General features: G+C 41.3%; 1 protein-coding gene across 1 annotated transcript; it reads left to right on the forward strand.

Moving 5' to 3' along the window:
* The first annotated feature begins 13,722 nt into the window (after window positions 1-13,722).
* Window positions 13,723-60,374, forward strand: RFX6 (regulatory factor X6). Its single transcript, XM_030554240.1, has 20 exons — window positions 13,723-13,958; window positions 14,505-14,661; window positions 16,553-16,676; window positions 19,727-19,788; window positions 26,231-26,308; window positions 28,931-28,958; window positions 33,587-33,694; window positions 38,721-38,798; window positions 38,890-39,003; window positions 41,391-41,440; window positions 42,735-42,894; window positions 43,782-43,926; window positions 45,438-45,547; window positions 48,851-48,968; window positions 50,187-50,309; window positions 52,191-52,400; window positions 54,654-55,166; window positions 56,650-56,868; window positions 59,372-59,374; window positions 59,533-60,374. Exons 1-20 carry the CDS (start codon window positions 13,730-13,732, stop codon window positions 59,706-59,708), a joined length of 2,805 nt encoding a protein of 934 aa, XP_030410100.1. The 5' UTR covers window positions 13,723-13,729; the 3' UTR covers window positions 59,709-60,374.
* The last annotated feature ends 83,805 nt before the right edge of the window (window positions 60,375-144,179 follow it).

The following is a 144,179-nucleotide window of genomic DNA, read 5'->3' on the forward strand; positions in this document are numbered from 1 at the left end:
TTACATTACTGTACTACATTACAGGCAGCTGTGAACCTAGACATTGCTGTGTATTTCTGAGGACTATAGTAGTTAATCTCCCACCCCCCTTATTTTTGCTCTGCCCATCTCAAATCCCACAATCCTTTTCAGAGTGTGGGATTAGAGTCGTAGCAAGGAATTAACCATCTCTATTTCACTTATCCTCATCTCACCACTGGGCCTGCATACCCCTGTGCTCAGAAACTTTGAAAGCTAAGCAACTTTTCTTTACTTTTAAAGAATAAAAGAAGGTATTTCTAACCAGGATTTGTTTTTATAGCTCTGGTCCCATTGTCATATGGATATCAGACCCAATGATCTTGAGGGAAAACAAATGTGTTTTCATCCAGAGCACTGTACTTCCATGACAGTTTGTACAGAGTAAAGTGAACATACATTTAAGTGAGAGACAAGGTGAGTGCTCTAACCATTACAAGGTTCAGGGGCATCTGAGCAGGGATTTTCGTGAATCCCACTGGGTCCTGATTCTGAGATTTAAGTGCCTAAAAGAGTCAGGTGCCTCAGTCCTTTTGTGAATTTAGCCCTTCATGTCATCTAATGGCAAATGCTGACCTGTTAATGACAAGCCCCATAGGTGGATAACATGAACAAAAGCAAAACTTTGATCAAATTATATTAAACTTTGATCAAACTCTGAGACTGGCTGGCATATGAATGTCTTTATTTCTCTCCAGGATGATAAATATCAAAGGATGTGCACCTCAGCCAGAATGCAGAAGGGTAAGTCAACGACAATGAGTGTGAGAGAGAGGTTACGCAAGAAAAATGGCACTTTTGTCCTGCTAACTAAGGGCCTAATCCAGAGCTGAGTGAAATCAATGAAAAGTCTGCCATTGATTTCAGCTGGTTCTGGATCAGGTCCTAAGACCCAGGTACTTAAAGGGAGCTAACATGCACTGATTTCAATGGGATTTAGGCATCTGATTCCCTTTGAGAATCAGGCCCTAGCTAAGCAGATATATAAATGAAATGTAAAAAGGATTTTTCAGATGAAGTAATTGACAGGACACACAAAATAACCAAGTATTGGCCAGTCTGATGTCATTCTTCTTACTTAGCAAATTGCCACCCTTGAATGTTTCCATTTGTGCAGTTTATGTTTACAAGCGCTTAGGAGCACGTACTTGGGAGCAAGTGCTTAGGGGCATGCATTTGTGTTAAGCCCAAAAAGATTTTCACAAAATTTGGCAAAGACAGGTATGTCTTCACTGAAAAAAAAAAGTACATTCCGAGTGAAGCACAGATCGTTTTTATCTTACCTCATGACCACACTTACACGATACAGCTTATCTAACTCATGGCTGGGAGGAAGGGTGGAGGTGCTAAGAGGCTAAAATGAACTAATTTTTGTTAATTAACGTTCAGATTCTCAAATGGAAGGTACCATAGATGACAAAATACAACACATCTCTCAAAGCATCACCCACATGTTTTTATATATATATATTTAGATTGTTAGCCACCTCAGCTAGAGACCATGTCTTCCTTTTTGTTTGTCCAAGGCCCAGCGTAAAGGCCCTGTTGCTGACTCGGATCTCTGGGTGGAGGAGAGGCTATGGAAATAAAAATAAAAAATAATAATTCACATTGTGTAGAATCTCACTTGAAAAGGGGAAAAGAGATGTTGTGCACATTCCTGGATAAACAAGGCTATTTCTCCACTTAAAAGAAAATCAGAGCAGAAAATGAGAGAATGGATCAAGAGCAAGAAGGAAATAAATGATCAGACATCACCATCTACTGGTGATCAGTGTTTATTCCGAAGGAAGCACTCATAGTTCTATGGTGAATTAATTTGCCCTCTAAGTCTTTGATTTTGTACTAATGATAGGTGGGATTAAATTCTCAGAGATTATTTCCCCAGAATCCCACGCGACTCCCAGTTGGGACTCCAGGCTTCAGCTGTGAGGTGGGGGATCTTGGGGAGTTAGTCCTGTGGGGGGGTGAGAGTGGCACAGGGGCCAGGGTATTTAGCCCCTTGGGGAAGTTCACGGGGGTTCAGGGCTTCAGCCTTGCAAGAGGTGCTGGGTTTGGGGCTTCAACCCTGTGGGGTGCACTCAGGACCTATAGGAGGAGCTGGGGAAAATATTTACTGGAGCTCCACTCCAGACAGCTCCAGCTGAATTTAAGCCCTGGATGATAGTCTTCATGAAATGGTTATCAACTCAAGCACTATATTTTTGGATCTTCTTCTGAAAACACTATTTTTAATATTGAGGGGGGAAGATTGCCCAATCAGGTATTACCATGACAAACATGAGAATGTAGCAAGTTCTTTGTGACACCATGGAGAGCATTAGCCAGCCATCAACATGGCCCACTTTTTCAGCTTTTTAAAAAGAGGGGCTCAAGAGCATTTTTTTCTAACAAATTTACTTTAACCCACAGTGTATATAGAGAGCTTGGAATTATAACATTAATCCTGCAGGGGGCATGTGTTAACTGTTATTCCAAAGCTTGCCAAGGAATAAGAAAGACCCATTTGTTTTAATTATGTGTTATAATCTACAGTGGTAAATTGAAATGTCTAAAGTTTTCCTTTCTGCACCCGCATGTGTGTATCCACATGTGCATGTGTGCACACACACACACGGTCTCCTTTAAAGTGAACTTGGATGACACTTGGATTCAAGACTATTATCTTCTTAGCCTCTTGCCTGCACAGAATCCATTTATCTATTTCTCTTTTATTCAAATTCACTTACATGCTTTCTGTACCTGTGTAATCATGGACATGAAACCACCAAAATTCAACAGATTTTAGATGTAGTTTTGGGAAAACTCCTCAGTGCGTTTGACCAGGTATAACAGGATGTGGACAAATTGGAAGGGGTTCAGAAAAGAGCTACAACAATGATTTGAGGTCTGGAAAACTTCCTTACAGTGATAGACTAAAATAAAAGATCATTCCATTTAGTTTATCTAAGAGAAGATTGAGAGAGGATTTGATCACAGCCTGTAAGTACCTACATGGGGAAAAGCTTTCTGATAGTAGATGGCTCTTTAACTTAGCAGACAAAGACATCACACGATCCACTGGCTGGAAGTAGAAGCCAGGCAAATTCAGACTAGTAATAAGGTTCAAATGTTAAACACTGAGGATAAATAACTCTTGGAATGACTTACCTGGAGGTGTGATGGATTTTCTGTCACCTGAAGTCTTCAAATCAAGGATGGCTGCCATTCTAAAACATATGCCATAGCTCCACCCTAAGTTAACGGACCTGAGGTAGAAAGTGCTTTATAAGGTTCTATTGCCTGTGTTGTTGTTGTGGATGATCATAACGGTCCCTTATGACCTTCAAATCTAGAAATCAATATATTCTGTGACACAGTGAAACTAAATGCTGCAGCCAGGCCCCCATTACTCCAGGTCTGAATTTGGCCTTTTTTGTATAAAATACTGTGGAAACATGGACACATATGCTGGCAGTGGAGAAAACCTCCCCTTAATTCAGCAAGAGATTTGGAATTCATTTTTACAATACACTAAATACTGTGGAAATACTGCCAGTTTATATGCCCAAGAAATGTCCTTTGTGATCTGATCGCACCCAAACCCTCACCGTATCACAGAAATAGGATTCAAAGCACAACGTTGAAGACCTCTCTACCACTCACTTCGATGAGTGGTGTAACTTGCTGATTTTCAAGCCTAAAAAGCAACTAAAATTATATGTAAATGTGTAGAAATCACAACCTTTACTCCAGGCACTGATGGTCATTGATCATCTTCAATAAGTCAGTGGGCCAGAACTAGTGTAAACTGACATAGCTCCTCTGAAATCAATGAGCAACACTGATTTATATCAGCTGGGGACCTGGCCTTTCACTTTAAACATTATAATAGTGTGAAGTTGAACGTTCTGTACATTTAAAGAGCTATAAATATATTTGGAAAGGAAAAAGTGTTTGATCATGCCAAAAAGTAGATGTTAATAATCCAGAAGTCAACACCATATAAAAATGTCTATTGTAGTGTATTTGTCAAGGAAGGATATAAAACAGTTTCCATATACTTCTGTCAACATAAAAAAGTTACACAGGAACAAATCAATGACAAATTTTATTTCTATTACACATTTATCTTCCGCATAGTTTTCAGTTCAACACGCAGGTTTTGTCATCTAGCTAAGTCATACTAATGTAAATAAAGATCAAAACATTAAATACCACATGCTGTGCTGGCAACATTAGGAAGAAAAGTTGCACCTATTTGGTAGGTTCCAACTTCTGAAAGGTGGCATAAAAAGTATATCACATACAAATTGTGCACCATAGTTCTAGTGTGCCCACTGAACACATGGGCACTATTACACCCTGCCCAAACATAGGCAACTGAGGAATTTTTCAGGACTGTATCCAAAATCTGTTGAATTTTGGTGGTTTCATGTCCATGAGTTTCACCAGAAACCACCACCAGAAGTGTAGTCACAGAAATCATGACAGTGACTTTGAATGGAAAAAGAATAAATAAAGGGGTTGTGGGCATACAGGCTGCTAAGAAGATAGCTTTTGACTCACAGCGTCATCTAGACTTCATCCAGTACAGTGTTGACTGAAACTGGCATCCTGCTTGATCTAGTGAACCCAATTTTCAGATGCGATGAACACTCAAGCCTCAAGCTGGAGCTGTGCAAGTCCACCTACTCTAAAAATGTACTCCTCTCTCCCTGGAGAAAAGATGTTTGCAATGTAGTGAAGGCAATCTGAGTCAGCGTTTGGGGAAAGAAGTGAAATCAACCTTATTGCATTACTGGCTTCAAAACCTTATTATGTAAAACATGAAATATTGTGTTCTAGAAATACTGCTAGGTTAGTCTCATGAACTTCTAAAACACCATTCCAACATCTGGCACAAGGGAATGCACCATAATGTAACATGATAGTCTGTCCATGCCTAATGCATTAGTTAACTGAATACTAGTGTGCTCAAATCTGTGTAGTATGCAGAGGAAGACACAATCCTTGTTCCAAGGGTCTTAGACGAGCATAGAGTTTGAAATTTTAGCCAAATAAAGACCACAGACTAATGATGACGCAGGTCTTTAGTATCATTTGTAGATTTGTTTCTAGCATAAATCCATCTTGAAAGGCTCCATGGAAAGACTGAGATTTTCTAAGAAACAGATCTATTTAGTGCAAAAGAAACAGAAGGCTTTTCCAGACTTGAAGGAAACTTTGGAAGAAGGCCCAAAGATAAGAGTGGTAACAGATGGTGATGATAATATGTCTTCCATACACAAACACACAAATAACCAAAGACAAAAACATGCCCTTTCTGTCTTTGTTGCTTTTGAGATTGTATCAAACAACAAAGAACAAATATAAATTTCCAAGAGACAGAGAGAGTGAGACAGCACACAGTGCATTACTCACTTTGTAAGACACTTTTTCAATTGCCTCACAGTGCTGTTCCTCAACAAACAGGCAAGAAGGCTCATTACATTTAAGGTGCAGCATGTGGAAAATGGAATCATAACATCTTGCCTATGTTGACATATACACTACAAAGAGGAGTGTTTAGGTTGGAGGCTTAAGTGGAATGAGTAGGTGGAAGCGAGTACAAATATAGGTGGAGGCAGCATTGTCTAGAGCCTTGAAGTAAAGGGATACTAGCTCAGATATGCTGGGGAAGGCCATGGGCCTCCTGTACCTAACTTGGTAAATTTTCAAACAAGCACCTTTTCCCATACTGCCCCTCACACTTAGGTGGTGTTCCCTGGGAATAGCCACAAAGATACTCAATTATCCACCTTCAAATCCCCCCTCAGAATTCTCCTTTGCTGTGATGCCCATAAAGATCTTGCCAGTGGTTTGGCTGTTGGTGTGATGAGACCACTGTCTATCATGCTGAAAAATATCGTCTCACTGTTTCCTTGTACACCCCCACCTGTTTGTCCCCATATGTTGCGTCTTGTCTTATATGTAGATTGTAAATGCAAAGTAATGCACATTGAAAAACATAATCCCTACTATACATATAAAGGATGGGGTCTAAATTAACTGTTACCACTCAAGAAAGTCACTGTCAGGGCCAGCTCCAGGCACCAGCTGAACAAGCAGGTGCTTGGGGCGGCCAAGGGGAAGGGGTGTCACGTCGGACTCTTTGACGGCAATTTGGGGGTGGATCCCTTGGTCCCACTCAGAGGGAAGGACCTGCCGCCAAAGAAGAAAGTGGAGTGGTGGAGCTAGCATTGAATTGCCGCCGATCACGGCTTTTTTTTTTTTCTGCCACTTGGGGCGGCTAAAACTCTGGAGCCAGCCCTGGTCACTATGGATAGTTCTCTGAAAACATCCACTCAATGTACAGCAGCCATCAAAAAAGCAAACAGAATGTTGGAAATCATTAAGAAAGAGATAGATAATAAGACAAAAAAATCATATTGCCTCTCTCTAAATACATGGTACGCCCACGTCTTGAATTCTGCGTGCAGCTGTGGTCACCCCATCTCAAAAAAAATATATTGGGAGTTGGAAAGGTTCAGAGGAGGGCAACAAAAATGATTAGGGGTATGGAATGACTTCTGTATGAGGAGAGATTAATAAGACAGAGACTCTTCATCTTGGAAAAGAGATGACTAAGGGGGGATATGATAGAGGTCTATAAAATCATGACTGGTGTGGAGAAAGTAAATAAGAAAGTGTAATTTACTCCTTCTCATAACACAAGAACTAGGGGTCACCAAATGAAATTAATAGGCATCAGGTTTAAAACAAACAAAAGGATATATTTCTTCACACAATGCACAAGTCAACCTGTGGAACTCCTTGCCAGAGGATATTGTGAAGGCCAAGACTATAACAAGATTCAAAAAAGAATTAGATAAATTCATGGAGGATAGGTCCCCTCAATGGCTATTAGCCAGGATGGTCAGGGATGGTGTCCCTAGCCTCTGTTTGCCAGAAGCTGGGAATGGATGACAGGGGATGGATCACTTGATGATTACTTGTTCTGTTCATTCCCTCTGGGGCACCTGACATTGTCCACTGCCAGAAAACAGGATACTGGGCTAGACAGGATACTTTGGTCTGACCCAGGATAGCAGTTCTTATGTTCTTATTTATGGAACAAGGACCATCATTTGGTTCTGTGTTTGTACAACACTAGCACAATGTGGTCCTGGTCCATGACTAGAACCACTAGGCACTACAATAATACTAGCAATAATAATAATAATGCCTTGGAATTAGGGAAATGTTGGAATTACAACATAAGGAAGTCAAAGGAGAAGTGAGAAAAGATTATTGCAGATAAATAAGAATTGCTGTAAGAACAAAACTCAGCCAGAAGAATTTGACTGGAGCCATTCATATGTGAGTGATACCAGTCGTAGCATATGCTGCTGGGGTGACCAAGTGAAATCAAGAGAAGAAGAAAAGATATGGACAGGATGTACATCTGATGTTGCGATGGAAGAAAAGGTCTGCTATCTGTGGAGGAAGCAATTGACAATGAAGAGTGCAACATCAAAATATATAGGGAGTCAGCCAGAGCAGAGATCATCTGATTGCAATAACAAGCAATGGCTGTCTGTGTATCCCAGCCCAAGAAAGCATTAAAAAAAAGTAGAAAACTAATTGTCAAAGACAGACTTGAAAGAATTATGCAGAAATCAATGCGCAGAAAGTGGCGGAGAGAGATTGAACAGTTCAGCGATTAAGCAAGATTAACAAACTCATGGGTTGTAGAAGGCTACCTCAAAAGAGACACAAGGTGGGTGAGGTAATATCTTTTATTGGACCAACTTCTGTTGGTGAAAGAGACAAACTTTCTAGCCAACACAGATCTCTTCTTCAGGTGCAGCCAAATACAAGATATTACCTCACCTGTCTTTTCTCTCTAAAATCCTGGAACCAACAGAGCTACAGAATACACTGCAAACCTCAAAAGAGAGACAGAGCCTTATTATGAGTGCACATGAGCAGTCTTTAAGACTTAATTATATTCAAAACAAAATTGAGCAACAGAACTGCTCCCCAAACTGCAGAATGTGTTCCGAAAAGGAAGGGATGGTGGAGCACATACTGAGTGCTTGCAGGAGCCTGGCTGGGACAGAGTAGGACAGGTCCAACAAAGTTAAACAAGTGTCTTCACTGGAGCTTCTGTGGCAAGTACAGATTCAAATGAGCCATGCAGAACTACAAGCACCAAATTGAAAACGCTCTAGAAAATGAAGAAGCCAAGATTTTGTAGGATCTGGTAATTGTCACAGACCAAAGAGTGCAGGCATCACAGGCCAGACATAGTGGTTGTAGAAAAGAAGACAAACAAGCCCATGTTAACTGATAGTGATGTGCCAGCAGACAGAAACATAAAAAAGAAACAATAGGAGACAATGAGGTATGAAGAATGCTGCCACAAAGTGGAACCATTACAGAAAACTAGAACACAGACGATCCCTGTGATTGCTGGCGCTCTTAGAGTGATCCCAAAAGGTATGAGGAGCAGCTCAAGGACATGTTAAGAATACAAGACATCACTATCAGTGTCCTCCAGAAGACAGCCCTGTTAGACATTGTGAGAACTTTAAGGAAAGTCAAAGGAGAATGAGTGCATTTGAGCACCTAAAATGCAGGAATTCTGCATAGGGTTTAATAACACTCCTGACTCCCCAAATCTAAGAGGTTGATTCAAGTTCAGGTGCTATTGGTGACTCATGGGGACAAATTTTAGACAGTAGCTTTCCCCTTTTTATGCATAAAGATCTTGGAAGTTGTGAAGGCTATTTTTTAAAAAGAAATCCTCATGATGTAATACTGAAGAAAAATAACAATAATATGGGATCAACATAGTTTAAGCCAGAGGTTCTCAAACTGTGCTCTGTGGACAACCAATAGTCCCCGAGCTCCATTCAGGTGGTCCGCAGATAGTTCCCTCTAAGGTGCATGCCTGGGCGGAAGCACACGACAGAATAAAGGGCCGCGCAGGCATGGCTCCACTAATTAGGGGCCTGGACCCTGGAGAAGATGCACATGTAAGGTGAGGTGGTGGCCTTGGGGGAAATAAGGGGCGGGTGGGAGGGGGCAATGGGCTGAGAAGATGGGATGGGGGGAATTTCGGATGTGCAAGGCTGTAGTGGTCAGAGAAAGAAGCAACTTTCCCCAGCTCCAGGGCTGTGGTTGCCAGGGAGAGACAGCCCTCTTTCCCAACCACAGTTCAGGGGCTGCCGTAGTAGGGGGAGAGAGGGCACATCCTTCACATTAGAAAGGTAAGACTAGTGATATTAAAATATGAGTTGTGTGCTTTTATTTGTAGAACAAAAAAGTTTATTATTATTAAGGATTTTTTATATAGAGCTTTTATCCAAAGCACTTTACAATAGTCAGCTAACAGTACAAACAACATTGGAAAGATCATTAAATGGTCTGCCGAGACCCTCACCAATTTTCAAGTGGTACGCGAAAAAAAAAGTTTGAGAACCACTGGTTTAAGCAAAGAGAAAGTAACAATTTTTGCTTCGGCACACTGGCTAGACTGGAAGGAAGCTGGCTGGCCTGAGACAAGGCAGTTCAGGCTGGAGTAGCCAAAGAACAAGATGGAGACAAAGGCAAGAATGAGGGTTTTAGCCCCAGGAATAACATTAAGGGATTGGATTTTGATGAAGTTATAAATGCCAAATGCTTTCAAGCAAGCTATTTCTACACACTGTAATATAATACTCCAAGATAATTTTTCCTTCCATACATTAGTATATCAACATATATTTTTCAAAAACCCTGTTGGAACTAATTTAGGCTTATTAAAGTGCACTGTCTACCTAGCATCAGCAAAGAATAACTGACAGTTAACTATTACCTGTATTTATAAAAACTCTCCCTTATTTTGTTTCTATTAATAATAGATTAGACATGTTTGCTCACATAATGTGGCACTGGATGAGATACTAGTTCTTATACACTCGGTGTGTGTTTACTTAGGTGCTGTAGTCTATCCTATTTTCTTTCTTTAGTATTGCAAACATATGCTTAGTTTTATATTAAGCTGGCAAAAACCACAGGACAATCTTTTACTGGCTTTGAAAAGACAAGTAGATGGCTGTTTATATGAGCTAGACCAAGGTTACTAAATCCATTGAGCATTTAGATTTGCTTAAATAGCTCTTAAAAGTCATTGCAGACTTTAGGTAAAGCTAATCAAAGCAGTGGCTTTTTTCAGTGTGCTCGCTCTCTCTCTCTCAATAGGCCAAATCATGACTGAACTGGAGCAGGTGTATTAAAAGAAGACACTCTGCAAAGGAGGTAGTCATAATTGTCTAACTGCACCAAGGATGGGAGCCAGCTGGCCCCTAGGCCTGACTGATCACTGATCCACTTTACACTGCCGTAATCTTGTTGATTTCAGTGGAGTTACTCTCAAGGGAGAATCAGGTTCCTGCACAAGGAGTTCAATTTTGGGTACCTCATTACCAGAAAGACACAACACACTAGAGTGTGCTCAGAGAAGATGGATACAAATAATTAGGTACTGGAAGGATTTACTTTAGAGGAAATGTTGAAAGAGCTAATTACTGTGGACCAAATCCCAAAGTATTGTCTCAGTGATGTGAATTCTCAGTGACGTCAAAGAGCCCCATTCATTTCTCAGTTACACCAGGCAATGCAGTTGCACCAGTGAAACTAGGAGTTGAATTTGGCCTGATGAACACTTTGACTGAGGGTACGTCTACACTACCCGCCGGATTGGTGGGTAGTGATTGATCTATCGGGATTGATTTATCGTGTCTAGTGTAGACGCGATAAATCAATCCCCAATCACTCTGCCATCGACTCCTGTACTTCACCCTGGTAAGAGGCGGAAGTGGAGTTCACAGGAGACCGGCGGCAGTCTACCCTGCACCCTGAGGACGCAAGGTAAGTTGACCTAAGATACGTCGACTTCAGCTACACTATTCTCATAGCTGAAGTTGCATATCTTAGGTCAATTCTCCCCCCCCCAACCCCCCCATGTAGACCACACTTGAGTAAGAATAGAAGTATAAACTGAGGCCTGGTCTACATTGTGGGGGGGAGGTCGACCTAAGATACGCAACTTCAGCTATGAGAATAGCGTAGCTGAAATTGACGTATCTTAGGTCGACTTACCTTGCGTCCTCACAGCGCAGGGTCAACTGCCACCACTCTCCCGTCGACTCCACTTCTGCCTCTTGTCAGGGTGGAATACAGGAGTCGACGGCAGAGCAATCGGGGATTGATTTATCGCGTCTACACTAGATGCGATAAATCTATTCCAGATAGATGAAGCACTACCCGCCTATCCGGCAGGTAGTGTAGACATACCCTGAGTCAGGATGTCAGGATTTGGTCCTGTGTGTGTAGTTTGAATGATGAGTGATAACTGCTGAGTAAAGACTGAGGGGAAGGGGACATGGTAACAGTTTACAGATGTATGAACCATGTAACTATTAGGATCAGAGAAATTTTAGAGGGTCACAGAAAGAGTTAACAAGATGAAAGTAAATAAGGGAAGATTTTGGCTGAATATTATTTCCTGATGGTGAGATCTATTAGGCCATGGAATAATATCCAAAGGGAAACAGAGAAAACACTCTCACTTGGGACACTTAGAAGTAGAATGAACTAATCACTAAGAAATGTACTAGTGGGAACAATCCTGCCCTGGCAGAGGAATAACTGGGATGACCCCATAGGCCTTTTCCATTTCTAAATTCTGTCATTCATATTTCACGCTGTAGCTCCGATCCTTTTGGCATATATGAGTGCAGATAGGGCTTGTTTGGCAATACCACCTGTGTTGGGCTGATACTGTGGTCATGAGGAAAGGCTGAACATCAACTTCACTGGACACCTTGTGTCATCTGACACCTGTGCAGAGCGGGTAGAAACCACTGAAGTTAGAATGGTAGTGTTCTGCCACTTGGCACAGATGTGAATGATGCCATGAATTGCAAAGTAATGGAGATGAGACAATACACACTGCAGCAGCTGATCCATGAATAACATACCCAGTGATGGTCCAACACTGCAAGCTGGTGCCAGTGAAGAGGTGGGGCCCTGACTCTGCCCTCACACTTCCCCTCCTTTGTCCTTACCACAGTCAATGCTAAAGTCCCTTAGCCCTGGTACACCAGAAGTATGATGAACAAAGTTTTACCTTGTGCAGGAACAAGGCGTAGGCAAAGCAAAATTCTTTGTCCCTCTTCCCTTTCTGGCACACCAGCCCAGAGCTAGGAAACTATCTAGTGCTCAGCTCATGTTAAGTTTGCATTCGTGTAAGAGCGCTGCTCTCCAGAGGTGGGCAGGAACTGGATTTCCCATTGCACAGGAAATTCCATGATTTCAATATTTGTCCGATTTGGAATGGAACCTGAACGTAAAAAAATCAGAAATTTCCTGTGAAACAAAATTCTCATCAATAAATTAATAAAATAATTTTGGATGGATGGAAATGTCTCACTTCAATAAAATCAAAATATTTCATTCTGATTTTGACAGTTTGATTTTTTTTAATTATAATTTAAAATAAAAGAAACTTCAAATCAAAAAGTCATTTTGAAATGAAAAATCAAAACATTGAGTTCCAGAACCAGCCAAATGGAACGTTTGATTGTGTCAGAATGCTTCCTGCCCCTGCCCCCTCCCCATGTAATGTTGTTGAAATCAACACATTTCTCCAGAATGTTTCCCTTGCTTGCATCCAGTTGGAATTTTCCAATGGAAAACCCTCCCGACTCAAAATTCCCACCCAGCTCTATGCTCTGCCTTAAAAGGCAATGCAAATGCAAGTCATTTTAAAGACCCACAATGAACTCCCAGTAACAGTAGGGTGGGGTCAGAGCCCGACCTTTAGGGAATGGCGTGTGTGTGTGCTCTTTCCCTGATCCCTGGCCCTGTTCAGTTAGTTGGCCCTCTGGGAGGAAGGATCTGACCCTGGACAGCTCGGCAGCCTGCCCTGACTTGGCTGAGCCCCAGTGCCACTTGTTTGCCAGCCTGGTTCTAAATTTCTTTGCCTCCACCTGCATGACCGTGGGCACTGGTGCTTCTTCTCAAGCCCTTGGGTGCTGCGGGGACCACAGTTCCCGCCCCCGCGTTGGAGATATGAAAAGCGGACTAGAACCACAATCAGAAATAATTGTTCTGCGGGGTTAACCATTAACCCTGCTCCAGCTATGCTCTCCGCCGGGCCCCCCCACTCACTCCCCCGGGGCCAGAACCAAACCGCATTCAGTCCCGTCAGTGACGTCGGACCCCATGTAGTTCACACGGCGGCTCCCGCGGAAGGGGGCTCCTGGCTGGGACCTGCCCCTCTGCAGGGAGGGATGGGAGAAGAGCAGCGCTCCCGGGGCTGCCGGCCAGCATAAAGGCCGTGCAGGCAGCTGGGCGTGTGGCGAGCGAGGCTCTGTGAACGGGGCCGATTTCACTGGGACAGAGAAGCCATGCAGCCTCCTGGGACTATAGGTTAAAGCAAACTGCCCCCGACGTCTCTCTCCTGCGGCAGTCACTGCTCCGTGGCTGGGGGCTGGGGTGGCTGATCTGCAAGAGTGGCAATCAGAGACAGACTCCTCCAGGGCACCAGGCTGCTTGGAGGAGGAGGAGAAGGGCTGGCCCGGGGCTGATGTACTTGTCCCTGCCCCCTGCGCCCCCAGCCCTGCTGAAGGCGTGAGACGCCTGCCTGTCCCCGGGAGGGGGCTGCTACTCGCATGGACGCGGCTGGGGAGATGTGCCAATGAAGAGCATGGCTAAGGCGCCGGAGGGAGAAGAGGAATCCTTCCTGCAGCCCTCTCAGAAGGGATCTCCCGGGCTCCAGGAGGATTGCTATGCGGGCCTGCTGGGGAAGGTCTTGCTCTCCTATCCCGACCAGGGACTATGCGCCCCGGTGCTGCAGCGAGCCAGTTCGCTGGACAGCCGAGAGCAGGGCGACCTGGAGCCTGGGCTGCCCACTGGGATCAAGTCAGGTAAGAGCGCTGCCCCCGCAGGGGAGCTGCTGTGTACCCGTCCTCTGAAGAGCATCGGATCGTGCCTCTGTCTATCCGCTCTCCGCTCTTACCTGCAGGCAGAGGGTCTATTCAGTGTCTCCATAGGGCGGGTGCGAACGGCGGGTTCTCTGCGCCCCAGGAGTCTTAGCTAGAAAGGTGTAGTCCTGGATCTGAGATTGTCTGTGTCATCTCAAGGCCGGGAGTGTAGTGCCTGTGCTATACCATCCTGGCACACACAACCGGTCACATTACGCAGATATCGTTCGTACTTGGTGATTGTATAGATAAATTAGGTGAACTCGATAGATCTATCTACCTAACCTAATTCATCTCAGAGTAAAGATTATATCTGTGTAATACACCCGTGAGCGGGTATCTAGATCAACGTACACAGAGAGATATAAAATCAAAGGAAGGGAATTCAGGATTGAATCAGGGAAATCGAAAATACTCTATAAAATGGAAATGTGATAAACAAATGTAATGATGCAATTGGGTTTATTTTCTTTTCCCCCTGACACTCAGAAATACATTTTAACAGTGAAGCCCTTTCCTCGGAAGAGGAGGGTACAGATATTCATGACAGGAAAATAAAATCCTTCGACAAAAACCTGTCTCCGAAGAAAACCATCACGCAGATTATGAAGGATAAAAAGAAACAGACCCAGCTCACCCTTCAATGGTAAGGCTCTTACCCATCTACACACAGAACACTCCTGGACTATAGGGAGTTTCTTTCTTTCTTGAGGGGAAAGCTAATAATTATTTACAAAGTCTGAGTGCATTAGGTTGGTAAAATCGGTGCAAGAAAAGCTTTCCCAAAGGAAGTTACTTTACTACTTGCAGAAAATGCTTCTATTGCTGTATATTGGTAAAATGAATCAACAATTAAGATTTCGAGCCACAAAGGGAATTTATGTATTTGTTAATCCAATAATTAAATTGGTCTCTGTAGCCTATTTTCACAATGTTTGCCATTTAGGCTGGTGCTGTTTTGAGGGGGAAAAAACGATCTAAAAACATGGCTCACAAGATATCTGAAGTAGATTTGCTAGGAAGAATATAGGTGGCTTTTATCAGCTTTAATGCAGACTGCAGTACAACGTGGTGGGACTCATTTTAGGACCGACCCTGTCTCTGGAAGTGTAAACCTGTTCACGAATACTTTCAATGCTACTAATTTATCGCAGCTGAGCATACAGTCTGATCCAAAACTCCGAAATAGAAATCAGTTGGAAGCATAAAGATTCCAACAGAAATATTCTCTTCTGGTTACCCAATAATTCAATATTAAGCAGTGTCTGCTTTACAGCTGCCGAGCACCAGTTTATTTCAATACAGTACTGTTATCCCTACCTCTAAAAATAAATAGCCGATAACCTTGAAAAACACGAAGACGAGTGATTAATTAAGACATACATTTGTGAAAGGAGGGGTTGATTGTCATGCCTTTGGTAGTTTAACTGAATTGTAATGCAGCTGGTCATTGTTCCCAGATGGGAAATCTTGATGTTACAGTGTTTTATTTAGCTAAAGAGAACACCCACGTAACAGCCCTTATTTAGGAAATATTCCCTTCGGAGCATTGTTGAAGTCAGGGAAATCTCCCACTGAAGCCAGCGAGATCTTTGTTACAAACTGCAGATCTAGCCCTAGATTACTTTCTCTAACAGTGAAAATCATATAAAGTAACAGGACTGCATTGCTACCGCAGATTTCTCAGGCTAGTTTAACCTAGGGAGTGAGATATAAACCGATTCAATAGAGGTTTCTACAGAAAGTCATTTTATGCATGTATGTAATTTGAGCGAAGAGGAAGCTGTTATGCGGGAAAGGTACTGATAGTATGAAGGGTGGAAATTGGCCAGGGGTGAAATACCTCCCAGATTGCGAGCTCACAGGTATCCGCACACGTCATATTCACCTAGTACAAGATAAAAGGACCAGGCTTCGTTTCATTCCTTGGAGTACCACCTTGGTGTCATCACTGCTAGCTTCTGTGTCACTTTTAAATGAAGTGGCAAGCTATTAAGAGATGCAGGCTCACACCCGTTCAAATACGAGTCTGGGAAACAAAAATAACTTCTAGATGAGGTTGTGCCTGAAATCCAGTTCAGCCCCATTTCCAGTTTCTCCTAACGCTTGATCTTTAGACAGAAGTAGCATATTGAACTAGTCCAGGCAGAGAATCAGGATCTAGATTTAGGCTCTGGATCAGTCAAGAGTGATTAGGTTAAAATGATCCTTGGGGGTAAATCATCTATTGCATTTCGGTGAGTAACACCAAGGAGGGATTCTTCCCATTATTTTGCAGTGGTGATTTAATTTTCTTTCTTGCTGGAGATGAAAGCTGCAGGGCTCGTTGTCATACGTAAAGCACAGCAGTTCAGAATAAGCCTTTCCACTCCTCCATCTTGCCGAAGGTGCTGTACAGTAAGTTACTGACTAGTCAGGTATCGTGAGAGCTCTCAGTAAATTTTGCAGAAAGGGCAGTGGAGAAGAATGGAGGGAAAAAGAAATGGGGAAACATAAGGGTGTGGCTTTTCATTCCAGTTATTTTTTTTACTCTGTAGGCTGGAAGAAAACTACATCGTGTGTGAAGGAGTTTGTTTACCGAGGTGCATCCTTTATGCACATTATTTAGACTTCTGCAGGAAAGAGAAGCTAGAACCTGCCTGTGCTGCAACATTTGGGAAGGTAAAGAGCAACTGTCCATTGTTTGTTAGACTAATTCTTCTACAAAATCGTGTTTAACTCCTCCCATGTTATCTTGACCCTCAGAAATGAACAAATCCTTATGCTTTCTACAGCCCCTGCACCTTTGAATTAAATTGGGTCCAACTAAACCTACATTGCTCCCTCTGAACAGGGACTTAGACAACAACTTCAAAGGGATGAAATGAAGATTCTTCTTGATTTGCACTGTGAAATTGGGAAGAGACGTTCTCTCTCTGGGCCTTTGCTTTGCAATGAGATTGATGTGGTTCTTCATATAAAAGGTGCAGACTGTGGGATCTGGTATAGAACACAGGGCTTTATACTTGGCAGCCTTCAGTGCAATTAAAGAGAGAAATGCTGTGAGGTTCACTAGGAGAACAGTTAAGAGCAGAATGAGTTTCTAAAAGGGAAACTATTCAAACCTCCCATTCAACCTTCCCCACCCAATTAGTCCTAAAATCATTTAATCAGAGTCAGAGATATGGACTTTCCAAATTAAATCCCAGACAGTTAGTGAAATAGAAAACCAAGAAGGCATCACAGATCAGTTTTGTAAAACACCACTGATCCATTCAGTTTGCTTACAGAAATGCATTAGTCTAATGAAACAATGGTAATGGAAATCAACTCCAGATCACAAAATGTTCACTCCTCACATTTTGTTACCTGCATTGGATGTATTTGAGGAGTTCCCATCTGACACTGATTAAATGACTTCAGTATTATTGGGGGAAACAACTTTCCACTTAAATAGAACTTTTATTGTGAATTTTACTTCCTCATCTTATGAGATCAAAGGACTTTTCATTTTGTACATCTACTGCCTTAAGCCTCATAGAAACAATTATTGGTGAGGAAAGATGATTAGGGCACTAGCCTAGGATTTGGGAGACAGGGTTTAAGTTCCTGCTCTGCCACAGACTTCCCGTGTGACCTTGGGCAAGCCACTTAGTCCCTCTGTGCCTCAATTCCTGAGCTATAAAATGGGGATAATAGTACTTCTCTCCTTCACAGGAGAGTTGTAAGGATAAATACATTAAAATTGTGAGGCAATCTGATACTGTGGCAATGGGGGAGGGTCATTTAAGTATGAGAGAGATTTGTGTGCCTTAGCCTTCAGATTGCACATTTAAGATGAAAAATCAATCCATTACAAAACAAAATATCTAAGGGCCAAATCCTGTCATCCTTACTTAGGATTAATGGCAGTTTTATTTGGGGCATTTTTTTTTATTTTATTTTTTTTTATCACTGTCTTGTCAGGTTTCCAGTAGTATTGTATAGTATGCATCAAGATGAATCCTGAGCAATTGTGTTTGAGTCGTCAGTGAAAGGGAATTGGAGCCAGGCCACCTGCATCTTATTTCTAGCTTTGTCTCTAACTCTCTGTGCAAGCTTAGAAAAATTACTTGCCCTTCTGTTCCTCAGATTTGTAATAACACAACTTCCCACTGAGTGAAAAACTAAACCAATCAGTGTTCACAACGTGCTTTGAGATCCTAGGTTCTATTTAAATTCAAATATTCACCTGCAGAGAGTGGCATAGCACACCCTGTGGATCTATGATACCCTGTCAGAAGGATGGAAAGCATTCAGTCATTTTATCCTACTGTCAGTGGAAATCCCTCTGTCACTGTATTTTATTCAGGCGGAGATTACAACCAATAAGGAGCACCTCACTCCCATTCCTGGCCACAATCCCATTGGAAAGCATAGGCCCTGCTCCCTGTTAGCACCCCCATTTGGCACTATCTGTCTGCAAGGGAGTAGGTGGGGGTGAGGACATATCTCTTCTCCCCCATATATATCAGCCAGCAAAGTGGGCCTGCCAGGGAAAGGAGCACCCACTGCATCCTCTTCTCAGGTAACAGAGCTGTCCTGCTGCTGGCTTGAGTCAGTCTCTAGATCTGACATTGAGGCCCCAGCAGATGCAGTGGGTCTAGGAGTGGGTGTTAAAAGCGACCCCCACCTGCTGAAACATTTTAGGAGAGTGTAATGTAATTTCTCATGTGGGTGTTATTAGATCTCCCCAGCAGTTTCCTCCCACCCTGAACTGCTCAGGTGGGACAGACATGATTTTAGAATCCTGGCCTGCTGCTGGACTGAGGTGGGATAGTTCTCTCTGAGCTGGCTTTCTCCAGCTTTGGAAGTATTGCAGCTTGGGGCTGGGGGAGTGAGAGGAGCCATCACAAGGGGCCATTTGCCCCTTCCCTATTTCCCATGGTCCCCAATTCTGTCATCCCCTCTACACAGCCTTGACTCACTCCCCTGCTGCTTCCTTCTCTCCTCCCCAGTCCAGAAGCCCTCTCAAGTACTTTCAGTCCCCTGGTGCATTCCCTGGCCTGGCCTCTCCTCTTTCCATTTCCAGTGCAGACACCTGGTACCTACCTACCTTCTCCAGAGCCTAAATACCTTCCAGCCCATATAGGCCTGGTGCCTTCCTTTCTCTCCTAGAGCCCAGACACACCACACAGTACCTGCCGGAGTAGAGTCCCTGCTACCGGTCCTTTCGTTCCACCTGACAGCCTCCCTAAAGGCTTGGGGAAAAGGATCCACTGCAGCTTAAGTGCAACCCATTGAATGGGTTTCTCCCAAAGATAACTAGTTTTTGTGGTGACACGTAAGAGCGAGACTGGGAAGGAGATCGTGTGTGAGTGTGTGTGCATGTGTGCGCACGTACATGCTTATGGGGAGTTCTAGAATACAAAGTGGGATGACCTAGGGTATTAAACCCCCTAACCTCTCAAGTCACCTCTATGGTGGGCTCTAGAAAGCATAAGCAGTTTGTCTGATTGTTTGAGGATCTTGATAGCATTGAAATAACACTTCTTATCCATGAATCACAAATGTAAGTTTTTGGTCTCTGCAGTCTCCTCTTATACTACAAGTCTACCCTTTATTTTTAATATGTTCAGGAGTAAATATTTATCCACTGTTCAACATTTGCTTTTTCAAGACAAACTTTTCAGAGCTGCTGACAAAAGAAACATGCCCTTGCGAGAAACTAATATGCTTGACTTTCTTATTAGACCATTCGCCAGAAATTCCCCCTGCTTACCACACGGCGGCTTGGGACAAGAGGCCATTCAAAGTAAGGCACAATTATCCAAGTATCCACATAGCGTATGGGCTGTACAACATGCAATACTTCTGTGTCTATATTTTATGCATTAAGCCACAAAATCTGCATTCAAATTGCTACGGCTACTGATGACATTTTGCGTGTGTATGTGTGTGAGAGAGAGATGGAACTAAAAACACTCTGAATTTTAGAAAAATTATTGCATGCATGATTTTTAAACGTAATTGCTTTTTCCCAGATTTTTCATTATCTTTATAATGTCGTGGATTTTTTGTGGTGTTTCCAAACTTTTGTCAATATTTGTTATACTTGCTCATTTTTGCTGGGAAAATTGCATCACTGAATTATACTTGTTATTATTCCAGTCTGCAAACCTGGCAGCTTTTCACTCCCATTTCCAAATGACAGTAAAGCTTCAGGTGAAACTACTAGAGACAGGCTTTTAATGCTAAACCTAGAAGAAAATATACAAATGACCTTTGTTAAGGACAGTTTTAGAAGGAGTCCGAGAAGTTCACAATTGTAGCTGCAGCCTTCTTCAGTCTAATCAACCAGTTGATTTGTATAGCTGGTATGTGGACTGTTGTGCTTCAGGATCACAGCATGTTGGATTTTTACCTGTGTGTTTGTGATAAGTAAGTATGATGCCTAGTGGGTAAATGATGTCAGTGTTCGTCCTGTACTTACATGTTTAGCCCTAGGCAGAGCAGGTGTAATATTATGGTGAATCTCATGGTATGACAACACCTTTTCCTTTTGAATATCCCAAGACCTTTGAGGAAGTGTGATTGAATTTCCCCAATGTGGTTTTGGTTTAAGAATGTAAAAAGTATGTATTTCCATGGATTGTGTATGTTCTTAAGGATGTAATGAGCTATGTAGTGAATGGATACACTAATACATGATGAAAAAGCAAATTGGATAGATGCAGGGTGGTCTAAATGATTCCATGATGCACAATCAATGAATAACCAGGAATCAGGTATTTCAATAAACTCTCTTCCATTCAAAGTAAGGCACAATTATCCAGGCATCCATGTAGAGTATAGGCTGTACAACAGTGGGAAGTTAATGATGCAACATTCTGTGTTGCTTGAAGCTGACTGTCTATGAGGCTGTGCTACCGGGGAAGACTTGAGATTGTTAATGTGACCATAAAAACTAACTTCCATACTTACCAATATTTGGGTTTTGTAAAGTCTGCACTTAAATTAGAATTTTGTGAATGTCAAAAGTGAGGGGGACACTTTTTTGGGGAGAGGGGGTTTGGTTAAACTTCATTGTTCTTTGAAGGCATTGTTCAAAAAAGTTAGCAATCCTCAACCTTGTGTCCAGTTTAGTCAAGTTCTTATCTGTGAATTTCTATTGGCTTCAGAAGAAGTTTTTCCTAAGAATGCCCATGTTGCTATGAGGAACATTATGGGATATAAATGGTATCCATGTTTCTGTGAATATATCTATCTGCACTAGTCCATAGTTATTCAGGCCCTTATTCAAGCAAGTGCTTAAGAATGCATGTGCCTTCAAATACAGGTGTTGTCCCAGGATTACTCTCATGCTTACAGTTAGGCATGTGTTTAAGGGCCTTCCTGGATCAGGGTATAGGAAAATAGAATTGACTCAAAGAAGAGATCACAATAAATTGATGGTTTATTGAGGTAAGACTGAAAAACAGAGACAAGTAACAAGGAAAAAATTAACAAAGATGGAAAACCGTAACAATAATACTGATAAGAAAACTCTTGGGAAAAGACTCCGTGTGAAAAATTCTTACCTTCCTGTTTAGTAACCTGTGAAACAAAGCATGGGAAATAAAGGTGATTTTCAAAAGAAAAACATAAGGTTGTGTTCTTCTTGAATTATTTATACTATATGGCCTGAAGGATGTTTGGTTGGTTGTTTTTTTAAGGATTTTTTTCCCCTGCTGCTCATTTTTTTAATTTAGACTTTATCTTAGAAATATCAGGAATGGCAAGTTGGTTTCCTGGCTTTTTGGAGAGCTCACTGGAGATGTCATATATGGAATTTAGCTTTAGGGTTTAATCAAAGGTGGGAATGAATTTCAATTTCAAATAGTTAATAACATATTTTTTCTCTCTTGAGTGTTTCTCAGGCATTGAAGTTAAATAAGCATTAACAAAACCAAAATGAACCAAAGTGTTTTAAATAGTCTGAATAAAAATCACTTCCCATCTCTACCAACTCTACTACACTGGCCTCATTTCTCTCATGTTATAATCCTACCAGTTTTCCAATGATCTGTAGAGTTTTCCAGGAAAAATAGGGTAGACAAGACCTAAATTTCTATTGTAAAATGACAAGAATGACAACACTGTCTCAGATTAGTATATAACAGTCTGTAAGCGCTTTGGGGCAGGGACTGTGTCCTTTTGTGTGTTTGGGCAATGCCAAGCATAATGTGGCTGCTCCCAGAATAGAAATAATAAACAATAATCACCATGATCCATGAATTACCTGTTACAGCTACTCAGGAAAATGTACATACTGTGTAGAGTAGACACACAGGAGATGGTGTTTGAGCTCAAGTTACATTTTAATTTCTTTGTAGACTTTGATCGATGTTAAATCTTAGCTTTTATCCATCATGTCTGAAAACTATTATCTTATTTATTAGGAGTGATTTAGTGGGTTAATAAAACTGATATGGCAGCTGGCCTCGTGATAACAAGTTATTGCAAGTCCCTGAACAGCTTAATCCTATCATTTCCTTATCAGCCATCATTTGTGTCAGTGTACGCTAAAATCAGGGCGACTAGTTGCACGGGAACATATGTTCCAGCAGACCTATGAAATAAAAAAGGAAAGCAGTTTAGTCTGTTTCTTTTTATAGTTCTGTTGAGAAAATCAAGAAATAAATCCTTCACCATCATGGATCTTATTTTATTCCTAATACATCATATACGATATTGTAAATATATAGCTATGCAGTTGTATATTTTCTATAATGAATGAGAATTCCACATTTATTGGGAAAGAAGGACTATTTTTGTAGGAGGTTAGTTTGAAAATAAAAAATGGCGAGTGTTTGAAGTTACTGAGAGATTTTGGATATTAGACTAAGATCTGAAAAGTTGCTTTAGTGGCAGAGTGCAAATGAGCAAGTCAATGGTGCATATATTATAATGCACTTAACATTTTTTAAATACAGGTGATATCTCTGTATAACATTTTCTCTAATCCAATGTACAACTCTTGTTATTTAATTGCTAAATGCTAAAAGTTCGATTTTTTAGAACATTTCATATCAAACACTCCCGACTCTTAAATCTCATCTAAAATAGTTTCAATTCAATGGGAGAAAAATGTCCATGAGCCCAGAGTGAAGAGTTTGCATCAAACTTTGCCCAATGTCAGGAATGTTCAGATCTAGAAATCTGGTTCGGGCCCATCTCTTTAATATAGAATATATGGAATTCAATGGCTGAAAGAAATTTCATGACTTCTAGCCATAAGAGAGATCAGATACAGAAGTTTATGCTATGGAGGTAAAATCCTTAGCATTATGACATTGACTGGTGTTATTAGGGCCTCAACCACCCGTTGATATGATTTTACATAGCAACTATTGGTCAAAAACAATGGAATGATTCAAGCAGGTGAACATAGTTCTGAGCTATGTTAATGCATCTTTAAAATTGGCCTGCTTTCATGTACTTAGTCACGTCACCAATCCTCAAACTAATATACTCATGGCAAAGAACCAAGGGACATAGTGATAAGGTAGGTGACAAAATCTTGCCCTTCTCAAGGGTCAATGGGTACCATGGTGTTTTGGTGGAGTTACCTTTACTCATAAATTTCAGGTAAACAATGAAGGCAGTAATGACCACTTAGCAATGACCACTTAGCATCACATTTCCTTAGCTATAAAACTTTGACTGCTGACAACAAAGCCGGCCATCAGCAGAAGTAGTACTTCAGTTGGGATTTGCAAAGCCAACTAGATAATTTAGACACATAACTCTAATGAAAATTGCCTTTCATGGGAGTTGTATCTAAATCCCTATGTCAGCTTTGAAAATATAAAACCTTCATCTTTTATTGCTCCTAGCCTTCCTCGTCCCTCAGGAGAGCAAACAGTGAGAATACAATTTTGTGCTAAAAGGAGCAACGGTGCTGAGTTGGGAATGCTTATCAACTTATTCAGAGACATCATCAAAGAAGTACCACTTTGTGGAGGTAGCTCCTCTACAAAACACTTAAGCGCGTGCTTAGTCTCACTGAAGTCAGCAAGACTACTCATGTGTTTAAAATAAGTATGTGCTTAAGTATCATACTAGATCAGGGCTCAAAGTACGTTGCAGAGCACAGCAGTTTGGTATAGATATACTGTCCATTGGTAGATTAGGATCTTCTGTAGCATCACAGGGATCAAGTGTTTCATTAGTAATTGCATCTATTCCAACACATTGAGGCTTATATTGGTAGTAACAGGTTCAACAATGGTTTTCAACATGATATTGGGTACATTCAGTTCTTTTGTTACACTGGGAAATGATGGTCTAGCTCTGATGCACAGACTGAAAGGTCAACCCTTTTCTTGAAAAGGTTTCATTTAAAACCTCTGTGATGCCATAAAATTAGGGTCTCTTTCACCTTCCAGGACTAATAATGCAATGCTGGATCACTTCCAAAGCACATGGTCCTCTTCCTCTTCTCCTCCATAGGATAGTTTATGGTGCTTTTACTTCTTACTTTAAAAGTGACTTTAGTACTTTGAAAAGTGTATGTATAGGGATCCTGTTACTAAGGTGGGAGTATCGGGTAAATGAAATTCTGTAACGCTGGTATGGAAACACTATGCTATTACCTCTCTTAAGCTTCTGAGTACATGTACAGTAAAAGTTTCCAGGAGCCTACATGGTCTCAGACTGAGCTAAACCCTTCAGATTGAGCTAAGCTACAGGAAGACTGGCAAGATAATATATAGAGAAAAGTAGAGTATGGCCTACAGCTCCAACACTTTCTCACCACCGCTTATCCAGTGACTCTCCAGATTGTACCAGAGCATAAGGACATTGGAAAATCAGAAGACACAACCCCTTTTTGTACCCTCACCTAGAATCAGGGCCATTGAACCTAGACATCTGTGAGTCCATATAGCCTTCCCGCCAGTGCAGGATTGTTTCGTCTCATACATTTACTAGAGTTTTGTCCAGTCTAGTTATCAATGTGCCACATGATGGGACTAATCACCCTGAGGTGGTTATTCTTCCTCCCTCCACTCCACCTCTTCTGCCTATCAGGGATCTTGCAATTGCCCACCAACTCTAGTCCTTAAGAATTTCTCCATCTAATTGTCCCTCCCTCCGGGTATCTCCTTCCTTACTGAACATTTTTTAAAACATCAGGAATGCAGGGGTTAATATAGAGAGTTTGTAAACCAGGTTATAACTTTGGGATCCTTCTGGATGAACGGTGCTATATAAATTTAAGCTATTAGCTTTTATAGATGAGGAAATGATGTTGATGTAAGTGATACCAATGTGACACTAATGAGCCATTTTTAAACATATTACTACTTTTATTGTTTATAATTGACATATATAAAAGGAAGTCAATCTAAATTTTCCCCTCAGTTAAGCTGATGCAACTCCACTGAGTTTGGAGGGTTACGCCAATGCAATTTAGGCCTGGTCTACACACAAAGTTGACTAGTTTAACTAAAAGTTGTGATTCTAAACCAATTTACTTAAACCAGTGCAACTGTGTGTTATGTCAAGAGTGTCCACTTGACGGGAGTTGCACTGATTTAACTAGTGAATCAGTGCATGCACTGTGGGTGGGCAAGGCCTAAGAGGAGAATCCAGCCAATGTGAGGATTCTGGGATAGTATTTCTAGATATGGGCAGAAGGCTGAAAACTGACTCACAGGGTAGACAAGAAGCATGATTGTTGTTTCAAGCACCTCATCTAATTGAAGATGCTGCAGCATCACACCGGGAAAGAAGTAGTCTGAAAGGTAAACTGATTATAAACCATTTCGAACTTTCCAGGGACTTAGATACTACAGTGATGAGCATGATATAAAAATCTAGATAGATGGATCAAACCTAACACTTTAACCTTCACCGGGAAGCAAACTGAAAGCCACTGCTGACTATGGAGCAGAGATGAGATATAACCTGGCAGGACATAACATTTAATAAGTGGGGAGTTGCATTCTGCACCAGTTGAAATTCTAAGTGGGTTTTCAGTGTATCCTGGGAAGTGAAGGAAGTAGATTAGCTGTGGTCTTTGGGCCAAATCTTGAATACAATGGGAATATTCTCATTGCCTTCAGTGGGACCAGGATCTGTCCCAGTGACATGACAAATAATTTTAATTAAAATAGATTCTAAGGAAAAGTTGTATTAAGCACTAGTTTAGTTCCCTGTAGACCTTTATGTGTGTCCTCCACAAATGTAAGTAGCCCTTTTCTTTTTCACAGGTATCATTACTATGGAATTGGCATTAAAGAAAGCAGTGCATATTACCACTCTGTGTATTCTGGAAAAGGGTTGACAAGGTACAGTAACGTGATTTCTGACACTAAATCTCTGCCACTGTATTTTGAAATGATGTTCAGCAATGATCTAATTTTAATCTTATCTATCTATGTAAGGTAGTCATAGGACACCTATCACTGTAGTATAGAGGCACCAGTAATATTGTTTTCTCATGTTTTTAATATCCATGGTTTGGGGAAGTAATTTACTCCCAAAAATCCAGGGTTAAATTTTTGGACACAGTGGGCCAGATTCCAGCTGATGTAATTCAGCATACTTCCACTGAAGTCAAGGGAGCTATGCCATTTACACCATTTACACTAGCCCACTAAATTTAGAGTAATGAAGCTCAATGTTCAGAGCATTTTGCTTACACGTATTTGTGTGGCAGTCTTCTGCATTTGCCACCCATTGCAGCTCACCATTGTGACACTGCCAGGGAATGGTGTGAAGTTGGCACCTGTGGGCAGGAAGGCGTGTTTCAGTGTAGATTAATATTTACTGGTTCTTTTTCTGGCAAATATCAAGCTGAAACCTAAACCAGAAGCTCTAATTATATTTATTTAAGGGACAGCTAGCAAGATCAATAAATTATGACAGCTGCATGTTGGTTTACCAAACAAAGATTAATAGTTCCTAAAACAAATGTCTCAGTTCACATATGGCTTGAATGAAGGCTTTCATTGTCGATGCAAATACAGACATGATTGGGATTGTGTTAAAAGGAAAAGGAAAAATGAGTTCATGGGCATATATAGAAAATTCAGCCATGGCAGCTTCAGGTTATCGCCCAAAGTCCCTGGCATAAGAAATAGGGCTCAAAAGAAAACATAAGGCTAATGTTGGCATTGGTCATCTAAAGAAAGGGGGATCCTGCAGTTGCTGGGTATAATAAATCTGAACCTGCCATTTCCTTATCCAGCATTTATCAAGGGTTGTGGGGGTGTTTTTGGCACATTTGTAGATGAGGTTATTTTGTAATGCAGAATTATCTTGAACAAATTGCTCATTTAATTGAGTGAGAGGCACAAAAGGGACCATATCACTAATGGCCCTGGGCACTATCTCAGCCAGAGCCATGCACCATTAGGTTCAAGCCTGTAGTCTTTCAAGCTCCATTGCTGCTGAGTGAAAGAAAGTGGAGTTAATGCAAAAGTACCCAGGTTTTCAAAGGAGTTTAGGTGCCTAACGGTGCAGATAGGTGCCTAGTGGGATTTTCCAGCACTAGCAGGCGTCTAACAACTATTGATTTCAGTATGAGACTGAAGTGCCTCGGCACTTTTGAAAACCTCACTAAGCACCTTTCTGCATCTTTAGATGCTTAAATACCTCTAAATATCTGCCCCACACACCTCTGTCCTTCGAAGGAGCAAGCGTAGCACACTCCTACCAATAGCACTATGGAAATAGCAGCTTTAGCTTGTGACTGGGGCTTTGGAGGAACACATCCAGCAAAAGCTGCCCAAGTTATGTGCTGAATTGGTGGTGTCCCCTTGTTGCTCTGTCCACAATACACATCTAGCTGTGAGGCCGCTTAGCTCTATCTCTGTAGGCAATGGAGTTCTTCTGCCCACCCACCCTTTCTACTTGCCTTCTGGTATCTGGCATCAGACATGAGATTTGGAAGGAACACACATTTCTCCTTCCCAAGACACTCATTGCCACTCCCCTGAGCCATTTCCCCTGTGTCTGGCCTGTGCAGGCAGAATGCCTTGGGTCACCTCTGGCCATGTCAGCTCCACTCCCTGTCCTCGGCACATCTCAATGGCTTGAAACCACAATACCTTCCCATGTCACTATAAAACTTCATGTTGTCATTGTAATCTTACCACCTTGCAGCTAAAATAAGGGGGAATTCTATTAGTTATACAAACCACAACTGACTTGTTTTCATCATTGTGCAGATCCTTGTAAAACCTTGCAACCCGGGATTCCCTAACATAATAGATATAATTCAACTGAGTTTTCTAGTGACTGCACCTAGGGCTTTCTTCAACACCCAATGAAGCCAATGAGAGTCTTTCCACTGACTTCTGTGGCCATTGGACCAGGCCCATAGTACACAGAAAGGTGTCTATACTGTTACATATTCCTGATAGTTATTAATGAGGTTTTTTTCCATCAGAGATACATCCCTCTTGGACTGAAACCATTCTGTGTTCTAGGAAAGTAGCTAGTTTCTGGCAAACACTATTTTATGCTATTATCGTTCTTCTCAAAGGGGAAAGTCTAAACTCTTTTTTCTTTCATTTATTGTTTATTACTCTTATTCTCTGCTAGGGCAGTTCTAAAATATTCTAGATTTGGGGCAAAATGCTTCCCTGACTTACAAACTTTTGTGAGGTTCTGACACAGGTTTGAAGTCTGAATGGAACCTGGGCCTTAGACTTTTCTGATTGGTCACTGCCCTAAATTCTTCACTTTTAAAAGACTGTCTCCCATGGCTTTAATGATGTTCTCAGGAGCTTGGAGACCAGTAGAAGTTAAGGAATGGAGCTAATTGTCCAGATACATTTATTTTTCAGGCTTACCATGATCATTTTTCCATCCAGTGCAGTGTGTGGGGGAGTTGTTGTTGTTTAATTAAAATAACCACAATGCTCAATTTTGATGTATTAATACAATCTATTTGTTTTTAAAAGGTTTTCTGGAAGCAAGTTGAAGAATGAGGTAAGCACTGTGCCCTCTTTTCTCTTACCTGTAGTCCCATTATTCATAGTAGAACTATTGAATAGGGAGTGGTTCCCCCCAGCCCCAGTTTGCTTGAAAATTTCAACAGTGCATTATACGGTAGATTGTGTGACCTTTAGTCATGCTGCTAAGTAGGAGCGGTGCCAGGGTTTTTGGCCCCCTAGGCGGGGGTCCTTCTGCGCTCCTGGTTGTTGGCGGCAATTCTGCGGTGGGGGGGTCCTTCTGTGGCTCCCGGTTTTTGGGGCACTTTGGCGGCAGGTCCTGGAGCCAGTGAAGGACCCGCCGCAGAATTATCACCGAAGACCCGGAGCGCGGAAGGACCCCCCTCTGCCGAATTGCTGCCAAGAGTGGCAAAATGCTGCCCCCCCCAAATCCTAGCGCCCTAGGCGACCGCCTAGGTCACCTAAATGGAAGCGCCGGCCCTGCTGCTAAGCATGTGGTCCCAAGAATAATCCAAATGAAGTTAATGGGATTACAACTGTGAATAAGGGTTCTCAGTGTCAGGGTTCTATAGTCTAGCCTTGGGTGTCTGAGACCAGGCAGTCAAGTTTCAGGACAAAACTAAAATGAATGTGACTAGACAGGATTTAGTGAACATTTTACAACCCTGCTTCCATTAAACTATATACCTGCTCACTGTCTTGAAAATATCATAGAATCATAGAAATGTAGGACTGGTAGGGACCTTGGGAGCTCATCTAGTCCAGTCCCCTGTACTGAGGCAGGCCTAAGTAATAACTAGACCATCCCTGGCAGGTATTTGACTAACCTATTCTTAAAAATCCAACAATGGAGATTCTACAACCTTCCTAGGCAATTTGTCCAATTAGTTTTTGCAGAAAGGATTTACAAAGATTACATGAGGTGTCACTCTCACCTGCAACATGGAAACATTGAAAAGATTTTAAAATCTTATAGGTACAGACTAAATGAAACTTGGATGAACATTGAGTGCCAGGCACATTGTTTACCTCTGGTATGTTTTATCACATTTTTTAGTATTTTTTCTTTATGAGCAGATATCAGAAAACTCTTTTATCTAACCCAGTTAGTGTGCCATTAGAGTCTGCATGGTTAATTAGGCTGATAATATTGCTGTCATTATCTTGATGTTAAATAGCCATTAGAAACAGATGGTATTAGAATGAAAGGGCAGGTGGCAATGGGTTAAAATATCAAACCTAGAAGTGGGATACAGTCATATAAATCCATTAACACAATGAAATGGTGCAAATATTTTTTCTTTTAAAAAAAGTTTATGTACTAATTTCTTTTAATCAAAGCTTTTAATACATTTAATGGGTAATTGCATAATAAAGGCGCCCAGATTGCTCCTGTTATCAATTTAAAAAAAAAACTTGATGCTGATAGGCAATTGAAAAACTGCAGAAATATTGACTCAAAACAGTGTTTTAACTGTCTAATGTTTAAGTCAATACATAATTTAAACTTCTATCATTTCTTTCATTTAGCTCTTTATCTGTGTTTGAATAGGTTGATGGGACAGGCAAGGTGCTGTTCAAATAACATATGTCTGTCATTCCTTGTTTTCTGTTTTGGTTTTTTTAATGATAAAGTAAAGACTGTTTGGAAGTCTGAAGTGTTCATTGAAATCTAAATTTAAGGAATCAGAAATGCAAATGCACAGCCTCAAATGAAACAGATCAGTGTAAGAATGTAAGTCAGGGCCACCCAGAGGATTCCGGGGGCCGTCGGCGGCAGGCGGCTCCGGTGGACCTCCCGCAGGGGTGCCTGGGGAGGGTCAGTTGGTCCCGCAGCTCCGGTGGAGCATCCGCAGGCAGGTGCACCGGAGCCGCAGGACCGGCAAGCGGCAGGGGCCCCCCCGCGCGGCGAAATGTCTAGAGCTGGCCCTGTTCGGCGGCGGGGGCCCTTCCCTTCTGGGACCCGCCCCTGAAGTGCCCCGAAGACCCGCGGTGGGGGCCCCTCGCCGGCGAATTACCGCCGAAGTGCAGCCCGCTCTTCGGCGGTAATTCGGTGGCGGGGGGCCCCCGCCGCGGGTCTTCGGGGCACTTCAGGGGCGGGTCCCAGAACGGAAGGGCCCCCTCGCCGGCAAAGACCGGGAGCGGAAGAAGCTCTGGGGTCCGGCCCCGCGAGAGTTTTCCGGGCCCCCTGGAGCAAGTGAAGGACCCCGCTGCAGGGGCCCCGACAAACTCTCGTGGGGGCCCCTGTGGAGCCCGGGGCCTGGGGCAAATTGCCCCTTTTGCCCCCCCCCCCGGGAGGCCCTGATCTAAGTCAAAAGGTTAAAAAACAGGGCAAATAAGTGGTGGACAACACTTAGCTTCAGTTCTTGGTATTCTGAATTCATTTAATTTGAGACTGACTCAGATTGTTGAAATCTTTACATCTGCTTCAGTGGACACAGAATTACACACTTTTCTGTATTTCTTTGCACTATATTTATGTACACCCATTAAACTTGCTAATTCATGCTAGGGTGAAACTCACCCATATGCAGAGGGCTAGAACAAGGCCAATTTAAGTACCACTTACATTCTCAAATCAGGATTTAAATGTGCTGGCCCAGTACCCAGGCTGAATCCCACCCAGTAGTAACTGAGGGAACCCATTCAGAATGAGTGGCTTCCTAAAGGTGAAATTCCTCTCATTGCAGAAGACTGTGCAAGGCTCTGTGCACTGAGGACTAAGTGAGGCAGAGAGGGAACATGGGGAATTGTGCAGGCAGCCTGACCATGGGTAAATGTAATCCTATATGAGCAAACGCTATTCAATAAGCCAGGAGAGCATCACAGAATGTACTCTGTCCATTTATCTTGACCATTATCATTTCATTTTCCTCATGGTATTTCATAATGCAGCACCAAGTGTACTGTGGTATATATTGTAAAGCTTAGGAAGTCTTAGTAATGTCATACTTTACAGAATACAGGGTGCTACTGTTCAGTCTTTGCTGAAAAGTGGGCTGAGGCAGCTAGGTTTTTGTCGGAATTAGAAAGTCAGCAAACTAGTGAAGTGTGGATTTATCGTACAGTCAGTATCTGAACGTGCAGGCTTGTCATTGTTTCATCATCTGCACCTGCTGTCGCTCTGAAAGGGAAAGGCTAGCATCAGAATTTGGGGCCACAGTTCTAGCCCTGAAAGCTTTCCTCTCGAGGTATAGCCAGCACCTGTGCTACCTTTAGCTGTGATCCGGCTGGGGCTTACAAGATTCAGTTAGGTCACTGATTGAATGGGAGTCCTGTAGGGAACATCCAGGAACTGAAGGAAGTGGTACTGATAGCCCAGAAGGGAGGCATTTTCCCCTCTAAGTTAGTACTGAACCAGTGCCCCTGCAGGGTAATTGGCAGCATAGTGTTCTGAGAATACTATCCTCCAAGGAGATGTAAGCCTGATGTCATGACCCCTTGTGCTAGTTAACAGTCCCACAACATTTCTTTTTTTGGGAAGAGAGAATTGACCTTAGTGTCCTGACCAAACTGCAGCTTAGTTAAGTGTGTTTTGCCTCTCTGTACTATCTCCAGCATGAATTTATTCTTCACTTCCTGCCCTTACACGCAGTCCAGGAGACCTCAGTCAAGCAAAACAAGGGACTTCAGTGCTGAGCTCTTGAATTGTTGCGTAGTACTGCAGTACATTTTTAATGAACTATGGTCACACATCCCTCCAGACACCACTATCTTCAGCAGGGATTGAACCAAAAACACAGGCCACTGCCATTTGACTGAAGGAGAACCCCTTCAGATGTGAGAAAGCAGCAAGGCACAGAGCTTAGTTCAGCTCTGGGAATCACGTGTATGCAGGTTAGACTGCTCTGGGAACCATTATGAATGAAGAGGCGCTTACCTCAGAAATGAGCAAGGAGCAGAGCTGCTCTTTCACTTATCCAGCCGGTGTGAACGGAAGAAAAGGTCTTGGTATTTACAGTCTCGTAAGTGTTTCAGGAGGCAATTTACGTCTCACTGTGAAAACTCCCACTCATTTAAATGCAATAAGACTGGGCCAGTGCTTAATTTGTAACAAAAGAGGTGTATTTTTTTTTTGCATTCATAACTGATGCAGCAAGCCCAGAAGTACCAGGGCTATGAACTGCCAAACCTAGGGATGTTGGGGCTCCATCCTGGCAAGCCATGGCACAAATTAAGCACTGGATTGAACCCACACTTTCTAAAGGGTCCCTTCCAGAAAAAAAAATGTGTCTAATTAATCTCTGATATAACTCAGTTAAAGTCAGTGGAGCTGCACCAAAGATTAATTTGGCCCAGTGCGATCACCTGGTCTTACAGAGCTTTGTGTATGTTTTATATATGTCTGTTTAAACACAAGAGATTCCTTGAAGCCAGTAGAATTCTATGAAGTCAGTGAAGTGATTCCAGGTTTGTACAACTGTGAAAGCAAAATTGGATGGTGCTTAAAGTTAGGCACATGCTGAAGTATCTTACTGAACAGTGACTCAAGTTTTGAAAAGAATTATCTGACTTTGGAATTTTGGAAGAATTATCTGACTTTAACCAAAGTTTTGGAGCCTTTGGGAGTCTCGTGAGATATAATATCAGTTAAATACTAATTGGTGGTGATGGTGTTGGTAGTATTACCTATTTCTAATTTTACTATATTTTTACACATTTCAGGGTGGCTTCACTAGGAAATATTCTCTTAGTTCCAAAACTGGAACACTCCTTCCAGAGTTCCCCAGTGCTCAACACCTTGTGCTTCAAGGGTGTATTTCTAAAGAAAAGGTAAAATGGGAGATGCTTCTTTCTTGACTTGCAGACCAAAATCTGTCAGAGAACTTTTCTCCATATCTCACTCAGCCTTTGAGGATCACAGTATTGACATGAAAGAGCCAGAAATGTCCACAATCAAACAGAGTTGACTGATTTATAGAAGGGGCAAACCTTTACGAATGTCGATTAACTGGCTCACCATTGGAAAGGTGGTTGAATTATTTACCTATTAACTGACCTAGTATTTTACAAACTGATGGTATGTAACAAGGGGAGGGAAAAACAAACAAATAGTTGGGAGCTGTATTCATTCCAAATGCCTTCGGATTTGAAAGTCAATTTTTACTGATTAGATTGGAGCAAATAATTCACAACAAATAATTAGGTGACATTTACCTTTCCCCACCTCCCCTCATCAACTGTCTATGAACAAATCACAAAATGACATGTGTACTGATTATTTGAAATTACTCATGAATTTTGTAGCAAATAATTCTTGGTCACAATATTGTTTGAACTGCACATTTGACTGTAGCTTTGGAAGTCTGTGCTGTGTTGCTCAGTTACAGAAGTCCGATGGTATTGTTGCTGTTTCCTGAATGGATGATGTATGTAACAGAACAACACAGTGTACATTAGAAATTGTGAATTTTACAAGTCAATACACAATATTACCCCATCCCCATGTGCACTTTAACCATCCAATAAACAGTTCTGCATACATAGCCCAGGGGTTAGTACATGTATGATAGGTTTCAGAGTAGCAGCTGTGTTACTCTGTATCCGCAAAAAGAACAGAAGTGCTTGTGGCACCTTAGAGACTAACAAATTTATTTGAGCATAAGCTTTTGTGGGCTACAGCACATGTATGATGTGTCTGATCCATGTAGGATATGAATCTGTTAAAAGGACCCTAAATTGCAGAGCTTAGATCTTTAGTGCAAGCTGTAAACTCTGAAAGTTGCTGGTTCAGTCCTGGCCAAGTTGGTGGCTGCTGTACTAAGATTAGAGGTCTCTGAAGGCTTTCTGAGACCCTAATGGCCACTGACTGGCTGTTGCAATGCTGCCCATCCCCCTTCTGAGCCATCCCCTCAGAGGAGGAGCTGGTAGGCTCATGCCTACTTGTTCTGGAAGAGGGAAAGGAGTGGAGGCCTTGAAAGACCTTGTGCCTTTGTTATGAAGAGCGACATGTAAGAAGCCATTTGCAGTGCACAACAAGTTTTATTGGTCCTCTGCAAAATCCAAGACCTGTGCTATATATTGTTGAGCGCCACCTACTAGCATATAATCCATTAGCTAACTATGTATGTATGGATAGATGTCTCTCATGTATAGACCACTCTTGTAACAGCAGTGTCTGAGGGCAGCAGGGGGCGCCTGGCATACTCAACTGGCCTGCTCCCTCTGACCTGCTGTTGCTGCCCCACTTTGACTCCTTTCAGGGCAACAATAAAGCAGAAGCTCCCAAGCTGCTTTTTTGGCTAAAGAAAAATATGTTTGCTACAGTTGGGAAGTTGTATTGAGCATGGGCAGCATGTGAACCGTTGGCCTGGGGATACTAGCCCCCAACCCTGCCCCTTCCACACCCGCCCCCGCTGGAGCCCAGAGCCCCCACTGCCACCACTGGCCCCCTCCCCAGGCTAGTGCACCCAGCCCCAGAGCGTCCCGAGCCCCTGGAGCGCCCATAGAGCTGGCAGTACAGCTCCAGCCCCGGAATGCTGGGAACGTGGGATGCGTGGCCCCAGCGCCAGCCCCACTGCACATGGGAAGAGCCGATTTGCGGAGAGGGAAGCAGGAGAGGGACTGGGGCAGAGCGTGGGCGGGGCTATGCCTGGCTGTTTGGGTAGACACATCCTCTCACAGCCTATGATACTCACCACCCATGATATTAAGAGTTTAAATCAATTTAAGTTAAACCAGTGAAAACTTCTTCTGTAGACAGGCTCTCAGTTGTGGTTAAAATGAGCTGTAATACAGCCTAGTTCAGCCTCTGCAGATGGAGCTAGCCAGGTAATAACCACATCAAAACCTGTGCTGAAGCCATGGGCACTGTTTTGGCTGTGTTGACAGACTCTTACTGACTGCTGTATCATAGTCTGACTCTTGGAGACAGGGAGGAAACAAATATTGAATCCAAGACAGCTGGAGAGCTATGAAAATGTTTACAGGTCCAGAACAGAGCTCAAATAGTATCTGAAAAGGATAGAATAGGATCACCCTTTCTAGGTTTTTTACGTGAAGGCAATGCCCAGAAGCTCCTCAGATACCATGGTGATGGGAGCTGCTATAAAAACCTACACAGATAGATAGTTAAAATGCTAAGAAACTTAAGTGAGTGGAGATTCTGAAGGTGTAGAAGCTGGCATTAGGTGTTACAACTAAACTGGGTTGAAATTTTCAACGTTTGATTTTTTTTGATGAAAAATTGTCAAAATTATAAATTTCTACACAGAATTCTGTGAATACATTGTTGACTCTCCCTTTCATCCTCCAGTTGTAGCTGTGTGAAAGTCAGCAGGTTCATTTCACAAAGTGATCTGTACACATCTTTTATTTTTGTTTCTCTTGGCACATTCCCCTCTCTTCCCTACACCAAAAATGTGCAGAAACTAGGGCTGTCAAGCGATTAAAAAAATTAACCACAATTAATCACATGATAGAAAAAATTAATCACGATTAATCTCACTGTTAAACAATAATAGAATACCATTTATTTAAATATTTTTGGATGTTTTCTACATTTTCAAATATATCAATTTCAATTATAACACATAATACAAAGTGTACAGTGCTCACTTTATATTTATTTTTTATTACAAATATTCGCACTGTAAAAAACAAAAGAAATAGTATATTTCAATTCACCTTATATAAGTCCTGTAGTGCAATCTCTTTATCATGAAAGTTGAACTTACAAATGTAGAATTATGTACAAAAAATAAATGCATTCAAAAATAAAACAATGTAAAACTTTGGAGTCTACAAGTCCACCTGGTCCTACTTCAGCCAATCGCTCAGACAAACAAGTTTTGTTACATTTGCAGGAGATAATGTGGCATGCTTCTTGTTTACAAATGTCACCTGAAAGTGAGAACAGGAGTTTGCACGACAGTGTTGTAACTGGCGTTGCAAGATATTTATGTGCCAGATGCGCTAAAGATTCATATGTCCCTTAATGCTTCAACTACCATTCCAAAGGACATGTTTCCATGCTGATGATGAGTTCTGCTTAATAACAATCCAAACCATTGCGAACCAAGCATGTTCATTTTCACCATCTGAGTCAGATGCCACCAGCAGAAGGTTGATTTTCTCTTTTGGTGGTTCGGGTTCTGTAGTTTCCGCATCAAAATGTTGCTCTTTTAAGACTTCTGAAAGCATGCTCCACACCTCATCCCCCTCAGATTTTGGAAAGTACTTCAGATTCTTAAACCTTGGGTCGAGTGCTGTAGCTATCTTTAGAAATCTCGCATTGGTACTTTCTTTGAGTTTTGTCAAATCTGCTGTTAAAGTGTTCTTAAATCAAACAACTTATACTGGGTCATCATCCGAGACTTCTATAACATGAAATATATGGCAGAATGCAGGTAAAACTGACATACAATTCTCCCCCAAAGAGTTCAGTCACAAATTTAATTAGTGCATTATTTTTTTAATGAACTTCATCAGCATGGAAGCATGTCCTCTGTAATGACGGCCAAAGAATGAAGAGTCATATGAATCTTTAATGCCTCTGGCACAAAAATATCTTGTGATGCCAGCTACAACAGTGCCATGCGAACTCCTGTTCTCACTTTCAGGTGACATTGTAATTAAGAAGTGGGGAGCATTATCTCCTGTAAATGTAAACAAACTTGTTTCTCTTAGCAATTGGCTGAACAAGAAGTAGGACCGAGTGGACTTGTAGGCTCTAAAGTTTTACATTGTTTTGGTTTTGAGTAAAGTTATGTAACAAAAAAACCTACATTTGTAAGTAACACTTTCAGGATAAAGAAATTGCACTACAGTACTAGTAAGAGGTGAATTGAAAAATACTGTTTCTTTTGTTTATCATTTTTTCAGTGCAAATATTTATAATGAAAATAAATACAAAGTGAGCACTGTACACTTTGTATTCTGTGTTGTAACTGAAATCTATATATTTGAAAATGTAGAAAAACATCCAAAATATTTAATAAATTTCGATTGGTATTGTGTAACAATGTGATTAATCACGATTGATTTTTTTAATTGTGATTAATTTTTTTAAGTTAATCACATGAGTTAACTGCAATTAACTGAAACCATGAAAACCTGAATTCAATCTGGGCCTTGGTATTTTGGAAAGTTTCACAAACCGTAGCAAACTTTCTCTGAATCTGGATGATCAGGTAAGCTTTGTTTAAGGTCAGGCTTCTTTGGAAATGTTTTGCACAACTCTAGTTACAAATATTACCCATTTTTCAGACACTGGGACAAATTCCTTTGTCAGTCACACCTCTGCAATCCCATTAAAATCAAGGAGCAATACACTAGAGATGAATCAGCTGCATGAGATGAAAGGAAAATTCTGCTCTTTAAAGCTTTGCTCTTGAAAGGTGATGATTAAACTTTGACCCAGTGACTGACAGCTTTTTTCCCCATTTGTCCACCCAATGATGTTTCAAAACACTCCTAGACGCCTATAGTAGCCTAATGATTAACTTGTACTACTCTTGGGAATTAATCCTACTTTCAAATATGTGGGTCTACTTCACCCCTAACTTGGGTAAACTGGCAGCTGACTATGTAAACTTTCAAAATATATTCTGCACATCTGATACAGGATTGGGCCTTAAAAGTATTGATGCAGAATTAGAGATGGGAGCCTCTTTCATTGTTATCAGTTCTAGAGCTATACCTACAGTTTTCTGAAGGTCATGCACTTTCATTCCTTTTATACTAGAAGGTTGATATACTGTACTTCAATGCCAGCAAAAGACAGCAGAAACCTACTTTGTCACAGCACTAAAGGAGAGTGGTAAGAGATCCTATTTAATCTTTCTGTCTTCCAAAACAGGTAGATACCCTTATCATGATGTACAAAACACACTGTCAGTGTGTCCTTGACAATGCAATTAATGGGAACTTTGAAGAGGTGAGGCTGTTTGAATACACATTCTTGGTTATATAGGCATAGGTAGCAGAAAAGACATGTTTTGTCTCTGTGTTTTGTTTCCTCTCCCCAGATTCAGCATTTCTTACTACATTTTTGGCAAGGAATGCCTGACCATCTTCTTCCCCTGCTTGAAAATCCTGTTATCATTGACATCTTCTGTGTTTGTGACTCAATACTCTACAAGGTGAGTTAAGCATTTGGTTGTGTGGATAATCTGGGTCAATCTACAGCTATTTAACAGGAGGTGTTTGAGTAAAAATACAGTGCAAAAGTTAGAACAAGAAGATTCCTGAGGCCTGACTCCCCTCCATCACACCTCTGTACATCAGCAGCAACTTCACTATAATCATTAGCATAAAACTGGTTGCAGAGCAGAATTTGTACTGACTTCATTCCCTTCTCTGCTACCTACTTGCAGTGTGATATTGAGTAGGTTCCTTAGGACAAAATCCTGAGATTCTTACTCAGGTTTTACTCAAGGAAATACACAGTAACTTCATTGTCTGAGTAGGACATGGATAAAAACTTTTATACCGGTATTTTGATATCCATATTAGGAATGGTATTTATTTCATTGTTTTTTGGGGGGAAAAAATCACTCCCCTAATCGAAATAGTTAAATCAGTCTAAAAACTTTGTGGAGACCAGGCCTGAGGGAGACCCTTAGCATTTGGTATTTTATCTCTCTTTGATTCAACTTTTTAGCACCTGTAAAATGGAAATAGCCTCTTTCAGACACCTGTGTGGGAGCTGTTGGGTGCTGAGCTCTTTTTAAAATCTGGCCTTTACTTAATTAATAGCTGTAAAGCTCTTTGAGATCCTCAGATAAGAGACATCACATAAGTACAAAGGATTATCATTATCTTCCTGATAGGTTTCACAGTTGCTACTGGAAATCAGAAAACATCAAAAGTAGTGTTTGTGGCAAATGGAAAGGTTTGGGCCTACTTAGCACTGCGTCTTTTATTATAATTTATTTTCATTTCTTCACTGGATAAAAATATGAAAAAAATCTACAAGATGCAGGGAAAGCATTTCATAGAAGCGTATCAAGCAGCAAACTGAGCAGCAAATTTTAGATTCATGTCAATTGATGAAATCAATAAAAAGTGTAGGAGGTTAATATGAAGATATGAATTACTGCTCTTGGACTATGCCACTTAACATCAGTTCCAGATATAGAACACGTTGTGCCTTGAGTTCATCGTGGGTTTTCTGCTTAAAAACATAGTATCTCCATAAGTATTGGTTACAAATTAAACTGAGATTGAGCTAAAAGGGAAAAAAGTACTAAAAGGACAAAATTCAAAATCTGGAATAGTGGAATTCCCTAAAATGTCATCACATTAAAAAATTTGCTATTCCTTCTATGTCGTTTCCCCTAGTTCTCACTTTCAAGAATTAAAGGTGTTCTTGGCATTACAATTGTCAACATAAACTAGCATTATTATTAGTAGAAACAAATTTTGTTTTATTATCTGACATATAAGAAATCCTGTGTTGAGCCAGTTAATTAAAACCCATCAGAGAAGATGATATTCAGTGCTGTTTCACCCCAATTGTTCCACCAAGGGACTAGAATCCTGCCCCCCATCAAACCCCTACTTGAGGTTGAGTCCTGGGACCTGCACCAGACCCTGAAAATCCTCTGGGCTCCACCCATACAAAAGGAAGGATGGTCCAATGCTTAGAGGCACTAGCCTAGGGTTTGGAAGACCTGAGTTCAAGTCCTTTCGCCAGTACAGACTTCCTGTGTGACTTTAGGCAAGTCATTTAGAGTATTTCTATGCAGGAAGTCTCTGAGCCAGCATCCCTCCCTCGACTTCAGAACCTGAGGTCCAGCCTGAGTTACAGTGTCTACAGAGCCATGTTAGATACTGTAGTGATGTGGACCATACACGTACCTAAGGTATTTCTAAGATAGAAGCAGGGCTCTGTGCTCTACAGACAAATTGTGAGAGAGAATCCCTGCCCCAAAGAATCTAAATAGTCAAGAGAGGCAAAGAGCAGGAAAAGGAAGTATCAGTGACCCCATTTCACTGAGGCAAACTGACTTGCCCTAGGCCATGGAAAGAGTCTGTGACAGCCGGAAATTGAACCCAGCTCTCCTGTAACTCCCAAACAATGCTTCCTGTCCATAGTGTTAACATAGTTTAACACTACCAGCTGGTTCCATAACAATAATCTCGAGTGTGACAAAAACGGGGGAATTTTTGAGACATATCTGGTGCAGACCTCTATGAAATGCATTATTATAACTAACTGGGTGTGCCTCCCTTGATCAGAATAAAGGCAGCAGATAAGAAAACATGAAAATGCCGTGAGCTTCAACTTTTACGTTAAAATATCCAAAACTAGCAAAGGAAAGAGACCCCTATTTTAATGTCCAGTTCTTTTCTCATTACCTGGATTTTTTTTCTTAAGAGTCACGAGGAAAGATTCAAAGAGGTGTAAATGGAAGTGTCCTCCAGGAACTTACAAAAGGAATTAAATTTCCCAGCAGTTAAATTTTCTTTGTATGAATGTGTTGACAGTGGAGGTGTAAAATAATTTTCTATTACCTTGTTCCAGGTCCTCACAGATGTACTCATCCCTGCAACAATGCAAGAAATGCCAGAAAGGTGGGTACTTGACAGTTACTAATAATAGTATAGTCTGGGTAATTGTTAGGCAATCAAATGCTCCAAAGAGGGATCGAGTGAACAGTCAATGTTACGATAGAATTCTAAGCTTAGAAGACTTTTACTCAATTACAACATTAATTTCAAGGACCTTTCTAAAATGGTACAGTACAGAACAAAATACAACCTGAACTGATGGACTGTATAGTTGTAGATCTGTGTGTATTTTTTCCAAAATATTTTCAAATCTGACTCTATTGGTATGTTGCTCTCTGTTTCTGCTGCTGTTTTTCACATTACAGTTGTAATCAAAGTAGACTGAATGATGATGCCATTTTAAAATTTCCAATTATAGGGCCTAGCCTTGCAAACCCTTATTTATGTGATGGCCCTATGAAATCAGTGGGACTACTCAGATGACTGAGGGTTTCAGGGTTAGGCCTGTAATCACTATTGCCACTGCGGGACAGATCTTCTCTTGCACCAAGCTCCTAGGAGAGTGGTGAGGAGAGAGCTGTCAAGGAGCCAGTTATGGCCCTTATTCTAGGTGCCAATTTCTACCACCTACAGAATTATGGCAGCCTCAGGCCTGCTCTAATTTATATCAGTTGAGTATGATACCTCTGGGTACGTCTACACTGCATCTGGGAAGTGTGATTCCCAGTGTGAGTAGACAGACTCCCGCTAGCTGTGCTCGAGTTAATGCATTCAAGGCAACAGTTTGTATGTCTCTGCCATTCTCCTGCCATGGCCTATATCCCAAGAGTTAGCTAGACCATCTAGTTGAAAGAGGAGCTCTCAGCTGGTCAGCTGAGGCCAGATTCCAGCTCCTTCATACTACCTGAGTAGCACAAAGTAGCCAGTTTGGGGAAGAGAATCTGAAGGGGAAGAGAAGGGGATGAAGGTAGATGGGGCAGTCGCTGGAGAGGCAGATAGGTTGAGTGAAGGCTCTTTGAAGACAAAGGAGACTAGAAAATGCTGGTTATGTGAGACAAAAGCTAAATTTCCACTATTTTCAGAATACTATCATGGTTCTTGCATCACACCCATCATCATGATATCTAAGTACCTGCCAACAATGCCTTAAGAATGTGACTAGTATCTGTTATAAGTAGATCCTCTCTGTTTTTCTCCCTCGGGGGAAAAAATTGTTGGAGATTATTTGTCTGTGTAAGTCTATGTGCTGCTGTTGTCTCTGATGGCCTTCATTATTCAAGTTGTTCCCCTTAAACTGATGCAATGCAATGTTTTATCATAATGTTGACCTTTCTTTAATATATTGTTTTTATTGTAGTTTATTGGCAGATATAAGAACTTTTGCTAAAAACTGGGAACAGTGGGTTGTTTCATCTCTGGAAAATCTACCAGAAGCTCTGGCAGATAAGAAACTGCCTATTGCACGAAGATTTGTTTCCTCTCTGAAACGACAGACATCATTCTTACACCTAGCTCAGGTAAGCTTTGGAGACCAGGATGAGAATTTGAATCACTACAAAACACTGTAGAGTGAAAGGTTAATGAAAAATCTTCCCATTTTTTTGACCAGCTATAGTCATTGGACCCATGAGTCTGCTACCATTTCAGGTGACAACACTGTAATCCCCACAGGATTTTTCTTTGCAAATCCTTCCATGCTTTGGCAAGCACATTATGAAGTGGAATAAAAGGGTATTTGTTTATTCTCAAAGTGGAAAGTATCAAATGATCTTTCTCCCCATGATGACTTTCTCCATGCAATGGTTAGTGAGTTCATCACCTTTTGGATTAACTTGTGATTTACCCATGTAAGTGGTGCTAGCTCTGTACCAGTAACATGCAGTCATTCACAATTATGAAATACCATCATCTTATTATCTGATGTATTATATCAGAGGAAGCATCATCTTGTGGTTAAGACACAGGATTCTATTCCTGCCTCTGCCACAGACTTCCTGTGTAACCTTGGACATGTCATATAATTTCTCTGTGCCCCAGTTTTCCCATATGTAAAATGAAGACAATAGAAACATCGCAGTGGAATTGTAAAAGTACTCTGAGAGTCTCTGATGGAAGACACTTCAGTAGAACAAAGTATTATAATGTATATGTAACTAAGAAAGGGGAAGGCTAAGAGTTAGTTAATATGGAGTTTGAATCAATTCTGACTCAGTTATGGCAGTTCTATTTGGTGAATGTTGAAATAATTGTATTCTTGCTGTGGTATCTAATCATGAAAAAGCCATATCATTCCTCAGCCTTGAAAAAAAGGAAGGAAAGAGCTCACGATCCTTCCTCTTCCACAAATTATTCAGTTCTTTCCACTGGTGCAGATTTTAGTATTTAACCCTATGGTCTCTTGCAGATTGCCCGACCAGCCCTCTTTGATCAGCATGTGGTGAATTCCATGGTGGCTGATATTGAGAAGGTAGATTTGAATAGCATTGGGTCTCAAGCTCTTCTCACAGTCTCAGGAAGCATGGAATCTGATGGGGAAGTCTACACTGAATGTAAGTCTGTGGTAAGATATTTTGTAAAATACAAAAAAAATCTTGCATTTTTATGCTTAAATAGTTAGTGTGAAGATGGACTGAGGAAAATGTCTTTGCACTTACAGGTTTTGAGTTTCCTATGCTAATTCAGGATTCACCTCCAGAATTTTTAAAAAAGCCATTAAATGGTCCCAATGTGTCCAACAAAAGGAGAAGCTTTTACCAAATTCTGCAAGCAAATATCAATCTTGAAAATGATTTAACACAGTTGTGTCAGCTATTGGCATCCCAAATGGACATTTTTTAAATGGTGGTTCAGAAAACGATATCTATGTTATCTGATAATTGTCAGAACTCTTTTTAAAAGTTAGCCACCATCTGCACAAGTCAACACAGCTGATTAGTTTCTGAAAAATGTCTCTTTAACAGCTCATTTGATAGTGAAGATAGGGCATAAGGGTTCTAAAGAAACACATCTAAAAGCATCTTTAATAATTGTAGCTTTATTTAATAACTACTAGAGCTAGATTACATTGTTGTTGTTGAAAATGGCCTTTTTTCTAAAATAAAAAATGTCAGTAAATATATCCTAGACAATGTCACAAAAACTAGATAATGGAAACAGCAAAAAAAAATTGAATTTTTTCACACAATCGTTTTTCTATTTATTTTTACCTGTTCTTATAGCTACTGGCTCAGAATAAAGGGATTTAGCCACCTTCTCCTCAGTGCCTGAATATACAATGTGGTGACAAAAGAAACTTTTTAATCACTTAAGGAGCATGTTGGTCAAAAACTGGCAGAATTGAGAGCAACAGCATCTGTGTTCTACATTTTGTTACTTTGATCATGAAAGGTTGAACAAAGTATATGTTGTTCTTTCTTTTATTAAAAAATGCCTCACAATCTAGTCATATTTTCACCTTAATTGCTTTTTTGTTCTCTTTTTATTTATTTACTATTTTCCTTTCTGTTCTTGCTCTACTAGCAGAGTGGAAAGAGAGATTAGCTGGGAATTCACTGGACAGGTAAAGAGACACTTTCTAGAAAAGGAGAACCTTGGAAGGGCTAGTAGCTTAGTTTTGCTGTCGAGAACCTAAGAAGTCAGAGAAACCTAAACCACAGTGAAAGTCATCCATTGTTTCGATCACCCATATTACAGTATGATAAAGCTGTTCTTTGTCCTGTTAAATTTAGAATTAGACATGGTTCCAAGAACAGATCCTGAAACTAATGAAAAATGTCAGTATCTCAGTGTGTGATTTTATTTTATGAGAAAACTCTCCATTTTCTTAAAGTCTCCCATAATTTGCAATGTGGAAGAGCTTTTTAAAACAAAACAAGCAAACAAACGAAAACAAAAAAGCTAACAAATGAGAATGTTTGCTTCCTTGGTGAATTTTCCATTCTTTCAATGCTCTAATTCTTTCCTTTCCTTTCCATGCTACAAAATTGTCAATGACTGGTGAGTGGCTTTCTCTCATATTCAGAGGAGCGAGCAACTATGTGTTTTCCTTTTTACATGGTAGATGACTCTATTACAGTGTTCCAAGAACTGAAGGACCTGCTAAAGAAGAATGCCACTGTGGAATCATTTATTGAATGGTTGGATACTGTGGTTGAGCAAAGGGTTATCAAGGTACCTTTCAACTGCTCTGTCTGATTCAGGGCCAGATCCTGCTCCCCTTAATCATGTAAGCAAAGTCCCACTGACTTCAAGGATCGGATTTTCAAAAGCAATCAGCATTGGGCTAACTGCTCTCCTTGAAGACAATGACTTTTCAGTGAGACACATCCTCAGCTGGTGTAAATTGTCATCAATCCATGGAAGTCAATGGAGCTATGATAATTTACTCCAGCTGAGGATCTGCTCCAATAAAGTCAGAGTTAAGCCAGTGCTTCTGAAAATCCCGTGTTTCATATATGAAAACCTCAATTATATATGACTATGACATTGAAATCAGCACTTCCATAATGATGTAAAAATAAACAAAAGATACACACCTTACCTTTGTATATATGACACCAGTGGGACTGCTCAAATGAATGTGAGCAAGATTTGGTCCTCAGAGATGCAGATCTTTGTTTCTTTTTAAATGATATTTGAGTGACATTGTGTGGTGTAAGATAAAGTAATAGATGGAATCAGCAGTGGCTAATCTGCAGATGAATTTCTTGTATGAAATGAATGACCGCATGGAAAGTGCCTCACTGTGATTTTAGGCTGAGTGCACTAGTATTACTCAAGATTTTGATGGGAATTATTTTTTATAGTGAATTAAAAATCTTTTGCAAAGCAAATTTAAAATAATAAGAGCAGGGCCGGCACCAGCTTTTTTGCTGCCCCAAGCAATGAAGCGAGAAAAAAAAAAGATACAGTTGATCAGCAGCACTTCAGTGGTAGCTCAATCGCGCTGCTTCATTTTTTGTCGGCAATTTGGCAACGGGTCCTTTGCCCCCTCTCTTCCTCTTTGGAGGCACTTCAGCACGGCAGCTCAAAGAAGAAGAGAGGGACTGAGGGACCCCCCGCTGATTGCCGCCAAAGACCCAGATGTGCCGTCCCTTTCCATTGGCCACCCCAAGCACCTGCTTCCTTTGTTGGTGCCTGGAGCCAGCTCTGAATAAGAGTAAAGATTTGTGTACAGTTAAATTAAGATCGTTATGCTTGTCTGTTACCAAACACATGTATATTTTCAAAACAAAATAGTTTAAATTTGGGTCTTCCTTGCCTGTCAAGACTTGCATTCAGAGTTCCAGGTTATATCTGAAATAATAAATGACATCCTAGTTTGTGACTCATAAGCATCTAGAAGAACAGAGAGATGAGGAAAATTCATTGCTTCAGGTGATAGTGAGATCACTGATCTCAAGTCAAACACCAAATCAAGCCTTTTCAGTGAGAGAGGAACTTTTTTCTATTATTTTTGTTTGAAAATATAATGGTTTGTAATGCTAACATCTTCTGTCATCATACTGAGCTCCTTAATGTAAGTGGGTATGTTAAAGGAAGGCAGTGTGATCTAGTAGCTAGAGCACTGGACTTGGACTCAGAAGACCTGGGGTCAATTCCTGATTCCGCCACTGACCTGTGGGTTGACCTTGGGCAAGTCATTTCCCTTCTCTGTGCCTCAGTTTCCCCATCTGTAAAATGGGGATAATGATATTGGCCTACTTTGAGAGCTACTGATAAAAAGCATTATATAAGAACTAGGCATTGTTATTATTAAGTACAATGCTGAATAGAGCCCTTAGAGATGAATTCAACCCTCAGATAATATAACAGCCATACTGAGTCTGACCAATGGTGCCTCTAGCCCACTATTCTGTCTTCTGACAGTCACCAATGCCAGATGCTTCAGAGGGAATTAACAGAACAGTGATCCATCCCTTGTCATCCACTCCCAGCTTCTGGCAGTCAGAAGTTGAGGGACACCCAGAGCATGCGGTTGCAGCCATGACCATCTTAGCTAATAGCCATTGATAGCGCTATCTCCATGAACTTAGCTAATTCTTTTTTGAACTCAGTTATAGTTTTTACCTTCACAACATACCCTGGCAACAATGTCCACAGGCTGACTGAATTGTGTGAAGAAGTACCTCCTTTATGTTTTAAACCTCCTGCCTGTTAATTTCATTGAGTGACCCCAGATTCTTGTGTTATGTGAAGGGGTAAATAATACTTCCTTATGTACATTCTCCACACCACTCATGATTTTAGAGATCACTGTCGTATACCTTCAAGTCATCTCTTTTCCAAGCTGAGGAGTCCCAGTCTTTTTAATCTCTCCTCATATGAAAGCTGTTCCGTTCCCCTAATCATTTTTCTTTCCCTTCTCTGTACCTTTTCCAATTGTAATATATTTTTTGAGACAGAGCGACCAGAACTACACCCAGTAATCAAGGTGTGGGCGTACCATGGATTTATAGAGTAGTATTATGATATTTACTGTCTTATATACACAAATGCACAACTCCCACTGATTTAAGTGAGGTTTGAGCCCTCTTATCTGAAGGCAGAATTTGACTGTTACAATCTAAAATGTGGTGCGGGATTTTCTTTTAGACAATCAGTGATAAACAAGGAAGGCAGAAAAGATAGGCGATCATCCCCCCTTTAGCATCTATTATGTAATATGATACAAAGGCAAACAGGTCTGGCTTCCAGGGTTGTTTTCCCAGGGTTAGGAAAAAACAAACCCAACCAACAGTCTCCTGTAGGAGCTGAGATTAGTTGAGTCAGAGCTAATCATTTACAGAACACGTAATCCTCCCATTGCCCTCTACCTTCTGTTCATGTTAAAGTGCAGTCACTGTCAAATTCACAACACCGCTTCTTTCTGTTTGCAGAAGTGACAGGTTATAATGGTAGCACATGGAGCAAAGCCCTGTCAGGGTGAAGTGACAACAATGAGCCGCTAGTATTAAAAGCCCCAGAGTTAGGATACTAGATACACCATTTTGTTGTTTGGCAAGAGAGAAGGCCCACTGAATATTATACATATGAAGTTAAAGTACAGGGACCAATTTCACCTCTTTGTTTGTATGTGGCATTATACAGTGCAAAGAGTTTTTTCCTCTCTATCTATACATGTGTAGAGCAGTATTACTATCTTGAGTGCTAGGACAGGAGCCCAGCAGAAACACCATCCAGCATATCACAGCCCCAGGGGAGGCATGGCCGGATCCCCAGCCCGCTTGCACTAGAGAAAGCACACACTACTCCTTTCTGAAGTACTAAGTATGTGCACTGCAGAGCGTGTCTCACGCAGCCAAACTGTCCTGCCAGACTGGCCAAGATATCCTGGGAACTGCCAAGCACACACCACTTTCCTGTCCCCCCTGCTGTGTTGTGTGGCCTCATGCAGAAGCTGAATAAGATTCCCTGTAAGTAGGAGTCAACGTAGTTTACATATAGAGTCCTGTTTCTTCCTTTCTCTTTTAGGCAAGCAAACAAAATGGGAGGTCACTGAAGAAGAGAGCTCAAGATTTCCTTCTCAAGTGGAGCTTTTTTGGTGCCCGAGTGATGCATAATCTCACCCTAAACAACGCATCAAGTTTTGGTACCTTGGGCTTTATTAAACCCCTCCTTTATGAACTACTTGCTTGGCATGCTATCCAGACTTCTCAAGCATGTGGAATTGTCTTCTGGCTAATGTTTCTCTGACCAGAGCCCAAACGATTATACTACATACATTGCCAACTGCATTTTTAAACAGCGTTCTTAGCAGTAATTAGTTGGTACCCTAGGATTAATATCAATTTTTAAAGGTTTGATATTTCTTTGTCATTTTTGAGCTAGTGCTAGGAATTAATTTCCCAATATGTAAACTGGGGATAATGATACTGACCTCCTTTGTAAAGTACTGAGATCTAAATAACAATAATAATATCACTAATAATAATGATTAAATGTGCTATGTAAGAACAAGGTAATATTATGATTATTTAACTTGGCAGTAAAATACACAATCATATTCCCCAAGATAAGAGGTCCAGATAAGTGATTTTAAATGAGAATAATGCATCTGAATCAGTTTGGCAAAAATAATTGTTTTTCACATCAAGCCATTTACAAGGAATTTAGCAAAATATCTTTATGGCTTAGCTCTGGGATAATAGACATCAAACACAACATCCTGCTACTATTTGCTTTAAGGTCTCAAGTTCACACTTCATATATTTTGAAGCTTTTAACATTTTAACATCCTTCAAAACGGATATTTCCAAATTAGAAATTTTTTCAGCATGAAGTGAAAAATCACGTTACAGTTAGCACATCATTTCTCAACTGATCTCTGTATTGGGTGTTAAATTTTTAGCTTTCATTCAAAGGATATTTGAAAAGATTGTAGTGGGAGATCTGTTTTAAATGTGGTGTTTCCTTGAAATCAGCTCCAAGACTCTGTCGACCATTGTCTGGTTATTTAGTACAAGACAAACAGAAATAGAGCAGAGTCAGGCTCATTCTAGCGGAGTGCAGCCTTATCTACCTCCAGTGTGTGCCCTCTTCATGTATAAAGCATGTCTCACTTTCATCAGTATTTTTCTTTGATGTAATTAGTGGCCAAATAGCCTACAGGACAGTAAACATATTGAGCTAGGTGGGCCAGTGCAAACAGAGATTAGAGCGAGAAGTTAGGCACTATTTCTTGTTGGTCTTGGCAGGTCATTTAAAGTCCAACAATTATTTGTTTGTTTCACTTGCTTCTTGTAAAGTGTTGAGAGATGGTCGCAAAGATAATTTTGCTACACTCTCTCTTCTCTCCCCCCCTCCCAAGGTTCTTTTCATTTGATCCGTATGCTACTAGATGAGTACATCCTGCTAGCCATGGAGACCCAGTTCAACAATGACAAAGAACAAGAACTCCAGAATCTGTTGGACAAGTATATGAAGAATTTGGGTAACTTGATGGTTACGTTTCATTCCTTTTGTTCTTATTTATTTATTTAAGTCCTGCCCATGAAAATACTTATGCACATACTTAACTTTTAAGTACACGAGTTGTCTCACTGACTCCAGCTGGACTCCCCATAAGCTTAAAGGTAAGGTCTTTACAGGACTGGAGCCTTATTTTACCTTTAGGGTACATGTACACAGCTATTAAACACCCATAGCTGGCAGGGGCAGCTCCAGGCCCCAGCGTGCCAAGCGCGTGCTTGGGGCAGCATGCCACGGAGGGCGCTCTGCCGGTCGCCACGAGGGCGGCAGGCAGGGTGCCTTTGGCAGCATGCCTGCGGAGGGTCCGCTGGTTCCGTGGCTTCAGTGGACCTCCCGCAGGTGTGACTGTGGAGGGTCCCTCAGGACCAACGGACCCTCCGCAGGCATGCCTGCAGGAGGTCCACCGGAGCCGCCTGCTGCCCTCCCGGTGAGCGGCAGAGCACCCCCCGTGGCATGCCGCCCTGCTTGGGGCAGCAAAATGTCTAGAGTCGCCCCTGATAGCTGGCCTGGGTCAGCTAATTCGGACTTGCAGGGCTCCAGCTGTGGCGCTGGAAAATTGCTATGTAGACATTTGGGCTTAGACTTGAGCTCAAGCTCTAGGACCCTGCAAGGGGGGAGGGTCCCAGAACCCAGCTCCAGCCCAAGCCTAAAATGTCTACTCAGCAATTTTTAGCTCCACAGCCTGAGCCCCACAAGCCCGAGTCAGCTGACTCAGGCTGGCTGCGACCATGTTGCAGGTCTTTTATTCCAGGGTAAATGTACCCCTGGTGAAGTATTAACATGAGCAAAGGCCCAAAGGGAATTTTAAAAGAGCATTTTAAACATTCACAGCTATCATTCTACATCAACACTGACACTTTTATCATACTCCAGGCACTTTGCTGTGAGGTGAATAAAGCTGAGTAAAGCTCAAGAAATTGCATTTGGACCAAATTCAGGTCTCATTCACACCATATAAATCCCAAGTCCTGGGTTCAATGGAGTAGCTTTGGATTTACACCAGTCTAAATGAAATCAGTCTTCAGCTTTTTGTTTCTTGATGGTCAAATTCTGCTCTTTGATACAAGCAGTTCCCATTGATTTAATCTGAGGGGGGAAACTGGCCTTTTAAAATTATTCTTATTCAGCTTTACAGAGTTCTGTGCTATGCAAAATTTGCATTCAACTTGGGCACTTGGGTGAAACTTGAGGACCTGAAGTGAAATCCTGGCTTCATTGAAGAGAATAGCAAAACTCCCATTAACTTCACTGGCGCCAGGCTTTTCCCATGGTGTGCGATGAACTTGAGAAGTACTGAAGAGAACAAGTACTTTTTGCCAGGCAAATCTATAAAATGTATGAGCTTTATGGGCTTTTGAACTCCCCTTCTCCACCTTTCCATATGATTAAGGATTAAATGTTATGAGCCTAATTCATTCCTGGTGTAACTCAATTGACTTCATGGCTGGAGTGTTTCCACATACTTCAATGACATTTCCAGAGGGGTGAATTTGACCCAAATAATTACTGGTATTGCTTCATTTAAGAGCAGTTCTTCTGTTACGATGTAGGTCTATGGACATAGAACGCAATGAAAGGCATTTGAGCAGGGAAGACACTAATAAAGTTGCATATATTGACCATGTAAAATTTGAAGGCTTTGTAGGATTTTTGTTTTAAAATAAGTGACCAAACAATGTTAATGAATCACTAATAAGCCCCTTGTGTTCTCATCAGCCAGTTCACATGCTGATGTACATGCTGATGTACATGGACATCACATGCTGATGTACATGGACAGTGAGTTTATGTGTTCTATATGTATACAACAACAACAATCAAGAATTTTCTTATACTTTTCCAGATGCAAGTAAAGCTGCCTTTACCGCATCACCAAGCTCTTGCTTCCTAGCAAACCGCAACAAAGCTGCTACTCTTCCTAGTGACACTTCAGTCAAAAATGAGTGCCTTGCAGAGCAAACGTATGTGTCATTGTCAGCCAACCAGCACAGCAGTTTATATTCTGGCTTGAATCCCTTCTCCACCGGGGACAGTGAAAATATGCAGCTAACAGGTATTAATCAGTTTTTAAGCATATAGAAAATAATAGAGTAATAAGGAATAGCCAACATGGATTTGTCAAGAACAAATCATTGCAAACCAACCTAATTTCCTTCTTCTATAGGGTTATTGGCTTTGACAGGATTATTAATAAGAGGAAATCTGTAGCCATTATATATCTTGATTTTAGTAAGGCTTTTGACACATTCCCATATGACATTCTCATAAGGATATGTGGTCTATATGAATTTACTATAAAGTGATTGAAAGACTCAAAGACACAGGTGCTGGCTTTTGTTTTTCCCGCTGGGTGCTCCACCCCCACTCTGCCCCAAGGCCCTGCTCCTGCTAGGCCTCTTCCCCTGAGGCCCCATTCTCACTCCACCTCTTCCTTCCCCCGCTCTGCCACCTCCCCCGACGTCCTCCTGCCCGTCATTCGCTCATCTCCATCCTCTCCCCCAAACACCTCCAACCAGCCACTCCCCCATTGACAGCCAGCCCTGGGGCCCACCGAATAGCTGATTGGCACCCAGCCCTGGCACCTGACGAACAGCTGATTGACGGCCAGCCCTGGGGCAGCAGAGCCACTATGGCTGGTGGGTGCTGAGCACCCCCTATTTTTGTGTGTGTGTGCTTGAGCCCCAGAGCACCCACAGAGTTGGCACCTTTGCTCAAAGAGCAGTTATCAGAGGACTTATGAAGTGGATTCCTGCAAGGGTCTTTCCTGGATCCAGTACTATTCAATATTTTCATTATTGACTTGGCTAGTGAAGTAGATAGTATGCTTATAAAATTAGTGAATTACACCTAGCTAGGAGGGGTTGCTAGCATTTTGGAAGACAAGATTACAATTCAAAATGACCTTGACAAATTGGAGAATTGGTCTGACTTCAACAACATGAAATTCAATAAAGACAAGTGCAAAGTACTTCACAGAGGAAGAAAAAAATCAATCACACAACTACAAAATGGGGAATAACTCAAATAACTTTAAATTATCTAGGATTATAATGGATCACAAATTGAATATGAGTCAACAATGTAATTCCATTGCAAAAAAAAGTCTAATATCATTCTGGGGTGACAGGAGTGTCATTATATAAGACACAGGATGTAATTGTTCTGCTCTATGCAGTACTGGTGAGGCCTCAGCTGGAGTAATGTGTCCAGTTCTGAGCACCACACTTTAAGAAAAATGTGGACAAGTTGGTGAGAATCCAGAAGAAAGCTACAAAATGATTAAGGGTTTAGAAAACCTGAATTCTGAGGAAAGGTTAAAAAAGTCGGGCGTGTTTTAGTCTTAAAAAAAAGTAGTCTGAGGAGTGACCTGAGAACCGTCTTCAAAACTGTGAAGGGCTGTTATAAAGAGGACGGTGCTCAATTGTTCTCCATGTACACTGAAGGTAGGAGAAAAAATAATGGGCTTGGTCTGCAGCACGAGACATTTAGGTTAGATATTAGGACAAACTTTCTAACTATAAGGATAGGTAAACATTGAAATAAGCTTCCAAGGGAGGGTATGGAGGTTTTTACTGGAGGTTTTTAAAAACAGGTGAGACAAATGCCTGTGAGGGATTGTCTTGTACACTGGTCCTGCCTGAGCTCTGGGTGCTGGGTCAGATGACCTCTCAAGGTCTCTTCCAGCCCTACATTTCTGTGGTTCTATGCATCAGGCTCTTCTTTTTACTGATACCATTGCTCTTTGAGTCTATAGTTACTAAAGGGGGGAGAATATTGTGTAAACTTTTTGTAATCAACTGGTGGTTGTGTTATGGGTCCCCCTCGAAGCCAGTTCACAGAGGATATGAGTTGTTACAGTCACTAGCTGCAGTGTATTTGCTCTGGAGCTGGGGCTGGAGCAGCTCATGCTTTTAGCTCTAGAGTTCCCAGTTCAGTCCTGGTATATTAGCCAGTAGAGGGTGGCTGTCACATTAAGTGGAGGCACCACTGTGGACCTCAGATGCTCAAGAGGAGCTTCCTTTGAGCAGTGGGTAGAAGCATCATTGTCTCAAACATTTGAGATCCACAGCAGTTTGAATACCAGAGGTGCCCCCCTCACCATTTAATGTGATAGCTGCCATGTTGGCCAACACACCAGGGACTGAACTGAGGGCCTCCAGATCCTCTGCAGAGCAGCATAGTGGGGAACCCATAACACACACTCACCACTGTGTTATATATACAGTTTTAGAAAAGCCCACTCTAGTCAGCATCTGAGAATATCACAGCATGAACGCTACCTAACACTAATGTTTGTTTATTTCAGGTCAGCTGGAGCTCTCTCAAAGCTCTGGTCATCTGATGACTCCACCAATTTCCCCAGCCATGGCCAATCGAGGAAGTGTTATCAACCAGGGTCCAATGGCTGGGAGACCGCCAAGTGTAGGCCCAGTGTTATCCACACATTCACACTGCTCTTCCTATTCAGAGTCCCTTTACCAGACATTGTCACAAACCAATCAGAGCTATTATGGAAGCAATTCCAACTACCAGGCCATGTTCAAGCCCCAGACCCCTACCCCTTCAGGAGTTTATCACCACAGGGCAGAGCACAGTCGATTTGCAGCCTTGAGTGAGCAGCAATTCTCCAGAGACTACTTCAGTAGCAGTTGTGCTGTATCTCCATACAATCCCAGGTCTCCCTCCAACTACGGTCCCTCCTCGACTACACAGGATACACACAATATGCAGTTTTTGAACACTGGGAGCTTCAATTTCCTGAGCAATTCAGTGTCTGCTGCCTGTCCAGGAGCAACATATCCCCCTAATGCTTCCAATGGTATTAATCTTTATAAGCATCTTCCTTTCTCTTGGACTATCTATTTATATCCAGAAGCAATACTTGCTCATAAGGTGTTCTTCAGTTCCTGTTCACAACTTCTATCCTCCTGTGCACCCTGACTGGTTGCCACTGCTTTGATGACACAAAGCAGCTATAAAGCCAGTGTAACTACTTACTTGAGGATTGATTTCCCAATTCCTACTGCCCAGGGGGATACCTGGGTGGCACAGATAGCAAAACAGAAGTGGCTTAAAGCAGTTGCAATTCAGAATTTTGGTCCTAGTGTGGATTGCTGTGAACTTAAAACAGTGGCCATGTCCCACCCCAGAGATGTGGTCAGTGAAATGATTCCTGTTGGGACTGTGACTTGTCAATCAGTTTATGAAGTGATTTGGGGTCCTTCAGGATGAAAGGCACAGCACATATGCAATACCATTATAATTAGAATTTTCTTTCCTTGTATTTTTTCTTGACCATACATTTCAAAATCTATTTACTATTATGGGTCAAATTTTCAAAGGGGCATAACTGAATTAGGGATATGAAGCTGAGTAGTTGCTCCTGTGACTACTTAATTGTGGATGAGATAGGATTGATTCTGACTTTACAGTGAAAGATTCACTCTGTGCCAAAACCTTGGGCAAGTTCTTAGATTCTCTTCTCTCTTCATTGCACATTGATAATGCCTTAATGTTTAATAAGCTGTGTGCCAATGAATTCACTAAGTTACCGTAGCTAGTTAGGGAAAACTTAAAAGAAGTGGATTTTACATAATGGATTTATTATGGCATAATGACTACAACCAGTCACTTGTAGCTAATTTATATTAGTTCTATAAATAATCCTTGTTTAGCTTTTCATATACATATTCATGAGAACAAAACAAGGATAAATAGAAAATGAAGATGCGGTTTTTGGAACTAGATCCAGATATTTGAGCTAGGGTTTGAAGTTTGAATTCAAGGCCGCATAAAAGTTAGTGGTTTGGTTTGCATTCCACAGTACCAAATCCTTGTAAGAGTGGCTGTTCTAGTTAGCTTTTCTCTACAGCCTGACCGGAACCAGAAAATTGGCCCCTTCTGGATTGGAGCTGACCTGGAACAATGTATTTCAACTTGGAGATGCTAATCCTAGACCACCTAAAATTCAATTGGTTCAGTTGCAAGCGTTTGGTTTTGACCCATCTCCATTTTTGCACTTCAAGAGCATGATCTGTCAGTAGTTCTCAAAGCACTTTACTAGCATTAATTAATTGAAATCTCACAGCACTCCTGGGAAGTACTATTACTTCCATTTGACAGACAGGGAAACGGAGGCACAGAGGGGTAATGGATTGCCCAGGGTCGTGCTGATAGGCACTAACAGAGATGGCTGTAGAATCCAGATCTTCTGACTCCCAATCATGCAGTTAAGCCACTAGAGCAACCTTTCTTTTTTATGCAGTTATTTTATTTTACTTTTTGTTTTTTCCTGTCAATAGGATACTATGGAAACAACATAAACTACCCAGAATCCCACAGACTTGGCTCAATGGTGGATCAGCATGTTTCTGTAATCAGTAGTGTAAGCAGCATTCGATCACTGCCGCCATACAATGACATTCATGACCCGCTCAACATCTTAGATGACAACGGAAGAAAACAGGCAGGCTCATACTATACAGATTCATCATCTTCAATAGTCTGTCGGACCCCCATAAGTAAGTACCTCTGATGATCAAGCAAGCACTATGAACCTGGTAACACCTTAATACAGTGTAATCTGTACACCTTTGCCAAATCCTGTAGTCCTCACTTAAGGCAAAACATCCACTGACGTCAGTGAGTTTTTCCAGAGTGAGAACTGTGTGATCCCAAGGTGTTTGGAAAGGTAAATATTAAGAATAAAGGACTAGTTCGTCCTCCTTTAACTTCATGGAAGTCAGCTGCATTATACAAGGCCTCATTTTTGATTCAATATTATTAATGGGGTCAGAAGAACTGCAACGAGGATGTAAATCACAGCATAATTAGACTCTATATACATAATATGTATTTGCTTCTAGACCCCAGCTATTTGATTTCCTTTCCTCACTTTTCTGCATATCTTGTGCAATAAACTGCAACAGATGCAAGAATAATGTCTTCTATTTTAGACAAATCATGTGTAGAACTGGAAGTTTTTTTGGTTCAAAAATGCCAATTGGGTGAAACTGAAACTGTTCAAGCTTCAGTGAATCTCCCAACTCAAAAGGAGAAGGTTGAGAGTGGCTTGATTACAGTCTGTAAGTATCTGCAAGGGGAATAAATACTGAATAATGGACTCCTCAGTCTAGCAGAGAAAGGTATAACACAATCCAATGGCTGGAAGTTGAATCTAGACAAATTCAGACTGGAAATAAAGCGTAATTTTTTGGCGATGAGAGTTATTAACCACTGGAACAATTTATCCAGGGTTGTGATGGATTCTCACTGACAATGTTTAAATCAAGATTGGAGGTTTTTCTAAAAAATGTTCATTAGGAATTATTTTATGGAAGTTCTGTGGCCTGCATTGTACAGGAAGTCAGACTTAATGACCATAGTAGTCCCTTCTGGCCTTGGAATCTATGAATTTATGAATTCACATGACAATAACACAAACATTTTTGGGGAAAAGTTTCTAAATTGCCAAAATATCCAATTTTGACATTCAAAACAAAAAGTTTCAGATTTCTGAGTCGAAATAACTTTTCATTTAGAAATGTTAGTCATTTACACTTTAAAAAGGTTTAAAATGTGGGTGGGGGAAGACTGACATTCAGGCAAAATATTTTGATGTTATCATGATGAAATCTTTTCATTTACTCAAACTGAAAAATATTTCTGACAGTTCTTGAAAATTTCTGAGGAGATTTTGATTTGTTGTCCCAATTAGGATGGGAATTTTTTTCTAAATCTCAAAGATGCTCTCAGGAAATTTGTTTTCTGTTTAGCCCTAATCACATGTCACTTGCACTCTATACTAGAGCATGCCTTTTCTTGAAGTTTCCAAAACCATTGCAGCCTGAGTCTTGATAATTTTTATTGGTGATGTTCCCTTTTTTAATGGTTAGCAATATTCAAGACTTAACAATATTGAAATGCTCATGGCTGTCCTCCACACGTGGTTGAATATGACTATGATTGCCCCATCTCTCGTTCTGGCTCCTCCTTGTCCACTTTCTCTGGGAGAGCTGCGTCTGTCTGCTAGTTAAACTAGTTTTGACTAAAAGGGCCATGATTTTGAAATATGCAAAAAATTTTGTGGAACTGTGCACTAATTCTGTGGATGCACATGCCAGTCAGATATCCCTGTCGGCAAATCTGAAAACACTTAATTTGCTATTGACACATACAGTCTCCTGATTGTGAGAACAATCATGTTAATAAGCGTGAGCAACAATTTGGCCAAGACAGTCAGACTAAAAATGATTCCCCAAATCTAGGAATGGGCAGCTGCCCACTCATCCTGCCACTTAACTGTGCCCTTGTTCTTTTCCTTGCAATAACTTCTTAAAGAGCTGTATTACCTGTGCCAGTCACAAAGAAATCCCAAAACAGAGTTGAACTATGGTTCTTCTGGAGACTTCCACTGCTGGCTGTCTTCTTTAAGAGAAACTTCAGCATGGAAAAAACACTCCAGGGATTGTCCTCATCAAGAGCCTTTTGTGTCCTGTGATATTTGGCAGCTGGAAGGTTTGATTTTTTTACATCGAGAGGCAGTGATGAAGTCTGAGGTTTGGTCAACACTATCACCTTATGTTGGTATAACTACGTTTCACGGGGTGTGGCTTTTCCATGATGCAGTTGTACTAACCAGACTCCTGGTGTAGACATGCTATGTTGACAGGAAGACTTCTCCAGTCAACTTAGCAACTTAGCTGACTGGAGAACTTTCCCCATTGGTGCAGGTAGCATCTTCACTAAGCGTTACAGCAGCGTAGCTGCACTGGTGCAGTGCTGTAAGCGTAGACAAGCCTTTAAGAGTCAATACTGGAATGACTGATGCTAGATGGGGGAGGAAGAAGAATAGCAAACATGCTTCATTTTACATGCCTTGTGTTAGAGTTGGGCTCCTACTGTGAAGTTCAGCTGGATTTGTAACATCCTAAAAATTCAGGGATGTTCCTTCAGATCTGGGATTTTAGGTTGTCCCTTTAGAAAGAGGGGAGCCATTTGGGAAATTCATATCTGAATCCAGAGTGGGTTCAGATTTCAGCCTCCCTTCCTTCCCCCATTACCCATGTTTAGGGAGGTGGCATGTCTGAATACTTTAGGCTTTTATCTAATTAAAGTAAACTGTATAATAAGATAGAGAGAATCAAACAGAAAATGTGCAGTGACACTTTCCTTTCTTTTCATAGCTTCAAATATGCAAACTGCAATATCTACATCCTCCTCCCAGTGCATGTACGGAACTTCTAACCAGTATCCTTCTCAGGAAACGCTGGACTCCCACGGACAGCCCAATAGAGAGATGGTGTCATCTTTACCACCAATCAACACTGTCTTCATGGGAGCTGCTGCTGGAGGCACTTGAATTAGGAGTGGCATTTGTTGTTTTTTTTTTACATTTTTCCAGTTCTAGCCTCTGATGGTTTTGTTAGTCGTCAAATTCCATCAATGACTGGGATGAAAAAGTATTAAAAATTGGTCTTAAGGAACCTATCCTGAAGATATTAACGCCCAAACAGAAAACAAGCTGTATTCAGATTGTGTCCTGCACATGAATTGCTCAGAAATTGTCATCGTCAATGCGGTTCTGAAGTCATAACTTCAAAGTGAGCAGAAGGAACCAATGATTCTTGCAAACACGTCTCATCTGTGAAGAAACAATTATTCCCATTTTTAATTTATTAAATACACCGCTTCAGTCTTTCATGTAAACCTTTTTTGTATAAAAATTGTTTATTTAATGCCTGTGATGCTTGTTATTTATTAGGATTGCAGAGTCACTGTTTACTTTCTCTTGTTTGACAAATAGTCAAATGTATTTTTTCTACCTCCTATGGAAATGTTTACAAGGTCAATTTTTTACTGCTTCAAATCAATCTAAATCAAAAATTCTTAAGTTTTCTACTGTTGTTCATTAAAATGTCAATTTCAAATGCTTAGAGCCTTATGCTCCTACTTATGTTAAAGTTAGAGTCCACAAGAATTAGTCATGTTATAGGGCAATTTTTTCTTTTAAAATAATACATCTCTACCCCAGTATAACATGACCCAGTATAACACGAATTCGGATATAATGTAGTAAAGCAGTGCTCTGCAGGGGTGAGGGTGGGGTGCTGCGCGCTCCGGCAGATCAAAGCAAGTTCGATATAACGCAGCTTCACCTATAATGCGTTAAGATTTTTTGGTGCCCAAGGACAGCGTTATATCAGGGTAGAGGTGTAATAATAAAACTTTCAACACCTTTCTTATTTAAATCCCACCTTTAGGGACTGCAAACATTATCCTCTAAATATTTCATACCATTGCCTGATATTGTTGCCAGATAACTGAAATTAAATGGAAACTGTGCCACAAAATCTCCTGGAATTCTGAAAATTTTTGTGCTGTATGGGTTCAATCCAGTGCTGATTGAAGTTAATGGAATTACTGTCATTGTCTTCAGTGGGCATTTGGCTAGGGCTCTGTGCACCCAGCATGAATGTAGTGGAGATGATCAAAACATTGCAAAACTCCAGTTATGCTTTAATAACTCTCCCTTTAAAAGGGTCACAATTCTGTAGGAGTGTTTGTGGAGGGGGCAGGCAGCAGAGCTGGATTTAGTGGCAAGCAACCTGGGATGCCAGGCTTGGGGCGGGGGGCACCATTTGGTCTAGGGCTGGCCCAGCTCATGAGCCTCTACATCCAGCATTTTCAAAAATTCTATAGAAAGGGGGCTCAACAGTGAATGGAGGAAGGGATTTATTGGAGCATCTGTTCCTACACATGAACAGAGCAAAGAACAGATGCAGACGCATGCAAACCACGTATCAGTCCTGAAATGGGCTACAAATGCAATGAAAAATAAGGTATTCAAATGTTTAACAAATGGAGGGGAGGTGCTAAAGACGCTCCCTTCTTGGGGCACCATTAGGTGGGAATAAACACATAACACTAACCTGTCATCATATAAATTTAAGAGGAGACAGTATTACAGTCCCCCATTTTGACTGGATGAAATCCGTGAGGGTTCATCACATGACATAATATTTAATTAAAAATTAACCTTTAATTTCAGAGACTACAGGACAATCCTGGAAGGTTGGCAACCCTAGACAGTATCCCACAGAAAGGGTCTCAAGCCACAGCATTCAGATTTGGACATAAATGCAAATTTCCCAGATTTAAGGGGCTGTTTGGTTTTATTGGTCCAGTTCAACCCATTATACACAACTCAGATGAGGATTAGAACTTCCCCATGTGCTGAAGCCACTGGGTTTTTATGGTGGTGTGGGGGTGAAATGGGATTATGATGCTGTATTCAGTTTAGTTCCATCTCATGCATAACTGTTTTTCTCTTTTTTTTTTAACCATATCTTCTGTCATGGAAGCCTGATTGCAGCAGAAAGGCAATAATATAGGCAATGTGAGTGCACATTTATCTGCTACGGTTTCATAGCATAGAAAATAACCCTTGTGAGAAACATCCATTTAACTATCAGGGAGCAAAGTAACACGCACCTCGCATTTTAAACACTGCAATAAAGAAGTGCATAAAATAGAAGCCTCCGGAACAAACCGTAGTACTACTTAGCGTACCCCCCTCCAGCACTGGAGTCCATAATGGCAACTGAGCTAGACAAGCTGAGACAGGATTATACATGTATTGGCTGCAATAAACAAGAAAAATATCATGCTATGGCTTTAAGTCATCTCTGCTAATGGTAGCGATGCTAGTCTCACTATACCAGTGGTTCTCAACCCATGGGCCTCATGTGGCCCAATTAGCATTCAGCTGTTGCCCAGCTGGGTACTAAAGGTGTCAGGGACCACATGGCAAGGTCTGGGATACCAGGCTGCCCCACAGGTGCAGCAGGGTCCAGGTCCACCAGGGATGCACTGCCCCACTTGGCAGGATCTGAGGCTGCCCTGCCTTGCCATGCAACAGGGTCCAGGGCTGTCCTGCCACCCAACCCCCACAGCAGGATCCACTCCTGGCCCCACTCTGTGGAGGAGTCTCTGGATGGGCGCTGGGGTGCTAGGCATAGGGCAATTGTGGGAGCCACTGTCGTTCTCAACTGATGGCCCAGGTAACACCCCCACAATGATAAATAGGTTGAGAACCACTGCGCTATACAAATGTTGTAAGACAGATGAGAGACTTGAAATGACGTCACACCATGCTGAAAAACTTAACTCAAGTTTGTATGTCTTTCTAAAATATATGCTCTAGTTCAACCAGAAGCTATGGAATTGCTGGGTGAAATTCTCTGACTCTTTGTTAAACAGCAGATCAGATTAGATGGCTATAATGGTCCTTTCTGGCCATAAAAATCTATGAGACTATGAATATGTAACAAAGAAAGTAGAGCTTCAACCTCATCTATGGTATTACCCCATCATTGTGCTGATTTACTATAGTTTATAAATTGCTATTTTATATTAGGTTTCTTTCCTTTCATACAGAACGCAGTGAGCAGTTAAGGGGAAGTACTTCAATACAGATTTCGAGCTCAATATATGGTGCAACAAAGGTAAAAGTCTGATGAGGCTGCACCACAAAGGGGATTGGCCAAATAAGAGCGAGAGTGTCTCTACCCGCTTGCTCCAATGTCTAGGGACTATATATACCCAAGGGAGGGAATGTTATCCAGAAAAAGGATATGTGTAGTCCACAATCTAATGAGCACATGTATTGCTATCAGCAGCTGGTTGGTGCAACTAGCCAGCAATGATAAATAGTATATGTCAGGAAAGTGGTAAACAATGTCTTACCCTATGATATGACAGCACAGCTTGGGACATCCTCTCTTCAAAAGGCAAGATGTCTCTTTGATGGTTGTGCTCTTGGTGACTGGGGCTTACATATGCTGCATGTGCATGCCCATAATGGTAGGAATTGGCTCTTATTAGGCAGGCAGTGGTACCCAGTGTCTCATTTGAGCGTGTTGTGATTTACATGCATAACTTCTTGTCACATTCATTTTCTCATACCAGCCCCCTCATATCCAGATGCTAATTAAAGGCTTTGTCATAAAGTGCTTCATCTAAACCATTCATCTTTGGATAAGACAAGACCCAATATCCCAATACCTATCAGCAAATATTAGCCGATTAACATTATAATGGATACTGGATGCAGGCCAGCTAAAATATTAAACTATTGTATTAAACTATTGTAATTAATTATTGACAGCAGAAGCAATAAAAAAACAAGCCTCTAATATTTAAATAATCATCTAAATGGCTCAACCAATCAAGAGGACCTTTATTTGGTCAGAAAACTCAGAGTTTGTTATTTAATTAAAATCAAGGCAAATTGCATTGGATTCAATATCCTAGCAATTCAAATGAGCAATTGGTGCCTTTATGGCTTTATAGTCTAGTCAAAAGTGTGGTTTGGTATATTTAATGCTACGTCACTTAATGTGAATTTCCTTCTAATATCAATCTAAAGTTTGCTTATGTGAATTCATATCATTCAGAACTTTAAGATTCTTATTTTTGGTATTGTAGCATCATTAAACAAGTAAACAATAGACTCAATGGAGAGTGATCATTTGGAAATACTGTATAATTTAGTATGAGCATATGTTGTATATAAATTCATGTGTCATTTCTAGTATGTATATTCCAGAAAGTCAATTCAAAGTGATAAAAACTTGCAGGTATAGATTGCATGTGACACAATTATTCACTGGTAAATGAGAATATTCCAAAAACCAAAATCTGACAGCCAGTCCTCAAAAAAGGGAGCTGAGAAATGACAGTGAACTTGGACTGTGCAGTATACAAGTGGCTGGATGAATGAATTCCTCAGATCTGCTCTCTGTTCAACAATAAAACAGATACAAATACAAGTAGCAGAGACCCAAGCAGCAATATTAATACCAGAGAAGTAGCTGAGAGTTCATAGATATGGGCCCTGATGCTGTCTTTAATTGTGGGGGGGCCTGGAAAGAATGTATCTCCAGAACTGATAGAGAGGTGTACTACTTGTAGTCTGAAAATAAGTTGACTGTGTGATTTTGCTCCACTCTCAGTACCAGTGACCAGAGTCTGCCCCTCACTACAAATGCACTATGGAAACTAAAGGGAAACTACAAAAGAAGGTGGAACTGCAAGGAAATGGGCCTGTCTCCATGGCTTTGTGGGCCATGGGCTTGTGGAGAAACTGATCCATCTCCAGAGCAGGCATAATTGCAAATTCACAAGCCAAGACCACTGTCAGAGACCCTCATGGAAAGGTGGAGGTACAGCAGAGCCAATACATCTCCGTGTCACAGCTATTTGGCACCACTAGCAACAATCTGTTAGGAAAAGAATTAAAGATGGGGCAGAGAAATGCAAGAACCTGGGAGAAAAAAGAAAGTCATCAACTCTGGTCACCATTGGCCTAGCCCTGGGAAATAGAATGATAGACATTAACATCAGATGGGGAATTTCACAAGGTGTGTGACTAGAGTGACCAGACAGCAAATGTGAAAAATCAGGACAGGGGGTGAGGGGTAATAGGAGCCTATATAAAAAAAAAAACCAAAAATTGGGACTGTCCCTATAAAATCAGGACATCTAGTCACCCTATGTGTGACAAGTGCCACTGCCAACCAATTGCCAACACAAATAGTCCCAGCTCAAACAAGAATACAGAGAGCCAGAAAACAGTTATGGCTGGGAGGCAGGCCAAAGAAAGCCAAGTCAGACAGCCCCTTCACTTCACAAACGCATGCAGACAGCAGCAACCGGCTTGGAATGGGAGATAATACAGAGGATGCAGACAGAAAGCATAAATATTCAACTCACAGAATCAAGTCCCATGATCTGCCATTGTAATAAAACAGGGACGATAAGAACTGCAAACATACAAAAACATTGATGAATGGGTGGGAAAGAAAGGAATGCCTGGGATACAGTTAATAAAGTGACAGACTAGGGGTAGAGAACTATCAGGAACTGGGAACTGACGACTGGGCAGGCCAAAACCAGAACACACAGACACTGTTACCTCTGTGGGGTTAACATGAATGGAAATGATAAGCAATATTTCCTATTGCTTTACCATTCACATGAAGAAATACTCTGCAAACCAATTAGCAGAAGAACATTAGTACTAGAAAAAGCACACCTACCAATCACTCCCTGGTTGGTCCCTTTTCCGTTCAACTATCCTGCCCCATAGAAGAGTCAGATCCTTTCTGGTTGTGCACCATCCTGATTATACATCAAGGTAGTACAGGCAGATACATTCCTCCTGGATTTTGAAGCAGACTTTTTTGCTTATGCTGAATTATCCTAAGAAAAATAGATCCCTGTCAAGTCATTGTCCCCCAGAGCATAACCATCACAAAAAGGAAAATTATAGCGATGTGCCCAAAACCTGGGTTCAAATACCCCCACAGAAGAATGTGGAATCTAAACCTGGATAAGGCTTCAAATATTATTATTGCCATCCTGGAGTCAGCCAGAAATATAAATTCTAGAGCTGGCCAGAAAATGGGGCATTACCCTCCTTTCTCCTCCCCTCCCCAATGTTCTTTGCAAAACCACCAGACATACACTATTCTATTTTTGGCAGTTTTCACACAAACAATTTTGGCTACAAACTTCCAAAAACTTAATTTTTTTTGGTTGAAATCCCTAAAATATTGGGGTTGGGGGGTTTGGTTTTCCAATGAAAAGTGGAAATTTTCTGTGGAAAAAAAAATTCCAATCAGGTTTGAGCCTACAATTTCTGGCCCACCCATGGATGACAGACACTTTCTAGGAAAACTTATCAGGGAGAATACTGCTGCTCAAAAATGGCATAATTTCCAAGATGGACATCAGCTATGGACATAAAGAAAATCAAAATTCAAATGAATGTAGTTCTGAGGGGACCACTGGGACTCCGACATCTCTGATGCACTATATAAAAAGCCTCCATGCCATTGTGAGTTGTGTAAGATGTCTCTGTCCTATTGCAAAGATCGATACCTTTGGAATCCCAGGTAAATAAAATGTCTTTGCCTGCTTTCACAATAGCACAGCACATGATCAGCAGATGCAATTGGAGAATGATGAGACGGTTCAGTGCACAAAGCAGCAGTACATAGATACCCTTATGCTGATTATTGACTTTGAATTGGCAAAGGAGGCAACTGGTCACTGTCTCAATGGTCATTAGTACCACATACACTTGGAAAGGCTAGATCTCAATGGGAAATAGAGGCATTGTCTGCACCCAGGATCAGCATGATGTCCCAGGTTGGTAAATGTCTGCAAGCTTGGGTGGATCACTTCTAACAGCTTGGCATACAGCAGGAGAAACTGCTCAAAGCTCAACATTACTGACATAATGATGGTAATGGAAATGGAACTGGTGAAAGCTGCATATCCAGGTGGGAGATCCTGCCCACAAATCCCACTGCCACTCTCCACGGTGGTAGGGCATCTGCGAGGTTCAGCTTCTCCAAAGGGATTGAATCATCAAAAGTGGGGCCTTCAGCCCACCTTTCACTTCTGGGTGAGGAGTGGGTCTGGGAATGAGGGTGATAGGAGGCAGAAAAATCAGGCTCATATTGTGCATTTCCAAAGGCAGAATAAGCAATGCTATTGAATAAGCTCAGTAATATTTCATATGTTTAAAAGCCTTCATGTGTATCAAATTCAGATTCTTGTTACGTGCAGGTTTTTCCCACTTACAATGGGAACACAGATAGACACCCATTTGGAAATGCATAAAAGATTATGTTAAGCGACTGAAATAGAAAAATCTACTTCCCTTTCTCTTGGCGTAGTTGATTATTATCCTTGATCAAATAAAGAGCCACATGTTCATATTGCCCTTACGCCCTGGTTGCTACAGTAAAAAGAGACATACAGTGAAATTCTGCATTTAAAAAGAGATTGATATTCTATTTTTTGTTTCTTTCCTGTACTGTACATTCATAATGATAAATTAATAGCATATTTCTCCCATCCTATCATTCACCTTTGTGTGGAAGGTTTATTCTACAAGACAGTCACCTCCTTGAACCAACGGGCAGAGAAAAACAATTAAATCTAATGTATAAAGTTTCATCTTTTATACAATCGACACTCCAACTAAAATCTGTTAAAGAGAGGTAGACAAATCATAGCCCTTGTCACACAAATGGCAAATGGCTTGTAGTTCTCTAATCCGGAATGTAGTTCTCTCTAATACAGTCTTTACCTGCTCTCATTTTTAATAGAGCAGGAGCAGGTCTCAGAGACTAGCTGAGACTTTTAGCATCCTTTAGTGGAATTTTCATATTGAACCTGCTCTTTTTTATATAGAGTAGGTGTATAGCCCAATGGCTAGTGTGTAGAACATGGCCCCACTCTGCCAACCTATGGAGGGTATGAGTTTCTGGCTCTCAGCTACTGGATCTAAATCTTGAGCTTATATTCATACTTTTAACTTTAAGAACATAAGAATGGCCATACTGGGTGAGACCAAACCCCCAATCATTTTAGTTGCCCTTCTCTGAACCTTTTCCAGTGCCAGGATATCTTCTACTGCCAGTATAGCTTTAGAAGTGAGCTGGTCCATCCCCCACCATAGTCACCACAGGTACAGACCTCATGCTCCTGGAAAGTTGCTCACACGGTGTTCATTTGTGTGCCATTGCCATTACAGTTCTATTTCATATCTATTTTTGAAGTTGCCAATATGTTCTTGTTTTTATATTATTTGGAGTCCTGTTAAAACCCAAGTTAATTGTTTTCAGTTTCTATTAAAAGACTCTGTGGTTTTTTCACATTATTAGAGACAATTATTAGTGTTTGACATAGTGAAACAGTCACCTCTATGCAGAACATCAGCATTTAATTCCCTCTAAAGTCCTAATCTGAAAGGTGAATTTCCACCCTAAATGCATAATATATTGTAGATGATTGCTAAACAACTACACCTCTACCTCGATATAACATGACCTGATATAACACAAATTTGGATATAACATGGTAAAGCTGTGCTCGGGGGGCGGGGCTGCGCACTCTGGTGGATCAAAGCAAGTTCAATATGACGCGGTTTCACCTATAACACAGTAAGGTTTTTTGGCTCCCGAGGACAGCATTATATCGAGGTAGAGGTGTAATAATAATAACTATTAATATAAAAAGGAATTTAGAGGATTTGGCCAAATGTTCAAACTTTGGTACGACTTTTTATCTTACTCATGTATTGTAAATCTGTATTTAGGCACTTACGTACCTTCACACGGAGAAAACACTAGCAACTAAAGAGTTCTTCAATCTAGCAGCAAAACGTGTAACAAGAACCAGTGGCTGCAAAGTGAAGGCAGACACATTCAGTTAGGAAATGAGGCACAACATTTTTTAACAGGGTGATTAATCATTGGAGCAAACTATCAAGGAAGTGGTGGATTCTCTATATCTTGAAGTCTTCAGGTCAAGACTGGATGCCTTTCTGGAAGATAGGCTTTAATGAAACACAAGTTACTGGGCAGAATACAGGAGTAACTGAGTGTCATTCTCTGACCTGTCTTCAGTACGAGGTCAACTAGATGATCTAATGGACCCTTATGGCTTTATAATCTATAAGTCTATTAGATAAGTGGTTTGACTTTCAGAGGTGCTGAGCACTCTCAACTTCCATAAGGTCAATGGAGATACAGGCATTCAGCATCATGGAAAATCATATATTTCGATGGGCAAACAGGAATTTAAGCGCCTTACTCTAGGTACCATGGCCTAGATTTTTAAAGGTATTTAGGCAATGCTCTGCTCTGCTAAGTGATTTAGACAGCTAAGTTCAATTTTCAACAGTGACTCAAGCACTGAGCAGCCTCAGACTCATGGAATCAGGCTCTTAAGTGCCTGTGTTTCTTTTGAAAATAGGACTTAGCCAGCTAAACAATTGAGGTCTTACAATTCTGAACAGAAAAACATCTTTAAAAATCTGGGCTCATTGCCTGAAAAGGGTTCCCTTGATTCAATGAATTGACAATTGCCAAGATTTCAAAAATAGAACACTAAAGTAGGTGCCTAAGTCTCTATTTAGCTTCCTACATAAATGACCTGATTTTCTAAAGTTCTGAGCACCCAGCATTTCTCTCTGACTTCCATTACTCAAATGACTCTATCAAGTAGCAAATGCTGAAGGGCTATATGGACCATAAACAAAACAAACAGCAGTTGTTTTCCTTATAATTGTCATGACATGTTCATTTGCACACATATTACTTACCGTTTTCTCATAATGATCATTGTTAAAATGCTTTAGCTTGATTTTCATCATGACAGCAATAATACCACCACCATCACATTGGGTTCAGTCCTTCTCCCAATGAAAGTCAATCACTCAAATAAGTCCCATTGATTTAAAAAGCAGTAAGGATTATTAAAGCCCAGTATCAGCATTTCAATCCCAGTATCATTAAATAGGTCACATACATAGTATATTGAATGTTAGCTGAGGAAAACTGGCTCACAAGGAACTAATTATGTGAGGCTTGGGGGCTTTTTAAAAATTAATTTAGATGGAATTTCTCACATATTTGCATTCAAAAGTCACACTGTTCAACTTTTCATCAGCCTCCAAGAACTGTGGAGACATTTCCACTTTTGGTGGGCAATTTTGTGAAGTGAATCTATGGCCAGGCAACTGAAGATAGGAGAGATTGACCAGCTCTATGTCTCCACACTCACAAACACAAACTTACAACTTTTAGCATGATTGCATTGTTTAACAGTAAAAAAGCCTGTCTCTGTTAAGCACCACTTTATCTGCTGTCCTCGAGAAGAGCTCCTGAGACAAAAATGCCAAACAAACCTGGGCTGACATCAAAGCGTAGGCCTGTGCATCATGTGTGATCAGCACGTCATACAGAAGAACAATTGGATACCTGATATTCAGGTACATACACCGTGTGACATATCTGATATCACCACTTTTATCTGTGCTGATAGCAACTGCTTCTGTACCAGACAATGTAGAATGACAGCACAAAGTGAGAACTGTTAAAGTACAACTTTAAAGATACTCTGCCATTTTTATAAACCACAGGACATTTGCACCTGATAGATTCCAAGGCCAGAGGAAACCACTGTGATCATCTAGTCAGGCTTCCTGTGTATCACAGAGCATGGAACCCCACAATAATTTCTTTTGAACTTTGCACTGATTTATAAAATACATTTTTGCTTTATTAATGATTGAAAGGTGACAGAGTAGCCAGGATATGGGCTGAAGAAGCTCCCCCCAACTTCCTGGAAGTGGGAAGATGGTTAGTAAAACACAAGACCTGGGGTTTGAAATGAGGGACAGTAAAGTAGGTCTAAAGAGAATTTCTAATGGAGGGCTCCAAAAAGTTGTTTGAATGAATAAATAATAAAGACAAATATTTGTAAGCAAGAATATAAAATATTTATTTACATTTAATGTTGTGGTCTGGCAGTAGTGATTAGCAGTGAGAGCAGGGAACTAGGAATCAAGACTCCAGCCTTCTGGATGATATCTTCTAATCTGTAAAATGGAGTAGGGGGATATTTATATTACCTGTTTTTAGTTATTATTATTATTTAGTTATCATACATGATGCACAGGTCTACGCTTTGAAATAATAATAGCTTTATTTCAGAACATATGCTCAATAAGAGGCAGCCCATGACCTGAAGAGGGTACAATCTAAACAAATAAGTCAAAGGATGGGAGAAAGAAAAGACTACTACACCCATTTTACAGAGGCTCAGAGAGATCTTAATCTCTGGTCTACAATTAAAAGTTATACCAGTATAACTATGTTGGTTAAGGGTGTGATTTTTTACTGAAATAGTTATATGGGTAAAAAACCCTAGTGTGAACATGGTTATATTGGTTTAAAAGTTCATAAACTGGTGTAGTTTATTCCCTTTCCCATATGGGAATAAGTGATACCAGCCTAGCTCTTTTATACTGAATAAATGTGTCTACAATAGGGGGTTTTATTGCTTTAACTGTACTGGTGTAGCACAACTTTTATGTGTAGACAAACCCTAAATGACTTGTCCAAGGAAATCACAGGGGTGTTAATGTTTGTGAAGTGTTGAGAGCCTCAGATGAAAGGTAGTGCACAGATTACTCAGATACTAAGGTGATGGGGCTGACTGGCTGGACAGACAGATAGCTATGCACATTATTATTGTTATTGCCATTCTTACCCCAGGTTCAATTTCTCTATTCTTTTACCAAGCACACAGTCCTTTACTCCTCTGGGAGGGTTACCCTTGTTGCCAGACACCATGCCAGCGCCAAGGGGGGAGCACAGGAGTGGGTGGAGTTAAGCTTCCATCCCCACCCTCACCGTGTGCTGGCCAGCACAACTGAACCAAGGCAATGGGGGAAGTAACCCCTTCCAACAAAAGGGCTGGCACAGTTTATTACTGTCCTTAAACTAGGGGGCAGCAGGAACCAGGATTTGCGGTTATAATCATAATCCAGCCAAAGGCATTTTCCTCAACACCACTGTAAGTCTCCTGATATACTGTTTGAGCTTTAGCTTGTTGTCCTAGAGAGAGGAAATTATCCGCATTTTCCCTATCGATGGTGGCATACTAGCCCCATGAAACAAGAGGCTGTGAAATCAACTTCTTTGCAATTAAAAACATTATGGAGTTTTTGTACTTTAAAAGGGATGGGGGTGGGGGAAATCACCGTTGTACTACAACAGATGGTTTAAATGTGGCGATTACAAAATCCTGAAGTTAAAATAGTTTAATTGCAAAGTCAATACTGCCTCCAACCTCTGCTAAGGCTCCTGTGTAAAAACAACAGACGGCAGAGTGCAAACGGTAGGACAATGTTTAACCAGAACTTTGCATTAGCTACTGCAGCTATAGCTCTCCATCAGGCCTTTAGTAAACTGACGATCAACTGATTTTTCCCAGTTTATATTTGTTAACTATCTCTGCTTTAGTATCAAGGCATGGCAGCTAAAGGGTAACAAACAAACCTGAGACAAATGGAGAGACTTTACTGAAATGTGAGGCGCAACAGCCAGATTGTAATTTTAAAGAAAGGCTAAGGCCTGGTTTCTAAAAAATGGACTCCATCTTCCAGTACTGTGGGCATATAATTTGAAGATGGTTTGACATTCAGATAATAATCAGGGCCCAAATGGAATTGGGAATTATTAAAGAAGGAGAAATTAGCAAGTATTTTAAGACTTATCATATGATAAAGTTCTAGCTATATTAAAGAAAACATAACATGGTATTTTGAATTAAAATGACTATTAAGAAAGTTCTGATTTATTTCATGCTAGGGATTCTGATGAAAAAATTAGAGATATAGGAAGAAAGAGAGGGGATAATTTTTGGAATTATTTTAAATGGCAGGAATTGTATTTCATTCCCCCAGAAAAAGCAGTATAGAGGGACCCTGAACAACACATTCTACAGGAGTTTAGTCCAGATACGATAGTGCTAAATTCAATAGCTGAGAATCTATGGTCTTGTTCTTTACTATCAAATATACATACCACACATCTTCCTTAACAATTGCAGAGGACATTATACACATAGAGCCACCCAGCTTTTTTATTATTACTATAGCCTTGTATATGAAGCCAGAATAGGCAGAAGTTGCCAGTACAGCAAAGAATTGCTTCATGTTACAATCTTGTTGTATCTGCACCTGCCATGTCGTATCATAGGATATTTACATTCACATTATACACACTCCATGAGGTACTGCTCTAATATCACATGAGTGCGATAAATATGCCCAACAGTTTGGTGAAAAGGGAATCAGATTCATGCCATTCAACAAAAGTGCTGCCAATTCTGGGCCCAGTTCTGATGCTATTTCTCCCCATTGACTTCAGTGGGACTTTTCATGGAGTATGATGTTGTCAGCACCAGTAACACAGAAACGGACCCCCAATTGAGAAGGGAAAATAGGACCTGACGCTCTTCTTGCTAACACAGATTTCATACTGGGATAACGCTATAGACTTAATAAAGTTGCTCCTGATCTACATTGATGAAGATGAAATAGGAATCAGGCCCTTGATGTGTGAATTTTCCTTTGAGCATTCCCTTTTGCCCCTTCCTGTTAAACTTGTATAGTGATGTGACAAAGTTCCTCCTCTACTTTGGTGGGTCCTGCACTAATTGGCAGATTTTTGCTAGCCTCAGAGATCTTCCTGTGTTGGATCAGGAGTTGGGAGGTTTGGGGGGAACCCAGGCCCGCCCTCTACCCCGGGTTCCAGCCCAGGGCCCTGTGGACTGCAGCTGTCTAGACTGCCTCCTGGTACAGCTACACGACAGCTACAATTCCCTGGGCTACTTCCCCATGGCCTCCTCCCAACACCTTCTTTATCCTCCCCACAGGACCTTCCTCCTGGTGTCTGATAATGCTTGTACTCCTTAGTCCTCCAGCAGCTCACTCTCACTCTCACTCTCACTCTCACTCTCACTCTCACTCTCACTCTCACTCTCACTCTCACTCTCAGCTCCTTGCACCTCTTGCTCCTCACACACCCACCACAAACTGAAGTGAGCTCCTTTTTAAACCCAGGTGCCCTGATTAGCCTGCCTTAATTGATTCTAGCAGCTTCTTGATTGGCTGCAGGTGTTCTAATCAGCCTGTCTGCCTTAATTGTTTCCAGAAAGTTCCTGATTGTTTTGGAACCTTCCCTGTTACCTTACCTAGGGAAAGGGGACCTACTTAACCAGGGACTAATATATCTGCCTTCTACCACTCTCCTGTAGCCATCTGGTCTGACCCTGTCACTGTGAGTAGAAGACAGTGGATTCAGGTGGCTGAGGACACATTTGCTAAGCAGAATAAACATTTGACAATTTATCTGTTAGCTTTATGATCTTAATAAATGTCATCAAGAATAACTTGTGAAAACTGTTCGAGTTATTGGACTTAGGAGCCTTTCTTGGTGACGATTAGCTAAGACTTTGTGGGAGGAGTCTTCCTCATAACTACAAGGGAAAATGTTCATTAGTCCTTTGGGTGGAAGGGGGAAACATCCTTAGGGCTCAATCCTGCAAATGCTGGCCCATGCCAGCCAAATACTTCTATACATGCTTAACATTACTTATCTGAGTTAACCCACTGACTTCAAATTGAAGTTAAGCAGCTGCTTAAGTGCTTCGAGGGACTGCAGAGCACAGAGAATTGGTTCTAATTCTAACACCGACAAAATTTATACTGGTGATCTAGTGGCAACAGAGTCAATGGCAAAGCACTGGCAACACAAAGGTGTATTGGATTAATATTTTTAATAGAAACAGAAATGTATAACTTGCCATAGGAGATGAATACAAGAGGGCTGTTTATTATTCATTTGGGCTTATTCTTACAAGCTCTAATACTAAATTAAACATTTGCAGGTTTACTCCTGCAACTTGCATATGTATAAGTTGCTGGACAAGCTGACCCACTCCACCAATCAAATAAAAAGGATCTCCAAGTGAGATTTTCATCCAAATCCTTATCCTGGAGCCTGAGTGAATCTGAGTTACAACCAAAGATTGATACTTACTGAATTATAGGAACAATAAAGAAACCTTCACCTGAGGATACACCATCGTCTTCTAGCAAATATGATAGCCTTTCTGAATACCAAATAGCTTTTTAGAATGTTTCCTAGGTTTCCTTCTTCAGTTCCCAGTCCTGTCTCCTTTCTCGACCCTAAACACTTGTTTAGTAACTTACAGCCTAGTGGACAGCAAGAGAGGCTCTGCTGCACTCTGTCCCACTATGATTCAGGGTGCCTCCCATCTGGTAAGAATGGTGTCTCTTCAACAAGTTAAAAGCAACATGAAAAAGGTGAAATACTTTTGAAAAACTGGGTCTAGTGATTTCAGCTCAGAATTGCTGTTTCTAAACAGAAGCATGTTTCAGATTCCGCAGCTAGGTTGGCTATTTTGTCTTTCTGATCTGCCTCCAACCCAATTGGTACTTTAATTTGGAATGTCATCATAATTACTGGATGTGTACCCCAAAAATTCCAGTCATGTTAATACACTGTTGGGTATAGCTGTGATGTTACTCCCAGAAGTACAGTATTTCTGAGAATCTTGTATAAAACAGCTTCTGTCAGATTGCCAGTGAGCATTTAGAGATAATGCCAGACACCAAGCACAATCAAAACACCTTCTTTGATCCATCTATAAAATAAACCATACAGATTTTACCTTTGTTTACTGTACAATACTTTGACTTCAGTGGGGACTGCATGAGGAGTATATCTGACAGAATTGGGCCCTCATCCTTTGTGTTTATACATTTATGCCCTGGCGTATCAATGCATTAACAAAGAGAACATTGCACTTGTTAGACAGTTGAAGACCCCTGAATTCACCTAAGAACATAAGAATGGCCATACTAGATTAGACCAATGGTCCATCTAGCCCAGTATCCTGTTTTCTGTTAGTGGCCAGTGCCAGATGGTTTGGAGGGAATGAACAGAACAGGGCAATTTACTAAGTGACCTGTCCTCTGTTGTCCAGTCCCAGCTTCTGGCAGCCAGAGGTTTAGGGACACCCAGAGCATAGGGTGGCATTGTTGAACATCTTAGCTAATAGCTCCATGAACTGATCTAATTTGTTTTTGAACCTGCAGGACTATACTTACTGTATATGAGTGTATCACGGTCATTATTCGTTGTATTATGAAAGTACCTAGCAGTGCTGCCTGTGAATGGGACCCCATTGTGCTAGAGGCTGTACAAACATATAGTAAAAGGGAGAGTTCCTGCCCCACAGAGCTTACAGTGCAAAAAGGGAAGGTTTGGGAGAGGAAACTAAGGCATAGAGCTTTGCTCAAGGTCAAACAGCAGAGCCAGGACAAGTACTCCAGAGTCCTGAATCTCATTCTGCTGCCCTGTCCATTGGAACATACTGCCTCTCAAAATGTAAAAAGGAAATTTTGCCCAGGGGACACATCCAGCAAAGCTGATAATTTCATTGGAAAAGCCGTGATTCTAACTGTGGCCTTTTTCTGACAAACATTTACACAAAATTGCCCCATGACATTTCTGCTTTTGTAACCCATTAAAAAGTGACGCTGTAGCACAATATGATCAAATAACAAATGCCATGGAAAAGCCATAATTCTATTTTTAAAAAAGTCTTTGTTTTCTAAAAGCCTTTCACTGATGTTGGCAACAAAATTATTGAAGGCTGCAATGAGCTGTTCTCTTGTCAAATAAGCCTTCTTATGAGCAGCATTAAAATGTATATCTGTTGTTAAATTAAACACTTTGGGTTTATTAATGTTTCCTTTCCTCTCCAAATTTCTTTGTTGAGAAGAGGGGCCAGAGGAAATGTAATAGCAACAGGAGGATGTGAAGTATAGCTTAGAATACATTAAACATATGTTGATGGGCCATTAGCCCAGTTTGTAGATACTGCCACCTGTCCCTTATACCACTTGCTATTACTTTAATAGCTCAAAACATACTGCAAGAGAGGTGTCAAACCCCATTAAATCTTTACTACTGTATTAGAAAGAACTTACGAGCACATGCATGCCTTGTTGCCAAAAGGACTTTCCATTAAGGGCTTGCTTATTGGGAAAAAAACCTCACTAAGAAAGTGGCCAAGGACTAAATTTCACTTAGTGTCATTGAATGTTTAAGAGGAAGATCTTGCCATTGTAAATGTAAATTGTGGCAATTAACCCTTTGCTTGTTCCTCTCATACTAGTGAGTGAGTTCCAGGCACTTCCTCTGGTTCCTCTAGAAATACTTTCAAACACATTTACAGCTTTACAAAACACTAGTGTCTGCAGTAAAATATTGTGAGATCTGAAAGATTAATTTGTCAGCTGACTGGGATAAAGGCAGTCTAGCCTACTGATCAAAGTGGTCATCAGGCCTAGTGGTCAGAGCAGGCATCAGGAACCAAGGACTAAGGTCAGAACCGGAGTCAGTAGTCAGAAGCTGGAGCCAAGGAATTAGATCTCAGGCCTGAGGGTCAAAACCAGAGTCCATAGTCAGAAACCAAATCCACAGGTCAAGCCAGAAGGCAGGAACTAGGGTGAGCAGGGTATCAAGCAAGGAAGGGTTCATGGCAAGGATGGGTGTGAGGCAAGGCTGGATGCAAGGCAGAAGCAGCAGGAACAAGGTAACACAGGAGCAGGAACAGTGGTATGCATAAGCACTGAGTAGCCCAGTGAGCTGCTACTGGCTTAAGAACCAGCCTGTTGCCTCCTCCAGCCAATCAGGTAGAGTGGCCAATCAGGAAGCCACCTGTACTGATGAGGCTGCCTGGAGATTAGCTGTGCTGCAGGCCCTAGTTCCTAATACTACCTGCCCCCTAGCCCAAGGGTGCCATCTTCAGATCCCAGGACAAGCATGGCGGAAGGAGTACAGGAGATGTGGAGGATGGATGTGTTTTGCAGGTTCTCATGAACGTTCATCTGGGATGTCCCAATCAATTAGATACTTTAGTTTTCTTCAGACTCAGGGAAAGTTATGAATCTGCCAGCCCACATATTCTTCTTGTCCCTGAAGGGTTATAAGCAGAGGAGGAGGACTAGTATGGAGTAGGAAGAGATTCTTGACTAACGATTTTAGAAGAAATACATGGAACACTAGGTGAGTCTTGAGGGAATCTGGTAGCTGTAACTTAAATGTAACCACTTTAATCTGTTTCGTGATCTGGAAATTCCCCAGGTACTTATGATCCAGCTTCACAGAAGGGCAAGTTAATCATAGATTCTGGGTGGGCAACCACAAATTATCCCCTACCCTGAAGCCAAGTATTAGCTGGTGGGACTTGTTGGCATACCATTTGTAGGTTGCTTTGGTGACTTCTCACTGACTCTGGATGTATTGGTACCTGCTGGATGTGGGCTGTGAGTTCAGTAACAGTGGGCATGGACGATTCAGAGAGGATCTCTGGATGAGCATGAAGATGGAAATCAGAATTAGTAAAGAAGGGAGTCTGCTTGATGGAGGCATTTGTAGCATTATTGTAAGCAAACCTGGCATGAGAGATCAAGGACTTGCTAGTTATGTGATGGTAGTTTAGGAAGCAATGTAGGTACTGATTGACTTACTCAGCCTGCCTTTTGGTGGTTGGCGTTAGGCTGTTGACGTTAGAAATCAATACTCAGACATTGTAGAAATTCTTGCCAAAAGCAGCAAATAAATTGGGCTCCCCAGCCAGATGTCATGCTTGCAGGCAAATGATGGAGATGAAAGATTTTGCTCACAAACAGGCGGGCTGTCTCTTCAGCAGAGGGATGCACCCAGCATGGAACAAAATGTACCATCTACATTAATTGATCAATCAATTGATGGCAGTATGGGCTTCGGAGGGTGGTAATTCATGATGAAGCCCATGGAAATGATGGTTCAAGGCTGAGGCAGAGCTGGAGGGGACCCAGCAATCTTGAATGGGGGTGTGTGTGTCTTGGTCCAGGTGCAAAGTTCACAGGGATCTACATAGGATGCAACAGAGGATGCATGCAGCAGATCATCAAAATTTCCTCGAAATGAGGTCTTGGAACAGTTGAATTGGTGTGGCCTACTAAGAGAATGTTATGGTAAAATTGTAGGACTTGAAGCTGAGTGGCCCCTTTGGGCACATAGATGTGTGTTTCATGGTATAGGATTCTGTCTTGGAATGCAAAGACTATGGCAGTCTGGTCCTGGTCCTGGTCTAAGGCTCGATGGGTTTGGATGGTAAATGGATTGATAGGTAACGGAGAGCAGATGGAGGGTAACAAGTTTGAGGCTATGTGCAAAGATGAAGTTAGAACACTTGATATTCATGAACATAGGTCTGGTCTACACTAGAAAATAAATTCAACATAACTAGGTCACTCAAGGGTGTGAAAAATCCACAGCCCTGATTGGTGTAGTTAAGATGACCTAAATCCCCAGTTAGACAGCACCACAGAAAAATTCTTCTGTTGACCTAGCTACCACTTCTCAGGGAGGTGGATTACTTACGTGAATGGCAGAATCTCTCCTGTTGGCATAAGTAATGTCTACACTGAAGCATGACAGCAATGCAGCTGCAGCTGTGCTGCTGTAGTTTTTTAAATGTAGACAAGTTCATAGTCTTCTCACCAGGATGTAGTACTCATCCTTTTATGATAATACATCCGCCTTCCTGTTCCTTGTCCCAAGCTGGTAGGTGACAACAAACTCAGATTGTGAAAAAAGGACCAGCATGCCTGCAGTTGGTTTAGATGCCTGGCCATTTTTATGTGTTGCAAGTTTTTATGATCCATCAGAACTTGGACTGGGAACCTATCCCCCTCCAGAAGATGGCACCATTTTTAAAGGCTTATGGCCAGTAGTTCCTTGTCCAGCATATCATCATTCATTTCAGCGGGAGTGAGTTTTCACTAGTAAAAAGCACACAGGTGAAGCCAATTATTGAGACCAGCAGGTTGGGAAAGAACTGCTCCTAGCATGAAGCATCCTCCTCCTCCATAAACAGCTGGGCAGAGTTGGGGTAGATCAAGATGGAAGCTGTGCTTCTAGGGACCATAAAAACTCAACTCTCTTTCACAGCAAAGCTATGAAAGGACAGGCCAAAACAGAGAATCCTAGGGTAATGCCATAACAATTAGCAAAAATCAAGAAGCTCTGGATTCCGTAGACATCCTTCAGTGCCACCCAATCCATGATGACCATCACCTTGTAGAGGGTTCCATTGCCAGTCCCTTCAGTGAGATAATATATCCAAAAAAATCCAGGGTGTCCTGGTAAGACTTGCATTTCTTCATCTTAGCATAGAGATGATTCCCGTATGGTCTTTCAAGAATGTTATACATATGCCGGTGATGAAGAACTAGTACTTTGGCAAAAATCAGAATGTCATCAAGGCAGTTATTGACAAAGTGGTCCACCATATCTCATAATATATGACTTAAAGATTGTTGAAAGGTTGTTGGAGCACTGCATGGGCTGAATCGCATGACTAGACATTCATAGTGATCCTATCAAGTATGAAAGGCGGTCTTTCATTCATGTCCCTCATGTACGGATACCAGGTTATAGGGCCCAAGTAGATCTAACTTAGTGAAAATACAGGCCATGACTAACCAGTTTAAGAGCTCATTAATAAGGTGAGTGGGTAGTGGTTTTGTACAGTCACCTTGTTCAGGGCCCAATAGTGAATACACAGCTGTCTTCTTCTTGAGAAAAAGAAATTGGAGTGTCTGCCAGGGATGTAGATGAGCAGATGAAACTCTTCTGAAGGTTCTCCTGCAAATACATTTGGAGATCCCAAAATTCATGTTCAGAGAGGGCATGTCTCTGACTAAATGGGATCTCAGCTTGGGCTAGAGATCAACTGGGCAACCATAAGTCCAGTGCAAGGACTAGATGTCTGCCTTCCCCTTGTCAAAAACACTGGCAAAGTCATGGTATTTTTGAGGGATCTTGGCCATGACAGGTGGAGCTAAGGATCCTGGTGGTCTTGTTGCCTCAGGATTGGGGTCCTCCAGCAGGTAATGTGAATTGCAGAGTGTGCCAGTCTAGTTCTCAGATCTTGGGAGGCAAGATAGCTGGCAATGCCAGGAATTAAAGTGTAGAGTACCTCTTCTGCCAATCAGTGTGGCGGTCATGCATGTTAAGCCAGGGCATGCCTAGAATGGCAGGCGCATGGAAAGCCCAGATTAATCCAAGCTGGAGGGTTTCCTGATGCCCCAGGAGGGTGATAACCATTACTGGCAAGATATAGCGGGTTACTGGTCCTAAGGAGAGAAGAGACCCATCAATAGTCTTTACCTGATCTGGAGAGTCCTTGTGTATGGTGGGAACAGCATGGGCCATAGCAAAGTTCAAGTCCATAAAGTTATCTGAGGCCCCCGTATTGATATGTGCCTCTTACTGGTAGTCCAATCAATAGAAGTATTTGGAATTGCATCAGAAACTGACTCCGGGGTCTTGTTGTGCCAACTGTAGTGTATGGCTGCTGGGAACTGCCAGAGTGAGGAGAAGACCAGCTCTGCCCAAACCAACTCCTTTAGGACTGGGGATCTGATGTTTCCTGGTCCTGGTTCCACCTGAGTCTTTGCCAGATACGTCAAGTCAAGATGGCCAGGTTCCCCACAATATAAGCACAAGCCAAAGCCTGGCATTGGCACTTCTCCATGTCAGCGACGTGTGGGCCAAGCTAGTGGCTTGCAAGAGCTCTGATGCCAGGGAAGATCTGTGTGGTTGGGGTGTCATGGGTGGGGTAGCTGGCAGCCTTTGGAGAATCAAGGTATGCTTGTGAGCCGCTCCAGGAGACAATCACTGATTCTGATGCACAAGTCAATCAGATTGTTCAAAGTTGGCGGAGACACCGCCAGAGCGAGCTCATTCTTTATATTCTCATTGAACCTCAGGCAAAAATGGTGGCACTGTGTCACCTCATTCCACCCAATGTCAGAAGCCAAATGATGAAATTCAGGAGTGTAATGTATTTGCCAATGGATCAGCATCCATGCTGTGAGGCCAGAAGGGTTGCCTCACTGGTCCGCTCATAGTTGGGGTTTTCAAAGATGATGGACTGGTTTGAATGAATTCCTTTAATTGTCACAAGAGGTGGCTGGACTGTTTCAGGAGAGGAAAGCCCAGGTCAAGGCATCCCAAATCAATAAACTTAAGATGAGCCTGGACTGTGGGGAATGATCAAGGATATAATAAGAGCAGGAGCTAACATTGGTTCAGGACCCCTCAAAATTTCTCCCACTTTCCATTTGGTTTTAGTGATCTCTGTTGCAAGACCAATAGCCTCAGAAAGTTGTAGATCAATAATACATCCATTGTTTTGTTCCAAAACTTAATTGGCCAATTAAAAGAGTAGGAACCAACATATTTAGTAGGATTTTCCATCAACAGAGAAGATTTCCCCCCTCCCCCGCAGTTTAAACACATTGGGTTATTTCCCCCCATAGTGTCTCCATTTCTTTTTTTTAAATAAAGGTAAATTTCAAGGCAGAGATGAAGTTGGACCATGTGTTTTTTAACCAGAGGGCAGCCTGTGCCATGTATTAGGGATAGGAAAACACTATATAAGACAGGCTGGCATTAGTCAATACTCTACATATTTATTTTTTCCTTACGTTTCCTCCTTTTCCCTACTCCTTTGCCCCCTGCATTCTCTAAACCCAATAATGTTAGAGTCAAACTTTTAAACTCCAGAATCAAATGGGCTCAAAATTCAGCAAAATCATGTTGCCCTTTAGCGCTCTAAACACACTGAAGTCTCATAGTTCCACAGCTCACTTCGCTTCCTTGCATGAGGCTGAAAGCAAACACTACTATAGCCTTGTGGAGGGACATACCAGGACTCCAGCACTAGTCCTGGGCACACATTTCAAATGCCAACCAGCCTTCTCTTGCTTAGGGGAAATAATGATGAGCGTCCCTGATTAGTGGTATTTTTGAAAATGAGTGAAAGAATGTTATAGAATGCACAGCTGATAAAAACAAAATTCTCAAACCAGAAGAATTTCACTTTAATTTCCTATAGGGATTTGTCTTTTCCCATTCCAGGTCTTAGGATACATAAAGCTGGACCTAGGTCACAGCTGTCACAGGAGTCCTGGATTCCATGGTGTTTATGTTGTTGTGTGTTTTTTTTCAAATACCAAGATCTGTTATCATAGGAGATTTTGTAAATCGGAGAGATGTTTTCTGGAGAAAGTGGGAGTTCTGCATTGCAGTTTTGAGAAAATTGAGAAGCTGAGTGCATGATAAATATAAGCAGCATCTTCATTGCAAGGTGACACAGACATTTGATTTAGTACCAAACTAATGTAGTCCTGTTTCCATTATTGTTGGTCTGTAAAAAGGAAGATCCAGTTAGGCTCTTAAATCCATATCCAACAAGGCAGAGGGAAGAGAATGTAAGAGAAAGGAAACCAATTTTTGAAAGTAGAAGCAAAATCGGATTTCAGCCTGTCTGCCCTAATGGTATTGCAGATCTACAGACCTGTCAGCAAGAAACCAGGAAAATAAAAAAGCAGTCACTCCTCATGAAGTCCACAAAACAATACTTTGTGCTCCCTCTGCTGGCTCTGTGTTTCAGCACTGAACTAAGTGACACTATTTCCAGAGCTCCTTGAGGGGATGGTTATATTTCTTGGACCCAATTATTTGCAACCATTTACAACTGTACAAAGTGAATTCAAAGTGGGATGCAAAATTCTTTCACAGAGTCAGATAGCATCTGACACTCTCTGTGCATGCTCCTGGTGTAAATTACTACATCAGGTGCAAAGCAGTGAAGAATTAAGCCCTTCAGATTGTCACCTGAACTTCAGACTCACTCTATGGCCCCTCAGTATGCCAACATTTTTATGTCTGACTTAGAACAATGCTTCCTCAGCTCTCATCCCCTAACATCCCTACTCTACTTGTGCTAGATTGATGATGTTATGGTATAATTCCCCACTCTGAACCTTAGCGTCCAAAAGATGGGGTACCAGCATGAATTCCTCTAAGCTCAAGTACCAGCTTAGTACTTGTAGTGCTGCCACCAACCAGGAATTCCAGTGCCTGGTACACTCTGGTCCCCCCAAAACCTTGCCCGGGGACCCCCAAGGCCCAGTCCCTCTGGATCTTAGCACAAGGAAAGTAAACCCTTTCCCTCACCGTTGCCTCTCCCAGGCTTCCCCTACCCTGGGTTACCCTGGAAGATCACTGTGATTCAAACTCCTTGAATCTTGAAACAGAGAGGAAAATCCACCTTCCCTCCTCCTTCTCTCTCCCCCTCCCAGACTCTCCCTGAGAGAGAAAGTAATCCTAACACAGAGAGAAAATTAACCTTTCTCTCCCCCTTCCCTCCTTTCTCCCCACCAATTCCCTGGTGGATCCAGACCCAGTCCCCTGGGGTCTCACCAGAATAAAAAAACAATCAGGTTCTTAAACAAGGAAAGCTTTTAATTAAAGAAAGAAAAAACAGTAAAAATTATCTTTGTAAATTTAAGATGGAATATGTTACAGGGTCTTTCAGCTATAGACACTGGGAATACCCGCCCAGCCTAAGTATACAAGTACAAATTAAAATCCTTTCAGCAAAATACAAATTTGAACTCCTTCCAGCCAAATACACATTTGCATATAAAGAAAACAAACATAAGCCTAACTTGCCTTATCTACCTAGTACTTACTATTCTGGACATATAAGATACTGTATCAGAGAGATTGGAGAGAAACCTGGTTGCATGTCTGGTCACTCTCAGAACCCAGAGAGAACAACCACCAAAAACTAACAGCACACACAAAAACTTCCCTCCCTCAAGATTTGAAAGTATCCTGCCCCCTGATTGGTCCTCTGGTCAGATGACAGCCAGGCTCACTGATCTTGTTAACCCTTTACAGGCAAAAGAGATATGAAATACTTCTGTTCTATTAACTCTTACTTATCTGTTTATGACAGATGACATCTTCATCATCTGGACCCATGGAAAAGAAGCCCTTGAGGAATTCCATCATGATTTCAACAATTTCCATCCCACCATCAACCTCAGCCGGAACCAGTCCACACAAGAGATCCACTTCCTGGACACTACTGTGCTAATAAGTGATGGTCACATAAACACCACCCTATACCGAAAACCTAATGACCGCTATACTTGCCTACATGCCTCCAGCTTTCATCAGACCACATCACACGATCCATTGTCTACAGCCAAGCCCTAAGATACAACTGCATTTGCTCCAACCCCTCAGACAGAGACAAACACCTATAAGATCTTTGTCAAGCATTCTTACGACTACAATACCCACCTGCTGAAGTGAAGAAACAGATTGACAGAGCCAGAAGAATAATCAGAAGTCACCTACTCCAGGACAGGTCCAACAAAGAAGGTAACAAAACGCCACTAGCCGTTACCTTCAGCCTCCAACTAAAACCTCTACAGCGCATCATCAAGGATCTACAACCTATCTTGAAGGACGATCCCTCACTCTCACAGATCTTGGGAGACAGGCCAGACTTCGCTTACAGACAGCCCCCCAAGCTGAAGCAAATACTCACCAGCAACCACAAACCACACAACAAAAACACTAACCCAGGGACCTATCCTTGAAACAAAGCCCATTGCCAACTCTGTCCACATATCTATTCAAGGGACACCATCATAGGACCTAATCACATCAGCCGCACCATCAGATGCTCATTCATCTGCACATCTACTAAAGTGATATATGTCATCATGTGCCAGCAGTGCCCCTCTGCCATGTACATTGGCCAAACCGGACAGTCTCTATGTAAAAGAATAAATGGACACAAATCAGACATCAATAATTGTAACATTCAAAAACCAGTCAGAGAACACTTCAACCTCCCTGGTCACTTAGTTACAGACCTAAAAGTCACAATTATCCAACAAAAAAACTTTAAAAACAGACTCCAACAAGAAACTGCAAAATTGGAATTAATTTGCAAATTTGACACCATTAAATTAGGCTTGAATAAAGACTGGGAGTGGATGGGTCATTACACAAAGTAAAAACTATTTCCCCATGCTAATTTTCCCCTATTGTTACTCACACCTTCTTGTCAACTGTTTGAAATGGGCCATCCTGATTATCAATACAAAAGTTTTTTTCTCCTGCTGATAATAGCCCACCTTAATTGATTAGTCTTGTTAGAGTTAGTATGGCAACACACATTTTTTCATGTTCTCTGTGTATATATATTTTTCTGCTGTATTTTCCACTGCAGGGATCTGATGAAGTGGGTTTTAGTCCATGAAAGCTTATGCCTAAATAAATTTGTTAGTTTCTAAGGTACCACAAGTACTCCTCATTCTTTTTACTTAATAGTATGTCTGAAGTATACTTGTATCATTTAGAAATGAACTGTCTTGTTACTCAGTTAATGTGCAGTGATAGATCTTGTTTGTAAAAAATGCATGTCATGCAGTAAAATAACATTATAAAATTGTGTTCTATAAAATGGCTTTCAACACACCTGTATGATGAATTTTGTGATGCTAGTCTACATATAATTAAATAATTATGTTGTACAGTGTCTGCATATTGGCAAATGCAATATTTATGCCTGTGAAGCACCCAAAGAAACTGATCTTATATTCTCAGCATTGGTGAGAATATGATTTGGAGTTAAAGTTATATTAGTCTCTTAGAAATATGCTTAATATGCTCTTAAACTGAGTTGTAATTATTTGTCCTCTTTTAAAATCTTTTATCATAACCTGGCCTTTATTATCCTTAGGCAGGGCTAAAGTGGTAAAGTGCTTTAGAGGTAAAGGGAAAGCCTAGCTGTGTAGCACAAAGTCTAATCATTTGAGAGAGCTGTAGCTTCTGTCTGGCAGCATCACAGCTAATACTTTCTAGCCAGTAGGTAGGGAGACAGGAAAAGAAAAGATAAGAGAGGGGTACGTGCATGGGGGTGCATGTGTGTAGAAGGGAAACAGTGTGTGTCTTAGCTCTAGGCTCTTAAAAATATCTAGAGAACTATATTTTCCTCCATGAGTGCAACGCAGTGCCCATGTGATAGAACTAGGGTTCCTGAAGCACTTTGTAAAAGATATGCGCCTGGACAATGAATGTATCCGAAGTGACCACTAGCATCTATCAAAATTGTGGGGAAGCAAAAAAGCAGATGCATATAGACAGTAATTGAAGTCCTGTTTTATTCCTTACAAGCATCCTTCTTTTTCAGAGTGCTACATATCCATAATGTCTGAGCTGCACAGAATTTGCAAGACTTGGAGCATGAAAAAAGAATACGTGGAAAAGTTAGTCAAGGGTCAACTGTGAACACCTCCCACCACTGCTCTCTGGAGTGACAATGTTGTTGTACTCTGAGCAAGCTCTTTATTTCTTCTCCAAAGCTGATGAGCACCTTGTGCAGTTTACAATTGCTAAGAGCTAAATTCTGCTCTCTATTGCACTGGTACTCAAGGGGTTTGGGGGTGTGTGTGTGTGTGTGTACACTAGAGCTCATAGGAACATTGGGAGCACTCAAGACAGTGCAAGCAAAAAGTGCATCCTAATATGCCAACCCGTGCACCATACCTCCAAGTGGAATTAGAGTCTATAGTGTGTGGAATGTGTCTAATTCCTTAGCTGACTAGTGCAAATGCAGTTATCAGCATCAAGTAAATGACAGCAGATAGGGGTGCAGTTTGGTCCTGTTCAGCAGGACAACAAAGTGTTCAACTGTGCAATTCCTGGCCCTTTAGGAAGAATCCAGCTCTTGTCTGAAGAACTCCTGTAAAAGTGAACACACAAGGAAGTATGAATACTTCTCTGATTTTACTTCTATTATTTTTTGCCCCATAATATTATCTCACATAATGTGTTCATATAAACCACTGTCAAATCACCAGTAGATGGCAGCACTACCTTTGGAACATAGCATACTTTACTATGCATACTCCCTTATCTTTTTTTAATCACACAGTCTAGCAGAAACAAACTAACCATTTCATTCACTGGACGAATAATATGACAGGTAAAATGCATGCATGTGTCCAAGAAATATTTGGATTTGATTATATGCATTCCATGTTTAGAGAGTGGAGTTAGCTATAGCTGTATATAATAAAAATCCATAAAAAACAACACTCACAACATGGACATCCTCTTCTACCCAAAACATCCCAACCAGTTAAAAAGTAAAAATGAAATAAATAAAATCTAAAATAATCAAACCAAACCCCTCCCCATGCAGAGTTTTTAACCCCAAAAAGAGAAGTGCCAGAGATGCCCGGAAGGATTTTGCTGTTGCTATCAAGGCAGGCGCTCAGCTACTGCAGCGATGGTCAGCAGTATAAAAGCCTAAGATAGATAGATACAAATTTAAACACGCCCTTCTTTAGTTTGAAGAGATTTTAATTTGAACAGATAAAAAAGTTATGTGCTTTGGCTTTCATTAGCAATCAGCCATATGCAATGAGTGGAGTTTTAAACAAGACTTCCATAGACTCTATTGTATGTTGTTCTCTGTAGTGGCCCGTTAACCGTTAAAAACTAAGAAAGATGCTGCTTAATTTTTTTAAGTAGAAAGCATAATAAAATTATCCCCGAAGCAAGCAAGAAGTTGTAGCCCAGATCTCAAACATGTACACATTCAAAGTCGACACTGATGAGGCGATGCTTCTGAGGTGTTCCTTGTCCAATTGAGGATGGCAGTAAGGAGTACTGGCCTTTAAGCCAGACCATTTTAGACTGTGATTTTGTCAGCTGTCATAAATGTTAGGCCTGCTCAATGCTGGAATGAGAAATTCCAAGGAAATGGCAACTGCTGCAGGAGGAGGTGTTTGTAATTCCCTAGATGTGCCTAACCTATTGAAGTGTATTGCTGAGGGTACTAGAGGTGAGATTTTCTATGCTTTACACAAACTGAGACCATAAGCAGTGGAGATGATATCAGCAGAGTAAGTGGTGCTTATCCCCAGTGCACTGGCCAGATACTAGAGCTGTTTGAATGCTATTAAATTAACACAAAATTCAGTAAATCTTGGCTTTTGGGGGTAGAGGTGGAAGAAGTGGGAGACTTCACAAACCATTAATAGATCAAACCCATTGTTTGTTGATTTACTGGGTATTGAAAAATACTTGAAGACTATAACAAACTAAATGGAAGTCTAAAGTTTTGTTGAGTAATATCCATTGGTGCTATTGGAGTTGTGAAATTGGTCAGCCAAGTATGAGTAGGCAGAATAGCTGTAGCTGTGATCTAACATATGTATTTGATGTTGAATACTGCAGGCCATTTTCAAAGCTTCATGCACACTAAAGTGCTCAAATATAGTCAAATACTGAAGTCTCAGTGTTTAAGAAATATTTGCTATCCCCTCACCGCCACTACCACTACCACACACATACACACACACACTATTTAACCTGCTCAGGAGATGCTTCCATTTGGGATGATTATATTTAGCCTGCTTCATCAGAGTTCACTCATCGCTATGTCACCTACTCCTGGCTGTTTAGGGGATTAGCTCCTTTCAGCTCCAATGTCCTCACACCATGGCCCTTCTCTCTCAGACTCAGGGTAATCCTTTGTGACTCAGCCATCCAGCCAAGGTCACTATAGTCTTTCCCTTCTGCAGTATCAAAGTCCCATTGCACATCTGTCCAAAGCAGTCTTCAGCTCCACTGCGCACTCTGTGCCCCTTCAGGGGCTAGTAGGGGAACCCAGTTCCACTATCTACTCTGGGTTCCAGTCCAGAGACCCTATGTCCAGCAGCTATGGTCTGCTTGCACCCAGACCGTGATACTCCTTCCTACTTCTCTGCTCTATCTTCGGGCCTCTCCCCAGTGGATTTATCAGCAAAAACTCTGTCCTCATACACTTTAGATGATCATGATGGGCCCTTCTCTGACCTCCTGCATGTTGCAGACCACAAAACCTCACCCACACATTCTGTAATAGACCCCCCACTACTCCCCTTGGAAGGCCTTCCTAGGGAGTGACTGCAAACTACCTAACTCTGGAGCCCCAAACACACCTTCCTTTTCCCCTGGAGTGACTGCAAATTACCGGTACTTCCTTTGAAGCCCCTCTTTGCTGCCAAGTTCCTGGCTTTATTCCAGCCCTGCCTATTCCTTCTCAGCTGGACTCCATCTTCGGTCAGTCTTTCGAGCCCTGGCTCTTCCCCAGGTGCAATTTATCAGATTAATTGACCTTACTTAACCTGCTCTGCCCTGCGTGGTGCTCAGACCTACCTCTTGAGATTTCAATTACATGTGCTGTTCTTCACTTCCAGTCTGAAACTGTTGTGTAATGCAGCTGTGCATTGTTGAAGACTTGCCATGACTTAGGGAGAAGTGACTGTATTTCAGTGATGAGAGTTATTCCACACACATACATGTACAGCTGCTAAACGTTTAGAATCCGTCTTGATGAAAGGTGCTGTATAAACGTAGACCATGAATTCTTTTGCATTACTTGCTTCATGGATCATTACAGGCTGACACTCAGAAGAATGAATGCCAAAGAATCTTTCAAAATATTTTTTCAAATTCAAATGCTTCCCTGTGGCAGAAAGACCTACAGAGCATGAAGAAGTGATCAAGACCCTTCCTCAGAGGGTTTTGCCCTTAAGGATAAGTGTTTGTGGCTACACAGAGAAAGTAGAAGGTGCAGCCATTTAATGCTGTGGATCCTGAGGCTCCACTGAGAAACCAGGAACCCAGGACTCCATCCTCCATGTTAATCTCTGGCCTCCTCACCCCACCAGCACCACTGCTCACTTAGGGTATGTCTACACTGCTGTCTAAGACCAGTGTTTGAACTCAGGCTCAAGCCTAAACCCCTTTCATCAACACACAAATTGAGCTATCCATGGATCAGCCCCAAAATCCCAGGACCCCGTGAGGTGGAGTGTCCAAGCCAGAGGAAAGCCAAGACAGGATTCAAGCCCTATTGCTCTGCAGGGAAGATGAAACCCTACTGGACTCTTGCTCTGGGAAATCACCAAAAGTATCCCACAATCCCGAAGGCTGACTTTCTTTCTCCTCTGGACAGCCAAGTTTGCTGGACTGTCAAGTTTTCCCACACTGCCAGGAAGTCTGATGTATGGATAGTTGGACTCGGGCCTGCATAATGCACTGTAGATGTTGGAACCCCAGGGTTCAACAATTCCTAACCTGGGGTTACAAATGGAGTCTAGATACACAAGCCCTAGGTTTACAAAACCAGGGTCTACTAACTTGAGTTTCTATTAACCCTGGGCTTACATTGTTGTGTATACATACCCTCAGGATCCGTGCTGTCTTTGGCTGTTCTTTCTGTCGCTGCACACATGGCATGCAACTGAGTGGGAGTTAATGCTGCAGGCAATGTCATAGTTCCTGCACAAATGTCTGTATGAAATTTCTTGGGCTGACAGAGGTGCAGCTCCTACTCTGCTATGCACCCTAAAATCTTGCTTAGTCTGATAAAGTTTAGGATTTAGACTGCAATTTTACTTTTTATTTCTGACATAATCAACTCTGATCTTCTATGCCAATACCACTTAATCACTTAAAAAATCTATATTTCTTTACTTAACAAACTTGTTTTAATGTTTTATCTTTACCAGTGAGTTTGTTTAAACTAAGTGTTTGGGGAATCTACTCAGATTACAAAGGCTGGTGCATGTCCACTAGCCTTTGATGAAGTGGTGGACTAATTGCATTGTTCAAAGGAAGGTCCTGAGCAGTGTAAGATGGTACATTTCTGGGGTGGAAGGCTGAAGCTGGGGGGATTTGCTGGTGTCTCCCTGAGTAGAGTTCATGAGAGAGGTGTGAGAGGTACCCTGAGCCAGAGAATAAAAGGGGACACGGTGGTTCCACAGTCCAGGTTGTACTCCAGGGGTCTATCACAAGGATATAACTGTATTCAGTAGGCAATTTATGTTTCTCTTACTTATACACAGGCCTTGAGAAAGTCAAGGAAGAGGGTTCTTTGCCCTTTTCATCTTTTCATGTAAAACTGAGCCATCCATCTGAGCTACTTTTTAAGACAATGTTGTGAAGGCCTTTGCCAAAGAGCCAAAAAGGGAGTGAGGCACGGAGAGGCTGTTACTACCTTTTACCATATTCCCTCCCCAGGATGTTAATCCTGACCCACCAGACACAGAGTTCTACTTTATATGGCCATGGAAGTGATTTTGTCATTTTTGCTGTTCATCTGTCTTGGAACTAGAGTAGCAATTGCACAGCCCTCTTAGCCATAGGCGCGGAAGCTTGGGCTGGAAAACAATTTCAACATTCACAGCCTGGATTCCTGCCCTTAGCAAACACATTTGATGTTCATACATGGTCTCTTGGCTGCCTCCTCTCATGGCCATCTGTTAGGATGGCATTGTGCCTGCTCAGATGGTGAACTAGGACATACAATAGATACCAAACAAAACTTCTCTGATTTTACTTCTATTATTTTAAATTCAAAGTGCATGCTACCACGAATCCATATTTTAATATTGGTACACTGCCAGTGTATCTTCATTTTGCCACTGGGTATCTAACAAAAGAAATCCTATGGGACTCATCTCTATTAGTTTTCTATAAACACCGCATAGGTTTGGGAATGGTGGTCCTATCACTATTTGAATGCATTTCAGAGTTTACCATACATATAAGATTCGATTTTCAGAAGTGCCTAAGGGAGCAAGAAGCACCAGCTTAGCTGAAAGTTGCTTTAGAAAACCTCAACCATTTAGAATACAATTTTCTCCATGTCAAAAATTGGGACTTATAAGACAATTTATAAAGTCTATGATCTATGAAGTATAATAACCCTAGTACAAGAATCATATGTGTATAATGTGTGAAGGTTTTGTGCAATATCTATAAAGTAATTGGATAGCTTTCAGAAGACAATTATATAGACATCTTGCCACTCAACTAACTGTAGGCTCACCAATGCTCCCATTTAAGTCAATGGCAAAGCGACCATCTTGATGGCCCACATTGCCGTCCATGCATTCATTACTACCTCTTGTGTGAATGGTGTGAATTCTGGGCAGGAGGCTGTTGTGTTTCTGGTCGTGCCCTCCCCCAAAATAAATATTATTTTCACCCCAGCAAGTATTGTCCCAATGGACTGTGGGTATTTAGACTCAGTGCTTTGTGTCTGTGTGGAAAAGCCATCAGCAGAAGATTTCCCCTTTAGTTGATTTACTCCCCACCCAGACTTTTACCAGATGTGAAACCCTACATTGGTTATCACTTCCCCATTACCCCACCTCCTGGGGAAGGGCCAATCAGTGCAGCTGCGCATGCTGAGGGGCTGCTTCCTCCCTCAACACCACAGAATGCTTTTACCATCCCCACACGTACACCGAGGATTGGAGTGATACTGAAGCATTCATCCCTAGCATGCTCAGGGCCAGATGGGGAGCAGATGTTCCCTACAGACTCTGCAGATCCCAGCCCTCTCTGGCTTCTCCTGAAATCCTGAATCTGCCCCCTCCCCAGCCTGGGGGTGCGGGAGAGAAGTGAAGAACTACCTTCAAAGCTGTAGGAGGAGCTGGGTGTTCTAGGTGGTAGGGGGAAATGTGGGGCTTGGAAGAGTGCGGAACAGATGTTGGCCTGGGGTACAAAGCAGCTATGAGGTTGGGGTGAAGGAAATGCAGAAATAATTGATGTGAGGATGGGCAGAGTCAGGGCTGGGGGTGCAGAATGAATTCATTGATGTTTCTGTTTTGGGGAGGAGCTGGAAGCCCTGCTATCAACAGGCAGCATTTTATGTAAATATACATTAATATATGTAGATTTATTTAAATTCAAACTGGGGTGTATTTTTGTCACAAGTTGCTGCTATACATGTGTTCTTTAATCAGTAATGCTAAAAGAAGTAAACCCTGTGAAAAATAAAGAGAAAAATTATATGTTTGCATATTAGTAGCAAATACTGATCAATATCAAATGCAGGTACAAATACATATGTAATTTTCACATAAAACTGCTTTTAAGAGTTTGATTTTGTGACAGGAGTGCCAAGTAAATACATGATTGTCACTAAGTAACCTTAGCTGGTTTTTGAAACATTTTTTGTTTCTTTTTGGTAAATACCAGAGAGCAGAGTAAATGTTGCCATGGGAACTTTAAATCTAAAATCCCTGTCTTTTGTGAGTTCAACGTGCTGAAGCATTTCCCAAGGGGACACAATCTATTTTAGAAAATATTATAATATTAAAAATATATATTATATAGATAATATTATCATATTTATAGTATAACTCTAAGAGGCTACATTAGGCATAATGTACAAAAAATGGGCTTGTGAGCAGTACTGTGTGGGAGGTTTTCCCTTGTGGCCGAAACTGCTTTTTTATGTGGAGTGGGATTCACTCCCGAGAAAACTTTCTCCCTGAAACAAATGCATGTGTTGTCTATGGTGAAATTCCACCATGCTTAGAATGAAAAGCTGCATTTGCTAGTGAAATGGGGACAATATGTCATTGGTCAGATGCATAAAAATTTGCATCACACTGAAATAAGCACAAAGCAAATGGGATCACTTCTCACGTCTCTTCTTGTGAGTACACGACAAAAATCAGGAACAGAAATCTAATTTGCAGAATTTAAATGTCAGTAGCAAGTAGAAAAAAGAAGCTTTTCTCATGTTACCTCAAAATAATCTTCTGAGCAAATTTTGAATGGACCAGGAGACCTGGCTGACTGATGCTAGATGGGCACATGCACCAGCTGTAGAATACAAAATAAACATAAGGGTAAATGTGCCGTTAACTGTGGGCTGCACTATGGAATGTGAGCTTCAACTATTTCCTGCATGTAGTGTGGATTTAAAGTTTAATAGCTTTAGCCTTTAGAGAACTGGAGGAGTACATACTTGTTTTCAGTTTCTCCTCCTTTCCTCTCCACCTACTAAGAACACCATAGCCCTCTCAGTTGCTATTCCCTCTCCAACTTTCTCAGCAGAAAGACACTCCTCTCACCTTCCAAGGGCTCTCCTGTGGGTAAATCTACACTTCAGTAGGAGGTGTGATTGCAGTTTATTTAGGCATACCCACACTAGATTTAATCTAGCCAGTGTGGCTAAAAATAGCACTGATGACATGGAGCTGTGGACCCTGGACCAGGCTAGCAATGTAAGTACCTAGCCCGGGTTCCAGGCAGCCTTGTACAGCCTATGTTGGGGTTTGTGCCATTGCATCTTCATTGCTATTCTTAGCCACACTAGCTAAATTAAAGGGACAGGTATGTCTACTGGAGCTCTAAAACACAGGTATATCTAATCACACCTCTGATTGCAGTATAAACATACCAAAGACTTCCTTAACCTCTGCAGAGCATCACTATGGGAGCTGACCAGAAAACAAGAATTCCACTGAGGTTTCCACATGTGAAATTTTTCATGAAAAAATAAGGAGGGGGAAGCTAAAACCCCTCCCTCACTAGCCCAGTGTCTAGGGCCATTATCTAGAATGCAGGCAACCCAGGTTCAAGTCCCTACTCTGACTCAGGCAGACTTTTCTCTCTCACCTTGATCAGAAATTCCATCAAGTACCTGAGAAACCTTCCTGATGGAATATTTGTTGAAGCCAATACATTTCCTCAAAAGGATTTGGTTACAATGAATTGGCATTTGCCAGCAAAAACATTTTGTTGAAAATTTCCCATTCAGCTCTGATCACAACCCAACCCACACCCGTATTGATTATCTCCCGCCTACCTCCATTCTGCTGCCAGATTGCCTCTCCAGCATTGTGTGGTCTACATCCATGACAGTTGCCTGCCCAATTTTCCTGGGTGGTTGCTGTCAGTCAACTGGCCTCCCCCTGCTGACTCCTAGCCCATGGATCAGATTGAGAACCATCATCATGGTAGCAGGTCACTTCAGGAGTCCTATGCTGTGTCTCAATGGGAATTTGGGGCAATGGGTAGGCAAGGTGTCAGGACACACTTCAGTCAAGTGTCTCCATCTGCCCTGTACCATCACTGCTGGAATCCCTCCCTAATATTTGCCATAAAATTTCTACAGGAAAATTTAGGAATTAGTTCCTGAGTATCTGACCCTTCCGGATTAGCCAGCATACTAAAGGTTAACGACTATCTGTCGAAAAATCTAAAAGATATGCAAAGCTGCATTCAGTGAGATGTTTGATTGCATTGAGCACAGGCATGTGTCTTTGACAATTGATCCCTTTATGACAGGTTTCAGCCCTGAGTTAATTTTTATGGTGAGGTATAATGCCCACAAAAGTAATGGACAAGGGTTAATGAAATGGCAGTCATCACTATCTCACAGGGGCTGTGGGGAGGCACAGATATAACTCAAAAAACAAATTATTTACTGTCATGGGATGCACCATCAAGCTCAAAGGAAATTCAGAAAGCTTGGATTTAGCTTTCTGATCCTTTTCTTTGTGGTCCCTGTCTGAATCGCCTCCAGGCCAAATGTAAAATAAGAATGTGTTTCTAAAGATTACCTTGATGCTTCTTCCGTTTATGCTAAAGCTTAAATTGCAAGCAATGAGCCCATTTGTCCTGATATCACTTAGTTATATTCTTTAAGTTTTTCTTTTAAAATACTATTAAATGCCAACATTAAGTCTAGCGCTTTTGCCAATATTGATATCTTGCCCTAAAATGAACCCCCTGAAAAGTGTTTAAATATCATAGTCTAATTTCATTTTGTATCACACCAAATTAGGTAGCTCAAGTAACTCCAGTCTCTTAAATCAGATCTCTAAAGTATCATCCAGTACCACCCCAATTTTGTGTCCCATTTTGTTAACTGCAGTGAGCAGAGTTCAGTTTCTCTACTCTGTCATTATCTATTTATGTTTCTCTATCCTCACTGCCTGTTGAAGTGCTCAGAAAGTACACTGATGGGCAGCAGAAAAATAACCGAAGCTGGTGAAAAAATGGGGAACATTTTTCATGAATATTTGCACAAAATTTTATTATTTCTGTTTTTTTTCATTGATGTTTCTGGGGGGGAAGTCAACATTAAAAAAAATCTACTCACCTTGATTCTGGCAGGAAGAAAACAGGTAGAGTTTCATACACAGTCACCCAGGAATGAAAGGATAATGAAAATCACCTCTTTCAGTTATAATGCTAGTTTTCTTGTAAAAGGCTGCGTGCAGAGAAGAAAAGAAATGGAAGATCCAGGCAATAATTTATATCATTTGATAGTAAATGATTTTAGAATGTTGCAGCGATTCAAACACCAACGCTTTCAGATTTTCCACATTATAACCACAGCTTATTTATATCCTAAGCGTACATGAAACATTTTTATTATCTCTGATGACATATTAAAAACATCTTTTTGCATAACAATACCTTAATTAACAATGCTACAAAATTTAACTTATCACAGGAACCAAAATGAATTAAATACATCCCTTTCTTGATCTCTGCTATCAGACCTCCGCTGCAACAGACACACACACACACACGCACACACACCCGCATGCACGCACGCACACACACATTATTAAGCAAATGGTAATGGCAAGAGCAAAGGACATGCTATCCATGAATCTGTACATCCCATCTTCACAAAATATCCCTAATACTCTCAGCTGCTTAACATATTCCACTGAAACACAGTGCAAAGTAAAGCCATTGGATTTACCTGCACTAAATCAAAATTAAAGGTCAGGCATGCAATCATCACAACAGTAAATCAATCTTCAAATAAAGTTTCCTTGGCATAATGGAGAGAATTAAGGATATTGTGGTAATCTAAATATGGAAGCTTTTGCATTTCAATATTTTTAATTTATAATTAACTATAATTATAATTATTCTAAAGGATAGATAGATTAGACAGATAAATAGTGAGTGTTCATATGGCAATTATGGAGCAATAGTAAAATGTGTCTGTATCTAATTGAATACCAATACATTTCTAGGACTTTTAGTTAAAGATTATTATACGTTGCTAACAACTCAATTCTGAATCATCAGTGGGAAGTTAAAAGCACCCAACACCTTGCTGGGTCAAGGTTCTAGTGGATAAATCAATCTTCCATTGACTTACAGGCTTGTGAATCTTGTTCTGAACTATAGTTAAAACATTATATGCCTTTGTATTACATTTATTTGCACTGAGGTAGCACCTACAGGTTCCCTTCAGGACTGGGGTGCTGTACAAATATACTGGAAAAAATGGTTCCTGCCTCACAGAGCTTTTGATCTAAATTTTTATCAAATTTTCCATGATTCTTTCTTTTCTAGTAATAGTCAATATAGTTGAATATAGGAAGATTTGGAAACTAACATTCCTTTTATTTCATATAAGACCGAAGTAGATGTCTGAAAACCTTGCAAAGCAGCAGCCATGTATATGGCAGTTGCCAATATTCTGCTTAGGGTGATGGTTTTCCTATTTTCCAGTTCCCTATAAAATGGATTGCTGGGTGTTAGCCATTAAAATAAGGGGTATTGCTGACTAGAATACACAAGAGACATGTGGAATCCTTTGGAGTAAGGGACTGGGAATCAGAGAACTTGGGTTTCTGTTCCCCACTTAGCCTCTGACTTGCTCTGTGACCACAGCAGGTTACTTGGGGCCAGATTTTCAAAAATGACCTCTAATTTTGGGTGCCTGACTGTACAACCACAAGTGAATCTCCATCTTCCAGTGTTCCTATTCCAGCAAAGTGAAGGCTGTGGGAAATAAAAGCACTGAGTCCTTCACCAGGGTTCAACCCATGTTGTGGTAATTGAAACAGTTCTCAAAAGACAGGAAAGAACAGAAACACTATATGTGGACTGCTGATCAGAGTATCATCACATCACACTACCAGTTCCTTAGTACAATCTGTCCTCAGAATGTTTTGACAGCTGGGCCTAGTTGTCACTTAGGGTACGTCCAGACTACCCGCCGTATCGGCGGGTTAAAATCGATTGCTCAGGGATCGATATATCGCGCCTAATCTAGACGCGATATATCGATCCCCGAGCGCACTTATATCGATTCCGGAACTCCATCAACCCCAACGGAGTTCCAGAATCGACACGGAGAGCCGCGAACATTGATCCCGCGCCGTCTGAATGGGTGAGTAATCCGATCTTAGATATTTGACTTCAGCTACGTTATTCACATAGCTGAAGTTGCGTATCTAAGATCGATTTCCCCTCCCTAGTGTGGACCAGCCCTTACAAGAGAACACTGTTACCAGCTCAGGAAACAGAGCATTAAGGGGCGTTCTTCAATAACAAACTAGGAAAAGTTTTGTCTCTTCTCAGACTGGAGAAAAAAGTTGCTTCTATTAGATGTATAATGCTAGTGTAAAGGATTTGAAAAAGCATAGCGTAACTGGACTGTTTCAAGAAATGTTTCCTTAAGGCATCCTGATCTCTTTTAAGACAGTCTTTCCATGGACAAAATATAATAAATAATGGAACTGGGGAGTCTCATGGAGTTCAACCGTCAGTGTACCTTTCAAACTATTTCTGGATTCACAACAGTAGGTACAGTTCACAAATCCTTTTTTTTCTTATAACTTAAACTTATGGTCCAGATTCTCTCTGAGTTATACCAGTGTAAATCTGGAGTAACACCAATGGCTCCATGTAAAAGTTGCAATGTGAAGCACTCAAAAATTAAGGTTGCTGGAGCAATCTTAACTGCTCACTTGTATGTGTGTATATTTATCATGCGGTCTTTTATTACATGATCATATCCTATTTTTCCCACAGGACTCCTCCTTCTTTAAGTATAGATTTGACTATGATCTGTGAATGAGGCAGCTTTTTAAATAATTAATGTTACCCAAATTGCTCAGAGTGTGGCCTCTTATAGTACACTGCAAACTCTGCAATTCCCAGGATGACTGAAGCAGGAGTCTTGTTTTCTAGATGCAACATGAATCTGGTGGAAATCAAAGTCAGGTCAAATTTTCTTGTAAGATTTCCACCATTTTGAGCTGAAGTCTCATGCAATTTTGGTGCCATCTCACAAGTTATTGGGCTCAATTCAGGAGTAACTGGGTGAAATTTAATAGCCTGAAATATACAGGAGGTCAGGTGATCCAATGGTCCCTTCTGGCCTTAAACTCTATGAATCTATGAGCTCTAGCCTTTGCCCTGATTTGGCCTAAAATCTGAACCCCAAGCTCTAACTTTAATCTATTGTGGAATTGAACAGCACCTCCTTGGTCCATCTCTAATATTTATGTCAGAAACTGACCCAAATTAAAACCCTCGGTCACAGGGGCTGGTTTGGAATCCAAATGTAAATTTGTGCCTGCATCCCTACCCCTAAAATGAATTAAATCAAAATCCAGAATCCTGGATTGAGAGGGCTTCAAATGCTGTACTTCATGCCCATCTCTTTTATATATTTAGAAGTTTTTTTGCTGAGTTGCATCACATCTTTTAGTTTGACTAATGACATATAACTGTTCTGCAGGTTACTTGTCCATCAAGTTAACTGCAGCAATATGGTGCGTATGTGATACATTTTAAAACTTCTTTATGAACCATCATTCTGCCAAAGAGAAAAAAGATCATGAGGTTAAGGTGCTGGAATGTGATTCAGGAAATCTGGGGCCATTCTCACCTCTGTCCAGGTCTTCCCATATGACATTAGGTAAGTCATTCACTCTTTTCTGTGCCTCAGCTCTCCATCTTAAAGTGAGGATTAGAACACTTCCTTTCTCCTCACCCTCTGTCTGCCTTTTCTCACTAACCTACCAGTTCCTTGGGGCAAGGACACGTTCTTATGATGTGTCTGTATAGTACCTAACACAATGGGGCTCTGATCTTGGTTACAACTTCTGTAGTATACATAAATAATGGCAATGTTTGTAGTCCAACTATGCACACTAAATGTTCATGTTCATATCCATTTATACCATATTTCCATTTTACATTTAAAAGCAAGGGATTATCTGGTCTGGGATAACTCACTTTTTGTTTGTTTTGATCCATGTACACATTAGAAACTGTAGAAAAACAGTACATGATTCAGAAGTGGAGGTCTATTTTGATCATTACAAAAGCCGATTTTCAGTGAATCAGTTTGCTGATATTTCACGCATTGTTTAAAAAACGCAAGGCTTGAAGATTTTTTGTGATTGTCATTGGCACTTTAATTCAGCTTCTCCAGCCCTCAGTCTCATTTGCTCTGATCTTTTCTTCCTAAATCTCACAAATTTGGAAACGCATGAGATAAGCCCCTACAGTAAAACTTCACTGGCAGAAAGAGGGGCATGTCCATCAGTTTATGGGCCCTGACTATCGCTGAGGCATAGAATTCCACAAGTGCATGCCTCTTAACCTGAAATGAGCAGCAGGGCACTGTAATTCTGTGTGTGGAGTTCTGCAACAGGCATTGCAGGCATTTCTCTCATTGGTGGTAAATATCTGGGAAATCTCACTGCATTTTTGGCACAGTAAATCTCATGTTCAGCTGTAATGTAGAGAGAAATTATGGCACATTCAACTGCTATTAGTTTCAAATTAGCGGCATCATTTTGATTTTTTTGTATAAATATTACGACAGCTATGAATTCCGAAGGATCGGCCACCTATTAACAGCATGCACTCACTAATCCAGGGGAAATCATGCCTCCTCGTCCGTGGGATTTAGGCTTGTCTCAGTGATTAAAACAGATTAGTAGTGTGAATTGTTAAACTGTGCTGTTGATCACTAGTCATTCATGAAAGGCAAATATTGAGACCTAGCCTTTCTTGCCTTCACATATAGTCAACTGCACTGACAAATGTTCTTAAAAATATAAATAAATCAAAATAATAAATTAATAGGGCACAGCCAATATTGTGTTTTCTTCCATGTTTAGTTGTCAGAAACAATTAATCAGTTTGCAAAATAAATGGAGTGTTTTAATCAAAAAGCTTGAATATTTTGAAAAGCGTTTTTGATCATACCCTTCTCCATACCGTAATTGAATCATGTAGGGCAGTATGCAAGAAAGGAATTAGGTGTAAGCAAAAATGCTAGCTGAGAGCCATCTACTGGCATTTGTGAATGTGGAAGGACTAGAGAAGAGCCAAGCCAGTGACAATATTCTGGCATTACTTCCTGGTGGTCAGGGTTACTTTAAAAACCTTTTAATTTATTGCCTTCGCCGTAAGTCTATAGTGAGCTCCAGCAGCTAGGGTCAAGATTTTGGACAGCAGAGCCAACTCATGTCTCTTGGAATGGTTCTTGCTTGGCTCATCTTCAAGCTTTCAGGCTTGCCCGGGTGTAGATGACATCCACTTACATCTCTATCTCATAAAGACTGGCCTTTGAGAGAGAGCCTATGGACCCCTCTAGTGGTTTATATTAGCTATAAATTCCAACCTACGTTGCAGGATTTGACACCCAGGGTCTTCTGTACTTGTAGGAACATTTACATGGCATCTGCTAAGGTCTCAGATTCTTCAGTGAATTCAAAAGTAATGCATTCATCAGAGCAAAGATATTTTGTCTGGAACAGAAAATTTAGCACTTGACTCCTGATTGCTTTATTTTCTCTGTCTATGTAAGTCAATGTACTGCTTTAGAGAAGGATTAATAACACCGGCTTGCAGCAGATACATTTTCCTCCTAGATATGTTTGTTAGCTGATATTTATTTAGAGGGAGATTTATCAAAGGCAGAAATGAGACTTGGGTACCTTGCTGTGCTTTGTACCTTTGAAAATCTTCCTTTTATTTATTAGCACCCTCATTTCCCCACTGGACATTTAAATGATTTGAAACCATCAAGCTGTGCACATAGTATATCATTTACTTAGACTATGAGCTCTTTGGGTCCAGGACTGTCTTTTTGTTCTGTGTTGGACAGCATCTAGAAAAGTGGTATCCTCTGCCTTGAGTCATAGACATAGACTTTAAGGTCAGACGGGACCATCATGATCATCTAGTCTGACCTCCTGCACAACGCAGGCCACAGAGTCTTACCCACCCACTCCTGTATCAAACCCCTAATGTATGTCTAAGCTATTGACTGGGGCTCCTAGTAATACAAATAAAATCATAAAAGTAGATAATGACTAGCTATCAAATATGACCTCTGGGAATTTCTTGCTCTTGCCCTTATTCTCTCATACTGTTCCTTTTACTGTCTGTCACACTGTTGCATCTTATCTTAAATGAGTTTGTCTGCTCCTCAGGGACGGGACCATGTCTTCTGTGTTTGTACAGTACCTAGCACAGTGGACTCCAGTGCTGATGGGGGCTACCACAATTCAAATAATTTATTATTTTAATGTTTAATTCATTTCAATGCCTTATCAATTTTGCAACATTTTTCTTGTTTTAGCCGGGATGCCCCTTGATCAGAGACTGCCAAATGTGCTGACTTGTGTCACACTGAGCAATGGTTTTATGATGTGTGTAAACTGAGGGTAAGATGAGGCCATCAAACACATTTTCATTGATTTAAGTAGGATTCGAATTTACGTCTTCAGACTGAGGCTATGTCTACCATACAGCTTAGTTTATGTGTGATAAAATTACCCCCTGAGCGATATAAGTTACACTGACATAAGCACCAGTGTGTACGGTGCTATGTCAGCTGGAGGGCTCCTCCTGCTGACATAGCTTCTGCCACTCGCAGTAACTGGAGTAGTTAAGCCAACAGAGAGTGCTCTCTCCCATCAGCTTAGAAAAGTGTCCAGTCCTTAGGTTTGCAAAGAAAACTTCCCAAATATAAATGTATACTCTGCTGTTTGAGATTGCAGATAGTGATCCCCAGGGGATCTGAGAGTTGTTCATGGGCAATTAACTCTGGGAGCTGATTTCTACACGGGAGTTAAAAACCTTGGGCTGGCCCATGCTAGCTGACCCAGGCTCCTGGTGCTTGGGCTGTGGGGCTGTTTGATTGCAGTGCAGACTTTCTGTCTCAGGCCGGACCCTGGGCTCTAGGACCCTGTGGGTGGAAGGGTCCAAGAGCTGAGGCTGCAGCTGAAGCCAGAACACCTACACTGCAATTGAACCACCTCGCAGCCCAAGCACTGCGAGCCCCAGATAGCTGGCACAGGCCAGCCGCAGGTGTCTAATTGCAGTGTAAACATACTGTAACCACAGCAGTTAGAGATGGAAAAGGCCTGTCACTTATCCTTCCTTCTCATAGACTCATAGGTCAGAAGGGACCAATCTGATCAGGATTGTTCTCTACCAGTGCTTGCTCCAGTCCAATTTTAAATGTCCCATCTGATGCAGGTTCAATCCCCTTCCTTGGGAGAGTGCTCCACAGTCTAACAGATGGATCTCTTTGTCAGGAAGTTTTCCCTGTTTTTTCCTAACTCTTCCTTTTATTAATTTGATCCAGTTACTCCGGGGCTCTTGGGGTATGTCTACTCTGCAATAAAACTCCCACAGCTGGCCTGTCATAAACAGATAGCTAAGGGTTAATGTTCTTTCACCTGTAAAGGGTTAACACACAGAACCAAACATCTGACCAGAGGACCAACCAGGAAACAAGACTTTTTCAAATCTGGGTGGAGGGAAGTTTTGGGTGTGAGTCCTTTGTTCTTGGTCTGTTCTTTTCTCGGCTCTGAGAGTGATCTTTCTATCTCCTGGCTTTCTAATCTTCTGTTTCCAAGTTGTAAGTACAAGGATAGTAAGACAATAGGTTTATATTGTTTTCTTTTGTATTTACATGTGTGTAGTTGCTGGAATGTTTTAAATTGTATTCTTTTTGGATAAGGCTGTTTATTCATTTTTTTCCTTTAAGCAATTGACCCTGTATATTGTCACCTTAATACAGAGACTATTTTTAATGTTCTTTTTCTTTCTTTTTATATAAAGCTTTCTTTTTAAGACTTGTTGGAGTTTTTCTTTAGTGGGGACTCCAGGGAATTGAGTCTGCAGTTCACCAGGGAATTGGTGGGAGGAAGAAGTCAGGGGGAAAATCTCTTTGTGTTAGATTTACTAAGCCTGACTTTGCATACCCTCTGGGTGAGGGGGAAGAGAGATTAGATCTTTCGGTACTTGTGTTTCAAGGACTGGAAGCAGGGAATCTCCTAGGGTCATCCAGGGAGGGGAGCCTGGGAGGAAGTAACAAGGAAACAAGGGGAGGGGGTTATTTCCCTTTGTTGTAAGACTCAAGGCATCTGAGTCTGGGGATCCCCCAGGGAAGGTTTTGGGGAGACCACAGTGAGCTAGGCACTGTATAATTCCTTTCTGGTGGCAGCAATTACCAAGTCCAAGCTGGTAACTAAGCTTGGAGGTTTTCATGCTAACACCCATATTTTGGATGCTAAGGTCCAGATCTGGGAAGAAATGTTATGACATGGCCTGTGTCAGCTGACTTGAGCTCGCAGAAGTTGGGTTGCAGGGTAATAAAACTGCAGTATAGACATTTGGGCTTGGGCTTGAGCCCCGGCTCTGGGATCCTTCCATTCGCGGGGTGCAAACTTCTGATTAACCCCAGTGGGAAGCATAATGTGGACTGAGGGCAATATGTAGTCTAAAAATTATACCCCAGCCCAGGGGCCACAATTAGACATGGAATTTAGCCCTATCAAATGATGAGTGTGGAGCCACTGCTTTAGATAATAAAAGAGATGAGCTCAGATTAAAACTCCAGATTCAAACACTTTAGGAGCATGTAAAGTCTGGCTCAAGATATGAATTTTGGGGCATGGATCCATCTCTAGACTCCACTGCAGCCTGTCTATGGCACACATTACTTCAGTATTCCACCTCACTCAGCTCTAGTCTTTCCCCAACATGTTCTGGTTTAACTTATGAAGAACAGGAATGAGTTAGCAAAAGCAAACTCTCCTTCCACATTTCATCTCCTAAGGGCCAGGAAGGGATTGTGTGATGTTCAAACTTTGACTTTCCTTTTTCTGTGTAGTTTAGCCAGGAGGCACTGGTATATGCACAATGTCTCCTAAAAATAAATTCTTCAAAAGCTACATGTTAATGAAAGATGAAGAAGTCACTCTAGAAGCGGAAAGTAACAGAGCCAGGTAATGGAAAGGTCAGAGGAAACAGTCACACAGGGGGTTAGGAAATTCCAAATTCTTCCATCTGAGAGGAAGGAAGGGATTGCCCTCTAAACAAGAAACTGGGAGCTCTGATCCCCTGAGATATATGCAGGGGATCACTGAAGGCACAGGGCCTACTATGTCCCTGCATCCATTCTGGGGTCTTCAGCAGCAACAAATGGAACCAGAAACTCTCCACCTCCCCAGAATCAAGCGGGGACCACAGGAAAGTTAATAATCAAGACCTCATGTGTGATGGGGTAAGGGCAACACTAGCTTGTAAGCAATGCAATGCCCATATTTTTTTTAAAAAAAGGAGAGCTATGACTCAACTTTTTTGATGCCTGATACCCAAACAAAGAATACCAGGAATGTTGAACTAGAGGGCTTTCTGCTATCCAAAAACTCCTTCTGATCAAAATTCTCCCTCTTCATCTAATTCACCATCCGTGTAGTCTCCCAAAACCCACCCACTATTTTTCTCAATATGTTCTAACTTGTAATGTCGCATCATGTCTGTCTAACACTGTACTATGCAACAAGTGTTAAAAGTGTCTTTCTGTTGATAAAGGAAGATTCTGCGATGAGGCACCAACACACCTTTTCAGTAACACTCGTTTTAGTGGCATTCACTTCAGCATCTCTGTTGAGACTAGCTGACTGACATAATTTCTATGTAGTCACTGGCGTGACGGAAAGTTGTTGCTGTGGTTGCTAAAAATAACAGGAATTGGCCCATTATTATTCCACTATAAACAAGAGGCACGGCCACTCTGATGATGACCCTTTCCTCCACTTAACTTGGAATTTACAACTCCAAAGAAGGGCTGTTTAAACTCGTTTGTAAGTGTTTGAGTGTAAAGCTGTCTTGAAAATTTGTATCTAAATTCTAGAGCAGGGGTCGGCAACCTTTCAGAAGTGTTGTGCCAAGTCTTCATTTATTCAATTTATTAAAATGCCAGCAATACATTTTAACTTTTTTAGAAGGTCTCACTCTATAATATATAACTAAACTATTGTTGTATGTAAAGTAAATAGGGTTTTTAAAATGTTTAAGAAGCTTCATTTAAAATTAAATTAAAATACAGATCTTGTCAGTTTAGTGTGATCCTTGCCCTTGCTTTTTCCTTGCTGAGTTTTCCAATGTCTGGCACATATTTGGATACTTTAAGCTGCACACAGGCTTCTGAGTGATCAGTTGTTAATCAGCTCCAAGAGGGACAGAGGACAATTTTCACATGTGAAAATACCTGTTCACACAGGTATATGGATCCAAATGTTGATAGCATTGCAAACGCCATTTTCTTCAAACAGTTAAATTTCACCATCAGGGATGTCCAGCGGGTCAGAACAGAGGCCCCATGACTCTCTCGGTAGCTTTAAGTGCACTCCGCAGATCTCCAAACTTTGATGCCCACAATTCGGAACTTTTTAACTGAATGAACCACATTCGAAATCTTCAACACCCATCCACTGAAATACAGACAAATCCAAGTTGCTTTTGTTGAACTTTTCAGGTTTAAATAGAAAAGAAAGCACTGGGCCAAATCACTGGAAATCTTAGAATCTGTCAGAAAATTCTGATTCCAGTTCTTGCATGTACATTCCAACCTCATCGACACTGACAGTGCAACGTGTCGATAGCTCTTTTATGTGTTGGAAGTAGTGGAAAGTCGAAGTTTGAATATCCCAAGAAAAAACTGCTAGTTTTACAACAAATGCCTTCCAGGCCTCATAAAAATCTAGAACCTTTTGCCCTGCACCCTGGAGATGGAGGTTGAGTTCGTTTAAGTGAGTGGTGGTGTCAGTTAGAAACATGAGCTTACACAGCCATTTGTCATCATCCAGTTCAGGGTAGTTTTGTGCTTTTTCTGACAAAAAGGCCTTGATTGCATCAAAACAGTTCACAAAGCACATCAAAACCTTGCCACAACTTAGCCACCAAAAGTTGCTATGAAGTGGAATGTCATTATAAACACTGTTAATCTCTTCTAGGAGTGCTTGAAACTGTCTGTGAGTCAAAGAAGATCGAGCAACAAAGACATTCACAATTTGCACCACTATATTTATCACATTGTTAGGCTCTGATTTAGAAATTTTAGCATGCAGGTTTTCTTGGTGATACAGTGAAATTTGACTGTCAGGTGGCCAATTTGATTCAATCCCTCTGGGGGGAGGAGTAGCTCAGTGGTTTGAGCATTGGCCTCCTAAATCCAGGGTTGTTAGTTCAATTCTTGAGGGGGTCACTGAGAGATCTGGGGCAAAAATTGGTCCTGCTAGTGAAGGCAGAGGGCTGGACTCAATGACATTTCAAGGCCTCTTCCAGCTCTAGGAGATTGGTATATCTCCTATTATTATAAGTAACTTTATAAATCCCTTCTGTTTTCCAACCTTGACAGGAGCACCATCTGTTGTCACACAAAATATTTTTCTGATGTCAACACCTCATTCTTCAAAATGGTTTACCAAAGTTTCTGCTAGATCTTCCTCCCTCTTGTACCATGCAGGGGTTTTAGGCAACAAAGGTTCCTAAGGGGGAGAGAGAGCTCTGTGGCCCAAGCATTGGCCTGCTGAACTTGGAGTTGTGAGCTCAGTCCTTGACAGGACCATTTTAGGGAACTGGAGTGGGAAAAAAAACTGTCAGGGGATTCGTCCTGCTTTAAGCAGGAGGTTGGACTAGATGATCTCCTGAGGTCCCTTCCAATCCTGTCATTCTAGGATTCTTGGATTTCATCAGAAACACAATATCTTGCAACTGCCAAACATGGAACTTCATTTATATCCATGCTCTCAACAACTGCAACGCTAAACACTGCTGTGTTTTTTAATGCAGTCATCTGCTTTTCGTTAATGTGTTCTGCCATTTAGCTTACAAGTCTCTCAACTGTTTTGGCAGAGACCAGCAGTTCTTTTATTCAAGATACTCATATTTATTTGGCAAATCATTGAACAAAACCTCCCAAACTGCTGAGAAAAACTTCTTTTGTATATTCCCATCTGTAAACAGGTTTCCGGTTTTTTGCAGTGTGGTGTGCAATCTTGTAACTTCCTTCTGCAGCTTGATTTTTACTTACATTTAAGCATTTACAAACACTGCTTTGCTTCTCCTATCCTGCTACTGCCTTTTTGATCAATTCGCTCTTGTCTGCTTCGTCAAGAAAGGTTTTCTCATACTTAGTTTGAAAATGTCATCAAACACTTGATGTGCGACAAACAACACTTTCACAACAGAAATACAAACAGCACAGTCCTTCTTTTGAATAAATCCAAATGTGTCTGTCCAAGAAGGCTGAAATGAACGGACACCTAACTTTGCTTTCTTAGGAGCTGACATTTTATCAAATGTACCCCTCAACTTACAGTGGAAAAAAAATCACACTAGACAGCAATGTGCTGTTCCACGTGGCCTGATAGTGATGTAAGTATCAAATCAGGACTTAAAAATATCCCAGTACAGTGGCACTGGAACAATTTTTAAGGTGGGGGGTGCTGAGCTGCTCTCCCTGTTGACCCTGTCTGCACCCCTCACTGCCCCAGGCTGAGGCCAGTGAGCTACAGCTGGAGTTGGCTGCAGAGCCTCAGGCCGAGGCAAGGAGCAGAGCCCCAGGCCAGCATCTGGGACCCCAGGATGGTAACAGAGCCCTCAGGACTGGGGACCGGGACCTGGGGCTGGCAGCAGGCTGAGTGGAGCCAACGGATAGGAGGGACACTGGGTGGCAGCAGACCCCCCGGGACCGGTGGCTGGGACCCAGGCAGTGTGAGTGCCCTTCAAAATCATCTTGTGTGCCATAGATTGCTGACTCCTGTTCTAGACACTTCATCTTTCACCTTTGCTTTAATTTTCTGAAAATTTTCATTTACAGAACGTCTAGTGATGAAAAGCCATCTCCAAGAGATTATCTTTTTTTATATCCAGTTACTTTCTCAAAGAAACAGCCTGTCAGATGTTGCTCTATGTGGTTGTTAATATCAATACTTTTATACCACCCTCTGATTTTTGAAGATTGAGACTGAGCCACATTGGCAAAGATATGTGGTTTCACAGTACCTGCTCTCACACTAGGCTGAGATTACGGCTGGAAGAGAGGTTATAATCTATGATCTCTCCATAGGACTCAAGAGAATGCGAGGAGCAATGGCTGGCTAACCTGAGAAGAGGGTGTGGTACGCTGCTGAGGGTGTATTTCCAGTCTATATTCTATAGTCAGAAACAAAAAACTACCCAGAGGCTTGGCAATGTGTACACTGAAGTGTTTTCCCCCTGCACATCATGAGGAGTTCTGCCCTGGTCAGCAGGATAGCTGAAGCAGAGGATGCACTGGCTTCTCATTGCTTTAACTGCCATAACAGGATTTGGCCCTAAAAAATCACTGCTATCAATCCCTTCATGTTTGTAGAGCCAGCTCTAACACACTTCCTCAAGCTTAATGGAACATGGACACTGCAGAAGGCCATGTAACCTGATGGTGCCCCAGGCTGACTAATTGTAAGTACTACTAGATAAGAAGAGCAGGAGGAAAACTTTACTCTTTCCATGGTTTGGAGGAGCCCGTTCTTCATACAGCTTACTGCCAGCCTTCTCCCCCAGGCAACCCTACCAGATTTGCTTACACTTGCTTGCCTCAGGAAGGAAGTAAAATGTTGCTTGGAATCTGAGAGCCCTAGGTCTACAGCAAGCATATTCAGTTCTGGCAGAGTGTGTGTGTAGTGGGGAGGAGAGACGCTACTGAGCCCAGGTGACTTTGCTTTTCCCAGTACTCCCTGGCTATATTTTTTTAAAAGCAGCCTCAACATGAGCTCTAAATTCCCTCTCCCCCTCCAGTTTTGAAAATGCTGATGGTTCTTGCATGCTCAGACCAGGGATTGAAATATCCATCCAGCTTTCTGTGTATCAAGTTGTTGGCACAAACTGTAACCCTGTGAGCTTTTAAAAATTAATAAAAAACTCTTATTATGTAACGGTTCTGCCATGACATCATATGAAAGGCCCTTTTGATGTCAAATAGCTTTGTATAATTCTACTGTCAGTGCCATGCTTTAAGAAAAATGTATAGGTCTGCCTGTTATAGGAAGATTAAAATGTCCATCTCTAGGAGTGTGACTGTATTTTAAACTACATGTAATTCTGGTGTGCATGTGCGTGCGCAAATAAACAGTTACATGCAATTTCTCTCTGCCTCTGTTTTTATACCTAGCTTGAACTTTCAGCCTTCAACTTGGAGTTTTTCTCAATAGTGACACGCAAAATATAAGAACGTTAAATCATTGAACTACCAGTGTTGTTATGGTGATTCATGGTTCTCTTTGAGAATAATAAAAGCAAATCATATATTACAAACAGAGGAAAGCTTTAATATAAGACTTTATATGTTCAGTTGGGCTTGACTTGACTCACATATTTGTTTCTATAGTGGTAGCAATTCATAACAGATATGCCTTTATCCATTTCCATCTTTCTTTGATACAAGAGCCCAAGTAATTAACCAACTGAAGAGGCTGTCAGTTAAACACTGATACTAATCTAGGCATAAAAGCTCCCTTAAGAAACACTGATTTGGAACATATTTTACAGCATCATCAACACTGACATTATTCAGCTCAATTCTCAAAGAATTGAGTGCTCCAAATGTTTGTGTATCAGCCAGGCAACATTTGTTACATGAATGGTCCTTGCTATAGATACAGTCGATGCAAAGAATGCTTGGAGAATACGATGTCTATTGTGCAGCCAAGGCGTATTTTATCAGGGAGGGGGTGTTACATCATTAATTAATGCCAACATCATTAATGATAAGATTGTCAAGGAAAATTAAGAAGATGATTATAAGTGTCCTTGGCAACTAGAATGCAGCACCAATTTTAGCTTATATTTACTAAGTGTGGCTTAAAGGTCAGTTTCTTTGAAGTGTGAAGACTTAAGCATTCCTTGTATAGTTCTCATTATATATTAATCTTAGAAAAAATGATTTTTCTAATCATTCTGTGCAGCAAATGAAAATTAATGTGAAACTCTTGTTAAGAAATTAAGGCAACGCATTTCAAACAATGAGAAATATCAAGCTAGTGTAATATCTTCAATAACTACTGGGGCTTTTCTCTTAGAGACTGATCCAAAGCCCACTAAAGTCAACGAAAAGACTCTTGTTGACTTCACTGGGTTTTGGATTAGACCCTTGGTCACACAAACAAATAAATTGATCCTCCTCAATTAATCGACCATCCATTAACTAATGCGTTCCCCCTTTTCTTGCCTTGATCTCCCAGCACCCCCTTCCAAAGGCTTACAATACTAGAATAGTGTGTTCCTCTTGCTAGATAAAGGGGCCCTTGACTGGGAGGCAAAAGCACTGGCTTCTATTCCCAGTCCTGACACTAATCTGCTCTATGACTTTAAGTAAATCACTCCACTTCCCTGTGCCCCTATTTCTCCTCCAACCATTAGTCTGTCTTGTCTATTTAGACAACAAACTGCTTGGGATAGGGATTGTCCCTCTCTATGTTTGTGGCCTCTATCTACTAAATGTGATATAATAGTAATAATAGCACGTGACCTTGAAAGCCACTTAAAGGACAACATGACCACGTTGTCCATGAGTAAATAGAGTTTTATTTATAAGGCATTCCCAACAGGAAGCAGAATCTGGCCTTTGTACTTAGCATATCAAACCAATCTCAAATAGTTAAGAAGAATTAAGGGAAAAGTCCAGAATTGGCATGAGAATAAGATTGGATCCAAATATAAAAGATCAATTGTTTTGTTTTCATAGTTAATTATCTCCACTTGGAACAATACACTTTCTTTCCGGGCATTATCCTCCTGAATACAAACACATGCACTAAGACATAGCTGTCAGTTCTTAAGCTGTTGTTAGGTACTATGCTGTTGTTTCTACTTCTGTTTTTGACAGGTGATGTCCAGTCATGCATTCAAGAGAGCCCAGGAAGCTGAGAGCTTGTCCCATTCTTTCCATTTGTTTACCAAACACCCCATTTCACATGGGGCCAGAAAGTAATGGTGTTTCAGTTTTGGGAACTGGCTGCCTTGCAAGAATGTGAAGCCACTGATTTAAATGTTAAAGAAACAAACACACCATGTTCCCCATTCAACACACTATGTTCTAAGTCTTCCTTTCATTCTCTAATGCAGCGGATGGATGTACTTCATCTCATTATAACACCTAAGTTAATTTTTTATGTAGGGAGATGTTATAAAGAGCTGCTCTTCAGTTTGGGTTCATTGGAGAACAGGAACAGAGCTAGGAGCAGTAACAGGAGTTTAAAAGTATAAATCAGAAGCATCATATTTACAGAAATACATAAAATTATCCCTTACAGTGGGGTTGGTGGTAGGTTGTTTTTTGTATTTATTATTTCATTTGATTTGCAAATGCTTAAAGATGCTTATCTCATCTCCAAACTAAATTCTTTGAAGGCTGCTTGGTGGCCTACATGAAAGGAGTTGATTTTCAGCTTAATTTTTAGAAGTTAAGTGTTCATGTCCTAATATACATAATCCCAACTGGCATTAAGTGACACCTTTTTGTTAGCCATCTCAGCACGTGCACCAGAGACTGAATGATCCTTAAAAAAATGACTATCCTTTCACTTCTCCAAATGGTCCCTCAGCCTGTGCTGAGGGGAAAGCCTGTGCCATCACTGCCCATGCTGTATCTGTTCTTCAGATAAAGAGACATAAGTGATCTGAAGAAGAGTTCTGTATGTCTTGAAAGCTTGTATCTCTCACTAATAGAGATTGGTCCAATAAAAGATATTACCTCATCCATCTTGTCTCTCTAATAAGTCTACAGGTCTGTCAAGAAAGCAACTTTCACCAACACTAAAGGCTGGTCTACACCTAAAATGTAGGTCAATCTAGAGATGTAGACATCCCTGAAAGAAGTAGTTAAGCCAATCTAAGCCCAGGTATAGACACCAATAGATCAGTGGAAGAATTTGTCCATTGACCTAGATACTACTTACATAAGAATGGCCATAGTGGGTCAGACCAAAGGTCCGTGTAGCCTAGTATCATGTCTTCAGAGGGACTGAACAGTCATCGAGTAATCCCACCCCCGTCATTCACTCCCAGCTTCTGTCAGTCAGATGGTAGGGACACCCAGAGTGTGGGGCTACATCTCTGACCATCTTGACTAATAGCCTTTGTGGACCTATCTTCCATGAACTTAGCTAATTCTTTTTTGAACCTCATTATAGTTTTTGGCTTCACAGCATATCCTGGCAACTGTGTGCTGTGTGAAGAAGTACTGTTTTATGTTTGTTTTAAACCTGCTGCCTGTTAATTTCATTGGGTGACCCCTGGTTCTTGTGCTATGTGCAGGGGGTAAATAACACTTCCTTATTCACTTTCTCCACACCATTCACGATTTTATAGATCTCTATTATATTCCCCCTCGTCGTCTCTTTTCCTAGCTGAAAAGTCCCAGTATTATTAATCTCTCCTCATATTGAAGCTGTTCCATACCCTTAATTATGTTATTGGTACCCACATGGCCCCACAGTATGCCAACATTTGTATAGCTGACTTAGAACAACGCTTCCTCAGTGCTCAACCCCTAGCGCCCCCCTCTGCTTGTGCTACATTGATGACATCTTTGTCATATGGACCCACGGGAAGGAGGCTCTTGAAGAATTCCACCTGGATTTCAACAATTTCCACCCCACCATTAACCTCAGCCTGGACCAGTCCACACAAGAGATCCACTTTCTGGACACTACATTGCAAATAAGTGATGGTCACACAAACACCACCCTATACCGGAAACCTACTGACTGTTATACTTATCTACATGCCTCCAGCTTCCATCCAGGACATAACACACAATCCATTGTCTACAACCAAGTCCTAAGATACAACCGCATTTGCTCCAATCTCTCAGACAAACACCTACAAGATTTTTATCAAGCATTCTTAAAACTACAATACCCACCTGGGGAAGTGAGGAAACAGATTAATAGAGCAAGATGGGTACCCAGAAGTAACCTACTACAGGACAGGCCCAATAAGGAAAATAACAGAATCCCATTGGCCATCACGTACAGCCCCCAACTAAAACCTCTCCAGCACGTCATCAGGGATCTACAACCTATCCTGGAAAACGATCCCTCACTCTCACAGATCTTGGAAAGCAGGCCAGTCCTCACTTATAGACAACCCCCCAACCTGAAGCAAATACTCACCAGCAACTACACACCAAAGAAACACTAACCCAGGAACCAATCCCAGTAACAAACTCTGTTGCCCTCTCTATCCCCATATCTACTCTAGCAACATCGTCAGAGGACCCAACCACATCAGCCATACCATAAGGGGCTCATTCACCAGCACAGTTGCTAATCTTATGTATACCATCATGTGGCAGCAATGCCCCTCTGCCATGTACATTGGCCAAACTGGACACTTTCTACGTAAAAGAATAAATGGGCACAAATCAGACATCAGGAATGGTAACATACAAAAGCCAGTAGGAGAACACTTCAATCTCCCTGGACATTCAATAACAGATTTAAAAGTAGCCGTCCTTCAACAACAACAAAAACTTTAAAAACAGACTTCAATGAGAAACTGAAGAGCTACAATTCATTTGCAAACTTAACACCATTAATCTGGACTTGAATAAGGACTGGGAGTGACTTGCTCACTACAAAAGCAATTTTCCCTCTCTTGATATTGACACTTCCTCATCAATTATTGGGAGTGGACCACAGCCACCCTGACTGAATTGGCCTTGCCAACACTGGTTCTCCACTTCTAGGGTAACTCCCTTCTCTTAATGTGCCAGTATATTTGCGCCTGTATCTGTAATTTTCACTCCATGCATCTGCTTGCATAAGCTTTCACCCACGAAAGCTTATGCCCAAATAAATCTGTTAGTCTTTAAGGTGCCATCAGACTCCTCATTGTTAATCATTTTTGTTGCCCTTCTCTGTACCTTTTCCAATTCTAATATATCTTTTTTTGAGCTGGGACAACCAGAACGGCATGCAGTATTCAAAGTATGGGGGTGTACCATGGATTTATGTAGTAGCATTATGATATTTTCTGTCTTATTTTTTATCCCTTTCCCAGTGGCTCCTAACACTCTGTTGCCTTTTTTGACTGCCCCTGCGCATTGAGCAAATGATTTCAGAGAACTGTCCACAATGACATCAACATCTCTTTCTTGAGTGGGTAACAGCTAATTTAGATCCCATCATTTTGTATGTGGTATTTGGGATTATGTTTTCCAATGTACATTACTTTGAATTTATCAACACTGAATTTCATCTGCCATTTTGTTACCTAGTCACCCAGTTTTGTGAGATTCCTTTGTAACTCTTCACAGTCTGCTTTGGACTTACCAATATTGAGTAACTTTTTGTATCATTTGCAAATTTTGTCACTTCACTGTTTACCTTTTTTTTCCAGATCATTTTATGACTATGTTGAATAGCACTGGTCCCAATACAGACCCTTGGGGGAAATCTCAAGGGGTGGATTTACAACAGTGATGGGAGAACCCCTCACCCCTACCCATCACTATAGCAAGTGTTTATACTACAGCAGCAGAGCTACAACGCTGCAGCTGTTCTACTGTAGCGCTTGTAGTATAGATATACACAAAAATCCCTTTAAAAGCATTAACAAAAAATAAAAGAAATAACCCTTCTGATTACTATGTCAGTGAAGTGAATTACATTTTATGAGCCAAATTTGCTGCTAGTGTAAATGGATGCAGTTCCATTGGCTTCAATGGGACATAATCACATGTACATAAGTACTTTTCTGAATAGGGATGGGATTACTCAATAAATTCAAGATTGAGTCCACGTGTAAGTGTTTTGCTGCTTTAGAGTCTAAATTTCCTAGCTAGGCATTTCCTATCAACAGAGGCTACCTCTGCATTAACAAACATTTTAGCCCTCTCTGCATCACAAATTGCCTTGTTCTGTTGGAAAACTAACCTTGGTTGTGTATAGGAATGCAACAAATGCATAGAAATTACAATGTATTCATGGGATAATAGACAGAGAAATATCTGTCTGTTTGTTAAATAGTAATTTCACTTTAATTTACTGGCAGTCGCAGCTCAATAAATATAAATATTAACAATAAATCAAACCAAAAATAAAGTTTGTTTTTTGCACAGCATCTTTAATATCCAGTATCAAAAACATTCCAAACAATCAGTTACATTCTGATACTAGCAGCAACACTACAATGAACCATGTTACTCTTAACAGTGCAATTGCTGTGGTATTAGTCAGCCATGCATCTTGCAAAATTGCAGTTCTGATTGTGTGCTAATACAACTTTACTTTGCACAGTGTCTTCCATACAAACTAACAGATCATTCTGCTGGCTCAGAAACTGTTTGCAGAGCCTTTCTGATGTTGACAGATTCCATCTGCTCCCCTTTAATTAACATCTAATATGTAAACCATCTAACACATGTAACACTGCATAACAAGGGATTAAGAAATAGAAGGTAACCCTTCATCATAAAACTGTGTCATCCTTTAGGATTTCATTGCCAATACTCTGCAGTACCAGAATGAAACAGGGACTACATGCAAGCAAAAGATGAATAAAGTGTAGATATTCACTAGGATTTATAAAAAATTGATATAAATAAATGAAATCATGTCAAAAAGGTAAGCATAACAGCTTTCATAAATGGATATATATACGAGTTATAGATTCATAGACTTTAAGGTCAGAAGGGACCATTATGATCATCTAGTCTGACCTCCTGCACAATGCAGGCCACAGAATCTCACCTCCCACTCCTGTAACAAACCCCTAACCTATGTCTGAGTTATTGAAGTCCTCAAATTGTGGTTTGAAGACCTCAAGCTGCAGAGAATCCTTCAGCAAGTGACCTGTGCCCTATGCTGCGGAGGAAGGCAAAAAACCTCCAGGGCCTCTGCCAATCTGCCCTGGAGGAAAATTCCTTCCTGACCCCAAATATGGCAATCAGCTAAACCCTGAGCATGTGGGCAAGACTCACCAGCCAGCACCCAGGAAAGAATTCTCTGTAGTAACTCAGATCCCACCCCATCTAACATCCCATCACAGACCATTGGGCATATTTACCTGCTAATAATCAAAGATCAATTGCCAAATTAATTGCCAAAATTAGGCTATCCCGTCATACCATCCCCTCCATAAAGTTATCAAGCTTAGTCTTGAAGCCAGATATGTCTTTTGCCCCCACTACTCCCCTGGGAAGGCTGTTCCAGAGCTTCACTCCTTTAATGGGAGTTGTTCCAACTCATACACTAGCCGATCTAATGCAATAACAAGTAAATATGGGAAACTGCTATTTTGCATCCCCAATTACTGGTAGCTGGTTAAGGAGGATAGGTACAATTCAGTAAATGTATTACATGGAAAAGGTTAATTTGGTCACATTTCTAGAGATGAAAGTGATCAGGCTGCACTCTTTCTGGTGGCTAATATTTGTAGATGGTCAAATGTGGGGAGTGAAAATATGCACAGTGAGCCTTGTAGGAAAGCCTTATAACCAGATTAAGATGTCGAAAGCAAAGGGGATAAAATACTCCTCTACACTGTAGCAGCTGAAGTAACAGGCATGAAATGTATGTGGCTGAGGGTCTGGGATTGCCACCATTCATGCCCAACAAAGTTACGTGAAAGGTCAAGGCCACGATGTCTTACTGATAACATCTGAGCAGAACACAAACATTTGGAGGTTCTCAGCCACACATCTATACAACTAGATAGATTAAACATATACTGTGCATAACAGCCGTGGCAGTTCTTGCAGTGCTCAGTAAAGGACAGAGAGATTAGAGACCATATTAGTAAGATAGCAAAGATCCTAACAGAAAAAAATTACAGACGAAACCACAGCAATCATTATTTCAAGCTTCTTAAATCATAGAAAGAGAGTGGCAGGGGATGAGAAAGCAAAGAGAGGGAGAGAATGAGAGAGATCAATGCCTCCAGTAAATATTTGCTCAGCACTTGACTTTTGTTAAATGTGAGCTATGATTTGTTGTGCAAGCCCAGGAGCCTATGATATTGTTTTAAGTTGTATCAGTTGTTGCACTCTGTTTAGTTTGAACTATCTGGAATGTCAGCCCTGTAAATTACATTCCAGTAGAAGTGCTGTACTCTACTGACTGAGCAGATCTCTCCAACAAAAGAATAGAGATAGTTCATTTTAATTACCAATCTCTCTCCCTTTCCCTTTCCTTCTGGTTTCTTAGGCCCTGATTCAGGAAAGCAGGTGTTTATGTCCATTCCTATTTAGGACTTAAGCACATGCTGAACTTTAAGCACCTGATTAAGTCCTATTGAGATCAATGGGAGTCAATCACATGCTTAAAGTTAAGAATGAGCTTACTTTGGGTATGGCTACACTTGCACTTCAAAGCGCTCCCGCAGGAGTGCTCCCGTGTCAGCACTTTGAAGTGTGAGTGTGGTTGGAGCACCAGCGCTGGGAGAGAGCTCTCCCAGCGCTGCACGTACTCCACATCCTCTATGGGTGCAGCTTGCAGCGCTGGGAGCCGCACTCCCAGCACTGCGGCACTGTTTACACTGAGGCTTTACAGCGCTGTATCTTGCAGCTCTCAGGAGGGTGTTTTTTTCACACCCCTGAGCGCAAAAGTTGCAGCGCTGTAAAGCGCCAGTGTAGCCATGGCCTTTGTTTCCTGAACCTGGGCCTAACTGCAGAACAACAACAATAGATTTGCACTAGTAAGGATGCAGTGAAGTCAGTGAGACTACTCACATAAGCAAAGTTAAGCATATGGCTACCTACTTGCAGGGTTAGGGTGCAAGAATGTAAAAGACTTTTAACAAATGATAAAAATAAATTATATAATTTAAGAGGGCTCTAGGAAGTGGTCCAGTAAAAGTGACACTACTACTGCAGTATATGTAATGGTGTTGAGGTCCTCACCCATCATAAGCAAAAGCAATGAGCATTTAAAGAGTGTGTGAAGTGCTTGGAAACTGTTTTTTTCATAAGTCAAGAAGACTCATCCTCACTCTTTTTTTCTTCCCACCTTCCTCTGTCTTCTTCTCTCTCTGGAGAACGAGGAACTTATTTCAATGTTAGTTTTATAAAGAATAGGATGTACATTTATCTTAACCTTCTGTTGGTGGCATACTTCCTCCCCCCTCTCCCTCTCCACCGCCTCACCCCACAATATGTGAAAGTATCCACAATACTCTAGTCTGCATTGGCCTAACTTTAATTATACAGCCCAACCCTCTACATTCTGACAAGAAATGAGCTCTCAAACACTGTACGGCTTTTAGAAGTCTTCATCCAAAGTATTACTGTCCTGAAAAAGGTTAGAAAGAGTCAACAAGTCCCAACTTGCACTCATTTCCAATTGTTCTCCTTAAATTAGCTGGGCTTTTCCAAGTTATTTATCATATATACTTGCTGAGCAGACAGAAAAGAGGAGTTGCTTTTTATTCCTTTTACTTTCTGTGCACATTCTTTGAGAGGAACAGAGACCTTCTGGTGAATTAATTCATATCGTCTAGTTTGCTTCATGCCTGTTTTAGAAGCTGTGCTGTATTTCTTAAAGTTCTCCCATCACTCCCTCCAACCTCCCCCTGAAAGGCTAAATTCAATGGATAGACATATGATCATTCAGAATCCATTAAATCTTCCTGCCAAGGTGAAGAGACTCTCCAGGTAGAGTTTCACTCTTATCTTACTTACTGATCAGAAAAGGAAGTCCTGCTAGACTTACTCTGGCTTAAAGTCTACCAGTAGCACTGAAATCTACACAAAAAGTGGTGTCATCCTCTCCACACTTCCTAGTAATTGAAGTGCAATTTGTGTGGCACCTACAGGCACAGCTCAAGGAAATGTTGATTATTTGCCTGACCTGTCTGTTTGCTTTCTTAGAAGTAGTAATGCTACAGCAAACAAGTTAAAATGCAGACCTTCTTTGGCAAAGTCTCGTGTTAAACATCAAAACAATAACCAGTGTTGATAGCTGGGTTTGGGGAAAAGCTCTTAATGGGGCAAAGCTTATGGTTTATACTCATCCACTCAATGTGCAGTGGTAGTCAAAAAAAATCAAACAGAATTTTGAGAATCATTAAGAAAGGGATAGATAATATGACAGAAAACATTATATTTCCTCCATAGATGTGGTTACCCCATCTCAAAAAGATATATTGGAATTGGAAAACATTCATGAAAGGGAAACAAAAATTATTAAGGGTATGGAATGGCTGCCATATGAGGAGAAATGAAGAAGACTGGGACTTTTCAGCTTGGAAAAGAGATGACGAAGGGGGGATATGATAGAGGTCTATAAAACCCTGACTTGTGTGGAGAAAGTAAATAAGGAAGTGTTATTTACTCCTCATAACACAAGAACTAGAGGTCACCCAGTGAAATTAATAAGCATCAGGTTTAAAACAAACAAAAGAAAGTATTTTTTCACACAACACACAGTTGGCCTGTGGAACTCCTTGCCAGAGGATGTTGTGGAGGCCAAGACTGTAACCAGGTTCCAAAAAGAACTAGATAAGTTCATGGAGGATAGGTCCATCAATGGCTATTAGCCAGGATGTGCAGGGATGGTGTCCCTAGCCTCTGTTAGCCAAAAGCTGGGAATGGGTGACAAGAGATGGATCACTTGATGATTGCCTGTTCTGTTCATACCCTTTGGGGCACCTGGTGTTGGCCACTGTCGGAAGACAGAATACTGGGCTAGATGGACCTTTGGTCTGACCCAGTATGGACATTCTTATGTTCTGTGATAAAGTCAGGTCAGACAGCTGCAAAAGGGTCATGGAAGGCTAATATGTTAGTCCTAGAATGTTAAAGGCCCTTTTCCCCAGAAGCTGAGAAGGGGTTACCTCAGGTCAGTTAGGAACAACTGAATCCAATTAAGGGCTGCCTGAGGCTTTTAAAACCCCCTCCTCTAGGCAGAGAAAAGGGGAGAGAGAGACAAGCTACTGCCAGGCTAGTGGCAGCAAGGAAACAAGTTTTTCCAGGCTGAGATGCTGTGCTCCTTCCCATAGGGGATCAGCCAAACCTGAGTGCCTGCTAGGGGAAGGACTGACACCCCAAGGCAAGCAACAGAACAACACTGTCCCAGCGAGAAGACACGGAAAGGTATCCCCTTTTGTTTTGGGTTTATGACACTGTTTCCTTTTCCTTCGGTGAAGGATCATTTCTTAGGCCAACTTTGGGGCCTACCCTGGAAACACAGCCAAAGGAGCACGGAAGGGGGGGAGGCAAACACTGCCCAGAATGGGGCTGATTTACTCCAGGCCTGCCATTGCCGGAGGGGGAAGTGCTAAGCCTGGAGAAACAAAGGAGTTGCCTTGCCACAGTTCTTATGTTCTTATATAATGATGGGTGGGTGACATTCTACAGGTATTGGGGGGAGGGGTTGATTCAGATAAGCCACAACATCTCCAGTCAGTTAACAGGAACTAGCTTAATCCTTTGGTTTTCACCTTCTCTCTTCTCCCTGCTGCATCCTTCCTGAATTTCACCAGATCTTCTCCTCTTCCTCTCACTAGTCCCTTAACCACCTGCTCCTCCCCGTTTTGAATATATTCAGCCAATCCTTCTGGGCCTAGATCCAGTGATTCCTTTTTTATTTTATTTTCCCCACATACTTCTGTCCCTACTCTCCTTATATTGCTGATAAGCCTTTCACAGGTTGTCAGGCTCTGAGAACCATATCTGTTGTGGTTGGTCCAGGCTTTCCTACGTCAAGAACCTTTGGGAAAAAGAGAGGTTACGAGAAAATAAAATACATGGTAGGAAGGAGGAATGACAATAGTCAGAGGGTCCAACCCACAGAATCATACCCAGTGGTGGCAGATGAGGAATTGGAATAAAAATGGTGTGATAGGGGAAGACCACATCTAATAACATTTTGGAAAAGGTTAGAGTTCAGTTTGTGAGAAGGATTTTATTCAGCAGTTATCCACTTTAGATCATTCCTCATTTTCCAGCCATCACTTCTAGGCACCACTTTTTTCCTAATTCTATCTGTTTTCTGTTTGAATTTAATACTTTTGCTATGTCAAAGAGCTAGCAAGTCTCTAAAAGTAGCTCAGGGATGTAAATACTGGCAGGGACATTCTAGGGACATAACTATGAATAACAGGAATAAACTAAACTAAACAAAATTTAGACTCACTATCAGGAAACATTTTGTAATGGTAAGGTGTTTTTTATTCCAGGGAATTGTCTCCTAAAGGAAGCTCTGTTACCTGAGATGTTTAAAAATTGCCTAGGGCCTTTGTGAAATGCTCTCAGTTTCTAGTGAACAAATATCCACATTACCAAAACAGGCACTAGTAGGTACCCTTATTGACAATCTCAGCATAGAGGCCAAGAACTGACAGGCTATGGTTTGTGGTGTCTCATCTCTACAGGTGGTCCTCCAGCCTTAATGTTGAAGAACACTGGCAGGACAATTGTGTGTATTGCCACTGCCTATGTTATAACTGATCGGTCACAACATGACAATGGCAATCTCCAACATGGTTCAGAATGTTTCAGGTGCCCTCAAAATTCATTTAAAATAGACATCAAAAACCCTCAAGAAATATCTGAAAATAGTATGAATGCTTTCCAGTGCTGGAAGTATTTGGAATGCAGCACATAGCAATGCATGTTAATCTTAATGCATCTTCCTCTCTAACTCTCACTTTGGCCATTTTCCTTAGCCGTCTCCATCTTGAATCTTAGGACAACACCATCAGGTCAACTGGACCATATTATGTTGAGGGTAAATTTTTCAAAACTGCTTAAATAACTTAGGAGCCTAAATTCCAATGACTTTTGATGACAGCGAGGTTCCTAAATCACTTTTGAAAATGGAAAGTAGGCTTCTAAGTCATGTAGGTGCTTTGGAATTTTTTACCCAAGAAGTGATTATTATTTTTAACATAATGACTTTAAAGTGGAAGTTTGTTTTCCACCCTAAAAATTGGTGTAAAAAAAAATCTTTGCACCTGGGCAGAGTTCAAGTAAGTTTGGCTTCAAACTAGCACAAATGTTGTCAAGGTTTTGATCCCTAGTTTGGTAGATTTCCCTGTCACTTTAATCACCATTAACTGCAGCTCGGAACTCTGCCACACTGTGTAGTGAAAGCAAAGAGCATAAATTGGGCATGATGGAGGTTTCTTGATGCAGGAAGGAAGTAACATAACACTGAACATGGCTCAAGTGGCACTGTGTGAAAAGAATGGGTGAACTAACCAGGTCTATAATATTATAGTACAAAAAAAGGGGGGGGGGAATGGTGATTGAGGAAGGAATATAATTAGTCAAAACTTTAGACTAAAGAAACAAAGCGCTTTGAATCATTTACCCTTACACGTTTTTTTAAAGCTAAACTTTCTAAGCACAGAGAGAGAAAAGGTAAATGGTTCAAAAGTGCCTGAGGAGCCTAAGTCCTATTTTTGGAAGAATCTTAGGCATTTAAGACCCTAACTTCCACTGACTCTCAATGTGCCCGACAGTGGGATTTTCAAAAAGCACCTAAGCAGGTTAGGTGCTTAACTCCCATTGAAATCACTAGGAGTTAGGCACTTCAATGATTTTGAAAATCCCACTAGGCACCTCACTGCATCCTTAGGCACCTAAATACCTGTAAAAATCTGGCCCTCAGTGCTTAAATCACTTCTGAAAATGGAATTTCAATTCCTAACTCACTTGAGCACATTTGAAAATTTGTCTAGAATATTATGAGTTATGAAGGCTAAAGCAAAATTCTCATAAAATGAAATGTACGAATGAGACTGCCTATATTAATTACCTTCTCTCTCTACTACTTCTGTAGATTTATCATTATTCATGTGTGTTACCATAGCACCTAGGAGCCCTAGTCATGAACCAGAACCCACGGAGCTAGGTGCTGTACAAACACAAAGCAAAAAGACAGTTCCTGCCCTAAAACACTTACAGTCTAAGATATCAGGAGTCTTTGTCCATTAGATCCCACAAACAGCTTACTGTTAAATAGGCCTGGGACCTCCAAAATGCCAGCCTCTGTTCCATGCACATCCCACCAGACAGACTGTTCTACCCAGCCCAGCTTTCTTCTACAACGGAATTTCCTTCTGGAACCGCACCCCTGCTTCCACTCAAATGGGTTTTTGTCTTCCACCCATTCCTGAGCTCTTGATTTGCTTCCCAAGCAAGGGAGCCCAGCTCACTCCAGAGGAAGCCAGCCAGCAGCTGTACATTGACTGTGCTGCCACCAGCTACTCAATCCCTGACTCACTGTGGTAGCTCAGGGTTACTATGGGGGCTGGAGCCAAAGGATCCTACCTTAACCCTCTCCCCTGCATAAAGGACAATCCTTGGACCCCATCTGGAAAACACTTATACACATGAATAACTTTGCTGACAGGATTAGACCCACACTTTGAGTTCAATGGGACCACTCGTGAGGGAAGTTATTCATGTGCATAATTTATATGCAGGATGAGATCCAGTCAGTAAATAGAAAGTAATATCCTCTCCATCTGGAATAACTTCTGTTCAGCTCCTAGTTAAAGACTCAGAACACACAAAGGACCATATTCTGGCCTCTAGTGTACATGGGGTTCTCAGTGAATTAATTGATCCGTGCAGAGAATAATCAACCCTTCTAGGCTTCTGAGCATTTAACTTGCAGTGTTGAACACATTGGTACATAATACAGTTTCACTAAGCCAGGGGAGCAGGATGGGAGGAACCTGTTCAGGGGATGCACAACTCTGGGGTTCTATCTGCCCTGGCACAGAATGATGATTTGAAAGGTGAGAAGGCCACAGAAGGTGCCTCGCTGGTGAATCATCATTTGTGCAAATTCACTGGCACAAATAGCCCTGGTCTCTAGCAGATCCCTAGATCAGGGGATCAGTGGAGCTGGGCATTAAGGTTCCAGCTTCTTCTGTGGATTGAGGAGGATGGGGGGAAAGAAGGTGAACTCCAACCCTGATGTAAGAATATGGAGTTCCCCCCCCCTCAACTTATACAGGAGAGCACAATTTGTCCCTGTGTTCAAAACAATGAACCCTCTTCTCAAATTGTTTAAAATGCTTATGAGTAATCCCATTACCATGGTACTCAGTAAGGGGAGCGCTAGGGTTTTTATTATTTAAAAGAAAAATTTTCTTTAATTAGAAACACTCTGATTAAAGCCAAAAAGGTGCTAGAAAATAATTGCCTTTTAACCATAACACATGTAGATAAATCCCTGCTGGCAAAATGCATGATCCCGCTTCCACTGAAATCAACAGTACAACTCCCACTGACCTCAGTGGAGCAGAAGCAGGCCCTAAAAAGAGCAGCTAAGTAGGAATCGCCCCATTTAAAATCATAAAAGCAGCAATTATTTATTACAAGTATTAACTGAATTTAGATAAATCCTTTCAAATGTTTAATTGCGGAGGTTCTTACTAGCATATACTAGGGATATAACATATTTCTTAAAACCTTTGATAAATGGCATCCTGGTGCTAGTTGTTGTACCTTGTGTTACTATTTTACACACACATAAAAGAACACTCCATTTTGCTACATTTCTTTTACGATCTCATTTTAATCTCTTTAGGAAATGTTTTCTTAATCTAGATTTCTGTCCTTTTGGGTACAGACAGAATAATACTATTTGTTGTCTACATGGGTATATATACATATACATATTTAAATTTTAACAATAGAACACAAGGCCAGAGCCAGCAAATGGCTCTATTATATTCCAGAGATTGAATTTCTATTTACAAAGAGCTGAGTAGATCCTATTCTGTGGTTTCCCATACAAAATGCTGAATACCTCCAAATGGGGCTATGGGTATCAAAACACAAAATGTGAATAGCATTTTGTCTCCAAGGAAAGAATTAATTAAATCAGAACTGTACAGCTCTATCTTCTAATAAAGCCACTTCTGACATAAAACCCCTTTACCTTGGCTCTGAATCACTCTGAGCTCTGCCATAAATGCCTTTGTCATAAACATGCACCTTACGTTATCATACAGAAGATGGGTTTCCATGAACATCAAGAAAGACATAAATGTGCACCCAAACCCTTCAGCACAGCAAGTGGAATTTTCCCTGAAATAAAGTATTTGCCATTTATCTGCTTTGAGAGGGTTTTTTTAAAAATTTGCTTTCATATTTGAACTTAATTACTGCTTCTTTAAAAATACATGAATGAAAGTGGCCATAATTGCCTTTGAAAATCATCATTTGAGTGCTATTGAGAAAAGAGACATTACCTTCATGGTCCACTGGTTCAATCACTGAAAAACATGCACTGGAGTGGCAAATTTTACCAAAACGATAGGAAATAAAAATGAGAAAACGTATCTTATTTTGGTTATGCATAAGCCATATGGAACTCTACAAAATTTTATGTCTGGTCACCAGGTAAGGTCTTATAGGCAAAAGGAGACACCTGATTCAAAGTTACAAAACAGAGCTGGGCAAATCACTGACTTTTTGATTCTTGAGCAGTTCAATGGCAAAGGGGAAAGAAATAAAAAATGAATTTCAGTTTGAAACTGAAAAATTCCACCAGAATTTCAGCTAAATGAAAACATCTGCTTCAGATCAGAAGAAAAATATTATTTGATCTTCATTTTTTTTTTAATTTCCAGGCATTTTTGAAGGGCTAGATCCATCAAACAGCTGGAGGAAGAAGAGTTCACTTTATAACTTTTAGCCCAGTGGTTAAGGTACTCATCTGGGAGAGGAGGAGATTAGGTTCAAATCTCCGCTCTAGAGCAGGGATTTGAAGCCAGGTCTTTCCACACTACCTGGTGCATGCCCTAATGACCACACTGTAGGATACTCCAAGGTAATCCTTCTTCACTTGCCTCTCCTATTGAAGCTGCTTCATTTTGTATACAATATTGGACTAGTCATTAAGGCAGTCAGAAGAGGGAGAATGATTCTATAGGTCAGAATAAACTATAGCTTACCCTACACCAGAATAATAGCCTAGTGGTTAGAGCACATGTGGGAAAGAGAAAACCTACTTCCAAATCCTAGTTCTAGAGTGGGGATTCAGACCTGGGTCATCCACATCCCAGGTGACTGCCCTGACTACTGCAAAAAGCTACAAGGTGGGCTCCCCCCACTCTGGCTCTTTCATGAATGTAGTCCAAATTCTCTTTTCTGTCTGCAACTATTCAGCAAATTCATGTCCAATTCATGAATAGAGACAGCCAAAATGGCATTTTTCAGCCAACTGTTAGTCCAAAAAACTTCACCCAGCACTAGGAGAAAGATATGAATCCACAAGGCATATGATTCCCTGTTTCCCTGCACCCTGAATAATCCTTTGCAGTGTGAGTACTAACATTCTGACTTGGCAGCGTTTTACATTCTTTTTGCATACATTTCAATGGCATTGCCAAATGGGGCAGGGGAAAAATCTGGCTCAGTGTCTCTTGCTGTCCAGGCAACTCCTTTCCGTAAACATTGCAAAGGTGATTTTAGAGCTTGTCCAAGGTATACATGGCTCAGTTTAAGGAGAGCAGTCCAATGATGTTTACATGCCACCTTTGTGCCCCCCTCCCCAATTTGGGCAAGGGAGGGACCAATATAGTCTCTGTAAGAAGTTAGACTATCCCGAAGGCTGTTATTACATATGGCCAGCTGTTCACAGCCCCAAAGGGCCATTCCAGCTGTCAGGAATTGCCAGTGTGAAAGGAGCCCTGACACAACTCTTTTCCCCAACCACTTTCCTCTGTGCTGAGGAGCAAGAAAGGGTGGTACAGAGTCACTACATCAGCTTTACGCCACCCAGGAATCTTCTTTTCACAAGGAGAATCTCCATGTCTGGACAGTAACCAGAGCAGAGACTCTGACTCAATTCAGCTAGCTCTGGCAGTCAGGCCAAGGATGATCCTTCTAGTGGCCTTTCAGAAAGCTGCACTGATGGACCCAGATGCACGTCCTTTTAGACATGACTTTTCATAACAGGCAACAGGCTCAGAACAGCAGTTTTAAGCTGTGTGAAAGAAAAACACATAAACAGCTCCACTGTGATGATACTGATTTAAATGCAGTAAGTCAGAGTGTGGCAACCCAGTCCAGGGAGAAGTCAGTACCCCATAAACATTATGTTCTCATCTCCGCCCCCCCCCCCCCCGCCCCCAAGGCCGGGAGGTAAAAGACTGTGCACTGATAGTGGTGACAAGGGCACCACATCAAATTCTCCAGTTGTTTAAAATGTCATATTAAATTCAAGGTAACTTTAGCTGGAAAGGGTATTGTTATGTTTTGAAAGACCTAAAACTACTAAGCATACAAGCCATGTGCTGCAGGAGGAAAACCACTTAGGAACATTTTTATTTCTGCTAATGGAAACATTGTTCAAAGCAAATCAAGTATACAGTGCTCCTCGGTATTCCTCCAAAGCCAGTGTTTACTAGAAGGGAAAAGACATTGACCTCTGGCTTGTAGCGGGTAAATGTTACATTACATTTAGCAAACCAATGCCCAAGTGCTTTCTATGCTGCTTTTTAGTTGATGGCATATGTTTTGTAAGTGATGGAGACTGTTGTCCTTTCTATTTTCAAAATACATTCTAGTTACAAAATGTATTTGGCTTCATTATTCCCGAGGTGTGCAGTGTGTGATAAATATGCCATGTAGTCTGTGTTACTTCAGTATGCGAGCTAAGAAGATATAATGGGACTTATGGAAATTTCACTCTCTAATTTACTTGTAGTAAATGTTTATGGGTTACTATTACCAACCTGCTGTGGTCAATTTTGTAATAAAATGAGTTAACACCCTTTTTCTTATATATATTGTATTAGGAAAGTTTATTGCCCTGCTGTTAATAAGTTCTAGACAACTGCCATTTAACCAGTAAGCCCTTGTTATACCCCATGGAGAGATTTTGTTAGATTCCATTGTGGATTCCATTTCGTTGCTGTGAGAATTTTTTCTCTGGTATATCTCCTCACATAGAAGTGCAACTTTTCTGTGGCGTTTTCCTCTCTTGTGATTTCATTGAGCTATTGATAATATGGAGGAATCGTTTCACACCAATGTCTCCTACATTGTAATGCACATAGAATTCAAGGAGTGGGGGAGATTCTTAAAGCCTTTAAGATCTAACCATTTGCCTTTGTTACTGCACTAAATCCTCACTTAGAGCCAGATCAACCAAAGTCAGGGAGGGGATGTTTCAGTGAGGATCCCCCTCTGGAGATCTCCCCACCCCGCACATTATTCTAGGGCAGCATTTGAGCCTGCAGAGCAAGTTGAAGGCTCCATCTTCAAACTTGGCAGATTTCCCAGGGATGCATGAGAGAGAAGAGCCATCTATTCTGAGGCTCACTTATCTTTTCCAGGGATTCTCCATGGAAAGGAAAGGGGGCAGGGACTCCTTTCCCAGCCCACTCAGCTTCAGCTCTGCCCCCCAATACAGACTACAGACTCTTTAGGAAATAGATGGTTCCTGACCCAAGGATCTCACAATCAATGTATAAGACAAGAAGTAGCAGATGGTTATGAGGAACAGATAGAGGGATTAGAGAGAAGAGGTAGTGAATGGAGAGGAAGGGTTGTACAATGGTTAGTGCACTATCCTATCTCTCGATAGACCTCAGTTCAACTCCTTGCTCTGCTACAGATGTCCTGGGTGACTACGGGAAAGTCACTTAGCCTCTCTGGGTCTTGTTTCTCCATCTCCAAAATGGGAATAATAGTAGTGCTCTGCTTTACAGGGTATTGTGAGGATGAAGACATTAAAGATTCTGAGGTGCTTGGATACTATGGTAACAGACCAGTTAGGTACTTGAGAGCATAAGGTAACAATGAGATGGCAATGGTCAGAGCACACCTGGTCTCTAGCAGCTGATAATGGTTTTGTGCACATCACATCAGCAGATGTGAGCTTTAAGGAGGTATTTGAAGGAGGCCAATGAAGAGACCTCCTGGGTGTTTAAGAGAAGTTTCTCCCATGCTTTAGGGGCAATAAGCACTATTCCCATTAGTGTTAATGGCTTATCATAATTATACACTGTGCTGAAACATCCCAGGAATTATACTCTCATAAGCTATTTTGAATGAGATAAGCAGCACATAATTTTACAACATTACGTACTGCTCTGTGCAAAGTATCGTTCTCATGCAGAGATTGGAGCGCTGATTTGCCTCGGTTGCAGTCATCGCCACTGCTGACTGAGTGATTTATGTTCCCACCAGGATTCTTTCTATTGCCATGGGCAAGAATTCCAAAGAGCGTTTTGCTTGTAATTAGATAGACCCAGATCATGATTGCTGCAGATGCAGAACCTATCAGATCATTGCTCTATAACTCAGTCTGTTAGAATGAAGGTGCATTCTCTGAGAGTAATCAAATGGCAAATATCATTGCTTTGGTCTTTACTCACAAACCATGAAGAAAGTATCACCTTCTTTCTCACCCCAGAAGTCCAGCCCAGGGTGGAGGAACATCATGCAGGTGAGGCAGAAAAGCCTTCATTGCCTCTACTGGTGCTGGATTTCTCTTGTGGCTAAAGAGAGACCCAAACTAATTGAACAGAATCCATTTAAGTATAAATGAGTCATGCATTCACAGTAGCCATTCTGAACCACCTTAAGAACCCTTGCACTTTGTCCCACATCTATACTAGCACTATTCTAAACTGTTGCAGATACCTCTGGGTATCTAGCCCACAGTTTCTGGCAAAGTTTTTAGAAGCAGTGTATTCTGGAAGATTTCAGAAATCCATCTGTACACTGTGGGACAGTAGCAGGAGCACAAGTTGAACCACTTCAACTACTCTACATCCATATTTGCACTAAATAGTTTCAGACTGAACCAGTTTACAATGAACAGGTTCTTAGATCTGCTGGGAGAATAGTTTGCTCCAACTGGTTCTCAGGCTGCTTGTAAACCAATTGAGACACATTTGTGCATGGACATAAAATGTTTTACAAGTACAGTAGAGGGACAGAATGGTTTACAATGCTAAATTTCTCTAGTGTAGTGTAGATATGCTAAATTCACTTTAAAAGAAAGCAAACTGTGTGTGAGTAGGTATGAGAGGCAGATGCTCTAGCACTGAACTCAACTTCAGCTCCAATTTATTTCTCTTTAGATAACTTTCTTATTTGTGACAATTTTAAATGTACTGGTTGCAGGCTGAAATCAGTACCAAGGTCTGGTTGCTGTTGTTTCAAGTTACATAAAGTTTCAGTTCAAACAATGCGAGCATTAAATACAAGCTCTCTTTGCCTCAATAAAACATCACACCCAAGGTTGCACATTGCCCAAAGGGGACTGAGAGGAAGTCAAACCATGTCTTCTGCTCCTCTGCTATGCCCCACCAGCTTGCAGAGAGGACCTGGTGCCTCCGGGAGCATGCTACATTCTCTCAAGAAGATGTAAGACATAGGCATGCAATGGGGAGTGCGAGGAGGAATTCTGCTATATCCTGAAGCTCGCTTTGGAGCAGTGTCAGTTTTCCCACTCCCAGCACTACGGTCTATACTATTTTCTTGTCTCTAAATTAATCCTATAAACAGTGGGATTTTAGTGTTAGCCTGTTTACTTCTTTCTTACTCAACTCTGTGTAGGAAGGATTAGAGTGAATTTAAACTGCAAGTGTAAAATGACATAAAGGGTCTCAGTCTTTCAGGTTTTAGTTGGTCCCCAGCACACACAATACAATTATTTGGTTTCCTACAAAGAGCACAAGAATTTTAAGAATATATTGTAAAAATTGGCATCTTAATCCATCCCCAAGAAGAGATTCCTGAACTCCCCTTCCTTCTCTGTCTGGATTAGCCACAGAGTAACAAAGGCAATGGATTTTCACTAAGGTTCTGAGCCTAAAGCAGGACTGGGTGGCACAACAAGACAAGCCAGGTGAATTTCATGTTTTGTCTACTGATGTCTCCTAGTGACGCCACCATAGCTTCAAAGGCTTCAAAGTGTAATTGAATCAATCCACAGAGGATTTAGGAATAAGAATCAAAGACTGAGTGCTAATATGTTTCATATAAGATGATTTCATACAGAAAAAAGCTCCAGTGCAGTGTTTCTTGGATGTCAGTGACTCAGGAGCCAAATTAGCGATCGACATTATCCAAAAGACCCACAGTGTGTGAATTCATTGTTTTGTATCTATAGTAAATGAAACAATAAATTCACACTACCATGGCTCTTTTGGGTAATGTTGATTGCTAATTTGGCTTCTGAGTCACTGATGTTCGAAAAACACTGTACTAAAGCTTTTTTCTATATGAAATCAATATATAATGTAATACATACAAACACAGCAAAATGACTAAGCATGCTACAATTGGTTAATAACATAATAAAGGCATCCTTCTTCTTCAATGCTTAGCCAGACAGTCTGCCGTAGCGATCGTTCGCCGTTTGGTCCACTCCTGCGCAACCACAAAGGCTTGACAGCCTGAGAGTCCAACATTGGAACAGACTTGATGAACCCATGTAATAGGGGGTCTCCATCCCTCGGTAGGTGGAATTTTATCCCGGATGTTACAAGCTACCCAGAGAACAGCGTTCACTGGAACGTCTTGTGGCATCCTTGCGACATGTATGAAAAGCGTAAGGCGCCACCTGCAGACAATGGCCCCAGTAGTCTGTAGACACGAGCGATCATAAACATCTGCATTACAGATGAAGTCATTCCACTTTATGCCCAATGTGCGACGTTGACGTTTTGTGTGGCAAGTCTCCAGCTTTGTCCAGTCTGAGCAGCGCAGTGTCCATGTTTCACTGTCATACAACAGTATGGGAAGGATACAACTCGAATAAATCCTGGACTTGGTTGTCATAGTAAGATGATGTTGATTCCATATCCATTGTAAACGGCCTATGGCAGATGCTGTGATGCCAATTCAATGGAGAACCTCTGTGTGAGGACTGGAGGAGCTGGAAAGTATAGAACCCAGACAGCAAAAGCAGGAAACTGAGTTGTCAGCTTTGTTGTTCAAAGAGATTGGAGTCATAGGTGGACCAGGTCCTGGATTTTGCAGTTTTGTCTTTGACCATGAAACATCCTGACTGGCTAATAATTAAATCACATTGTGTTTTAATATCATGTGCTGCAAAGAGCCACAGGAGATACGTTAAAGAGCCACTTGAGGCTCATGAGCCTCAGTCTGAGTATCACTGCTCTTGTGTTTCATCAGATGCTCAACTGGGCCCCAAGCAGTGCAGGAAAATATCCCTTTCTAAGAAGGCCTTTAAGTCACAGGCTTAAACTTAATCATGTGTCTAAGAGCTTTTCTGATTCTAAGCCCTGATGACCATTTTCATAAAAAGTGCATGACCACAGTCATACCAGAGATTGGACCTTGTTCAGTACAACTTTATTTTCTGTTGAATTTCTAAATTGAAAGTGGAACCCAGGCATAACACAACTATCTCTGATGCAATGCTGAACACTATTCATGCTTGTCTATTGCAAAGTCATGGTCTAGCTCATATTAGTAGTAACTTTCATTTATGACAGTCTGTATCCTGTGTTCACCCCATTATAGGACTATGATAAATCTTGTACAAAGTATGCCTTGTGAGGTATCATTTGAAAACTCATAATTTGCTGATCATTATTGTCCTGGTAAAATGTGTGGCAACATTGTATGTAAAGTACTGTATGATGTTACTAAGACATATTCAAATCTGGAGAGTAGATCTGGAGTCCAACTAGGCTTTCTAGAAACAAAAGGCTAGCCAATGCTTCAGCCAGGTGTCAACAAGATCAAATGGGCCATCATCTGGTTAACTGGCCATTCTTTGGCAGTATGACAGGATGTGCCTACGCCGCACCAGCTCTGAAAGGGTTAACTCTGCTTTTCAGGCTGAGGAAGCCCTGCCCCTCTGACCTTGCTGGGCATGCTCAGCCTGGAGGCAGCATATAAAAGGTAACAGCCCAGCTCAGTTTGGGGAGACTACTGATGGGGAAGGATGCAGGCTGAAAACTCCCTGCAAGGAGTTGCTACAAACCCCAACTACAGAACCACGGCACATAGAGTTCCTGACTGGAGACTCCAGGTTGCCCGATGAGCCCAGAAAAAGGATGGCACTGGTGGGATCCCAGACATTTGAGGACCCCAGGGGATCTGGGGAGTTTCAATAAGGGCGAAAGGGTAAGAAGCAGCCCAGGGGACTCGAACTCTTCACCAGTGAGTGAACCAGGGGATTGGTCAATGTGTTTCGGGAGGATCCCCACTGACTCAGTGGTGAGCACCATCACCAGGGCCTTGGGCTGGGGCTCAGAGGAGCAGGGAGGGTCCTGAGTCCCCTTACTTGGGGCACCACACGCTCCTGAGTGGTGCCCCACTCCCCCAATGAGCCAACTGGCCACACAATCTCAGAGAGGAGGGCTGCTCTCTGACTCTGGCCATTGGGCCATGCTGCCCTGGCGGGAAGGGCCACTCACTGACTCTGGCCATTGGGCCACACTGACCTGGCAGGAAGGGCTGCTCACTGATTCTGTTCGCTAAGTAATACTGTCCCATGTTACAGTAAGGGTCATCAACATAGGATCTGATTGGATGCAGAATTGCCTCTGCCCTTACATCTAACCCTACGTGACTCAATACCCTGTGACCGGGTGTACCTACCCCACGACAGGCAGGAAAGAAGGTGTGGGTGAAAAAAAATCTACATTTTGACAAAGAGACATGTTGGGGTTCCCATCCACACAGACTTTCTGTCTCCTGAACCTTACCTGGAGATGACAAACAGAGAAGAAAAGGAAGTATAGAAAAGAAGAAAGAGATGTCCCAACTCATCTCTCCCTTCAGCTCTATCCACAGCAACAACATCTGAAGAACAAAGGAAGAAGCTTTGGATTGGGGAGGGATCCTCACTGAGAGAGATTCAGCCAGTAAGACTGTGGTGAGAGAGACCTTTGCTTTGACTTTACTTAGCTTGTTAAGTTAGCTATTAGTTGCATGTTACTTTTATTTTCTTGTAACCGATTCTGAATTTTATGACTTATTACTTGTAGTCACTTAAAATCTACCTTTCTGTTCTTAATAAAATTATTTTACTGTTTTATCTAAACCAGTGTGTTTGGATTGAAATACTTGGAAAACTCTACATGAGATAACAAGATTTGTGCATATCACTTTCTATTAATAAAATGACAGGCTTTATATGAGCTTGTATTGACCAGAAGAGGGCTGGACAGCAAGACACACATTTCTGGGGGAAAGTCTGGGACTGAGTTGCTCTGCAGTGTAATTCATGAGTGGCTGACCATAGCACTTTTACAATACAACTGGGAGTAACTTACATGCTGAAGGTTGTGAGTGGGCAGACCAGGAGTGGATAACTATGGGAATATAGCTGTTCATTGGTCCAGATTATGTCACAGCATCATAGTCATCTAACGGTAGATGCTTCATCATTACATTCTACCATGATACAAATTTGTAGTGACTACAAGGCCTTTGTGAGCAAGGGCATGTGATGGAGAGGTCTGGGGATGGCAGTGAGGTACTGCATCCCAATTTCCACAAGTGCACATTCATCCAATGACGTAACCACAAAGTAAGGCAACGTATGTCACTTATGTGACATATGTTTCTCCATGGTGTTGAGCTAATGCTCCTCAGATGCTCAGCACATCTGAAACAGGGCACAAATAAATGTAAATTAAAAACATCCAGAATAGCACATTGGTTAACAGTTTTACTATATTCAGCTAGTTCTGTACTACTGGGGTGGGGCACAGTGGTTTGATCCAACAATCAAAGTAATTTACATGTTCTCTCTTTTTTAAACTGTTTTGTGCCAGTTACTTAAGCTTCAGGATATCTGCAATGTTTGCACATCAAATTTAAGGGGCTAGGATAGAAGTATATGATGCTTTAGAGAGTACTTTGTTGACTCCAAGCACTTAAATTGACTTATCTACTGTCTCATAGTTGTGAATCATTAAATGGTATGTTTGCAAGCCGTGCCAAAATATAAAAGCATCTCTCATGCAAGTGATATGCCTTAGATGAGTTCAGAACTGGATGCCACTGCTGATAGTTATTTTGAGAAATCAAAGGGACTTTTGGAAGTAGCAGACCAGCGGCGTGTTCATCATATATCATATAATGCAGGCACTATGCATATGCTGCTGGTGGCACCAAACAGGACAGCCTCCAGTTGCAATTTATAAATTATTAATTGTGCTGCAATTGTTGCTAGTGGGAAGATATAGAGATATCATGGAGCTGAACCCATCACAGCAGTTAAGAGACTAGATTTATTCAATGAAGTGTTTTAATCAGATGTTTGAACAAACCAATAATTAATTTCAGTGGGCCTGTTTCATCTCTTGTATGATTCCATTGACTTTACTGAATGTTCCCATGTACAGAAGTACATTTGTACTATAGTATATACAAGTATTTTGAAGTACTTTACTTGTATTTAGGTACTTTAAATATTCTGTATGCAGAACTTGCATTTAAGTACATTTTAAAGGTACTTAAAGCATAAGTACCTATCTTTTAATCTGCAAGTACTTTTTCAAAATGCTTTTTTTGAAACAGTCAAATCCCACCTTCAGGCAGATATAGTCGAGATTATGCTGTTATTGAAGAAAATGCTCATTTCATGGAATGATATCTAGTTTGTACATAAGAGTTACAGAGGAAGTTTGTAGAAGGGAGTTGTAATATAATCACTATAGTTAGGAAATGCTAAATCGCCAGTGCCAACACTGCTCCTGTCTCCTCCACCTTCACCTGTATACAGACAGAGAACTTGACCATGGATGCCTCTATCCAGATCCTGGAGTGGATTTGCAGAGACTGTGGGCTGCATTTCTCACTCTCAGAAAGCCAGGCTGGGGGGACTGGCCATTGTGAAAGGTATCTGCTGGTGGAATCTCTCAGGAAGCAGGTGGGAGAGCTACAGGAGGAGGTGGCTTGGCTGAGGAGCATCCATTCACATGGAGACATCCAACGCTGAGGAAGCTATCCAGCTAGAGAGGACTGCTGTCATGTCACACCCCCGGGGGAGGATATTGCTGTGTCAAGGGAGGACACTGTTTGCTGGTTACTTCTGGCAGCAGGCAGTGCTCCAACCATCCTCCCAACCCACTCACCATATTGATGAACTGTTATGCTGCCCTAGCATCAAGCAATGAGGAATTGCCCTAAAAAATGAAGGAGGAAAAGTCATGTACCCCCAAGGCTAGGAGAATCAGAGCCACCACTCCCAGGAGGAAATGTAGGGTAATAATATATGGTGATATACCTATCTCACAGAACTGGAAGGGACTCTGAAAGGTCATGGAGTCCATCCCCCTTGTCTTTCCTAGCAGGACCAAGTACTTATTGTGCCCCAGATGCCTAAGTGGCCCCCTCAAGGATTGAACTCACAACTCTGTGTATAGCAGACCAATGCTCAAACCACTGAGCTATCCCTTCTCCCATTAAAGGGTAGTGGTGGGTGGTTACTTTCTTCTGAGGGGGACAGAGGCACCCAACTGTCACCCTAACATGGCATCTCAGGGGGTATGCTTCCTGCCAGGGGCCAGTATCCAAAACATTACACAGGGATTATCAAGGATCATCCATCCCTCTGACTACAACCCCATACTACTCATCCATGTGGGCACTAATGATATTGTGAGGTATGACCCTAAGCAGATCAGAAGTGACTACAGGGCTCTGGGACTAAGAGTGAAGGAGTTAGCTAGGGGCACAGATGGTGTTCCTTTTGATCCTTTTGGTCAAGGATACGGGCCCAGGCAGAGACAGATGTATACTGGAGGTGAATACCTGGCTGCAAGGATGGTGTTACCAGGAGGGCTTTGGCTTCCTTGACCACAGGATGTTGTTCCAGGAAGAAGGACTGCTAAGCAGAGATGGGTTCCACCTATCAAGAAAGGGAAAGAGCATATTTTTATAAAGACTGGCTAACCTTCTGAGAAAGGCTTTAAAGGGTCAGGAGACAAAAGCCCAGAGGGAAGTGTAACACATGGAGATCTGGGAGAAGGGTCAGAATTTGGGGGGAGCATGGGCAGTTATAGCAGGGATAAGTTGAGATACAAGAGAGAATACAGGGGGAAATCAAATCAGTATCTTAGATGTCGGTATACTAATGTGAGAAATATAAGGAATAAGCAGGAAGAACTAGACATGCTAGTTAATAAACACATCTATGGAAGGACAGGCAAGGAAAAAAGGGAGGAGGTGTTCCCTTATATATCAAAAATATATACACTTGGACTGAAGTTGAGATGGAAATAGGAGACAGACTTGTTGAAAGTCTCTAGATAAGGATAAATAGGTTAAAAAAAAGGGTGATGTCATAGTAGGGGTTTACTACAGACCACCTAACCAAGACAAAGAGGTGGATGATGTTTTTTTATAAACAACTAACAAAATCATCCAAATCACAGGACTTCAGCTACCCAGATATCTGTTGGGAAAATAACACAGCAGAGGTCAAATTATCCAACAAGTTCTTGGAATATATTGGAGACAATTTTTTATTTCAGAAGGTGGAGAAAGCTACCAGGGGAGAGGCTGTTCTAGATTTGATTTTGACAAATAGGGAGGAACTGGTTGAGAATTTGAAGGTGGAAAGCAGCTTTGGTGAAAGTGATCATGAACTGACCGTGTTATGATTCTAAGGAACAGTAGGAGGAAAAAACAGCAGACTGAAGATAATGGATGTAAAGACTTTAACAAATTTAGGGAGCTGGTAGGTAAGGTCCCATGGGAAGCAAGTGTCAGGGGAAAAACATTTCAAGAGAATAGGCAGTTTTTCAAAGAGACATTATTAAGGGCACAAGAGCAAACTATCCTACTGCATAGGAAAGACAGGCACTATGGCAAGAGACCACCCTGGCTTAACCAGGAGATCTTCAGTGATCTGAAACTCAAAAAAGAGTCCTACAAAAAGTGGGAAGTAGGTCTAATTACAAAGAATATAAACAAATAACGCAAGTATGTAGGAACAAAATTAGAAAGGCCAAGACACAAAACAAGATTAAACTAGCTAGAGACATCAAGGGTAATAAGAAAACATTCTACAAATACATTAGAAGAAAGGAGAAGACCAAGGACAAGGTAGGCCTGTTACTCAATGGGCGGGGGAAACAATAACAGAAAATGTGGAAATGGCAGAAGTGTCAAAATAATTTTTTGTTTCAGTTTTCACCAAAAAGTTTAGTAGCAATTTGACACCTAACTTAATGACTGCCAGTGAAAATGAAGTAGAATCAGAGGCTAAAATAGGGAAAAAATAAATTAAAAATTACTAGGCTGTGTCTAGACTACAGACCTTACAGCAGCACGGCTGTGCAGCTGCAGCTGTGCCCTGTAAGGTCTCCCATGTAGCTGCTCTATGCTGACAGAACAGAGCTCTCCCGTCAACATAATTAAATCATCCCAACGAGTGGTAGTAGCTATGTTGGTGGAAGAGCATCTCCTATCAACATAACACTGTCCGCACCAGTGCTTCTGCCTGTGAAAATTATGTAGGTCAGGGTGTTTTTTCACACCCCTGGCTGACAAAAGTTTTACTGACAAAAGTTCTAGTGTAGACATAGCCTTAGGGTGTGAGTGTGGTCAAGCGTGAGCACTGGGAGAGAGCTCTCCCAGCACTCCTGATAATCCACCTCCAGCGCTTGAAGCCGGTCTACATTGGCGCTTTAAAGCACTCAGACTTGCTGCGCTCAAGTGGGTGATTTTTCACACCCCTGAGCCAGCAAGTTAGAGCACTATAAAATGTAAGTGTAGACAAGCCCTTAGCAAGTTAAATGTTTTCAAGTCACCAGGGCCTGATGAAATACATCCTAGAATACTCAAGTAGCTGACAGAGAAGATAGCTGAGCCATTAGTAATCTGGGGGTCATAGTGGATCACAAGCTAAATATGAATGAACAGTGCAGGGCTGGCTCTAGGCACCAGCGCTCCAAGCATGTGTGTGGGGCGGCACTTCCAAGGGGCGGTACTCCGGCTCCTTTTTTTTTTTTGCTTGGGGTGCAAAAAGCTGGGAGCCAGCCGTGAACGGAGGTGAGCTGCGGTGGTGGGTGGCATGGAGTGGGCCACAGGAAGTAACCCTGGGTGGGGCAGAGGAACTGGTCCCCCCATAGCTTACCTCCTCCTCCTCCCCCAAGCGCAGCACTGCTCCGCTTCTCCCCTCTCCCTCCTACGCTTGCCTGGGTAGGAGGAAAAATGAGGCATGCTGGGGGGGCGGGGCCAGGGATTTGGGGAAGGGGTTGGAATGGGACAGGGAAGGGGCAGAGTTGGGGTGGGGTCAGGAGGCATGGGAAAAATTTTTTGCTTCGGATGGCAAAAAACTTGGAACCAGCCCTGGAACAGTGTAATACTGTTGCAAAAAAAGCAAACATCATTCTGGGATGTATTAGTAGGAGTGTTGTAAGCAAGACCTGAGAAGTAATTTTTCCATTCTACTCCATGCTGATTAGGCCTCAACTAGAGTATTGTGTCCATTTCTGTATGCCCCATTTTAAGAAAGATATGGACAAAGTAGAGAAAGTCCAGAGAAGATCAACAAAAATTATTAAAGGTCTAAAAAATATGACCTATGGAGGAAGATTGAAAAAAATGGGTTTGTTTAGTCTGGAGAATAGAAGACTGAGAGGAAACACTAGTTTTCAAGTACATAAAAAGTTGTTACAAGGAAGCGGGAGAAAAATTGTTCTCATTAACCTCAGAGGATAAAACAAGAAACAATGGACTTAAATTTTAGCAAGGGAGGTTTAGATTGGACATTAGGAAAAACTTCCTAACTGTCAGGGTAGTTAAGCACTGGAATAAATTGCCTGTGGAGGTTGTCGAATCTCCATCATTGGAGATTTTTAAGAGCAGATTAGACAAGCATCTATCAGGGATGGTCTAGATAATACTTCGTCCTGCCTTGAGTGCACAGCACTGGATTAGATGACCTCCTAAGGTCCATTCTAGTCCTACACTTCATTGATTCTATAATCTTGTAATTTGTATGTATGCATGCATACATATATAAATATATAATGGAAATGAAATTTATAAACGTATTTACATTTATACGAGATTTTTTCATTGTTATTCCATGCTTATTTGTGTATATGAATAAAATGTACTTGTCCCTCTTTTTCTTTCCCTTCCAGTATGTGCTTACATTATTTAGGTAGTTGTCCATATATTGACCAGATAATTGCATGGGATAAGGGAGCTGAAAGTATATGCACTTGTACTTTTACTTGTACTTTTAAATACATAAGTAATATTTCCACCACATACTGCTACTTATAAATATTTCTGTAATTGGGCGCTTGCACTTCTATTTATGTCCTTTTTATTAGTAATTATGACTCACTGGCTTTAATGTAGTTACATCAAGGATTAATTTAGTGCATCAGGATTCCTCTTAACACAATTTACTATTGTTGGTTCTTCTGTCTTGGCTTCCATGAGCATTTTAAAAAAGTTTAATTTTCAAAATGAAAAAATAACGTGGTATAAAAGTGTCATTGCTAACGAAAAAGATATTTTTCCTGCCGTGGAAGGAGAGACTGGAGACAATAAGAATGAAAAATTCTCTACGTATGTATGATTAAATATATATAAAGACAGATGTCTACATACATACATATTGTACATACAGGAAAATAGAAGAAAAAAATAGAAATTGCATCAAAACCAAAAAAGTTTTCACATTTCCTTTTCCATTTTCTGAGTAGCTCTAATTTGTCTGTGCATGTGCACACACAAAACCTCACTAATTCATATTTTGTCAAACTGCACTCTACGTAATCTGCATGGAAAATTGCCAATCTCCTCACCTCCCAGCTAAAATCTAACAGCAGATGCTGAGCCAGGGGGGTGAGCAGGGGAAAGGGGGAGAATCTAATATTACTAAGACTTCATTATTTTTATAAGCTATACTATATTTACTATATGCAATGGTGAAACTAAATGGCAGTTGTCAAACTAAATTCATATAGTACATTTTGGGATGCATTATCCTTGTTCTCTTACTGTGTTTATGCACTTACTGATTTGCAAAATTTGCAATATGCAATGGGTATCCCAGATCCAGATAATCTCCTCAAGACCTTACCTGCGCAGCGGATCAAGCCCCTTTGGAGTAACACCCACAGAGATGATGGCAAGAAGCAATCCTATGCATGCCTGAAGGAGAGTACAGGGACTATGATTGCAGCCTGTCCCTGCACTGACTCCTTGTATCCTCCCCCTCCCACATAAACCCATGGAGGAGCCAGCTCCTACCTGGCCCTATACTTCCATTTTGGCATTTAAAGGACCCCTGATATGTATGGGTGTCAGGCCTGAATTTGCATCGACCCACACAGGATTTGCTTGCACAATCAGATAGGTACATGGTCACTTCTGTTTGCATGTGCAAATGCAAGATTTGTACACAACTCAGAAACCTTTAGAAAATTTACTGTAAAATGTTTTTTTTTGTTTCTTTGTTTTTGTAGGTGCAAATGACTTTGTGGTTAAGTCAGTGGACTTGACCTCAGGAGATTTGGCTTCAGTTCTTCACTTTTCCATAGACTTCCTGTGTGACCTTGGGCAAGTCATTTAGTCTCTCTGTCCTTCAGTTCCCCATCTGTAAAACTGGGATAATAGAACTACTCCCATCATTTGTCTGTCTTGTCTATTTAGACGAGAAGCTCTTCAGGGCAGGAGCTATCTTTCACTGAATTTCACTGCCCAGGTACAATGGGGCCCTGACTTCAGTTGGGGCCTCTAAATTGTACTATAGATATTCAGTAAACAATGACAGCAACCACAAGATTTGTGCCTGCAGCTGCACCTGCAATTGAACTGCAAGTGCAAATCTCAGTACTTTTGCCGGGGCCTGATAGTGGACACAAGTCAGGAAGTTAAAAGTTAACATACTTATTACTGCTACTAATTTTTGCAGGTGAAAATGTTACAGGTACAAATTATAGCCTCAAAGAGGGGCTTAGGTCACAGACCTTCAAAATTTACACCATAAATGTCTTATTAGAAAAAGCAGCTAATCAATGTCCCTGTGTAATTTATTTTTGTTTTTAAAGCAGTAAAGGTGGATTACATTGACCAAGATATTAAACATATTGGAATTCAGTGAATCATGTGACACAATACATTGTAGCTTGATGAGTGAAAAGAAAAATAGGAAGGAAGGAAGAAAGACAGTTCATATATTACTTCATATAGTCCATAATCAGAGGGACAGGGGAAGAGCCACTGTTCAGGAAAGAGGTATGTGAAAAGCCATTGCTTCCTTGAGGATACACAGCAAAATTCTCTGTGGAGATGTGGACCACATTCTTCCTTTTATAATCATCATAATCCACCAGAAGTAATATATAATTCCTGTAGCTGTACGGCTGTCTCGCAGATGGATGGTGTAATGTGTCCCTACCTTCCCTTATGGCCTCCCCCGCAACCTTTTCCTTCACTCATTGGAAGTTCCTGTAATTGTCACTTGGTAATGTATATTCCAGCACATAGCCTTACAGAGGTAATGCTGCATGCTCATTTTGCACTATAAATGATGTGTACTGCCTTATGTCACAAACAGTAAATCCTTTAT

Source organism: Gopherus evgoodei, chromosome 3 (genome assembly GCF_007399415.2).
Source record: "Gopherus evgoodei ecotype Sinaloan lineage chromosome 3, rGopEvg1_v1.p, whole genome shotgun sequence".
In the NCBI taxonomy this organism is placed as follows: Eukaryota; Metazoa; Chordata; order Testudines; family Testudinidae; genus Gopherus; species Gopherus evgoodei.

Excerpts from the sequence above, each read along its gene's own strand:
- RFX6 (XM_030554240.1), top strand. The coding sequence starts at position 13,730 with ATGAAGAGCATGGCTAAGGCGCCGGAGGGAGAAGAGGAATCCTTCCTG. Across the intron at positions 26,309-28,930 it reads TCTGGAAAAGGGTTGACAAG|GTTTTCTGGAAGCAAGTTGA; the intron begins GTACAGTAACGT and ends TGTTTTTAAAAG. Across the intron at positions 52,401-54,653 it reads TGAAAATATGCAGCTAACAG|GTCAGCTGGAGCTCTCTCAA; the intron begins GTATTAATCAGT and ends TGTTTATTTCAG.